Raw genomic sequence first — 144,179 nt, 5'->3', positions numbered from 1 at the left:
GGATAAAGGTAAAAATAAAATTGGTAGTGTACCTGTTATAAAGGTCATAGATAACCTTTCTCCACCAGAACAGGACACCCCACCAATAACTTCAGGAACACCGGTACATACAGACAATCAATTGGATAAGAAGGCTAAAGAAGTAACACATGATGATACTAATCCAGATTCTAAAATTCTCTTTACTATGAATGCACATACACGGGATGTTAATATTGTAATGGATAAAGAGACTACAGATGTTAAGATAGCTGATGCTATAAACACTGAATTCTCTGAGTCACCAGTTAACACTACTGACTCTCAGAACATTGAAATACTGACAGAAGCTAAGAAGCCTGACATTGAGAAACCAGTAGATGTAGAGGTACATACACAGACTGAGAAACCAGCAGAAACAAAGGTAATAACATAGAGTGAGAAACCGACAGCAACTATAAATAAAGAGGAAACAAATGATGGAAACAAGGAAGAAATTATTAAGGTAATTGGTCAAGTATCTGTGGAAAAGAAAGTTATTGCAGAACCGAGCACATCCACTACAGATTTTAGACCTACAAATGTAACAAATGTTCTTTTGAATTCAATTAAGAGGATCATAAAGTGCAATGCCTTAGCATACAAGGCCATTGATGATACATTGCCTATTTTGAAAATGATTGCACCGGCATGTACATTAGATCGTATTGATGGTTCTTTGGGTAAATTGGATGCATTTTCCAAATTTATTTCTTAAAATGTTCTAACTATAGATAAGATCAATGAAGAAACTATTAAGGAAAAGATGAATAAAGAAAAAGGTAAATTCTTTGAGAAGACTATCAAGGACTATGCTAAGCATATTGATTCCTTATTAGCGGTACTTAATTCCATAATTTTGGAATACAAAGAGTTATATAAGGAAGCCTGCAAGCCTCACCACCTGACTGAAGACATTGATGAGGAGATTAAGAAAACACAAAAGGAGATAGATGACATAGTAGATAATGTGATGTATTGTAAAAACTCATATATGTATGAGATCTTATAAGTCATTTTTGACATGGTATTATGTAGAAGATAGAGAAAAGATTTTGTAATAAGGCAGATAGGTTATGTGAGTGAATATCATTCATCGGTAGGTTTTTGGTTAAGGTTTCTGACTGCACTTAAACTAGTACTGAATCAAGCATTGCAGATGCTATTTTGAGCAGTACATTGTCTTGGATTTAATTATCCATTTTTTAATCAGTGAGACTCTTTCATTGAGCAGTGAGCTCTAGGCTATTGGCCTTCCTGTATGTGTAGGCCCCTATTGTAAGTAATATTTATTCATATTGGCTAGTGAGTAAATATTGTGGGTCACAAATCCCACTGAGCTTTTTCCCTTACCAGGTTTCCTCGCAAAAATTTCTTGTGTTATGGTGTGCATTTATGTTGTCTCTGTTATTTCTCTTTGTTGTATTATTACTTGTTTATCAGTATATTAATTTGGGTTGCCAAGTTATAAATAAGTTCAAATATTCCACTAACTGGTTAGCCATTGATTCACCTCCCCTCTCAGTGTCTTTGGGACTGTCATTGCATCTAATAGACATAGTCCAGTTATTTTAAGCTCATATTTCAGACACATGTTCCTCTGTACATCCCCTTTTTAGTTCTATAGATTAATCTACAACAGTCTGAGGCTATCCCACATGTCATCATATTTTTATAGTTCATGGCTTTTATCTATGTTTAATGATGACCTTTTATAACTTGCAAACTAAGTTTTGAATATAATGAGAAACACCCAAAAGTGCCACTTGGTGGCTTGGCAAAGCTTATTATAATGTCACGATCTGAATTTCTCTTAAGGTATGCAAAGCTGCCACTTGTCATTTCATTTTAGGATTTTCTTTTCAAGGCATTTGGCCAGAGGTTTCCTGGTATCACCCTTGTGGGATTTTGAGATGCAAGAAAATAGTAAGAGTCAAAAGGCTCCACTCGCATTCCATGTGTCTAGTTTTTAGATGGATTAACAACAATAAAGGAATGAGGAAAATGAGGCTGCAATCCTAGAGGGCGTTGCATCATGGATGGTGAATTAATCCAGGTGGCTCCACTCACCATACACACAAGGAGGTAATAATGAAGCATGAGTCATAGGTGTAGGACTATTGCAACAATCTTCATGATGGCATTTTTGCATGACAAATATGGAGATCTTTTCTTAGTTACATTTTCCATGGCAGTTAGAGTTTTTATGTTCTATTTAATCCTACAGACATTTTGTATTAAAGGTTCCATCATTTTTTATCAAGACATTGAGACTCTTTTATTTCTTATACTTCAATTTTTTTCTTGATTCAATGAAGGAAAGAATATCAAACTGTGCCTAATTTGCCTCTCCGGGTTGTTTTATTTCTTCTGATGAATGATTTAAGGTTCTATGTCACAAGTGAGTAAAATAACATGTCTTAATTTTTTAATCTTATGATTTCAATTTGAATTTATGATTTATTGAATCATGTGTTGTTACACTCTTTTGGTGGTCTGTAGTGTTTATGATTTGATATTACATCATGTCAATTTGGTGAGCTGAGAATTATTGAATAAGTACTAACTTGAAGTAGCTAAGAAATTTGTATTCTAATGAGCCTTAATAGGTGCTTCTAATAGAAATATTTGAATATTTGAATTTTTCCTTAGATATTGATTTCTTTTTCCTTTTCCTTATATCCTTTTCCCTCTAGAATTAGTTTAAAGAGTTACCTTTAAATTCTTGGAGGTTGTTTAGTGAGGCATAATTAGTCTCCCTCTCACTAAACTTGCCATAAGGTTGTTTCCCCATATGTGTAAACTTTAGGGATCAACAATTTTTAATCTGGCACACTTGGTGGGATGCAAAATTTAGATTTTAAGTGGGTGTATGAGTCATGGACCTATTATTAGGTCCCAAACTACATACAATCTTGGATTGTTATTGCCTCCTTTGAAAACTATAGTTCAAGCTAGAGCTGGTAGGCAGGGCACAACAAAAAATCAAGTCCAATCTCAACCACAACCACATATGGCTAATCCATCACCTAGAAACTTTATCACATGGAATAAAGGTAGCTCACTACCTACTCCTATAGCTCTGGCTTAGTGAGATTTCTATATTTGCAAGAATTTGATGGTGGTCTAGTTAGATTTGGAGATGAAAAGCATGTATGATCAAAGGAAAAGGAACTATATCATTGGATGGTAAGAAGAATACTGACAATCTTTATTATGTTGAAGGTTTAAGGCATAATCTTTTGAGTGTAGGTCAATTGGTAGATAAAGGATTTCGATTATAGTTCAAGGATGGCAAATGCAAAATCTTTACCAGATCTGGTTTGGAGATTGCAACCGATACATAGACAAAAGGTAATATATTTCATTTGAACTCCGGTGAGAAGACTTGTTTGATTACATAGATTGATGAGAGTTGGTCATGGCATAAAAGGTTGTGCCATGTGAATTTTGATTGCATTGTGAAGATCAGTTCAACTAAGACAGTTAGGGATATACCTAAGATTATGAAGCCCTATAATCTGGTATGTAAAGAATGTCAAATGGGTAAATAGGTCAGAACCTCTTTTAGGAGTATACAAGATAAATCTAATGATGTTCTTGATCTTATTCATACTGATTTGTGTGGTCCTGCTAGAGTTAAAAAATTTCAAGGTGATAGATATTTCATGCTAATCATTGATGATTATTCTAGAATGATGTGGGTTACTTTTATAAACGAGAATTTTGAAGCATTTGAAAAGTATAAAATATTTAAGGCTAAAGTGGAAACTACGACATGATTGAAGGTTAAATGTTTGAGGTCAGATCATAGTGAAGAATTCACATTCGGTGAGTTTAATAACTTTTGTGAAAAGCATGGCATAAGAGGACAATTTTCTGCTCCCCAGACACCTTAGCAGAATGGAGTTGTGGAAAGGAAGAACATAACTATCTTGGATGCAGCTAGAACAATGATGATGGAAGCTAGTCTACCTCATAGCTACTGAAGAGAAATAGTGAGCACAACAGTTTATACATTCAACAGAGTACATATCAAAGGAGAAACCAATAAGACACCTTATGAATTATGGTTTGGCAATGCACCTATAGTTAAGTATTTCAAAATTTCTCGTAGTAAATGTTATATAAAGAGAGATGATATCAATGGGAAATTTGATCCTAGATGTGATGAAGGCATATTTATTGGTTATTCTATTGAAAGCAAAGCATATAGATGTTATAACAAGATATTACAGAGAATTGTGGAGGGTGCTAATGTCAAAGTAGATGAGCTAAATATAAGTCAAATCAGAGTTTATGAGAAGGAACTGGGAGTGGAAATGATTATATCTGAACCAGTAGCACCTTTACCAGAACAAAGTGTTGAACCAATTACTCTCACCGTATCAGAGAATTCTACAGTAATTGAAGAACAGGGAAGAAGAACAAAAAGTCAGAAGACTCCTAGGTATGTTAGATTGAATCATTAAGAAGATCAAATCATTGGGGATAAGAGCAATGGGGTGATGACAAGAAGAAGACTGGCAGCTAATGAGGTATGCTTAATTTCACAAGTTGAATAGGGATCAGTAATTGAGGTATGTAAAGACGAGTATTGGTTGAAAGCTATGGAAGAATAATTAGATCAGATTGAGGAGAATAACACATGGACCTTGGTTCCCCGACCTCAAAATTAAAATGTTACCAGAACTAAACGGGTTTTTAGGAATAAATTGAATGAGGATGGTCAAGTTATAAGGAATAAGGCTAGATTGGTTTGTAAAGGCTATTCTTAGAAGGAAGGAATTGATTATGGAGAGACTTTTGCCCCTATAGCTAGGATTGAAGCTATAAGATTATTTCTTGCCTATGCTGCTTATAAAAACTACAAGGTTTATCAGATGGATGTTAAATGTGCATTTTTGAATGGGGATCTTGATGGGGAAGTTTAAATTGAGCAACCTAATGGTTTTTCACTATCAGATGATATAAATATGGTTTGTAGGTTAAGGAAATCTTTATATGGATTGAAACAAGCACCTAGAGCTTGGTATGCAAGATTGGATAAATATCTTTTGAAGCTTGGTTTTACTAAGGGCAATGCTGACAATAATTTATATTATAAGATCACTGACGATGATATACTGATTATTGAATTATTTGTTGATGACATTATTTTTGGAGGTGAAGATAAGTTATGCATATAATTTTCTAACAATATGTAGAAAGAATTTGAGATGTCTATGATTAGTGAGATGAAATTTTTCTTAGGTTTTTAGATTACTCAGACTGACAAAGGTATTTTCATCTGTCAAACTAAATATGCTAAGGAATTGTTGAAGAAATTTGGTATGGGAGATTCTAAACTGGTAAGTACTCCTATGGTTACATGTGAGAAATTGATAAGAAAAGATGTTTCTGCACTGGTAAATCCTACAAGATACAAATCTATGATTGGAGGCTTGCTTTATTTGACTGAGAGTAGGCCTAACATTATGAATATTGTTTGTATTATTTCAAGATTTCAGAGTGATCTTAGAGAAAATCATGAGATTATGGTGAAAAAGGAGTTTTAGATACTTACAAGGTACATTAAAATATGGCTTGTGGTACTTTAAGGATGATAAATTTACTTTATGTGCATATACAGATGTTGATTGGGCTGGAGATATTGATGACCGAAAAAGTACTTCTGGTGGAGCTTTCTTTCTTGGAAAGAAGTTGGTTTCATGGATAAGCAAGAAACAGTCATGTACTTCTTTATCTACTACTGAAGCTAAGTATGTTGTTGCCGCTACTAACTGTACACAAATTTTATGGATGAAGCAAATGTTGAAGAATATAAAGGTGGATTGTGATGCACTGATAGTTATTCATTGCGATAACTCTGCTGCTATTGATATATCAAAGAATCCGGTAATTCATTTTAAAACAAAGCACATATCTATAAAGTATAACTTTTTGAAGGAAAAGGTGGAAGCAAATGAAGTTAGACTGGTTTATGTGAACACTAAAGAGCAGATTGCAGATATTTTCACTAAAACTTTTCCCAAGGAATCATTTGAGTACTTGAGAGACAGATTGGGAGTTTCTGCTCCTCTGGTAGAGACTTGATTGATGCAGTTTGGCATCAGTCTGGCATGCATTATCAGATATACTATTCATTCCGGCACTGATGTGGGATACTACTGCTCAGGGGGAGTAGTCAGCTTTGTGATTCAATGGTTTATGTTTTGCTTTGATATTTTTGTCATATTTCTAGCATTGATGTCAAAGGGGAAGAGATATTGATGTGAAAAAAGACAAAAAGAAAAATAAAAAGTCAAAGGAGGAGAGATATTGACATTCAGAGTTGTATGTGGGAGTTTGTTGGATGTCTTCCATTGGGGGAGACTTGTTTGGCATTTCTTTGTACTTAGATGTTTTTCACATCTAGTGTTGCCATCAATGCCAAAGGGGGAGATTGTTGTCCATTTGGTGGAATTGATTATGTGTTGCATTGATGTTTTGTCATTGATGCCAACACTAGTTGTTTGGATACTTTATCAACAGCCTTCTGGTCCCGGTAGGTTGAGTGGTTTTTGGTTAATTTGGATCTGACATGATCCAGTAGGCTCCAAGATAGTTTGGTGATGGAATTGGCTTGTTCATGATACCCATTCTCATATTCAGTCAGTTGGTTTTGGTCTGGTTATTGGATGATATCCTGCTTGCTTAGAAGCTTGGTTTCTAGTTTTGGTGAGGGTTTCACTGGCAGAGCTTTTGATGAAGGTCTTTGATGAATTGCATAAGTGGTGCTGGTGCAGCTTCTGGTGGAGTTTCAGGATGTTGTTGGTGATCATGTATGAGACTTGGTGGATGGAGATCATTTTTGTAGTATGTGGACCTATACTGGGTCCTGGTTTATCTAGGTTATGGTAACGTGTGGATTGGACCTCTTGATGTATTTCCGGTATGTCTTATGTGTTGGATATTATTTGTTTGGTCTAAGGCCAGCATGGTTTGTAAATATGTAATTGGCTTATTATTAGGTGTTCGGCCTAATTGTTTATGGTCAAGGGTTTGTATATATCTAGATGTAAGATCTCATTGTAGATCATCATGGTTATGTTAGAGGTCATGGTAAAGGAATGTAATATGCAAATAATGTAATATCATTCAGGAAGAGGATTTGGTCGATCATTAGAGATTGAATTGGGTTTATGTAAGAGGATTTAGTCCTCCGGTATTGAGCTTAACCGGAATTGTACTCAGGTATAGGAGATGCTATCTTTTGCAGTTCATCACTTCTATGAATTGTGGCCTAGATTTACATGTAGTTAGTGAGGCTCCTTTTGTGATAAGCAGTGCACTCTAGGTTTTTGGCCTTCTTGCAAGTGCAGGCCCCTCAATTTTAATTCACATACTTATTGCAGAAGTATTATCTGACTGTGGGTAGGCTTCCCACCATTGTTTTTCCCTTTACCGGGTTTTCCACATACAAATCTTGGTGTCATGTGGATGGTATTTATTCTATGATTATTGTTTATGCTTAATTGGTTTAACTGCTATTTTGGTATTAATGTTTTGGGTTACGGTATTAAAGTTTAAATTGCTAATAGTTCCAGTAATCTATGACAACTGATTCACCCCCCCCTCACAGTTGTCTTCTAGTTATTTGAACTTTCTAACAACTACATCCATCACAAAGATACAAATGATATCCCCACTGTTACTATTTACTAAGTTGTCATTAGTTTCATGTCCAAAGTCATCCTATATACTCTAGTTGGTTAATACTATCGAAATACTCAATCGGTAAGCACTAAAGCAGTCGGTTATAGAAGAAAGAAGTCATAGAGTTTAGTATACACTGAGCTGTCTACCGAGTAACGCTCTATGTCTACCGAGAAGCAAAGATGGTATGCCGAGTTAATATGAACCGAGTGAAACATGTTACCAGATTCATTGAACCTGGACACATATGTGGAAACGTGTTACAAGATTGAGGAAAGGGGAACCGTTATAACATAGGAAATTGCACCTTAAGATTTTGTATGATTTTGAGGACATCTATCCAATGAAATAATTTGAATGGTTATTCATTCAATGAATCATGTTTGTAAGATCGAAGCATGAATAGATCACCATCATAAGAGATCTATTTATACAGCATGAAATGAGGATCAAAAAGTATGAAGAAAGACATGTGTGATAGATAAGCTGAAAGGCAAAATCATGAAAAAGCACAATGTGTTGTGACTGTTACGACTGATAGAGATATTCAGAGGTCATCGAGAAAGATTTCTGAGAACAGTTAAGGAACAGAGTAAATAGAAGGGTTTACCGAGTTGATTTATTAATTACCGAGGTATGCTATGAGCAAGGTAATTTCATATTGAGCACATAGAATCTGCTATAAAATTTCAGATGTGAAGTTGCAGATATTTTGTAAAGATTTTGATTGTATTATTTTAAGTTGTAAGAGAAACCTTTAACATGGTAAAAGACTCTAACAAATTCTATAAATTGTAAAGCCTTTAACCAGGTACAACGTTTAGTATAAGTGTTGTAAAATCCTTTAGCAAGGTAGATCTAAAGATCTTGATACTCCTAATAGGGTAAGCTATCAGAAATAGCTAAACATGTAGCTCTAACCGAGCAACCTTTATTATTGCAATAGTGAAGTTGTGGGTGCCATCCCCACCGCAGTTTTTCTCTCTAACAAAGAGTTTATACGTAACCAAAGTATATGTGTTATGGAGTGAAACATGTATGAATGTTATTTATAAGTTTTAGCTTTATATTATGTTTCAACAGTATTCAGTTTATGTTTTTCAGTAAAGTTATTATTGAAGAAAAGTTTTGAAGTACTGATTTACCCCTCCCCTCTCAATACATTAGCTTTCCATATTGGACCTAACAATTGGTATCAGAGCTTCAATCTTGGAAAAGGGTTTAACTGCCTAAAGAGAAAGATCTTATCAATGAAAGGCTACAAACAATCTCGGAGAATTGTGAATCTTCAAAATAAATTGGATCATGCTAATCAAGTGATTGCAGACATGCAGAAACAAATGCAAAGATCACTAAAAGTTAGAAGAGGATTGTCTGATGATTTGCAGGACTCATAAGAGCTGGTGGAACAAATTGAGACATCATCTGAGAATAGTACATCTGAAGAGACTGAAGAAATGATTGGAGTATTGAAAGAAAAGAACAAAGCACTGACTGATCAGCTAAAAAAAATGAAAAGAGAACATGAGCATTTCAGCACACAAATGACTCAAAATCTTGATGCATTGAGGACAGCCGAGGATAACATAAGAGATACAGAAAAAGAGAAAAACAACAGCTAGAAGCATTAGTGTCTAAAAAGAATGATGAAATCACAAGGATGACTGGAATTCAACAAAATCTATTTGATCAATTGGGTTATGCACATCATGAAGAAAATCTAAAAGAAAATGAGAATCAAGCATTGAAACTTGAAATATCAAGATTGACTGATGAACTTGAAATAGAGAAGAAATCCAAAGAAACACTAAAGAAAAGTTATGAAGCATCAAAGATGTTGGATGAGCAACTGAATATAAAATGACCCAACAAAGTTGCAGGACTCAGTTACAAAGGAAAGGACTCTACCAAGAAAGGAATCCACATCACCAAGAGAGGAGAATCATCAAAACAAGCTGGAAACAAGAAGAACTTCAAAGGAAAGAAGCCTATTTGCAACTACTATGGAAAACAAGGACATACTACCAACATGTGCCAAATCAGAAAAGGTAAGCAACCGAATGTCACTAGGTCTAATGGTTATTGTTACAATTGCAATAAGTATGGTCACACATCTAATCAATGTAGGACTAAGTCAGTTAACAATTATCATAAGGCAAAATTCAAGGGGTTTTGCAAAAACTGCAATAGATATGGTCACAGTACCGAGAAGTGTTGGTTTAAGCAGAAAAACTATATGTGGTCTTCACACCGAGCAAATGCTAGAAGCTACCAAACTTACACAGATCCTAACCGACAGTATACTGCAGTACCATGGGATTACAATACAAGGATATGGTGTGAATGTTGTGGAATATATGGACATATAAGTGCCAACTGCTTTATAAGTTTTGGAATGAACAACCGAAGATCATGGAGAAATCTTGGTATGGTATGTTTTCATTGTCACAAAGTTGGACACTTGGCTAGAGATTGTAGAGATCAACTCAGAGGAGATACTAAGGAAATAAGAAGCAAATTACAAAAGATTTGGAAAAAGAAGGATAATGTGTCAACCAATGAAGAAAGCACCTTACCTACCGAGTTAGGTGCATCTATTTCAAATTAATTGGTAAAGGTATGAAGGGACTGCATTCTCTCAAGGTTATATCTTAACAGTTCCTATTTTATCATGTACTTAATTCCAAAATTTGCATAGCTAAGATGCAATAGCAAGTTTGAAATTTTATCTAGTCTTTTGGAGTACCAGAGAAGTCGGTAAATGCAGGAAGCCTGTCTAGTCAGTAAAAGCATAAAAAGGAAGGTAATTGGTTTTAAGGAACCGAGTGCATTTAATGCTTTCTTACCTAATTGCACAAAGTCCGATAAGGTAAAATGTGTACTTAAAGTCCTTTGCGCGGTCATTTTACACTTACCAAGTTTTCAAAAAGTAGAGCTAAGCGATTCAAAGGCAATCAAACTCCTCCCGAGAAAATTTCAAGATATTTATTCATCAATCTCAATGCATTTTTCAAGAAAGTTAACCGATCATATTACTTGAGAATACCTACTTTATATTTACTAAGTGGAAAGTGTTTGCTGGTTAAGTTTCAAACCTTAAGCTTTTTTTGTTAGTAATTATCCAAAGTTTGAAATGGCTCCAAAGATTTAGAAACCTATTGTTGTTGAAACCTATTGATTTTGAAAGTGTTCACTGAAATATTCCTTACCTCCCAAAGTAGCATCTGAAACCGATGATAAAACTACATTATCTCTCATTCCGGATAGGGTTCTATTGGTTGAGGATGTCAGATTCTACACTAAGTGTTGTGTTGAGGAACTACGTCATATTGAGATCAAGGAAACGTATGATGAATTATGCATCGATGGAAATCTGGATAGCAAATATGAGCATATAAAAGTCAAGGGATTGATCGAAACCCTAACCTACTCGTGAGTTTTCAAACCCCATGGGTTAAATTTATTTTGAGTAGAGTTCATGATGACTTTATGTGGTTAGAGGAGCAACCATTCAAAATCACCAAGGAAATCATCCACTTAACCATTGGATACCCTATATTCGACCATGCCCGAGCTCAGAAAATGATTTCATAGAAAGAATTGATCACTTTAACCAGAGTTGAATTTGATTGCAGAGGTTTGAAATTGAATAATGTTACAGATACAGAGCTGAACTTTGCAATTAGAGTCATAGGTTATTGTTTCTTTCAGTCGGCAAGGGAAATAGTGTATCATGTGCAGCTATTGATTTAGCATACAAAATTGTGAAAAAGGGTATGAAGATTGACCTATGTGAAGTGTTGTTGAAAAATCTTTTTGAAAATATCAACACCATAAGGAAGCTGAAGAAGAACAACTCGGCAAACACACTAAAGTTTGGGTCACTCTTTGTATGCATGTTTTTCTATTTTCAAAAATTCTTTCCATCAGTCGGTAACGTAGTTTGGGAGCTACACCAACCAATCACCCATCAAATAAATGACTTCATCAATCAACTAGGTGATAACTTCAATGAGATAATGGATGATTACTTTAGCAAATTTCAAGAAAAATGCATAACAGGTACAGAATCCCACCGCAGTTAGTGGAGAAATATAAGGATGATATATGTTTTGAAGTGGACACCGACTACTATTATGTCAATGCAGTAGAACCAAGAACTCAATCCTTGTCACCTATGGGTTATGAGATTGATTCTAACATTACACAGCAGCAGATAGATGCCTTTCTTGCACTTCCAAAGCATGCTACCGAGATCAGGTACGGTACCTATGAAGAAGTCAAAGAAAAAGTTAAGATGAGCATTGTAGTACCTAAGGCTACAAGGAAAGCAACCAAAATGATCAAAGTATTAACAGAGAAATTTGGAGAAGGTTCTTCCTCCACTCCTGTCAAGAGTGATCAAGTCATCACTGAGGAGGAATCTGAAGCCCAAGAAGCAGCAATTACATTGAGCACCGATTTGCCAAAAGGCAAAATTTTGAAAAGGAAAAAATAGGATACATCATAGGTATCACCTACTCCTCCAATGAAGCGCCCCAATACTAGATCATCTGCAGTGTCACCGAGTAAGAAGCAGAAAAATGTTGCAATGCCTAAGGTAACAAAAACTTATAAGAAGTCTACTCAGAGACTCATTTTGAATAAAGAGTCAAGTGACACTGAATCTAAAGACGTAATTAAATTTCAGATTGTTAAGAGCACAAAGAAAGATGTACATAGTGTTGATAATTTTTGTGCAAATCTGAAATAATATGGTGGATTTGGAGCATTCAGATATGTAAAATATGAATCCAAAACTGATGCAGACAAGAGGCAAATTGAAGAAGCTATAATTTGCACACTTCTTAAATTCCGATTAGTCCTATTGGAAGTAACTAATTCCCTTCCAAAAGCAATGTACTTACACATTGATAACAGGTGGAAATATGCTATGGACTCAGAAAAGAAGATGAGAGAAAGAAGTCTGGTACATCTCTTTCCAGACATGTCGGTAGATGAGATAAGTGAACATCTGAAAAACTACTAGACAAACTTCCTAGTCAAGCAAAGAGCCTTGAAACTAATGAATGGCCTTTATCCTGAAGTAGAGAAAGAGACAAAAAAAAAAATGGCAAGAAATTTTTCGAATCAAGAGTGCTGATGAGCAAGGTGAAGTTGAAATAGTTGATATCACTGAGCAGGATCCTACTGGTACTATACAACTTGATGAGGATATCATGGACACTGAGGTATAGGAACAAGAGATGATAGAAGGGAATGGCTATGCCAAACTGGTATCAAGTGAATCAGTTTTGGAACAAGTCAAGTCCTATCCTCTGGTAACTTAGCATGTTTCAACCGAGACACCTTAGGACACTGAACAAGGCAAAGAGGGTCAACAATCTACCAAAGGAGAAGCTACTTCTTAGACCACTAGGGAACAGACTTCTCAAGCCCCAACAAGCACTGAAATTGTTGCCACCAAAACCCCAAGCAAGGAATCACCGAAGGCTACATCTGAGGCTAAAGAAACCAACAAAAGTGTTGCCTCTATCGAGCAACCTACCGAAGGTGAACAAGCCTCCCAAGCCATTGTACTGGTTCAACTGATGAAAGCCTCATCATCTAAAGAGAAGAAAATGAAGAAGCATAGTTTCAAGATAGATCTGTCAAAGCCAATTATGTTGCCAAATGTAGACATTTCAAAACTGAAAGGGCAAGCACTCATTGAATTCGGGGAACTATGCAAAGCCAAAGCAGAACAAGAGAGACAAATGGCTATACAGAAGAAAAATAGAGTACTTCAGAAGGTTAAAGCATTATTAACAGACATGCTCCCTGAAGCTACCATGACAAAAGATGCAGCCATCCATATTCAACTGGATGAACTCCTCACCAAAATAGAAGAATCTGGAGTAGACGCATCTGAATACCTGAGCAAATTGAAGGACAAAGAGCTCACTACCAAAATGATTGAAGAGGTACAGAAAGCCATTGCTATCGGTAAAGTTAAGCTAGCTGGACTCATTGCTGAGTTGTCCCCTCAACTCAAACATATTCTTTATTTATTTCAAAAGCTCTATATATTTTATTTATTCATTAAAGATATCAAGAATAAAACCGAAGTTATTGAAAAAGAGATCACCGATCTCTCAAATAAATTGACCACCGAGCCCAATTCTATTCAAAATTTCTATACCAAGTTACAATCTCTCATGGCTCAACAGTTGGAACCTTGGAATGAAGAGCACAAAATAAGAATGGATGTCCTGACTCTTCAAACCTTATTCATTCCACACTTTTCCTCTGTCCAAGAGCAGATTAACCGAGCTACCTATTTATCCACTCAACAAGAGGGAAGCACTTTAGATGGTTTGATTTCACTGTTACCTAATATTACAGCTTAGAATTCCCTAATGGACAGTGTCAAGAGTGCCCTTACCAATGCTCTCACTGATGCTCGAACTAAGTACAAATCTATTTTTGATCAGTTGCCTCCACCGAATGGTAACTAGTTTTGATGTTTGTCAAAAAGGGGGAGTATAGTGTATACAAGAGGAAGTATGCTGAGTAGATCAAAGTATCTGGATGTATAGGTAATTTTGACAGGGGGAGCAGTGAACACTGAGTAGTGAATACAGAACAGTAAAGCTGCATGCAAAATCAGATTTATGTATAGTATATTGATAAGGGGAGTATATTTGAGTATACTATTTATCGACAATTGTATATATTGTCAGTTTAGTCAAAATTTGTAAGTATATAGATTTTTGAGTTATGACTTTGAAAAGAGTTTTGTCAAACATACCAAACTAATGTCAAAAGGGGAGATTGTTACTATTTACTAAGTTGTCATTAGTTTTATGTCCAAAGTCATCCTATATACTCTAGTCGGTTAATACTACCGAAATACTCAGTCAGTAAGCACTAAAGCAATCAGTTATAGAAGAAAGAAGTCATGGACTTTAGTATACACTGAGCTGTCTACCGAGTAACACTCTATGTCTACCAAGTAGAAAAGATGGTATACCGATTTAATATGAACCGAGTGAAACATGTTACCAGATTCATTGAACCTAGACACATATGTGGAAACGTGTTACAAGATTGAGGAATAGGGAACCGTTATCACATAGGAAATTGCACCTTAAGATTTTGTATGATTTTGAGAACATCTATCCAATGAAATAATTTGTATGGTTATTCATTCAATGAATCATGTTTGTAAGATCAAAGCATGAACAGATCACTATCATAAGAGATCTATTTATATAGCATGAAATGAGGATAAAAAAGTATGAAGCAAGACATGTGTGATAGATAAGCTGAAAGGCAAAATCATGAAAAAGCACAATGTGTTGTGACTATTATGACTAACAAAAAAGGTCACCGAGAAAGATTTCAAAGAACAGTTAAGGAACAAAGTAAACAGAAGGGTTTACCGAGTTGATTTATCAATTATCGAGGTATGCTATGAGAAAGGTAATTTCATATTGAGCACATATAATCCGCTATAACATTTCAGATGTGAAGTTGCAGATATTTTGTAAAGATTTTGATTGTAATATTTTGAGTTGTAAAAGAAACCTTTAACAGGGTAAAAGACTCTAACAAAGTCTATAAATTGTAAAGCCTTTAACTAGGTACAACATTTAGTATAAGTGTTGTAAAATCCTTTAGCAAGGTAGATCTAAATATCTTGATACTCCTAACAGGGTAAGCTATCAGAAATAGCTAAACATGTAGCTCTAACTGAGCAACCTTTATTTTTGCAGTAGTGAAGTTGTGGGTGCCATCCCCACCGCAGTTTTTCTCTCTAACAAAGAGCTTTTGCATAACCAAAATATATGTGTTATGGAGTGAAACATGTATGAATGTTATTTATATGTTTTAGCTTTAAATTATGTTTCAGCAGTATTCAGTTTATGTTTTTCAGTAAAGTTATTATTGAAGAAAAGTTTTGAAGTAATGATTCACCCCTCCCCTCTCAGTACATTATCTTTCCATATTGGATCTAACAAACCCCCCCCCCCCATGAGAGGAAAATTGAGAGACTATGTATCCCCCCCACCCCCCATAATGAATATTTTTGACAATATGTAAGTGTCTGAAAATATGATACCACGTATACAAATAGCTTGTCTCTCCTAGGAAGAAGAAAAACCAAGGATGAATGCAATGATGCTCCCCAATCCAAATAGGAATGAGTAGGAAGATTAATCCAAATGTAGGATTATGATGTCTTTGAGAAACAATCATGTTTACCTATCCATATTGATGATTCCACAATCTAATTAGGTACCGATGAAGAAGGTGACAACCTAGAATGATGTAAAAATGTATTTAGAACAGGCTCCAAAGACAAATAGGATAACCATATTGGACATTAAATATGAATGTCCTCCATCACAATTTTTAAAGACAATTAGATTCATCTCAAGTTCAATCAATATCCCTCCATTCAAAGGATCAATAGAAGAGACATCACCTCTCATTATGAGATAACCTACTGCAAAGAACATTGGAAGCAATTAATGGATTAAACTTTGGAATCCTCAAATTTTAGTAATCAGAGGACCATATACATCTATGGGGAAACATTGGAGAGAACTTGATTAGGGAGTCCCATAGGAATCATAAGATGAAATAAAAGTTAGTCCTACTGAGAGGATTGTTTTGAAAACTCTCAATCTGACATAACCCTAGAATCTATGATGCAACAAGTAATTTACTAATGATAAAAAAAGTATATGAAGTGCAAAGATCAAAATACCACCTTCCCAATTTATAGGATACCTAAGTAACACAACACAGACCCATGGGATAATATTTGATGATAAATTGTACTTGGGGCTAAATCTAGAAAAAGTGCATGGATTGAAAATGGAGCTCCATAATTCATTTCCAACACTGCAATAATGAGAAAAATAATAAAATCATGGCAAAATATTAAGAGCTTGGGAGTAAAAAATATAGATCTAACTTAAATTGATAAAATGTGGCAAGTAATAACAAAATCTAGCAAAATAACCTGCTCCATCACAAAGGTGGTGGAACCAGCTTTCTAATGATATCTCATTTGCAAAAAACTAATGGCATATGCCAAAGTTATGTTGATTTTCCTATCAAGAGTCAGTTGCACAAAAATAAAAATAAATTTAGCACCTAGGGGTTGGCCCCCTAGGCACCCATGTGAAGTAGAGGCAAATAAAGACCCACCACCAATGGTTAGGGGCACCACTAGGGTGATTGGGTGGTGGGCCATATCTTGCACTACTTGAGGGTATAGATTCTTGATATATAGCATGGGTCCTTAGGTCAAAGCTAAGTGCATAGTGTTAGCAGCAACACTGGAGGAAAACTAAGAGGGGGGTGAATCAATTTTCACCTGATCTACAAACTTAACCAGAAAAATAGATTTGATAAACTGCAGAAATAACATAGATAAGAAAATTGATAACACAACACACAACACCAATATTTTGACATGAAAAACCCCGTTAAGGGAAAAACCACAGTGGGAACCTACCCGCAATAAGATAATACTCTGTAGTAGTATGTGAAAATATTACAATGGGAAATGCACATGCATTGAGGCACTCTGCCTAGAGCTCACTGCTTAAAAGTTAATTACCCAAAAGAATACAACCCTCAGGGAAGTCTCACTAACTTACAATAAGATTCAGACTACAATCCAAAATAAATGAACTGCAATAATATCATCTCTAAAGTCCTAATGATAGTTCCGGTTAAGCACAATTGTCTTCTCTGCAACACTAATCTCTCCTCAATGGACTAGACCAAAATATGAATCCTTTTTCACACATACACCACTCTCTAATAATGCAAACATGACCTTGATACCTAAATTACATGACAACATTACCTATTTATACAATTCATCAACCTTGACAACAAGGTCGGCTAAACCCTCAACTCACAATTACAAAATTATATCACACGATACAAAGATTGACCACTGAACCAATATAATAAGTTACATGACATAACATCGACCTAAATCAAATCTCCAAACATGCAACACCACTGGAAATCATGCCAAGATCAACTGCAACACGTTACACCACCAAGAAAACTGCATAACACAAAGAACATCACTGGTTCAGCAAAATCACCAAGAACTTGCACAATGATCAATACAGATCATCAAAATAAATAGGAAAAAATTAGGAAACACCAACAAGCACTTTAGAATCATTAGCAACAGCTACATCAACACCACTTATCAAATCTTTATTGATCAACATCTGAAACTCAAGAACACTCAACCAATAGCAACTTGTCATGAAGAAAAGATAACTTGTGGAGCACCAAATCACAAACCATTTGAAATGAAGATACACAAGACCATCCCAAAAAGTATCCCAAAATATCAGATCAAGATCGGATCACACTGGAATATATCAAAGGAAATATTAAACTCTGCAAAGCACTGATTAGATAAACAAACTAAAAAATTGGATCATCTGATATGATCAATTAAGCTTCCTGGATCACCAACACCAGTACAAAAGAATATAATGATAATAAATATACTCCATACACCATACCATAAACCCAAGAAACCAATCTGCAATCACTGGAGCAAGAATATGTTGACCGCAGCCAAGCTAGGCAATGTGGTACTTTTAATCATAGTTTCTAATACCTCTACCTCTTTTTTCGATGCAGGGTTATTTTGGAGGTAATGAGCATTTATATAGATGTCTTATCATAATTGTCTAGCATGGATTCTAGGTGTTTTTACAGGGCATCCACAGAAACCAGAGAAGAGGTTTTGAAGCTGAGAGAAGGAATTTTAAGGAAAGTGTTGAAAAAATGGGAGGTAATAAGAAAAGATTCGAACCCACCTCTTTCTCAGATTGGAGAAAGAACAAAAAAGTGTGTGATATCCTTCAGTAGGGGGGTCTGAATGTGTTCATGGAGAGGCTAAGTGGGAAAGGTCCCACAATTACCAACTATTTCATCAAGAACTAGAAAAATGGCAAAATCCTGGTCGGCTCCTAGATGATGAATGTTGATGAGGAGGTCATTGCTGAGGCTATGAGGATGATTACTGAGGGCATGAAATTTTATAGGGATCGCAACATATCAGATAAAGTAGCGGACAAGTTCCCAGTCATGGATGATGAGAGGAGAAAGATGGTGAAAATTGACAATTCCTACCATGCCCCAAAGAGGATTTGCAGGCCATGGAGGTTTGTTTTATTTGCTTCTATCACCTACATTACTTTGGATGGTAGGTTTACTAGAGCCTATGGTCATCACTTTGTCCTGCTCAACCATTTCCACCATGGGGAAAGGTGAGCTTGCCTTGTTACCTAGCCTGTTCTATGGACCACACTATCAAGGAGGTTCAGAAAGACCCCAAAGGTGACCATGCCCTCCACCAGGGGATTATGGTTCTGGTTTATAAAATGCTTAAGGGGAAATGCATTGAAAAGCCTATTAAAGGTAAAAATGCAAGAAATAAGACTACGGAGAGTGAAGCCAGTGGATTTAACTTTGATTCGAAGACTGAGGGAGATTTGGAAGAGACTAGTAAAAAGGGGAGGAATAAGGCTAAGAGGAAAAGGATTGTGGTGGATTCAGACATTTTGGAGTCTGAAACTGAATCCTTTGAGAAAAAATTTATTAAAAAAAAGAAAGGGAAAGCAATTGGAAAGAAGATTCAGAGGAAGAACACTAAAAAGGGAAACAATAAAGACATCAGCCATGTTCTGGTTGATTCTAAGGAGGAAGTTGAGGAGAACAAGAAGGATGAGGGTCAAGATAAAGAGGGGGAGGAAAACCCGATGATGGGCAACATTGAGGGTTTGAACACCATAAGTCTGCAAAAGGAGGATAAAGGGGATAAAATTGGTATCAGTGATAATGATACTATAAAATCTTTCTGTGATGCCATTGGAACCATGGTGAAGGATATTAACAGTTTGAAGACTGATATGAAGGCTATTACAAGAGTTACGGTTGGTGATAAACCCTTGGTGGAACATGTTAAGGAATTGGTTGATGTACTTCACAGTGCGGAAGCAATTGAATGTATGGTGGGTAAAATCATAGCAATGAGAAAAAAGGTCAATGAGATGGAAGATAACAAGGAGATTAAAGGAATGGAAAATAAAATGAACAATCTGGGTAGTAGAATCGACAGACTAGAACTCAATGTTAAGAAGATTGCAGATCAAAGTTTTTAGATCCTCAAAGCTTCGGTGGATAACATGAACATCCTGATCAATAGATTTGAGAACAATAAAGAGAAGGACGGTGATAAAGATTAGTCAGACAAGAAGGTTCATGAAAAGAGGACTAGAGCTAATACAAGGACCAAGGGTGACATCAAAGGTCATGAGCTAGAGGAGTTAAAGACCTCGGTGAACAACATGAAACAAATGGTTGTCCATGTTGAGAATATCATGAAAAGTATTTAGGTATAAGTCTCTATTTCTGCAGGGGTTCTAGGTTCTGTCTTTTTGCTATCATTGTAATGTCCTTTCGCTATCTATTTCTGTGGTTTTTCATGTTATGTAAGCTGATCCCTTTTTGTTTAGGTGGGATCTTTCTATTTTTTGAAGTGATCAGGCAAGTTTCTTTCATGTTCTTCTGATATCCTGGCTTGTACAAGGTTTGGGTACCTTTCAAATACCTTCTTTTACTTAATCAAAACATATCCTGGCAGCAACAATGTCCAATAATCTCCCCCTTTGACATTGATGGCAATATATGAATGTGAAAAATGATCAATGCAAAGAAAGAAACATCTCTAACAAACTCCCCCTAAGATCAAGTAGGTAAAACAATTTTTCACATGCTTCTCTCCCCCTTTTACAACAATGCCAAAGAAAAAATACAGATAATGCTTCTCTCCCCAAAACTCATCCTCATGAATCTCTCCCCCTAAAACACATAACTAGAATACTCCACCAGAGGAGTAGCGCCAACTCATCAATCTGGATAAAGAGATAAAATTGTGAATTCCACCAGATTGATGCAACTCAATGCATATAGTTCTCATCAGGAGGGGTAGATACCCCTAACTTGTCCCTCAAATAGACAAATGTATCTATAGGCAAAGGCAGTGAAAAATCATCAATTTGTTCCTTTGTAGATACATATTCCAACTTAACTTCCTCTTCACTGACTTTCTCCCTCAAGTAATGATATTTGATTGACACATGTTTAGTTTTTGAATGTTGCACTAGATTCTTTGACATGTTAATAGTACTTGAATTATCACAGTATATAACAGTAGGCTCATCATAAATAACTTTGATATCCTTCAATAATTTCTTCATCCAAACTACTTGAGTGCAGCTACTAGTAGCATCAATGTACTCGGCTTCAACAATAGATAAGGACACTGAATCTTACTTCTTACTATCCCATGAAACCAATTTCTTACCCAAAAAGAAAGCACCACCGGATGTACTCTTTTGGTCATCAACATCACCAGCCCAATCATCATCAATATAAGCACATAACATGAAATCATCATTCCTGGATACCACAAACCATAATCCACAGTTCCTTTCAAGTATCTGAATATTCTTTTAACAATAGTGATATGACTCTCTTTTGGATTAGTTTGATATCGAGTAGCCATGCACACAACATGCATAATATTCGGTTGAGTCTGAGTAAGATATAGCAGTCCACCAGCCATAGACCTATACAAACTTTGATTAGCCTTCGGAGAATCATCACTCTTAGATAATTTGCAGCCAGTCACAATAGGAGTTCCAACTAGTTTGGAGTCATCTAACCCCAACTTCTTTAACAATTCCTTCACATATTTAGTTTGAGATATAAAGATACTTTTTCCAGTCTATGAAATCTGCAAACCTAAGAAAAATTTCATCTCACCTATCATAGACATCTCAAATTTTTTCTGCATATCACTGAAAAACTTCACGCTCAAATCATCATCACCTCTAAAGATAATATCATCAACGAAGAATTCAACAATTAATATGTTATCATTTTTAATCTTAAAGTATTGATTACTATCAACAATCCCTTTATTAAATCCCAATTTCAACAAGTACTTATCCAATCTAGCATACCGGGCTCTAGGGGCTTGTTTCAAGCCATAACGAGCTTTCTTCAATTTACATACCATGTCTCCATCATCTAATAATGAAAATCCATTAGGTTTCTCAATGTATACTTCTTCCTCAAGATCACCATTCAAAAAGGCAGATTTGACATCCATTTGATATACCTTGAAATCTTTATAAGTAGCATATGCAAGCAACAATCTAACAACTTCAAGTCTGGCCACCGGAGCAAAATTCTCCTCATAATCAATTCCTTCTTTCTTTCAATATCCTTTTCATACCAATCTAGCTTTGAATATCCTGCACCTCTCCACTGGTAGCAACAACATCCAGATTAATTATCTCTACCAGATCAGTCTACTTTGATTCTTTAGTTTGAATAGGATTCAAAACAACATGTTGACCATCATCATATCCACATTCTCTGATTTCTTTCCCAAGGTTCTCATCCACCTTCACATTTGCACTTTCCATTATCTTTCTCAGTCTCTTATTGTAGCACTAATAGGATTTTCTCTTTGTTGAGTATCCCAATAAAATTCCTTCATCACTTCTTGCATCAAACTTTCCTATGTCATTATCTCTCTTGATATAACATTTGCTACCAGATACTCTAAAATATCTCAAAGTAAGAACATGACCAAACCATAACTCATAAGGAGTCTTACCGATATCACCTTTGATATGAACTTGGTTGAATGTGTAAATAGTAGTCCTAATAACTTCTCTCCAATAGATCTTCGAAATGTTTCCTTCAATCAACATAGTCATGGCAACATCCAAAACAATTATGTTGTTTCTTTCAACAACTCCATTCTGCTGAGGGGTTCTAGGAGCAGATAATTGTCTTCTAATCCCATGCTTCTCATAGAGTGAATAAAATTCACTGGAACAAAATTCTCCACCTCTGTCAGATCTCAAACATTTCTCCTTCAATCATGACTTAGTCTCAACCTTTGCTTTGAATATCTTGAACTCGTCTAATCCTTCAAATTTTTCCTTCAAAAAGACAACCCACATCATCCTAGAATAATCATCAATTAGCAGCATAAAATATTTGTCTCCTTGCACACTTCTACCATTTGTAGATTCACATAGGTCAATATGCACAAGATCTAGCAATCCATTAGATGTATATTGCTTTCTCTTGAAATAAATTCTTGTTTTCTTACCCAATTGGCATTCCTTAAATACTAGATTAGTAGGCTTAACAATCTTAGGCAGATCTCTAATAGCTTGAATATAATTGATCTTAATCATAGAATCAAAATTAACATGACACATTCTCCTATGCCACATCCAACTTTCATCAATCTGAGCAATCAAACATCTTTTCTCACTAGCATTAAAATGGAAAATATTACCTTCAGTCTTGGAAAGTTGAATCATTTTGAAGATCAAATCATTGGAGATAAGAGGAAAGGTGTGATGATAGAAAGAAGGTTAGTTCTTGAAGAGGTATGTTTAATTTCTCAAATTGAATCGGAATCAGTTATTGAAGCATGTAAAGATGAGAATTGGATGAAAGCAATGGAAGAGGAATTAAATCAGATAGAAAAGAATAACACATGGGAACTGGTTCCTGGGCCTAAAGATAATTTTTTTATTGGAACTAAATGGGTTTTCAGTAACAAATTAAATGAGGAAGGTTAGGTTGTAAGAAACAAAGCTAGATTGGTTTGCAAAGGTTGTTCACAGCAAGAAGGAATTGATTATGATGAAACTTATGCTTCGGTTGCAAGGATTGAAGCAGTAAGACTATTTCTTGTGTATGCTACACACAAGAACTACAAGGTATATCAAATGGATGTCAAATGTGCATTTCTAAATGGAGATCTTGAAGAAGAAGTATACATTGAGCAGCCTGATGGATTTTCATTATCAAAAGACAAGGACATGGTTTGCAGATTGAAGAAAGCTTTATATGGATTGAAACAAGCCCCTAGAGCTTGGTATGTAAGATTGGATAAACATCTTTTGAATCTCGGATTTAGAAAAGCTAATGTTGATAGCAACTTATATTGGAAGATTGAGCATGATGATATAGTGATTATTGAAGTCTTTGTTGATAATATCATTTTTGGAGGAGAAGAAAGTCTATGCATGAAATTTGATGATGACATGAAGAATGAATTTGAAATGTCTATGGTTAGTGAGATGAATTTTTTCTTAGGTTTGTAGATTACTCAGACTGATAAAGGTATTTTCATTTGTCAAACTAAATATGTGAAAGAATTGCTAAAGAAATTTGGACTTGAAAACTCAAAACCTATTGGAACCCCTATGATAATCGGTTGCAAATTGTCAAAGAATGATGAATCTCCTAGAGTGAACCCAAGTAGATACAAATCAATGGTTGGTGGATTATTGTACTTAACTCAAACCAGATTGGATATAATGAATTTTGTTTGCATTGCTTCTAGATTTCAGTCAGATCCAAGAGAAAGTCATGATATTGTTGTTAAAAGGATATTCAGATATTTGGCAGGAACAATAGATTATGGGTTATGGTATCCAAAGGATGATGATTTCAGATTATGTGCCTATATAGACTTTGATTAGGTAGGAGATGTTGATGACCGAAAGAGTACTACAGGTGGTGCATTCTTTCTTGGGAAGATATTGGTCTCATGGCCTAGCAAGAAACAATCATGCACTTCATTATCTACTGTTGAAGCTGAATATGTAGTTGTTGCAACTAACTACACTCATATCCTATGGATGAAGTAAATGTTGAAGGATATAAAGGTAACTTATGATGAGCCTATTGTTATTCACTGTCAGAGAATCTGATATTTCATTCCAAATCAAAACACATTTCTATAAGGTATAATTTCTTGAAGGAAAAGGTTGAAGAAAAGGAAGTCAGATTGGTATATGTACCCACTAAGGAACAAATTGCAGATATTCTCACTAAACCATTGCCTAAAGATACTTTTGAATATCTCAAAGATTAGTTTGGGGTCACCACCCATCTGAAGAGACTTAGTGATGTAGGGATGCATCAATCTGGTGAGCTTATTAGAAATATCTTCTGATTCGAGTTGATGGGATGATGTTGTTTCTCAGGGGGAGTAGTCAATTGTTTGGTTTGGCAGTATCATCCCTTTGTCATTGATTTTAAAGGGGGAGAATTGTTCATGTGAAAAACATAAAATCATAGGGAGAGATATATTTCATATCAGTTTTGGGAGATTGTTGGCATTCCTTGGCACTCAGATGTTTTTCATATTCAGTATTGCCATCAATGCCGAAGGGGGAGATTGTTGGCATTATGCAGGAATTAATTATGTGTTGTCATTGATGTCAACACTGTCCCGGTTGGTTGATGACCTATTCTGGTTGGACATGGTTTTGGTTGAGTTTATCAGAGATTTTGATTCAGTATGATCAGATTGTTGGATTCGGTTTTGGATGGTTATTCAAGATGATTATATGCTTGTCATATTTAGTTGGTTCATTATTTGGTGCTCCAGAAGCTATCATTTATGTTTTGGTTTGTTGGTTGATATTCTTGGTACTAGTTGGCGATACCGGTTAGTGATATTTGATGAAATGGTTAAGTGGTTTTGGTCTAGCTTCTATAAATGGTCCATAACATACTGAAGGTGTTCTTGATCATGTCCTAATTGTTTGGTGGCTTCTCATTGGCTGGCATGATAATTTGGTGATCCTATTTGGATCTGGTTGGTTATTCTGTGTTATTGACACTGAGGGTTTCTACTGATTGGCATAACGTGTTGCATTTGGTCTTCACAGAATTTCTGGTGGTTATAATTGTTTGGGAATTTGAATTAGGTCCATGCTATGTAATCTAAATCATAATATGGTCTGCTGGTATCGTGTGATATAATTTTTATAATTATGGGTTATGGGTTTAGGGTTTAGCCAACCTTGTTTATCAAGGTTGATGATCTGTATATATAGGTGATATATTCATATAATTTGTATGGTATGGTTATGTCTGAATTATCAAAGAGTGGTTTATGTGTGAACAAGGTTATATCATTTAGTGAAGGTTTGAGGAGAGTTTGGTATTGTAGGGCAGACATCTGTGCTTAACCAGAACTATATAAAGCATTAGGAGATGTTAGTTCCATAGTTCATTTCCTCTAGATTGTAGTCTGATGTTTGTATAAGTCAGTGAGACTTCCCTTTTGTGTTGAGCAGTGCGATCTAGGTGGTTAGCTTGATTGCGAGTGCAATCCCCATTGTAATATTTCACATACTACTGTAGAAGTATTATCTGATTGTGGGTAGGGTTTCCAACCGTGGTTTTCCCTTAACTGGGTTTTCCACGTCAAAATTATTGGTGTTGTGTGTTATACTTTCATGCTTTATCTTTCATTGTGTTTTTTTCATTGTGATCTGGTAGAAGGTTTATAATCTACATTAATTGTTTAACTTGTGGAAAATTAATTCACCCCCCCTCTTAGTTTTCCTTTGGTTCATTCTAACTATTAGAATCAGAACTTGTTAACATCCCATGATAAAAGGATATCAATATCTAACACTTAAATCAAATGAAACATTATAGGAATAGATGAAAAGTTGTCATTACCGAAGGTAGATCGAACAAATCAGACATTCCCACAATAAAGGCTCAAGTGAATATTCCCAAACCAACAAACCATTTCCTCTACCTCTCTAAATAGGTCCTTAGAGATAAATCCATATTCCACAACCACCAATAAGGAGAATAATGGAAATCCATAAAATCATGCATTTTCTTCTCAAAAAGTTCTAATAAATATTATATTCAAGACTAGTTCACATGAGAAGACAAGACACAAAATAAAGAATGTAACTAATAATCAAGTGAGCGATATCTCTCTAATCATTCACTTGCCAAGTAGACCAAGAGTGGGAAACGAGATTATCGTGGGCACACAACAATAAGAAATCAAAGCTTACAATAATAGAAATTATTGTCTTTAAGTCCATAATGGATTCACATCCATAACCAGGTGTACAATACTTAGTCATTCTATTAAAATCCTCATCAAAGAGTAACCATCTCAGCACACAATCCCAAAAAATAAGAGATTTCATAGCCTCATCCAAGTAAATAATGAAGCTCCAAGTAAATGATTAATACTCAAAATTTAAGAGAACCAACAAGACCATTATCAAAGTTTGAACAATAAGATAAAAAAAAATTCATGAATCATGATCTAACATATCCTCAAATCAAGATCACATGATTCGAAGTATATATCATAAAAAAAAAATCTCACCAAAGACTCAAGTCCTTCATGAAAAACCAAGATATCACCATCTCAAAACCTCACGAAGATAAACATCCATCACTAGTACATTTGGGCCTAATTTCCGACAGCTAACTGTTGGATTTGCAATGACACAACATCCGACTTCTAACCAAATTTACCATTGAAAACTCATCGTCAGGCTTCTCGACGATGCCATTTGCGTCGGTCATCCGATGATGTTATGAACTCCTCCGACGGAAGCTATATTTGCACCCCTGGTCACAAATTTTGGCAGATTTCCATCAAAATTCTGATGGATGCTATGTTTTCTCCTCAAAGACTGTCTGACATGGAAGTGACGTCAGATATACAGCATCCTTGTCAGATGTTTCATTAGTTGTCGCATAATTCTGATGGCGAGAGATGATGTGGGTCAAACGGCTTTGCCGTCAGTGCATGAAAGCATTGAACAAGTTTTATGTTTAAAAATTGCATAAAACATTTATTATTTATTTGATTTAGTGTTATTTGCAAAAAATGATTATCAATGATGTTTCCTTTCTCCAAGAATTGTCTAGGATCTTTCTGTCAGATAATATGTAACATCGAATGACTAAATCTTTTCTTTACAAATACTTATTTTATTTAATTATTATCTGAGTGTGAATTAAAATTTATATCTATACGGAATCAGAACATACAAGCTGAAGAGTCATGTGCAAGCAAATTTTGTAAAAGAAAGCAAGTAGGCATTATCTTGAATGACATGGAAACAAGCTCATCAACTACCTAGAAGAGAGAAATTGGAGAAAAGCAGAGGAAAGTGTTAAATGGTGATAAATAGATAGAGAGTATGCAATACAAACAAACAATGTCTGGAGTGTGTGATGTGACGTCTCTAATTTATGTCCGGAGGGACTAACTAGTTTTGGAGTTCCTGCGAAACCTATTGGGCCATGCTTAGAGGAAATCAATGTGTTCTTGCAAGGAGCACCATTTTTCTATTATGAGAATGATGATTTTGTACCAAAGGATATTTGGAAGTCAATATCCAAAAATTTATATAGTGTGGAACCAGAGTTGGTGGACTCGAAGTATTTTTCAGCTTTCAGAAGACCAAGAGGTTATGTACACAATCTCCCAATAGAGGGTGATTTCAAGCATTACCTCTCCTCCCCATGACTATTCAGGAAGCACTTCCTTAGACAAAGGACTATTGGCCTCCATGGGATCGAAGAAAAAATTTAAAGCATAGACTCTAGACAATGTGGTGGTGTCCTTCGTGAAGAACTCTGCACTATAATTGAAAATTCATGAGGGAAACTGCAAGATAGTGAAGAGAAATACATTCTTGAAAAGTGGGAAGAATGGATCTTGGTTTGGGTGGGGCCAAGTCAGGTGGCTCCTCTAGAGGTTGACGAGATAGAAATCATATTAGGATTTCAAAAAGATCACACTCGTGGAACTTCATTTGCAACTGATCGATTGTGCTATTTGGGTAATGCATTCCAAATAGATACAGTTGCATACCATTTATCTGTCTTGATTAAAGCCTTTTATCCTGATGGCATTAAATTAAAGTACTTTCTCTTCTATCTGGTATTGGTGGAGAAGAGTTCAATAGGTGGAAGGTCCGGTCGATGCAAAGAAACCTCTTCTCCACCAATACGAGATAGAAGAGAAAGAACTTTAATTTAATGCCATGGATAAAAGTCTTTAATCAAGACAGATAAATGGTATGCAACTGTATCTATTTGGAATGCATTACCCAAACAACGCAATCGATCAGTCGCACACGAAGTTCCACGAGTGTGATCTTTTTGAAATCCTAATATGATTTCTATCTCATCAACCTCTAGAGGAGCCACCTGACTTGGTGCCACCCAAACCAAGATCCATTCTTCCCACTTTTCAAGAATGTATTTCTCTTCACTATCTTGCAGTTTCCCTCATGAATTTTCAATTATAGTGCAGAGTTATTCATGAAGGACACCACCACATCGTCTAGAGTCTATGCTTCAATTTTTTTATTTGATCCCATGGAGGCCAATAGTCCTTTGTTTGAGGAAGTGCTTCTTGAATATTCATGGGGGGAGAGGTAATGCTTGAAATTGCCCTTCTATTGGGAGATTGTGTACATAACCTCTTGGTCTTCTGAAAGCTGAAAATTATTTTGAGTCCACCAACTCTGGTTCCACACTATAGAAATTTCTGGATATTGCCTTCCAAATATCCTTCAGTGCAAAAGCATAATTCTCATAATAGAAAAAAGGTGCTCCTTGCATGAACACATTGATTTCCTACAAGCGTGGCCCAATAGGTTTCGCAGGAACTCCAAAACTAGTTAGTCCCTCTGGACATAAATTAGAGACGTCACATCACACTCTCCAGACATTGTTTGTTTGTATTGCATACTCTCTATGTATTTATCACCCTTTAACACTTTCCTCTATTTTTCTCCAATTTCTCTCTTCTAGGCAGTTGATAAGCTTGTTTCCATGTCATTCAAGATAATGCCTGCTTGCTTTCTTTTACGAAATTTGCTTGCACATGAATCTTCAACTTGTATGTTCTGATTCCATATAGATATAAATTTTAATTCACGCTCAGATAATAATTAAATAAAATAAGCATTTGTAAAGAAAAGATTTAGTCATTCGATGTTACATATTATCTGACGGAAAGATCCTAGACATTTCTTGGAGAAAGGAAACATCATTGATAAACTTTTTTGCAAATAACACTGAATCAAATTAATTAAAAATATTTCATGTAGTTTTTAAAAGTAGAACTTGTTCAATGCTTTCATGCACCGACGGCAAAGTCATCTGACCCACACCATTATCCATAATAGAACAAATCATATAATAGGCTATTATAAAGAATATATACAAAAATATGAAAGAACATTAAATTACCATTACAAACCCATAAACCATTAAATAGTGAAAATAGATATAAATTTGAAAATGTCTCCCTACAAACACCACAACCATAACCAAAACAAAAAAAATTCTTACCCGCAAAAACTAAGTAGCTGGTGAGTTGCAAGTCTACAACATCTCTCAGATGATCAAACTATTTCTTAATTTCGTTCTTCTGATTAGTCAATGGATTTAGTTGCATGTAAAAGTTTTCTATTTGAAGCCTTTTGTTTCCCTATATTTGAGACTTAATAAAATTCTTGTGAGTAGGAAATTGATTCAAGAGTTACGTGTGAATAATTTGGCAAAGTAAATGATGACAATCAAACTCAAATTTTATCTATCTTGAAAGCCTTTTATCCTGATGGCATTAAATTAAAGTTCTTTCTCTATTTTCTGGTGATCTCTGGAGCAGAGGTTGATTTGCATCGACCTAGGATACATTTAACTTGTGTTGTATCTGCAGAAATATGTATCATAGGTTGATGCAATGCAACCTCTGCTCCACCAATACTAGATGGAGGATAAAGTACTTTAATTTAATGCCATCAGGATAAAATGCTTTCAAGACATATATTAGATATAAAAGGAAGCCTACCCTGTCATTTGAAGGGGTCTACCTACAGTTCAAGTGATCTCTTAATTATAAAATCAATTCAATTCCAAGTGAACAAGCAATCAAGCATTGAAGGAGAATTTAAGTTGGTGTAGGTGCATTTGGAAGACCAAAGGACTCAATGAAGCCATTAAAGACTTTTGAAGGTCTTAGGAGTGAAGAGCCAATCAATTATGATGTCTTAAGGTCCATTATGGCCTTTAATGATGAAAATTGTAATAAGCTTGTAATTTGTCCTAAAGGACCTAGTAAGGACCTTAGGACCAACAAAAAGATGTAATAGGAATTTATGGCTTAGGGAGTCTACAATAGTTTAGGCAAGTTCAATAAATCATTTCATGAGATTTTGTGTCAGCAATTAAGAGTTTTTTATCAAATGGTTGATGTAATGCTTTGTACAGTAGAGAATGTTGGTGTATGGACTAGGACAAGCAATAACAACAAATTTTTGTTTTCTTGAAATTTTTTGGTGTTTTGGCTTATGGTAACTTTTTCTTGAGTGTGTATTCTAATTCCTAATGCATTGAAGAGACCTTGAACATTTTATTTGCAAGGAAGATGCACTGATAATCCATTTGTCTCAGACTTTAGACTAGTTGCATTGACTAATCTAACAGATTTGTGCAATTTGGCATTTGATTTGGTTGATTTACAATGAGAATGGTTATTCCATGAATGTAAAAGGCCTAATATTCATGGGATGGCACTCCTCTAACATGCACAATAAATTACTAACAGGTTGATGTGCAGATTGGGTGGAGAATCGGGGTGCTCACCAAAACAACGAATGTAAGAGTGGAGAAATTGCTTGCTAAGGAGGAGCAGTAGCAAATCCGCCTTAAGGAGGGGCACAATTTATGATTGACAGTGTTTAGACATTTCAAATGAAAGGTGAATCCATCATCATTTGGATGGTATAGTGTTTGGAAGAGGGGTATATGAGAAACCCTACTTTTAAGGGTTTGTGAGAGGCTAAATAAGGGATTTTGCATCTAAGAAGGTTAAAACTTGTAAATAATTGCATTTCCTTAGTTTTGAATCATAGACTTTCCAAAGAAACCTTTTGATAGTAGTTTCAGTGTACCATTTGAATCCAAAAAGCATTCATTTTGTCTACATCAGATAGTCATTGCTAAAATCAGTTTAAAGTGTATTCATTTAGGGACCTTTCATAAAATATTCTCAACTTACACATCATAAAAGGATCTTAAAATACTCATTGTTTATAATGATAAGAATTTGGTTGTTCCATACACCTTCCTTTACTATTTTAAAAATATCATCGACCAAAATATTGTGAAACAGTAGTATGGAGTGCATTTCATCTATTTTATGCCTAAATATTTCATCATACCACTTTCTTTTCAAAGGCGACTGATCAATTGCGTTGTTTGGGTAATGCATTCCAAATAGATATAGTTGCATACCATTTGTCTATTTTGAAAGCCTTTTATCATGATGGCATTAAATTAAAGTTATTTCTCTATTTTCTGGTGATCTCTGGAGCAGAGGTTGCTTTGCATCAACCTCGAATATATTTAACTTGTGTTGTATCTGTGGAAATGTGTATCCTAGGATGATGCAATGCAACCTCTGCTCCACCAATACCAGATAGAAGAGAAAGTACTTTAATTTAAAGCCATCAAGATAAAATTCTTTCAAGACATATATTAGGTATAAAAGGAAGCCTACCCTGTCATTTGAAGGGGTTTACCTACAATTCAAGTGATCTCTTAATTATAAAAACAATTCAATTCCAAGTGAACGAGCAAACAAGCATTCATCAAGAATTGAAGGAGAAATCAAGTTAATAAAGATATTTATTAGAGGAGATATTTAATAAAGATATCATCTTTTAAATTAAGAAATGGGCAGGAGATTAAGAATACAATCCTTCCATATTGCACACTACAAGGTATATTAAAATTATAGGTTACATTTATAGGGTTTGTCCTATTCAAGCTAGCTACTATTTCAACACATTCTAACACATGTATCTATTTCTATGTAATAATTAGTAGTAGCTACATAGAATAGCATGGTACATAAGTTCTTTTCTAATAGTGCCCTTCATATGCAATTCTTTCAAGATTATTTAGTTGTATCTACCTTCTTAGGTTATGGAAATGGAGATTAGAATAGGTTATGTATCTACTTTCTTGCTCTGTAATTCTCATTGTGTTTAATAGATTTTTATCCCTTTGGTGAAAAAAAAGGAGGTTGATGATAAATATCTATGTTGTCTATTAGTTGATTCCCATGACAATAAGTGGTTAATGATGATACAAAGTAACACTAACATGAAACTTTGATGACAATCTAATACACATCACTGTTGAACTTACCCTTGTCTCATATAACCCTATGTTGGCTAGGACCCACAATAATTAGAAGATCCTAATTACTACTGTCCTAAACCTTCAATTGACCATCACAATTTCACAGCGAGTTGAGTTAATTAGTCCAATAGTGAGATTGGGAAAGAGTTTGGTATTGAGTTAGGTGTTGGTGAAAGGTTTAAGGAGGTACACTATCATCATAATTAATGTTGGAGAGTGTTGTGTGAAGAAGAATGGCCACGAAAGGAGTGATTGTCCTAAGTGCTTGAGACTGTCACAAAAAGTGAGTGTTGTACTAGTGAATCTTCCTTTGACCTTTGTGTGTTTGGGAGGGTAAAGACCCATGGTGGTATATGCTGAGTGGTTGGGAGGGTAAAGACCCACATATCAACTATCGGATGGTGTCCACCTACTCTAAAACCTTGTGGGCACTCTTTGTCTGATACTAACATATACATAACATGTGCCAACCCTATGCTGGCTAGGCCCCACCATAATTAGAAGATCCTAACTACTAAAAAAACTAGATTCTCCCCTAAAAGGTTGTTGAGTCATAGAAGGCCTAGCTTGATAGCCCTATAGTCTCTCATACCTAAAATATCCTTGTGTCAATGATGGTCACATGTGACTACCCTATGGCCCCTACTATGCTCTAGACCTTTGTCCCTAATATTGATACTATTGGATTTTTCTTTGTAAATAATATAGTAAGTCTAAATTATCCTTTGAAGGATGGGGAGGCCTATGGACACTTTAGTCCCTTCATCAAGGTTACAAACTTCTCCCATGCCTCTTGTGTCCTCCCATGTACCTCCTTTTCCATAAGAGACTTTTCCATAGCAACCCTAAAGTCATTTGGATTGGCCATGTGTAGGAAAACTGTCATGCCCAACTTTTGGGCATAAAAACGGAACAACTAATTTTTTTTTTAAAACAACATAACTCATAACATAGTCTACATCAAAGGGGATCAATAGAGTTTTGTCTTATCTAGGATGTAAATAAAATTGTTTACTAAGGTTGGGTTAATTAACTAACTCGAACGAGTGACTTTAATTGGTGGAGATTAATCAGTGTCACGGATTAGTTAGCTAGCTCAATTACCTTAATTAAGTTGTCGCTAATTAAAAATGAGGGTTAATTGGTTATTTTAATGTATTAAATCATTCCCGACCATAAAATGATAATGTTATAAATTAATTGATGCACACGCAAATTTATTATTTAAATCCAACCGATAAGGGTTCGAATTCCTATAATGCCATTTGCCCACTAAAACCGATATTAAGCTAAAGCCAATTCTAATTTCCCTAAAATTAAATTGAGGGTAATCTATTGACCAATTAATTTGATTTAGTGTATAGTGTATCCAACTATATTAACTCTTCATTTTTAAACCCCTTTGAAATGACTATATTAAAATTTTAATTCTCTAAGGATAATAAGCATAAAATAATTTAATTATTTAAATAACCCTAGTTATTAGTTAAATATTAAAACTCAAATTCAAATTTCCCATATCTAATTCAAAATTCTTTAAAATAAGAAAACCCTTATTCATAAAATGCTAACCCTAATTATTAATTAAAATATTAAAACTTAAAATCAATTTTCAAAATTAAAAAAAAAAAAAGAAATTCCTTAATTCATAAAATGCTAACCCTAACTCGAAATTGGGTTAGGGTTGCATTTCTATTGATTTCCCACTTTTATTTTATTTTCTTAATGATTTATACCCTAACCCGAAATGGTTTAGGGTTTATTATACCACTTTTTGTTTAGAGAGAGTGTGTGTGTGTGTGATTGCAGGTATGGGGATGGATTAGGGCACTGTGGCCATGGACATGGTGAAGGGTTTCGAAGAGGGAAAGAGTGGAGGAGGTGGTGCGGGGGTCTCCCGGATGCCACTATGTTTATACACAGTGACGACGGAGCCGTCCACTATGTATACGCATAGTGGCAGCCGCAGGCTGTCCACTGTGCTTACACACAATGGTGGCACCTACCGTGTCGTCCACTATGGGTAAACACAGTGGCGTGGCCCGAGAGCCGTCCACTGTGCTTACACACAGTGGCGGCATTTCCCGTGCCATCCACTACGGGTAAACACAGTGGCGCGGCCCGAGAGCCGTCCACTGTGTTTACACACAGTGGCTCGGCCGGTACCCTGATTTCCCCTCTTTTATTTTTTTCTTAGTTTTTTTTTTATATAATATTTTTTTTTTAAATAAAAGTATATAAATATATATATATATATTTTTATATGTATATATATATATATATATATATATATATTCACTGCCATGACCAGAATACATACATATATCTTTTTTTTTAAAGGTATCCATTGAGTATGTTTCCAAATGCAGGGATATATATATATATATATATACATATATATATATCTATGTATATATATATATATACATATATATATATATATCTATGTATATATATATATACATATATATATATATGTATATATATATATGTATATATATATATATACATATATATATATATACATATATATATATATGTATATATATATATATATATATCAACCTAATAGGGTTAGGATTAGGAAGCTTATTTCGAATAATTTTAACACATAAGCATGCAACCCCTATTTTTTTTTTTGTAACAGAAATACACATAAGTCTTACTTTTCTTTTTATATTTAAAAACTTTACAAGAAGGGTTAAAATAATGACAGCTTATGCTTTGACTGAATATTTCATTTCTTAGGTGTGTATTATTTCAATGTGCAGCATTTAGAAGATATCTCTTTTTTTTTTAATCAGTTATGCAACATGTTTTCTACAGCAAGCTGCTTTGTTTAAATACTAGTTTTCAGCTATGCCTAAATAGAGATAAAAGTAACAAATACCAATAAATAAACTTTGCAAGTAAATACTCAAACATAATACATTCTTCTCTTTTTTTTTCTATTTCCTTCCTTAACTTAAATTTGCAGAAATAAACATGGCAACAGAAATCCTTTTTTTTTTGAGACAGAATTTGATACAATTTATAGCAACATAATAAATGTTCAGAACTTAAATAAAATTTACTTTGCTTACAGAATATTTAATTACAATGGCCCATATTTAAAATGGGTGAAATAATCCAACCAGTCTCTCATTCTTAATGATGAGGACTTGATTAAAAGAACACATTTCTTTAAACAGAAATAAAAGAAAACATCTTAAATCTCTTTCTAATATTTTTCCTGGAACAAACACATGGTATCATTTCTTTTTGCTTTTCTGCATCTAAATAAAAATCTATATCTGAATAAAATCTGCAACTCCTAGATTTTTTTTCCCAGCAACCTGCATATAAAATTTTAGGGTTGTGACCATGGGGTGCTCACCTCCCAGCCTAGGCTTACCAGAAGCCACCCCCGAGCTTGGAGAATCAAGACCTAGATGGGGTTACAACCAAGCAACACAACAAGCAAAGGGGAAAAATTAACACAATAGATACATCCCTTCCCAAGCTAAAACTCCATCACAAAATGTGATGTCTTACTAGGGTGGAAGTGGACCAAGTACCCTAGGGGAGAAATCTTCTAGATAGAACTTATAGCCAACTCATGGCATCCATGAAAGCATAACCAAAAATCATCCTTAATCCCTACACCCTTATGACCCCCAAAAAGGCAACCATGCCATATTTGCACCCCCTTATGACCCCCAAGTGAAATAACACAAAAGAAAAGCAGCAAGGGTCTCATGGACAAACCCTTGAGATCACTCTCAAAATGAGAGCCTCTCACCCTAAGGGTTGTCAAGCTCCTTCCACCCCCAAGACCAATCTTTCCTCCCAAGGAAAGGATGGTCTTGAACACTCCCCAAACACAACAATACATAAAACAAAAATAAGCAAGAAATCACATAGATTTTTACAAGTACAACACAAATAAAGAAATAAAACAATTTCCATTCAAGCATTCTAGAACATTTTTACATTTACATAAGAGGGAAAAGTAACACCAACCTTGACCTGCCAAGGAAAATCTAGGGGAAAGCTTGATGAAGAGCTGCCCAATCCTCAATCTTTTTCTGCAATTCCTTAGCCCCAAATCTACTATTCCTAAAACTGGTTTTCCTCCAAAATTTCTCCAAAAATCTCCAAGGATGGAGAGTGGGTGATTAGCTCCCTAAGCTTCCATTCCTAGCCTAAGAAGGTCTCTCTCACTCCTTCCAACCTCTTGGATAGAGTGAGGGATCCCCCATTGGATTGGTCTTCCCTAGGTCTTACACACTCCCTAACCTAGGTACCTAGAGAAGGGAAATGGAATGGGGAAGAGGGATAACTCCCTTCAAGAAGGTTATCCTACCAAGGATGGCACTCCTATAGATTGAATTCGTCCATCTTGGGAAAACCACTTTTTTGGGTGGTTAAACAAGTCCTAAGGGAAAGACACATGGCCAATTTTGGCCTTCACCCATAGGTACCCCATGAGGCCTAATAGAAATGCTCTAAAATTGACTCTAGGAGTTGATTTGACCCTCAGAAAGTCCACCTAAAGTTAACCTACGGGTCAACTCTGAGTTGACCCTCCTTGTGGCTCACTAACCTAGATTTCTTGGTTCCTTCAAGGATAATTAGGAGATATAACAATTAACAAAAATAAAACTCTCCAAAAAGGTGACATGACAAATTGCCAACACAACATACTACATAGGTGTCAAGTGACACTACAAAATAATTCCACATCATAATACACATGTGGCAATTGTCCCTTAAATTATTTAAACAATTCAATAAATACAATTTACACTCATGCAACATTTTACATTTACGAATAAAATACAATACATACGGGGTGTTGCCTTTCCAAATAGACAACCCCTGGTTTTACGAACGCACATAGGCCTAGGCTTGATTCTCCATAATATTTCCATGGTCACATGGATAGTTTCCTGCACATCTCAATTTAAACATTAGTACTTCCCAATAGCCTCATATAATATAAAACACATAATTAGAATACAATACATTCATTTTGCAAAGACTTGTCATTATAAAATACGATTTGTCACAAATCAAAGCAATTCATCATAATCCTCAAAATTTGATCCATTTACAAGATATGCAAACATATTTCTAGCATTATAACAAATCCTGAAATTTAGAAAATAACATACATCATCACAATGTTACCCTAATCTAGAATCATATAATATTCTATAACCACAAGGCATAGAAATGAAGCATCAATATATATCAATATTACCAAAAATCGTGGGACCATATAAAGTTCTATATCCATAGTGTGTCAAAACTAGCATCCATAATAGTTACAATATGAAAATAACTGAAGAGATAGGATGGGTCGGGGTATGGCCTCACAAAAACTGAAATTTTGGGCTTTCCACCCCTAATGAAATAATTGACAAGTAACTTGTCTTGAATGTAATCTACAAACTAGAAGAACTCCAAAAACTAACTCTCATGTTGAGCCACTATGAAACCTTATTATGTAAATTGTGAAACTCATCTATGCATCTCTATCAAAAATATTTTGAAATAGAACACACTTTGAAGCACTCCAAAATGGTATTTGGAGAGGGTCTCCAATGTGAGTTGGTGCATTTTATCCTCCTATTACCACAAGGTGGAATCAATTCCTCTCAGAAATTGCATTGAAAATTATGCCTTTAGGTTTCTCACATATAGATGGAACCCAAAGCATAAGTCCAAGCTACATAACCAAGACTTATCCTCAACCCCAATTGTGAATCTTAAAAATTTAGAGGATTGGTGATGAAGCAACTCTCAAATATGATCCTTTGGCTCATTATATGTGCTTTCTATAGTCTATACCTCTTGTATTTATGCATGATGAGGCTAGGTAATGTGTATTGATCAATAGTCTATCTCCTCTATGTGTATTTCCCAAATTCAAGGTGAACTCCTAATAAGCTCCCAAGATGCAAGTATATGCTCCTCTACTACAAGTGGATCCTCATCGCTTGTAAGATTTGAGGTCCATACTTGAGCTACTCATCTTGGTGAAAACTCTCAAAGTGATATGACCCTTCCTTCCATTTCCTACACCCTATTTTTTAACCCACACCTCATAACCTTGACCTCAATTCCTATCATTATTACCTTCCATCTACCTTTCATATCCCCTATCTTAACCTCCTCCCCTTTCCTACATCCTATCCTAAACCTTAACCTCATACACACTTACTTTTACTTCACCTACCTAACCCCATTCCATCCTTCACATCCTTTTATCTCCCCCCATTCACTTTCCTACCTTCCAAACCCCTAACATATCCTAACTTACTCTTTCACCATTACATCCTTCATCACTTACCTCCCTATCTTATCTAACCCACACCTCATAACCTTATACCTCTCAGCTTCTATTTTATACCACCTTCCTAATGGTACAGTTATGCTCCCTTCCAAAACATCGACAAAAAATAGCACTCGATCACTACACAGTGCTCTCACGGTTTTGCAGCAGGGATTTTCTGTCACAACCATATATACCAGCATCCATAATTAGGATATATTTTACATAATGGCACTTGATCATGCAGGTTTAGGTCATCCCTCTCCTTAATTAGGATATATTTTAAATATGGAAAGTAGTGTTAATATGTTTCAGGCTTACTATATTGTTCATTATTTAAAATGCAATGTTTATTTAATACATGATTGTAGGATTGTTCAATGGTTTAGGTCTTGTAAGAAATTCTTCTTTTAAATTGATCATATCATATTACATAAACCTCTCACCATCTCTGCTATTGGCAATTAATCTGATAAATCTATAATAAACTTTGAATCTAAATATTTGAATATGTATAACAATGAATTTGCAGATTATACCCTACCTTTTTTCTTCAACCGGATCTTGTAATGCCCAAGAGTGAAATGATGATAATTGAAATGGCTGCTCTGACAAACACATTCTTGTAGTGATTAAACTGGCACAGGGAACCTACGTCTGCCTCCCTCCTTCATGTTCATCGGGGGATGGCCCAACAATAACTTCTTGACTTACTAGACCCCCACCCGCTACTTCTTGAGCGCGTAATCAATCTGAATTATTTCACCAGAATCAGAATGGGAGGAACCACTTCATTCCATGGCTGGAGAATTTGTGGCATAAAGGTCCTACTAGGAACCAACCATTTGACTTGATTCGGTTTATTCTGTCATACTGTCGAAGCATCTGTCCAGAAGTGAGATGTGGGCAAGGAATGCAATGCATTATGACAAGAAGCTATCTTCTTCAGACATTCGAGTAGTGACTACAATTAGGAGGTCAAGCCCTTACGTCAAGTGAATTAGATTTATTCTTTCTCCCCGGTCGATCGAGGGTATAAACAACCTGATCCGATCTCTTTGTCCCGCAGTCATCCAATCAGCGCATAAATGACCTATCCCTTTTCATACGAGAAAGAGCGCCTGACCTAATCTCTTTGTTTAGTTGAGTGCATCGACATATCGATCGAATGCATCTTGATCAGTCCATACACTAGTAGTATAGCTAGGATAGATGGTATTTTGTAATGGCAGAGGCGAGATGAAGAGGCAGGATTTTGTAATGATAGAGGTTGATGGGACAAAGAGGCGGGATTTATGAAATGACTTGGTCTTTTCATCTTTTTTTTTAAGTAATGCCCACGGTCGTCGAATTTTGATGAACGTGGGCACTTTTTCTTTAAAAAACACAAATTTTATTGCCAATTCCTTCTCCATCGAAACCAAATGTTGCATTATCGTCAGAATTCTGATGAAAACGGGCATTTTTAAAATAAAAAAATCAAATTTGATCACAATATACCTTCTCCGTCAGAAACCTCCATCGAAATTTTAGGCCAAATGTATTAGTGCATCATCAAATGATGAATCCGCATAACTACCAAAGTTCCCATAGAACTATGTGTATTCCATATTAGTGGTGTCATTTGATTAATCAAAAGAACAAGAAACTAACATACTAATGAAAATTTTAGATATAAAGACTAACTAAGTTAAACTAGTTAAACAAACTAATCTTTCAAAGTGTGTCTCATTGTTGATCTGTATCTCATAGGATTTCTCAAGTCAATGGTTGCTCTCAGATCATTGAACTAAACTTTGGAATGACAAATCAAAGAATGAGTGATAATGGATGAAAATGATCTATATGCAAGATGCGTCTAAGATCTATAAGATTATAACAAAGCTAGCTATGTTGAAGATTATGCTATGATAAAGAAACTAACAAGCTATGTTAACATGATATATGCTAAACATGTTAAAATACTATGCTAATATGCTTCTAAATGATTAAGATTATGATTAACAAAGAGAGGCAATGCTTGATGAAGTAGACTATAATTTGGATACATGAAAACTTGGATTGTGATAATGAAGGAAATGAGACCTATTTATAGAAGAAATGGGCAATTGGATGGTTAAGATTGAATAATATTAACAAGGGTTAGGATTGAATGATCTTAAATCCATGTTTACAATTTTCACCAATGAAATGGTGATAATTGTCAACATGAGATGGCTTGAGAGGAGAGAGAAGAGGCATTAAATGTATGAGAAGACATGGTGGTTACCCTAGGGGGTAAGGTTAATTGTATTTTTTAATGCAAGTGGGAGGATTTTTGAATGCAAGTGGGAGGATTTTTGAATGCAAGTGGGAGGATTTTTGAATTTAATTGAAATAAATTAATTTATTTCAAAAAGATGGGTTACAATTTGCATTGGGAGGATATTTAAATAAATATTGAATTATTTAAATGCAATTGGATTTTTTATTAAATGTAAATTTAATTAAATTGGGAAAGGGGGAATTTAATTAAATAAATGTGATTTATTTAATTAAAGGTTAGAATGTGGCCAAATGAATTACATTAAATAAATTGAATAATTTATTTAATTTTTTTTTTTTTGATAAAAGTGGACAAGCCACTAAACTTATATTTATTAAATTTAAGAGTTGAAAATACATAATGGGTTACCGAAAGGAAAGAACCCACAAGAAAACCTCCAGTTGTGGCATGAAAAAGAGAAAAAAACTAAAATTTAGATCCCCATATACCCAATTACATATCTGAGTTTGATCACCCTCTCGTTAAAGAGATTTATCAAAATATACCTGACATCATCCAAAAAAACCCCATAGACCCATTACATACTTGATATAAACACCCTCCCCTTACATGATTCTTCAAAGAAGCTTATCATTCTCCATAGGACCCAAAAAGAATTTTGAAGAATAAATTTGTAAAAAAGGGGAAGACAACACGCTTCCATGCTTGGCAAGATTTTGTAGCACCCACCCAACACCATAATGACCAGTAGGCATGTAGAAAACCACCCCTTATGTCCCACAAACAACAATACTGCTTGCCAAAAAGAGGAAAGAACCAGATGGAAGCATACCCCTGCTCAAAAAACCTACGGGCAAAACCTGTTACACTGAAACAGAAACCCAAGATCATGCTGTCAAGTAAATGAGAGCCATGAGCTAGGCCCTTCTAATGGTGGAGAGGAAGGAGGCACCATCTGTATGGGAGGAATCCAGATTGGCAAAGCTTGAACATTAGACAATGCTTCTAAGAGAAAATGCAATCCTGCAAAAACATTAACCACTACAGCCAGACAATCTGGTGATATATGATCTAAAAGGGCTGCCAATTCAAATAATGTGTCATCATATATGTTAGATATTAGCCCATTCCTTAAAACTAAAAGGATTTCCCCATGCCACCCAGAGGATAATAACTGAGAACGAGTAATAAAACCAGCATATGCAAAATTACCAAAATCAAAGCGGTAATTAGAGAGAGCATTATCCAAATCAACTGAAGAGTAAAAGTGTGGGTTGAAATATGTATCAAAAATTGCCCTAACCATAGCAGAATCCAGAAGCACATCCATACATATAGTGAGAAACCGAGATGCAATATCAACAAGGAAACAACCTGGGTTATCCACAAGCCATCGCTTTCCCAAAACTTTGCGAATAGCCAAAGAAAAATCCACTGAATGAATTTGAAACAAATGCCTGAGCTTCTCATCGTCCAAAACAAAAGAGTCTTGAAATAAATAGTGCTTGCGAGGCAATAGAATGCGATAACCCACTGATTCCATCAGAAAAGAAAATGCAAAGCTAGGAGAGCCAAGGAGAATTAAAGAACCCAATGCCATCATAAGACAGTAAAAACAACCACGAGAGGATGACACACTAATAAAAAATGATGTCATTATCCAAGCTGCCACCCTAAACAAATAATGATGGTATTTTCAAAATAGCTCGACACCAAGAATGCAAGATAGAAACAAAAGCCGCCATCCTACTAAACGATGATGACAATGCCCATGCGAAGCATAAAACCAGCCAAGCAAATTAATGACGCAAGATATCCACACGAACAAGATTACTCAGAGGATCACAAACTTTGCCACGTTATGAAACATGAAGAAACCAAAATCGTGCAATCAACAAGGGCGGAAAACAAATTATAACATTTATGAGGGAAGGATTAACCATGTACAAGAAAAAACTCCCCCGTATCCAAAAACATGCAAACATTACTCTCAATAATGACACCCTGTGTGGTGAAAAAATAGAAGTGCATTCCTATGATTTAACTTCCAGCCACCATACATAGACAAGCTTTTTGCCAATGAGTAAGAAATGAAAACTCTTGAAAGTGGTACCAAAGAGTAAAGCACGATAAAAAACAATTTCCAAGCACCATAAGACCAACCGGATAGAGGAAGCAAAGGCCTCGAGCCCTGTTTGGGATTACACACAAACTATGTCACAATAATGCATCAATGACCCAAAATAAGATACCACCACTTTAAGTTTTTATGTCTGAAAGTGAACAATATATGAGGTGTGCTTAAAAACAACATTTACAGATAATATAACAAGCACCCATAGTTAAAAGCAAGATAAGCAAAAATGCCCCATCCTTCTGCTTGACCCAGATATATCTCCAAGACATATGTAACTCATGAATTAATAGAATTAATTGAAACAAACCTCTCCAATCCTCAAGGAAATACACACATTAACATCTACCCCAAGAATAGAGATGTATAAGTACTTCAAGTGCAGATAGAAATAAAAGACTCCTATCAGCACAAAAAGAACAGATACAAACTGTACTGGGGAGAGGATAATATGTATACTTCAGTGAGAAATGAAGATAAAGAGAAGGCACTAATTATAATGTATTGCCAGCTGCCTTACTGCCTCCCCAATCCTCAAGAAGTACATATATTACCTTCTAACCCAATACAAAATTTGAGAAGGGGATAATCTATATACTTCAAAAAGAAGTGGAGGAAAGGCTCCAAACAAATGAAATTAATATTTGGGAAGAGGCATATACTCAGGGAGGACATCTTGAGGAATGTCACCTCTTTCCACAATCTTATGAAAAGCAGCTGAGTCAATTGCCAAATTAGCCAGGAAATCTGCCAATTTATTTAACTCTCGAAAACATTGAGATAACAAATAGGTATCAAAAAAAGATAATTTCTCCAAAATGTGGTCAATTAAATACTTCGAGTGCCAACAATTACTTTTACAATTCAAAAACACTTTGGATAACAACCATTGAATCCCCCTGAATGTGAAGATGTTTTATCCCAAGGGAAATAGCCATGTCAATCCCAAGTGATAGAGCTTGACATTCAGCAAAGTTGTTTGATTGAGACCCAAGGGCATGACATTGAGCCAATATTAAAACTGCATTATGATCCAGAATAGCCATACTAGCCCCTGCCATACCCGAGTTCGCCCTAGAAGCACCATCAAAGTGGAGTTTATAATGACCCGGAGGAGGAGGAACCTAGGTAGCCATAATTCTCTTATTTTTAAAAGCCATACCCTTTGAAACTGACCCATGGGAGGGAATAATAGACAGGGATTTCCATGTTCTTGTGATCATGCCATCCCAATGGGAGAAGGATGTCAAATGATCTAAATTCTTATGAATATATAACAAGGCCACCTTTGAGATAGAAGCCTCTATCTTAACTAATATATCAGAGAGCGACGTGGATGATTTTTTGAAGATCCTATTATTTCTCTCTAACCATATGTTCCAAACAATAATCGATGTAGCTATGATCCAAAGACAGGCATAAAAAGAATAAGGGAACAAAAGAGGCCAAGCTTTGAAGTGTGAGAGGAGGTCCCCACTAGTAGCAAAAGAGAGGCCTAACTTCTCAAAGAACCAATTCCAACATCCTAAAGCAAAATCACAATGAAGAAAAAGATGAGATGATGATTCCAATTTTTGATTACATAAAACACAAGGGAAGACAACAGATAAGCCCATCCTATCCAATCTCATCCCAGTAAGAACCCTGTCTTGCACAACAAGCCATGTAAAGGCTCTAGCCTTCCGCAAACATGCAGGATGCCAAAATAATTTGTAAGGCCAAGAAGAGAGATCCTTGACCGTCATAAGGGAATTATATCCATCTTTCACTGAATACTTTCTAGTAGAATTCTTGGTCCAAATCAGCTCATCATCGAGCTCAGACAAGATGATTATTCTGTTTCTAAGAGTAGAATAAAAATCTGCTTTAAGACTAGGACTAATAGGAAGAAAATCAATCGACTTCCACTGGGCCATCACCATATTGCCATCATGAACTATAGTGAAATAGTCTGATAAGTAGGCCCCCCATTTATCCAAAAGAATAGATTTCAAGGGTGACCAATCCCTAATAGAATCCATAGGACAGTGCCCATTCCAAGTATCATCCCAAAATCTAACTTTCAGACCATTATGCACAATCCAAGAAAGATGCAACAGCAAGACTCTTCTACATTTTCCCATGAAATTCCAAATGGCCGACCCCTTAGGTAGAGACTCAGCTTGAAATATAGACTCCCTAACACCATTAGAAAGATACTTGGCAAACATGATTCTAGCCTAAAGGGAGTCTGGATTATCATATAATTTCCACACTAATTTGGCCCCCAATGCCAAATTTTGATTTTCCAAGCTACGAATTCCAGATCCCCCAAGTTCTTTAGGAAGACAAACCTTATCCCAAGCTAACAGAGGCATCCTAGATTTCCCATCCCTGTTGTTGTTCCAAAGAAAAGACCTCAGTGTATCCTGTAAACTGACAACAACTTCCTTTGGAGCTTTGAGAATTGACATTAAGTAAGTTGGCACCACATTCAAGATTGACTTAATCAACACAATTTTCCCCGCCATGGTAAGTAGGGGCCAATAGGGCTAGATAGGATATACGAAGAAGGGTAGTACAACGCAGGAGATCAAGGATGCCCTCTCCATAGGTTGTAGGGACATATTTAGTAGGTACATCCTCCTAGGGATAGATTCAATGGGTCACATGACATCCATCAAGATAGATATAGATCTGTATGCCACCAGATTAGCAAGATGCTCATATTAGGGCACTACAGGCCTTGGTGCACCAACTACAGGCATAGGTTGCACTATAGCAAAGACAAATCACTCAAAAGAAGAGATAGATCACTTAGCTACAGACTAAAAGAGATTGTCATTGAGCGATAGGGACGAGTGGAAGCATTGGCTGACAATTTAGACAAAGAAGCAAAAGGAGCCCTGCTCAGAGATACCTTGAGAGAGATAATACTTGGCTAAAGAGGCCAAGTATTACATGTGATTATATAAGGATCTGGTCCCCTGAGAGCAAAGAGAACCAAGCTATGCAGTTGTTGTTGGCATTTACATGAAGATTACATTGATGAACTATTGTGTTGTTATTGATGTCAATTATAACCGGTAATGATGTTGTTATGATGTTGTTTTGTGACCGGTAGGTGAGCTAGTGAAGGAAACTGATATTACTTAAGAAGCAGTGAGATTCACTAGTAACCCTACCTGTTGATGTGCCAAACCCTAACCGATGGAGCTTGGTGAATCGGTTGTATTGGTTTATGATCAAATGATGAATGGTAATGATTATGCCACGTATGCATGTTGTATGTGAAGAGTTTTAAATGGTTTTTGGCATGTAGAGAATGGTTTTATCTTGGGAATGAGTGAGTACATTACATGAAGAGGAAACTACGTGATGAGTTACAAGATTCAATGAAGTGGTGATCAAGGAGCAGTCGAGGTTGTCTTGAACTATGTGCAATGATTTCTATGTAATCTAATGGTCATACTTGAACCGATTTGTTTGTAATCTCTATGAGATCTTAGGTTTGTGATGTGTTACCAACCTATTGTTTTGCTTATAAGGTCAATGAGTTATTTTTTTGTAGTGTTGGAAATTTTGGTTGTGTTAGAGTGATTAGTTGCCAAACTAGAAGGTGTATCTGCAGTATGTGTGAAGGAAGATAGAAGCATGAAAAGCATCTGATCAAGCAGTGTAGTGCTATTTACCATATCAACAAACCCTTGTTGTTCTCTAACAATTACAACACTCAAATCCCTTAACTGGGTAAGCTTTAATAGGCTTAGTGCTTTCTAAATCCTCTAACTAGGTGATCCATTAGCTAGGATTTCAAATCCTCTACCGAGGTTACTCCTAACAAGGTATTGCTTCTAACAAGGCATTATAGTCAATCCCTTAACTGAGTGGTCCCTAACAGGATCTGTTCCTAACAGGACTTTTTGTAAAAGCTTTAACAGGCTTGGCTCCTAATAGGGTGAACTTCAGAAGAGTTCAGAATACTTGTGGGTATTCATCCCCACCATGGTTTTTCCCATTTGTGTTTCCATGTCAAAAATCATTGTGTCAAGTGGTGAATGGTTTTTGTGGTTATGTTTGATATGGTTAATTTTCTTAATTGTTAAATCCACTTAGATATGATAAGATGACCAACACTAATCTGAAATGTGCTTTTACTATTGCTAGTAAAGTATTAGAATGTTTTTGTTAAAAGGATTGAGAGTTACAGAGTTGTTATATTGTTATTCTATTATGACAGTCAACCGGTATACTTCACAGTGATATTGCAATTTGTAGTTTAGTGTTTGAACGAGTTAGTTCAGAGATTGACTTGTGAGATTGTTTTTGAGGTTGGTGAAAGTTTTGTTAGTTTTCTATCTACTTATTCATCCCCCCTCTCAATAGTTGTCTAGATCCATAGTGATTCATCATACCAGCAATTGGTATCAAAGCTTTTAAGGTCCTCTAGTGTCTAAGCCTAATAGCTTGAGGTAAAGATCTAGAAGAACATGATGAAGAAAGAAGGTCTGAAGTTTAATAGGGAAAACTACAGAATATGGAGTGATAGGATGAAAATATATATCAAGAGTCTAGGAAGTCAATACTGGGAACATGTTGTTATACAATATGTTGCACCTAGTGGGACTATGTCTGATGATCAAAAGAAAGACCAACAAGAAAATAATCAAGCATTGGAGGCCATTATCAGTTGTTTGTCTAATTTAGAGTATGTTGATGTCCATGGTCTGGAAACTACTTATGATGTGTGGAAGAAACTTGAGGAAATCTATAGCGGTGATGAGCACATAAAGATTGCCAAAGAAGAGAGTCTGAGAGGTAAACTTGATGACATGCGGATGGCCGAAGGTGAGAATATATAATAGTATGGTCAAAGGATCAAGGCGATAGTTGGTGAATTCAAGAGTGTCGGTGGTAAAGTGGATGATTCCATAGTGGCTAGTAAGGTGTTGAGAACCCTTCTACCAGTCTACACTATCCGAGTTATAGCCATTCAGAAGATAAAGTCTATTGATAAAACAAAGGTAACTCTTGACTCCATCATTGGTTAACTTACTGCATTTGAATTAAATGGTTATGATGGTAGTGCTCAGAAATCTAAAACAACATTTAGAGCTTCAATTTTTAATCCACCTATGAGGAAAAGCAGAGATGTTAGTCATTGTTATGAGTCTAGACCCAACATAGAAGTTGATGATGAAGACAGTCTGATTGAGCTTGAAGTTTTGTTGGCCAAGCGATTATCTAGAGGTACCGGTAAGTATAGAGGTAAATTACCTTTGAAGTGTGCTTCATGTAACAAGATTGGACACATTGCAGCTAACTGTCCTAATGGCGACAATGAGCATAAGCATGAGAAGTACAAGAAGTACAAAGGAAATCACAAAAGAGATTGTCTCATTGCAGTTGATGGTGGTATCACTGATGAGGAATCTGAGGGAGATGCTAATGAAGACATTGTCTTTGTTGCCATTAAAGAGGAGACATTTGATTAGAAGGTATTAGTTTCTCTCATGGATAGTTATGGTGATTGGATCATAGATAGTGGTTGTTCACACCACATGACCGGTGATCAAAGTAAATTTCTTACATTGAAGGAATTTGATGGAGGAGTTGTGAGATTTGGAAATGAGTCACCCTACATGGTGAAAGGAAAGGGAACCATTTCTCTTAATGGAAAGAGCAGTGCAAATGATGTCTACTGGGTTGAAGGATTAAAGCACAATTTGTTGAGTGTAGCTCAACTCAATGATAGAGGTTATCCATTGGAATTTAAAAATGGAATGTGCAAAATCTATGGGAGCAAAGGTGAGCTTATTGCAACCGGCAAGTAGACAAAAGGTAACCTATTTCACCTAAATTCTAAAGTCAACAACTGTTTAATTGATAAAGTAGATGATAGTTGGCTTTGGCATTAGATATTTTGTCATATAAATTCTGATAACATTGTCAAAGTCAGTAAGTCCAAGTCGGCAAGAGGTTTTCCTCAGTTGGACAAACTGTTGAATTCTCTGTGTAAGGAATGTCAGTTAGGAAAGATGAAATCCTCAACTTTTAAGAGCAAATCTTTCTCAGCTGAACATTTGTTAGATTTGGTTCATACAGATCTTTGTGGACCAATAAGGACTAAAAGTATTCAAGGTGATAGATATTTTATGATCTTCACTGATGATTGCTCAAGAATGATGTGGGTCACATTCTTGAAGGACAAAATAGAAGCCTTTAGTAAGTTCAAGGCATTCAAGGCCTTAGCTGAAAAGGAAAGTGGTAAAAAGATAAAGTGTCTGAGGACTAATCAAGGAGGTGAATTTACTTCAGAGGAATTCACTAGATATTGTGAAGACAATGGAATTAAGAGGCAACGTTCTGCACCTAGGACACTTGGTGCAGGAGCACGTGAGCACCTGAATGCTCAAATCCTAGCAGGTATAACATTTTATTGCAAATTAAGCATGTGTGTTTATTTTATGCTTCTAGTAGGTTTAATAGGTTTTTTTTGTGGTGTAATAAGGCTTGGAACTCATTTGTGTTTAAGAGTTTCCAAGATTTTTGTTTTTTTCTCAGTGGGCCAAAAACTGTCAATTTTGGGTCCAAATGAGCATTTTTGAATTTTTGATGTTGTAAAGCCTTGAAAGGCATTGGAGAATGTTTATTTAGTGTTTCTAATGATTTTGAGTCATTGGTTTGAGTGCCAAGTCATCGGGAGTCAAAATGCAACTTTTTGAGCAACAAAAGTTGTCAAAAGTTGTCAAAAAGCTGTCAAAAAGTACAAAAAGGTGACTTTTGGTGGTTTTGGTTAGTTCTAGCCTGTACCTATCCATACAAAGGCTTCAACAAGTTGGCACATGTATAAAAACCATGTTCCCATCATTGTATGTGCAGTTCATATTGGAAAAGTAAGAAAAATACTTGTTTTTGCTCTTGTTTTGTGAGTTTTAACTAGTTTTCTGCACTTTTGAGAGTACAGTCCGTACCATGGCTCCATGAGTCTGTACTACTCCTATTTTTAATTGGTTTAATCTCCTTTGATGTTTGAGTAGTGATTTATAATAGGTTTTGTTTGGAGTGCTCTTAAGAGAAGCATTGTTTTGTGGTTCCAATGGAAGATCATTCATGGTCCAACTGATTTCTTCAAAGTCTCTTCACCCATGGCTTTGAGTAAATTTGTTGGATCCTCTATACATACTGTATCATACATCTATTTTCCTTTTCTAGCAATGCACAAGTGTTTGTAAACCCATGGCAAGTATGTGAAGTGATCAACTTGGCTTGGGTATTCTTAATGTTGTGTGAATGGTACCTTGCTGTTCATAGCACTGTACTTTGAAATGTGGAAGAATAATCAAGTTGGCAAGAGTCATAATTGAATTTTTTCATCCTTGTCTCTCTCATGACTTGGTTGGATGGAAGAAGCAAAGGTGTAATCAGATTGTAAAACAGTGTGTCATTGTTTCATTGTTGAAATCTCATTGCCAACCTCCCTAATTGGACATTATGGAATGATGGATTCCTTCTTTATGCATCATGGGAATATATTTGCAAGTGTTTTCAATGTTAAGAAGACAAGGTACACCATTTGATTGTAAAGGACCTAAATAAGGATCCTAGAAAAGTGTAACCTCTGTCACAGTCTTAGAAGGCTGTCATGTTTTGTGGCATTGTTTTCAGTGTTCAAACTTATAAGATCCTTGAAGAGGATATATGTACTATTTTACCTTGCCATTAACACCTTTTTGCAGGCCAGGGACATAGTGAAGAAGTTATTTAAACAAGAAAGAAAGTTGCAATCAGTTTTTAGACTGTCAAAATGCAGTGATGGCGGGTGTATGAGTAACAGTCATAAAGAATCCTTTCCTATTTGTCTTGCAGGGTGTTATAACTTCTATCAAGTCTTGGTTGCATCCATATTTGATATAATTCCATTGTATTTGGTTTACAAATGTTGAAAATGCATGCAAAATATTAAAAACATTGTTGTCCCAGTCCTCTAGACTGTTATTTCTGTGTAAATGCAGCAGTATGGTATTTGTTTGATGTAATGACAGCATTCTAAGTTAAGTTTTGAATCCTTGGGAGTATTGTGTAGATGTTATAATAAGGTTTGAACATTTAACTTGGGTCTAGCATCATGGAGGAGACCTTTAATTTGCAAACCCTCACTAAAACTCTTAAAAACCCTTGAAAAGTGCCTATTTTGTGGGACAGTCCTCAAACAATCTGTACAGTACTTTCCATAGAAAAAATCCTTGATCTTTCATCATCAAATGACCACATCTCCAAGGGTTTTCCATGAAGTTTAACAGATTGAGCAAGGTGAACAAATTTCACTAAAAACTAGGGCTAATTCTAGTAGCCTTTTTGGAGCAAATTTGACAATTTCATGAAATCGGTAAGGAAGGAGGAGTAAGTGATGGTTTCAAATCATCAAAACTGATAAGTTAAGACTGAGACACCCTACTACAAGCTCCTCATCATTGCATTAAGTCATTTGATCAAAATGACCATTTGAACCTAGAAGTTGCCTTGAGTAGAACAACACTCTTTGCACCCAACTTGGAAATTTTCATTATTGAAAGGTGAAGGATAGTCATCACACTTTGCAGGCCTATCTAGATGCTCATTCAACACATTAATATGATTGAAATCCTTAAATGTGCAAACAAGGTTAGGTAAACCATGGTTCTCCAGCAGTTGCCCATTCCTGGAAGAGAGGAGATTCAACCAATTGGACAACCAAACTTGTTCATTTTTGGTGACACTCAAGAGGACCTCATTTTAGACTTGAATGCCTTAGCATGGAAGGTAAGGAGGAGTGATGTCCAATACAATAGGGTGCAATTAGTTTTGAATAGAGAGGAGGAGATAGGAGAAAGGTTTAGAAGAATCCCATTTGTGCCTAGGGATTGATTTGGGAAGCACATTGAGAACAAAAGCCCACCAACCTCAAAGAAGACCAACTTCTATTTTACCTCCTCATCAACACTATAGAAAATTGGTATTGCAGAGAGGAACAACTGATCAGTTGTTGAAGCTTCTAGAATGATGCTAATACAAGGAGGTGTAGCAAAAACTTTCTGGAGAGAAGTTGTCAGCACAACTGTCTACACTATGAACCAGATATTGGTAAAGAGAGGTAAGGATAAAACTCCTTATGAATACTAGTATGGTAGATCACCTAATGTCATTTATTTTAAAAAATTTGGTAGTAAATGTTTTATCAAGAGAGTTGACTATGTTAGCAAGTTTGATGCTAAGAGTGTTGAAGGCATATTTCTTGGTTACTCCACCAAGAGTAAGGCCTACAAATGTTACAACAACCAGACAAAGAGAATCATTGAGAGTGTTGATGTCTGAGTAGATGAGTATCCTAAAGTTTCTGGAGAAACCAGTGAGGAGAAAAAGGAAGATTAACCTTACATTCTAATTTTGGAACCAGAACCGATGAAGCCAAAAGCTGGTGAAGTGAATGTGTTAGTACCAGTTCAATTGAAATAGGTAGATTTTGTAGAAGAAGAACCTAAAGATAATGATCATGTTATTCCAAGGTATGTGAGACTCAATCATAATCCTAACCAGACTATTGGAGATAAAGATGCTGGACTGTTAACTAGAAGAAGAATTAGAGATAATTCTTGCATGATCTCCACTATTGAGCCTAGAACTACTAAGGAAGCATTTGGAGATGATCACTGGATTAAATCGATGGAAGAGGAGCTTGACCAAATTGAGAAGAACAATACATGGACCCTAGTACCCAGACTGGTGAACAAAAATGTGATAGGCACTAAATGGGTATTCAGGAATAAACTGAATGAAGATGGAGTAGTAGTCAAAAACAAAGCAGGATTGATATGAAAAGGTTATGCACAGGAAGAAGGACAAGACTATGGAAAGACATTTGCACTAGTTGCTAGATTAGAAGGTGTTAGGACTCTACTTGCATTTGTAGCATATAGGAGATTCAAAGTATATCAAATGGATGTGAAGTCAACATTTTTTAATGGAATACTAGAAGAGGAAGTATACATTGAGCAACTAGATGTTTATTCTTTGATTGATGCAAAGGATATGGTGTGTAAACTACACAAGGCACTATATGGTTTGAAGAAAGCACCAAGAGAATGGTATGATAGACTACATTCACATCTGATGAAGATAGGTTTTCAAATTACTAGTGAAGTCAACAATATATATCTCAAGACTAAAGGAGATAAGATACTGGTTAGTGAAGTGTTTGTGGATGATATCATATTTGGAGGCAATGATGACATGAGTGATGACTTTGCAAATGAGGTGAAAAGTGAATTTGAAATGTCTTTAGTAGGAGAGATAAAATTCTTCATAGGTTTGGAAATTCAACAGATGAAGAGTGGTATTTTTATCACACAGTGTAAATATGTGAAAGAGGTATTGAATGCATTTGGAATGAGTGACTGTAAACTAGTTGGGACACCAATGGTTATAGGTTGTAAACTACCTAAGGAGGATGATGTCGCATCTGTTGATGAAAAGGAGTATAGATCAATGATAAGGAAACTGCACTATGTTGTTCATAGTAGACTGGATATTGCTCATGCAGTTGGTTTAGTTGCCAGATTTCAAAAGAACCCAAAGGAGATACACATGATTGCAACTAAAAGGATATTCATATATTTGAAAGATACTATTGATTATGGATTATGGTATCCATATGTAGGTAACTTTGATTTGAAGGTTTATACAAATGCAAACTGGGTAGGAAATGTTGATGAAAGGAAGAGCACAACTGGTGGTGCATTTTTTCTTGGAGGAAGACTTGTATCTTGGAGCAACAAGAAGTAGAGTTGTATATCACAGTCCACTGCTAAAGCTGAATATGTTGCAGCGTATATAAATTATACCTAGGCAATATGGACGAAACACATTCTGGAAGGATTCAAGTTGAAGATCACAGAACCAGTAAATATTTTATGTGATAGCACCAGTCCAATAAATATATCAAAGAACTCGGTGTTGCATGCTAGAACCAAGAATATTGAGCTGAAATATCATTTCTTGAGAGAGAAAGTGTAGAGTAAAGATGTATTATTGGAGCATGTATCTACTAAGGAGCAGCTAGCAGATATCTTTACTCAACCTCTACCTAAGACTACTTTTGAGTATCTTAGAGGTCAGCTAGGGGTTGTGCCCCTACATGAGGTCAATTGAGAAAGATGTGGATTACATCAATCCCAAAGCTAATTGAAGAATCTTGAAGTAGGATTGGTGTAGAGTGGAGTTACTCCACAAGGGGAGCATCAAGTTGCAGATTGTTGATACAGAATAGTGAAGTATGACACTACATGTTTTACTTTCACTTTGGCATTGTTGTCAAATGGGGAGAAGAACTATATGATTATGGAGAAGAATTGTATGATTGATAGAGAGAAGATCTATGGCTAGTTACTAGTTGAAGACATGGAGACACAGTTGAAGGAGAGTACATGGTAAAATGTAAACCAGGATTCCTATACCTGTGTATGTGCATTACTCTCAATCATCACAATCAAGGGTATTGATATTTGTATTGCCATCAATGCCAAAGGGGGAGATTGTTATCATTTGTATGAAGATTGCATTGATGAACTATTGTGTTGTCATTGATGTCAATTATAACCGGTAATGATGTTGTTATGATGTTGTTATAATATTGTTTTGCAACCGGTAGGTAAGCTAGTGAAGAAAACTGGTATTACTTAAGAAGCGGTGAAATCAACTGGTAACCCTACCTGTTGATGTGCCAAACCCTAACCGATGGAGCTTGGTGCATCGGTTGTATTGGTTTATGATCAAATGATGAACGGTAATGATTATGCCACGTATGCATGTTGTATATGAAGAGTTTCAAATGGTTTTTAGCACGTAGAGATAACTGTTTTATCTTAGGAATGAGCGAGTACATTGCATGAAGAGGAAACCGCATGATGAGTTACAGGATTTGATGAAGTGGTGATCAAGGAGCAGTCGAGGTTGTCTTGAATAATGTGCAATGATTTCTATGTAATCTAATGGTCATATTTGAACTGATTTGTTTGTAATCTCTATGAGATCTTAGGTTTGTGATGTGTTACCAACCTATTATTTTGCTTATAAGGTCGATGAGTTGTTTTGTTGTAGAGTTGGTAATTTTGGTTAAGTGTTAGAGTGATTGGTTGAAAAACCAGAAGGTGTATCTGTTGTATGTGTGAAGGTAGATAGAAGCATGAAAAGGATCTGATCAAGTAGTGTAGTTCTATTTACTAGATCAACAAACCCCTGTTGTTCTCTAACAATTACAACAATCAAATCCCTTAACCAAGTAAGCTTTAACAAGCTTAGTTCTTTCTAAATCCTCTAACTAGGTGATCCATTAGCTTGGATTTCAAATCCTCTATAGAGGTTACTCCTAATAGGGTATTGCTTCTTACAGGGCATTATAGTCAATCCCTTAATCGGGTGGTCCCTAACAGGATTTGATCCTAATAGGACTTTTTGTAAAAGCTTTAATAGGCTTGGCTCCTAACAGGGCGAACTTTAGAAGAGTTCAGAATACTTGTGGGTATTCATCCCCACCGTGGTTTTTCCCATTTGGGTTTGCACATTAAAAATCATTGTGTCAAGTGGGGAATGGTTTTTGGGTTATGTTTGATATGGCTAATTTTCTTAACTATTAAATCCACTTAGATATGATAAGATGACCGACAGTAATCTGAAATGTGCTTTTACTATTGCTAGTAAAGTATTTGAATGTTTTTGTTAAAAGTTTTGAGAGTTTCAGAGCTGTTATACTGTTATTCTGTTATGATAGTGAACCAGTATACTTGATAGTGATATTGCAATTTGTAGTTCAATGTTTGAACCAGTTAGTTCAGAGATTGACTTGTGAGATTGTTTTTGAGGTTGGTGAAAGTTTTGTTAGTTTTCTATCTACTGATTTGCCCCCCCTCTTAGTAGTTGTTTGGATCCTTATTGATTCATCATACCATTAGTTGTGTCTACCACTAGATCAAGATGGGGTCACTCCTAGACTGAGAGTAGGGTGTAACAGGACCACTACGATGGGATCGGTTTGGCGGAGCTCCTAGGGCAAGAGCATCTGAAGGTGGTATAGGCACAACGAGAACCTTAGTATCTAGAGGCAATCATGTCTGATCTTGTTTGTATAGATGTTGACATATGTACCATTATTTTTATGTGTCTTTTATACAGACTTGATATCATTTGTACTCTTGACATGATTTTTGAGATTTATATGAGATGCGGGCAACGATTTCCTTGGATCCATATGTGGTGCTTGTATATGATTATGTGATTTTTATATGATAATGCATATGTATGGATGTTTATGATTTTTATCTTATAATGCTTATAGATATTTATATGTCATGATTTTTGTTTTATGAATGCATATGATGATTGCTATGATGTTTTTACGATGAACTATATGATCATTCTGTGATAAGCATTTATTATGATGATGTTAATGCACATGCCTATATGAGACGATGATCTTTCGGAAATGATGTGATGTATGATGTTGATGTTTATGTATGGATGAATGCATTTAACTTTATATTCTAAAGGTTTATATGCATGTCAATATGATTTGATGCTTATGATGTCTATGTAGTGTGTGTCTTCTATGGGATGAGGGATTTCATGACGATGTGATCTATATGTTTTGAAGGTGATATATGCTGAATATGCCTATATGATGAGTAATTGATTCATGTTCATATATGATGATGGATTATGAAAATAATGATTTTTAATGCATATGAAGGTGAATAATGTTCTATGATATTACATATTTATAATATTATGGATGGATACCTTTTCTTTATGATTTGATATGATGTGAAACTAAAGGTGATGATTGTAATTATGGTAATAATGCAAATTGATATATGCAATCTTGTCATTCCATTGGCCAAATGTGTGTGCTCTTTTATCATCATTGAGCTTGTTAAAATGTTGGAAGTTTAGTAAAAACATCAATGGTATAATTGAACCATGTTGACCTAAGTACAATCTTACATGGATTTTTGATATTGTAAAATGACACATGCATCAAGGTATAATTAAACCAAGACAACCTGAGTGTTGTTTGCGTAAAAACAGGCAAGAGTGGATCATCAGTATATGCAAAAAACCGAAATTTCATCAATGATATCTTTCCAATCATGTCTTGTGACTGATTGGCATAGTACAAATGATCCACTCATAGATAGAAGACAAAGAAAATATCAGACCCCTTCCTTGCTTCTCTAGATCAAGACATCATTGAGTTGCTCTAGAGATCATGTTAGCACATAATTTTTCAAATTATTTACGCTATTGAGATACTATTTGCTTATGTTTTAAACAAGTATTTTTTATCATGAGAATAGTTACTGCTGAAATTTTATGTGCAGGAGTAATCCTACAACATCAATTCACATCCATCTGTGATCTATCTCTAGAGAGTCAACCATCAACTAGGCAATTAGGGGTTGGCACTAAGTAAGGATAAGGTTTTCACTTTGACAAATTTAGCCAAAGAAGCAAGATCTATGTAATATCTCAGAGGTTGATCTTGTGTAAGGTTTTGTTTAGTTTATATATAAGAAATCATAAACATGTGCATTTCATTAAGGGGAGCATATTTTATAAGCGCATCAAACCATCAGTGAAGCTTACCCCAAAGAAAGCACCTTAGTAAAGCCAAAGTTCATCAAGAAGTGATTAATTATCTCAAGAAGGGGATAGGAGTTATCCTAATACCCGATAGACACATCGGGAGGATATACATTGACTTAGCAATTACTAAAGTATCATCGGCGTAGCTTTTACTATCAGAATATGTGAATTATTGTTTTGTCGATAGCCAATAAGGCTATCAGTAAAACTTACACTGATAGGAAGAGAGACATTAGTCATCGGCATAACTTAAAGAGATCAAGATGTATCATTTCAAGCTATCCCGATACCCGATGGAAATATAAAGTAGGAGGTTCATGGGAGAAAAAATAACTATCGGCAGAAGCTATTCAAGGTTATGTCGATACCCAATGGAGGCATCAGGAAGACACACGCCGATAAATACCAAAGTAACTTAAGGAATGAAACATTGTTGATGACACCAAGGGAGTAATTCATCAGGAAATAATATACCGATGAGCCGTTAAAAATGCAATTCAAAACTGAAACCAAAGCAACTTGTATTTAATGCTTACAATTGAGTAGATTGATGGCTCACACGAGGCGAATTAAGAACCAAATGCAGACTGCATCTTAGTAAGAAACATGCAAGGTGAGAATTATTGCTCATAGTTCTTCACACATCATGGAAGCTTCAAGTTCATCAGGAAGAAAGAGGAGTGCTAAGGGCTCGGAATCCACATCTAAAAAATACAAAACAATGGAATTCCCTCTTGCACGGAAACTGAATCAAGACACTATTGATCAATTGTAGTCTCCAAGTCCAAAATCAAGAAGGTCAAAACAATATTTGCCCAGAAAAGACCAGCTTGAAGACGGGTTTAAAGGGGTTGGAGATGTATGGACAAAGGTGAGGGGTTATGAACTCTTCCTATTTCATTTTCTGAGAAAAGACAGAGATACCAATTTGTAACCCGTGGATAACCAACTTAGGTAAACTGGTTGTTCCAAATGTTTTCATAAATATAAGACTGATGGAAGTCTTGGTCAAAAATTATAATTCTGTGAAGAGATGCATTCAGTTCCCAAATGGTGAGGTGTTTATCAGATTTAGCCGTGGCACCATAAATGAAGATTTTAGCTTAGAAATTGGATATTCATGGAGTGAATGATGTGTATATCGGCTCTAGATTTGACCAGAATGAAGAGGCTTTTCTTTTGTGGGATCTTTACCCTCCAAATAAGAGGCCAAAAATCATTGATGTGGACAAAGCTTTTGGTCACGTGATGAAATTAAAAGTGGGTGAAGTGGATCCTATTGTTATTACTGACATGGGCATCGATATTTCAAAATTTAATAAAGCACAATTAGTCAAAGTGATCAGAGAAAGAGATCAATACAATAGACTATATGAAGAGTTGCTAAAAAGAGGAGGACAACCTATGCCACAAATCCATGATGGGTCCCAATGGAAAAAGAAATTTGAAGAAGTACAATTGGAAAACAAAAGGTTAAAAAAGAAAATGTAGAGTGTGAGGGCTGATGCAGCCTCTGTTTTACTGACCAAAAGATTTGAAAAGTTGCAGGGTTTCCTTGAAGATTTTTGGGTTGTTTATCAGAAGAATATGGATAATGCAGTATCCCACAACCAGATTTATAACAGACTAGGAAATCTATTGTATGATAAGACAATGGCCAATGCAAATGTGAAAGTTATTGAAGGAATACAAAGGATGCTAAAAAGCCATGAAGACTTTGACATAGAATTGCAAAATGAATTTGATGAATGCAAGGAAATAGTACAACATGGTTTTCCAAAGATTGAGGATCAGAATGGACAGATTAAGGATAAGGATAAATGGATTGTGGAATGCCAAAGTCTTCTCAGTGCTTCCCTTAACATTGCCTGGTCTGATGGACATGACATGACAGAGACAATCGAGCACGTGGAAAACTTTGTCACTCTCGATATTATGGTCAGAGATATTATCTACGATGCATATACCTACAAATCAGAGGGTTACTTGAAGTACATTTAGAAGTGTGATCATATGCTTGGAGACCAGCCATAGATATCAAAATATGTTCAAAGATGTGACTTTGTATTTTATAGTTTCTAGTTTGTTAGGGCAATTTCTAGGTAGTTTTTGTTAGTTTTAGTTTTAATGAAGCCCTTTCATTTTCAAAGTGAATCCTCATCTATATATAGAGGATCTTATAGAAAACACAAATATATCAGAATTTTTTTTAGTTTTTATTGTTTAACATCAAAACAATCTTTTATGCATTTCTTATGAACTCGTTGTCTGGAAGTACCAAGTTGATGGAGGATATGCACTGAAATCAACTGGTTTAAGTATTTTATTTTCAATATAAAGATTCAAGTGTTTTTCATTCATGATGGTATTTATCTTTTCAATGGATTGATCAGTTCCTTAGATAAATCTATTTACATAGATTGTTTCATTGTGCAATCTTCTGTTGTTGTAATTAAGATTGGTTTGTAGCTTGAATATCAGTTTGAAGGATTGGTTGGCAAACTTTGAATTTTCTTATTGGTCTTTCAAAGTAAAGTTAAATTTAGTAAGACTAACTAGATGTTACATTTTAATTGCAATTCATATGGAAGCCTTTGAGATGATGGTCTTTCATTAACAAGTATAGGAGTCAAGGAAAAATCAACTCTACAACTCCCAAAGATCACCTGCATGCAAATCTATCATAGAAGGAGAGAAGCAAAAAAGCTATGGAAGCCAGAATTCAAAGATCCAGAAAATAAGAGTCATATTGATTGTGCAACAAGAATCCAATTCAATAATTATAGTTGTTATGAAAATACAAAGAGAGAATCCTTATAAGAGGATACTCAAAACCCTAAAGGTGAAAACCCTAAAGAATTATAAGATTCCTAAGTTTAGCTTAAGCATAGAGTATAATAGACTAATAATTAAATAAATAATTATTAGCTAATAAAAGATTACTCTAACACCCCCCCTTAAGATGAACTTAGGGAGTAGCTAAAAAATAACTAAGGACTAAAAAAGCATGTAAAAAATGCATGAAAGCAACAATGGGTCCCGACAACTAGGCCTGATGAGGTACCCAAGTACAATAAAAATCTCTATAAAGTGGAGAAAAAAGGAGAAAACCCTATGGGAACAAAACTCCTCTCAAAGAAGAGATGAAAGCTCAAGTGAAGGACTATGAAGCCTCCAAACAAGAGTGTTTCAGAAGATAGGAACAAAAAGAAGAGAATGAAGAACACCACTGAAGCATGAAATAGTTGTAAACACTATCAAAGAGTAACTGCTGATCTTAAGAACCTCCACTGAAATAGAACATGACCAGGTAGAGAAGACGGTAATCTATATGAGTACCCTCAAATGATATTATTCGAATCAGATGGCAAACAAAGGAAAAAAAATGAACTTGAAGATATAGATGGCATAAAACACCAAAGCCTAAAGAGTTGATCAATCGAACCAAGGAAGTATTAGAACAATAGGACAAACCTCCCCATAATGTTGAAAAGGGAGAGAGATAGGTACACTGAAAAGAACAGCCAATAAGAACTGCATGACGAAAAACCAAGAACATCAAAGGTGCAAAGAAAGTACATAGTGTCGTGGAAGGAACACTCACTTGACACACATCATGAGGCTAATGTAATGGAAGGATCACTCATGTGACAAAGGTAGATGGAAAACAAAGGAAAACATCAACCCCCCCATGGCACTTTATAAGTAGTGCATGTACAATAAGGCACAAGATTTCCAAGATCCCAAGTATACAATGCATGATGGCACTTTATCTCAGTGTTTGCATAAATAAAATGCTACAATGATAAGAAGAGGTAGAATACTGGAAACAGATAGCCAAAGATGAGACATCCTACTCAAAAAAAGAGATCTCAGGACTTGAAACATCTAAGATATTCACCAGAGTGCTGAAAAGCAAAAAAATAAATAAAATATACCTGGAGAAGAATCTAGAAAGATCACTTATATAAATGGAAAGTACACAGAATAAGCTTTCCAAAAATATAAAGTTCTCTAAAAACAGAGTTCGGATGCTCAAGTGATGTCTCCTAGAGTGCAAAAATGAACCTCTAGATTTGACAGAAAAAAACAGCATAAAAAAAGAAAAACAAAAAATTCAAACCTCCAGATCTGGATAGAACTCAAAAAGAGCTTTCCGACGATATAAGGTTTTTGAAAAAGTGCCTATGTATGATCAAGTTATGGCCAAAAGAAAAAAAACCCCTCTTTTAGGGCATAAAGAGGAAAAAAATTATTTTTTTGACGAAAAATTTTCTGACGCATTTGCAGGTACAACCATACAGCTTTTTGTGCCTCAAAAAATCTACCAATAAAAAATCATGTCCCAGATGCCCATGTCACCGAAAATAGGCAAATTATATATCAAAATTCATTGAATTGGCCTTCTGAATCCAACTATGAGGTCCTTTTGGCACCAAAATGTACCAAAAAATCACCTACCCCTAGAAATGAAAAAAACAACAACTACACAAACCCCTGAATACTTAGATCTGAAGAACAAGGCCCAAAATATCTCATGAAGAGAATAGGGGCATGCAGATCTAGAGCTCTGATACCATATAGGAGTTGAGGAATAATCAACTCTACAACTCCCAAAGATCACCTGCATGCAAATCTATCATAGAAGGAGAGAAGCAAAAAAGCTATGGAAGCCAGAATTCAAAGATCCAGAAAACAAGAGTCATATTGATTGTGCAACAAGAATCCAATTCAATAATTACAGTTGTTATGAAAATACAAAGAGAGAATCCTTATAAGAGGATACTCGAAACCCTAAAGGTGAAAACCCTAAAGAATTATAAGATTCCTAAGTTTAGCTTAAGCATAGAGTATAATAGACTAATAATTAAATAAATAATTATTAGCTAATAAAAGATTACTCTAACAACAAGTTATTAAAATTGTCTCTAAGGTTAAACGTAGGATTTTTCATTTGAAAAGATATGAAACCAATAAGGAATCAAGGCACTGGTCTTTTATTGATTTTATATATTTGAATCAAGTATTTTTAGAGCAAGTTTCATCAAGGAATCATATTTGTAATTCATACAATCACTACTTTATAAACATTCATTTACAACCAAGTAGTCACAATTTTCAGATAATAAAATTGGGTTTAAGAACAATTGCCATCTTAAAGTCACTAAATTTCTTAAATTCGCTATAGAAAGGTCTTTAACCTACATATTTAGGTTTCAGGTATAGGTTCACTCGCCTTGGTTTAGTGAAGCCTGAAGTGCAGGGGAATTTGATCTGTCGATCATTCTCGTTTGTTGGCCAGGACTGATTTGGAATTCATTAAGAGAAGTGGAAAAACTCTTTGATTTCCAATTTGTGGTTTTGGTAACCAACAGATCAGACAACCAAAAATCAAGATACAAACAATCAAATCTCATGCTAAATTACTCAAACCATGATTTAGAATATATCATGATCCTGAAGTTGAGTCTGAGGATTGGTGTAAAATGTGTGTTCAATTGTTCAATGTTGAATTGAATTTGCATTTGAATGTTTTGATGTTCATCATTGAGTTTCAAGATCTTTATTTTGCGAGACATGTCTTCATTCATGCGATTGTTTGCTTGTTTAAAACCAAAAAGGTGAATTGCCCCTAGTGAGGTCAGGATTTTACCCCCACCCCTAGAAACAATTGTTGATATGGATATATACACTGATTACCAAGCCATGGTGAGATATTATATAGATTAACTATTGTAGATAATGAAGGAAACTAACTACGCTAAGTGTGCCCAAGATTGTACTGCATTAAAGAGTTGTGTCAGCTGATGGATTAGATGAAATGGATGCAAAAAGGTGTGACATATGTATTAATAAATAAGAGAGTTGATCTATCACAAATAGAACCTTTTGCCAGGTTTTCACTACTTTCTTTTATTCCACTTTTTTATTTTTAGAATTTTTTTGTATTTTTCTTGATTTTTCTCTTTTTTGTTTGATTTTATTGCTTTTTCGTGCTTTGGATAACTCATGTGTAGAACCTTTTGAGATGGATATTGTCAATAGGTTCATCAAACAAGTTCCCTTCTGATGTAGATAGTTGATATGCCCCTGATCCATATGTTGATATGATGACAAAAGGACCTAGCCAGTTTGGTTCAAACTTGCCTTTCTTTTCTCGATCCTATTGATTGTGGGGATTTTCTTTCAGTACTAAGTCACCAATTTGAAACATTCTTGGCTTCACTTTGTGGTTATAGCTTCTGGACTTTCTTTGCTGATATGCCTTTAGATGATCAAAAGCATGTTGATGTCATTCATCTAGCAATTCCAATTCTTGTAGTCAATTTACACCTACTCTTCATCTGGGATGAGTTATTTCAATGATACTTTGAGTGAAGGTATTTTGACCTCAATGGGTAGGATAGCTTTTGAGCCATATACAAGTGCATATGGTGTGGCTTCTGTAGCTATGCATATGCTAGTGTGGTATGCCCATAAGGTAGGGTTTAGTTGGACATGCCAATCATGACCAATATCATTCACTTCCTTCTTTAGGATTTTAAGGATGGTTTTGTTTGAAGCCTCTGCATGGCCATTCCCTTGAGGATAATAAGGTGTGGAGAAGAAATGTTGGATATCAAATATTTCACAAAGTTCTTGCACATCTTGATTTTTGAAAGGTCTACCATTATCAGTGATAATGGAGTTGGGAATGTCATACTGACAAATGATATAGTTCAGGATGAAGGAAGATATTTGTTTTTTGGTAATAGTAGTCAATAGAACAACATCAATCCATTTTGTAAAATACTCAATGCCTGTGATTATAAACTTGTGTCCATTTGAGGAAGAGGGATGAATCTTACCAACAAGGTTGAGTCCCCACTGACAGAATGGCCATGATGTAGTGAACAGGTGTAATTCATGTGTTGGTACATGCATAAGATTGCCATGGATTTGGCATTTTTGGTACTTCTTAGAAAACTAATAGGATTCTTTTAACATGTTTGGCTAGTAGTATCCTAGTCTTAGAAGTTTCTTGGCTATAGTAGGACCACTCAAATGCATACCACAAATACCTTCATGAACTTCTTGTAAGGCAGTTTCAGATTCGTTACTGTCAAGACACCAGAGAAGAGTATCATCAAGACCCCACCAATAAAGTGTATCAGTGGTTAGGGTATAATAGGCTACTTGATGTATAAAGTTATATTTCTGGTTCTGAGATAGATCTGGTGGAAGGGTATTATCCTTTAGGCAAGTATAGTTTTTTCATAGAGTGGTGAGTCAGAACCGACTAGGTAGCATATGAATTGGGATTTGGGATTGTCATGGGCAAGGAAAAACAATTTTTCCACCAAGAATCATAACAACTCTTTTTTTCTAGTATTTGTAGGAGTGAGGCAATGCTTTCCATGGAATCTACAACTTTTCTATCCAGCATGCTGATCTGCTTGAATTTTATATCCACAAAGTATTTCTTGAAGTTGTCCACCATCCTTTTATATGGCAGCAATTTGTCATCCTTGGTTTGATAGTCATCATTGACCTGATTAATGACTAATTGTGAATCCCATAGACCTATAACTTTGTGATCTTCCATTCTACTACCACCTTGATTCCTATAGCCAGAGCTTCATACTCAACTATGTTTTTTGTTCAAGGGAACATTAATCTGTAAGATCTTGGGATGGTGTGTCCGTGTGGAGTGATGAATAGGATGTCAACACCTGATCCATGCTATGTGTATGATCCATCAAATTACAAGACCCATGGTTGTGTTGTGATGGCTAGGACATCCATGTCTAGAAATTCAACATGCATCAGATGATTGTCTTGTAATGGTGCATTTTCCAACTGATCGACTATAGCTTGACCTTTTATTGCTCTTCTGTCTGTGTATTGAATAACAAACTCACTCAAAATCATTACCCATTTAAGTAGTCTTCCTATCACTAATACATTTGGTCTAGAATTCCAATGGAGGTTTCCGACAGAGAAGGTATATTGTGACCAAATTTGATTTTTTTTGAAAAAATGCCTGAATTCGTCGGAATTACAACGATAATTTTACATTTGGTTTCGACAGAGAAGGCATTAGTAATGAAATTTTTTTATTTTTTTAAAAAGTGCCTGCATTCGTCAAAATTCCGACGACAACAGGAATTACTTACAAAAAAGAAAAAAGAGGGCAAGTCATTTGCGCAATCAATCTCCTGCAGGCTTCATCAACCTCTGGCAACTCCTGGCAAGATCAAATTACACTCACCGTAGAGATAATTTCACATGTTCCATATCAAATGACACTCACCATTCCAGGTAGAATCTTCACCTTTTTTTACAACCCCTTGTCCTTGGAGCTATTTGTACTTTTTTCCCAAAATCTGAGTCATCTGCATATTCTTCTTCATAGGCCTCTCTATTAAATGGCTCCAGCTGTGGGATTGTAGCTATACTTGATTTTATCTACACAAAAATATCAATCACAGTAGCTTTGAGCCACTCTGAGGAGAGCTCTTGAAGAGAAATAATGAGTATAAACCAGAATATGCAAGGGTTGTAGAGAAGAAGCTTGATGTCTTTAAGTATTTCTTGGACTTCACCCAAGAACATGAGTGAGTCCACTTGTTTCTAAGCCGCCTACATGATAAATTCCTATACCTAGACAAACCATAGAAGATCACAAAGAAATATAGTCAAGAGATTATTGGGTTGACTGCAGGAATTGATGTTGGTTCCACTCAAACAAAAACAAGCAACCCACAAAGGGAGATTTTTTCTACAATAACATATTAGTACACAAAAACACTCTTCATAATAAAACCCATAAAATTACAACACATCATGAAGATCTTTTATCAACACCTTTGAACATATTTTAATCAGGTTACACATGGATGCAACACTATTCATAAACCTTGCATAAAGATTGTTAAGATACCAAACACTGCATGTACAATATTTGGATTTGTTTGTATACTTTTTCCCATGGTTCATGTTGTCATCTATTGTAAATCTCCAAGGGCTACAGTGTACTTACCACTATATCCCTGACTGTTGTTGGCTTCAAAGTAATCAATATTTTGTCACAAATGCATTGTCTTAGGTGTAGTTATAATGCCTTTAATCATGCATATTCTTGATACCATGAAATGTGACTTATGCCTTGCTAACATGATTTCTCTTTGCTTACAAAATCACTATCCAATAGCTACTCTTTTTCAGACCTGCACTCTTGACCCTGCACCTGCACCTTAATGCCTATACAAACTCTAAACCTGCACATGGATGCTATAATGTCCTTGCTTGGACAGTAAAAATTTGAAAAGATTGCTCCTTATTCTTTATTTCATGATGAATGAAATAATTGTTCTCTTTCAATTTTATTTATGGGTGATCCCAAGCACACTGCCTTATCACATTTGCATATGTAGATGGATATTTATATATTGTACTATAGACTGTTTAAATTTTACTGTATTAACAGTCATTGTGCCATTTTGTGAATTGTTTCTAATATTCTCTATTGGACTTGGTTTGATCTTGAATGCTCTATCCTCTTTGGCCTTAAACTGCTATTTAATTCTTTAACTTGCTTTATATGATTGTCAAAGGGATGCTAACATTGTCTATTTGTTGTTTGAAACTAGTGGTCATTGCATATCATGCTCTCAATTTACTCACTATTATATGCCATGAAGAAACACTCTTTCACTTTTTGGAATTGCTCTAGCTTAAACAGGAAGTGGTGTTGCAATGTATAAAATATCTCAAGTCTTCATTATCCTCATTATCCATACCTCATGATTTACCCTCTTTGGAAGCTACCATACCATTCAAATATTCATTTTCTTGTACATTTTTTTCTCCTTATATTGTCTCAGTGTTATATCTCATGAACATCTATTATAAATCCCCTTAAAAAATCTCTACATAGTTCTATCACCTTATGTTTTAATATGTTATTAACTTATGTTTTAATATGAGGATCTTTTAATATGTGAGAGGTTCCCTCTTAGAATTATTACATTTATACATATATAAATACCAATTCCCCAACCTAATATTTTTAATCTTTATTTTTAAAATAACCATATTGTTTGTGATTATTAGTGTTCTCTTTCAAGTCTTGTAAGTTTTGAGTAATTATTGCATATGCCTAAAAAAAATTCCTTCCATATCATACTCAACTTCGTCTATGGTGCAGGAGCACCCTAGGGGCCTAGGTTTGGCCAATAAGGTCAAATTTTGATTTTCTTGTTTATTTTGTGTTCTTTTTTTAAAATAAGGCCATTTGAGGCCATTTTGATGTATTGGGACCTAATTGTGAAAGTTTGAGGTCCATTGGGCAAAAAGTTGTCATTTTGCCATGACAACTTTTGCATTTCTTGTAGCAACTTCTTAAAAATATGGTTGGAAAACTAGTTTATGGTGGTTTGAGGTTGTAACCCGCTTGGATGGGCATAAATAGGCCTTTGGCATGCCATCCAAGAGTTTATCTTAATGAAATTGGGGTTTTTTGTGCATTTTTTGATGTTTCAGTCTGATTCTCTTCATTTTTCATTGTGAAAATCATAATAATTTGATGGGAATTCAATTGGATGTAGTAGAGCAGTGAGTTAACTATTACTACTTATCAAGTTTCCATTAGTTTTATATCCAAAGTCATTATATATACTCTAGTCGGTTACTACTACCGAAACATTCAGTCGGTATGCACAGAACAATCAGTTATAGAAGAAAGTAGTCACACAGCCTAGTATGCACCGAGCTGTCTACCGAGTATCATTCCATGTCTATCACACAGAAATAATAATACACCGAGTGAAACGTGTTACCAGATTCATTGAATCTAGACACACATGGGAAAATGTGTTACAAGATCGAGGAACATAGAACCGTTATCACATTGGAAATTGCACTTAAAGATTGTGTATGATTTTGAGGTCATCTAACTAATGAAATATTTTATATAGTTATTCATTTGATAAATCATGTTTGTAAGATCGAAGCAATGAATCAGATCACCGACATAAGAGATCTATATATACAAAGGTGTATGAAGCAAGACATGTGTGATAGAAAGAGATATACAAAGGTGTATGAAGGAAGACATGTGTGATACATAAGAAAGCACTAAGTGTTATGACTGTTACAGAGACACAGAGGTCACCAAGAAGGATTTCAGAGAACAGTCAAAGAATAGAGTAACAGAAGGGTTTACCGAGTTATTCTATGGGTTACCGACGAATGCAATAAGCAAGGTAATCTTATTTTGGGCACATAGAATCTGCTATAACATTCCAGATGTAAAGTTGTAGATATTTGTAGAGATTTTATTGAAATATTTTGAAGTTGTATGAGAAACCTTTAACAGGGTAAAAGACTCTAACTAAGTCTATAAATTGTAAAGACTCTAACCAGGTGTAGCATTTAGTTTATGTGTTGTAAAATCCTTTAGCAAGGTAGATCTAACAGATCTTGATACTCCTAATAGGGTAAGCTATCAGAAATAGCTAAACAAGTAGCTCTAACTGAGAAACCTTTATTATTGCAGTAGTGAAGTTGTGGGTGCCATCCCCATCGTAGTTTTTCTCTCTAACCAAGAGTTTCTGTGTAACCAAAATATATGTGTTATGGAGTGAATCATGTATGATTGTTATCTATTTGATTTAGCTTTATGTTATGTTGCAGCAGTTTTTGGTTTATGCATAGCAGTAAAGTTACTGTTGATAAAAAGATTTAAGTACTGATTCACCCCTCCCCTCTCAATACATTAGCTTTCCATATTGGGCCTAACAATTGGTATTAGAGCTTGAGTCTTGGAAAAGGGTTTAACAACCTAAAGAGAAAGATCTTATCAATGGAAGGCTATAAACAATCTCGGAGAATTGTGTATCTGCAAGAAGAGTTGGATCATGCTAATCAAGCGATTGTAGACATGCAAAGACAAATGCAAAAATCATTGAAAGTGAGAAGAAGATTATCTGATGATTTGCAGGACTCTCAAGAGTTAGTGGAACAAATTGAAACATCATCTGAGAATAGTATATCTGAAGAGACTGAAGAAATGATTGGAGTATTGAAAGAAAAGAACAAAGCACTAGCTGATCAACTAAAAGAAATGAAAAGAGGACATGAACATTTCAGCACACAGATGACTGAGAATCTTGATGCATTGAGGATAGCTAAAGATAAAGTAAGAGATCTAGAAAGAGAAAAGCAATAGCTTGAAGCTTTAGTATTTGAAAAGAATGAAGAAATCACAAGGTTGATTGGGATTCAACAAAATCTGTCAGATCAATTAGGTTATGCATATCATGAAGCAAATCTGAAGGATGATGAGAATCAAGCATTGAAACTTGAAGTATCAAGGTTGACCGATGAACTTGAAATAGAAAAGAAATCCAAGGAAACACTGAAGAAGAGCTATGAAGCATCAAAGATGTTGGATGAGCAACTGAATATAAGAAGACCCAACAAAGAAGCAGGACTCGGTTACAAAGGAAAAGACTCTACCGAGAAGGGAATTCATACAACCGAGAGAGGAGAATCATCAAAGCAAGCTGGAAACAAGAAGCACATCAAAAGAAAGAAGCCTATTTGCAACTAATATGGAAATCAAGGTCATACTGCTAACATGTGCCAAATCAGAAAAGGTAAGCAACTGAATGTCACTAAGTCTAATGGTTATTGTTACAATTGCAATAAATATGGTCACACATCTAATCAATGTAGGACAAAGTCTGTTAACAATTATCAGAAGGCAAAATTCAAAGGGTTTTGTAAAAACAGCAATAGATATGGACATAGTACCGAGAAGTGTTGGCTTAAGCAAAAGAATTATATGTGGTCTGCACACTGAGCAAATACTAGAGGTTACTAAACTCACACGGATCCTTACCAACAGTATTCTATAGTACCATGGGATTACAATACAAGGATATGGCGTAAATGTTGTGGAAGATATGGACATATAAGTGCCAACTTGTTTATGAGGTTTGGAATGAACAACCGAAGATCATGGAGAAATCCTGGTATGGCATTTTTTCATTGTCACAAAATTGGACACTTGGCTAGAGATTGCAGAGATCAACCTAGAGGAGACACTGAAGAAATAAAAGGCAAATTACAAATGATTTGGAAAAAGAAGGAAATTGTGTTAAATGAAGAAAGCACCTTAGCTACCGAGTTAGGTGCACCTATTCCAAATTAATCGGTAAAGGTATGAAGGGACTACATTCTCTCAAAGATTAAATCTTAACAGTTCCTATTTTATCATGCACTTAATTCAAAATTTGCATAGTTAAAGATGCATTAGAAAGTTTGAAATTATATCAAAGTCTTTTGGAGCACTATACAGGAAGACTGTCAAGTCGGTGAATACAGGAAGCCTATCAAGTCGATAAATGAAGAAAGTCCAATTACTCGGTTAAAGCGGAAAAAGGAAAGAAAGTTTAGTGGAACCAAGTGCATTTAATGTTTTTTGACCTAACCTGCATGGAGTCCGATAAGGTATATTGTGTACTTAAAGCATTTACGCGGTCATTTTTCACTCACCAAGTTTTCAAGAAAGCAGAGCAAAGCAAATCAAAGGTGATCAAACCACCTCCTGAGCGAATTTCAAAGGTATTTACATCAATCTCAATGCATTGTTAAGCTGGTTTACTGATCATATCAAGTTGTTATTATCTGCTAAGTGTGAAGCATCTGCCATTTGAAAATCTTCAAACCCTAAGGATCTTGTGTTAATTCTTATCTGAAATCTACAATGGCACCTAAGATCCAGAATCCCATTGTTGTTGAGAAAATTGAAAAGCCCTCACTAAAATACTCTTTAACTCTCTGATGCCCTCCTAAATGGCACAAGGTTAGTCTAAGATCAAAGAACACAAAACACACAAAACATTAGTGTTAGTCAATCGAAAACTAAACATATGAAGGCATACCAAAAGAGACACAAAGAGACATGCTAATATATCTAATAAGTAAAACAAAGATCATGAGACATCTCCAACTGCCTCTTAGCATGGCCTTAGCTTCTTCTCCCTTGTTCCTCTCCTCTCCAAGTTCCAAAATAGTGTAGCTCTCAGTAGCTTTTTGCACTATGGATGCTTATGGAGGATTGAGATTGTAGTATAGCTCCAAATATGAAATAAAAAGCTATTTTTATGCTAAAATGATGTATTTTAACCAAAAAGACAAGATGTTAGATTGCTTATGCTAAAATGCTCTCTAAAATGTCTATATCTTAGATGCATACAAGTTTTCAGGATCTGGATTATGAAGGAATAGGCTCTATTTATAGGAAAAATGGAGCAATGGATGGCTAGGATTGAAGGGTTTAATCAAGGGTCAAGCTTGAAAGTTGGGGATCCATGTGCACAATTGGCACCAATGAAATGATGACAAGTGTCAACACAGGATTGGGTTGAAAGAAGAGGTTGGAGGCATTAAAGGCCTGAGAAGACCTCATGTTTATCTAAAGGCTAAGGGTCAAGTCTAAATTAGGATTACCCATTGAATTAAGAGTTAATCCAAGGATAAACCTTTGTGCAAATGATTAAGAGATAATCATGGTCAAAGCATTAAAGGCTTGATGAGACCCTTGGGTTGGGTAGAGGTTGAGTCAAAACAAATGTTTTAACCATGTGGGAGGGTTTGGGTTAACCATTAATGGTTTTTGAAGACTTTGTGGATTAAGTGGTTGAAAGTTGGAAGCCTTCAATGGTTATCAAAGACTTTGAGGAATTAAGTGGTTGAAGGTTGAAAGCCTTTAATGGTTATCAAAGACTTTTAGACTTTGAGAAGTGACTCCATTTTGCTTAGAAATGTGACAATATTTAGGGGATGGATTAGGCTAATTAGGAAGGGGTTAGAAGAATCTAGAAGGGGATTAGATTTTGCAAGTGGATTTGGTGGGTGAGGGAAAATAGGATTTTATTTAAAATTAAAATTCATTTATTTCAATAAATGTGTGCAAGTTGCATTTGTAGGAAAATGCAAGTGGGGTGGGGATAATGATTTAAATAAATGTTTTATTTAATTTATTTAAAAGAGGAAAAGGGGATTTAATTAAATAAATTGATTTTATTTATTTAATTGATTGTGAATTTGATTTAATGAATTAATTAAAATAAATTGAATAATTTATTTAATTAATAGAAGAATGTTTGGGGATGAATTAATTAAATATTTATTTAATTAACTGATGGCTAGTGGATTTTTAATCAAATAAATACGAAATATTCATTTAATTAAAATGGACAGATTTATGTGACTACACTCTCAAAATTGCATCTGAACTGGATGACAAAACCGCATTTTCACTCATTCTGAATAGAGTTTTATTAGTTGAGGATGTTAGATTCTTCACTAAATGTCAAGTTCAAGAACTAGGTCACGTTGAAATCAAAGACATGTATGATGAATTGTGCACTGATGGTAAAATGGATAGCAAATATGAGCACATTAAGATCAAGGGATTGACTGAAGCCCTAACCTATCCTCGTGTCTTCAAACCCCAGTGGGTCAAGTTTGTTCTGAGTAGAGTTCATGATGACTTCATGTGGCTAGAAGAGAAACCGTTAAAGATCACCAAGGAAATCATTCATTTGATCACCGGTTACCCTATTTATGATCATGCCCGAGCTCAGAAAATGATATCACAGAAGGAATTGATCAGTTTAACCAGAGTAGAATCAAATTGCAGAGGACTAAAACTGAACAATGTCACAGATGCAAAGCTAAAGTTTTCCATTAGAGTAATAGGTTATTGTTTCTTCCAATCAGCAAGGGAAAATAGTGTACCCTATGCAGCAGTAGACTTCGCTTATAAAATTGTGAAGAAAGGCATGAAAATTGATTTATGTGAGGTATTGCTGAAAAACCTGTTTGAGAATCTGAACACCATAAGGAAGCCAAAGAAGAACAATTCGGTCAATACACTAAAGTTTGGATCACTATTAATATGCATGTTTTTCTATTTTGAAAAATTCTTTCCATCAGTCGGTAAAGTCGTTTGGGAACTACACCGACCAATCACCCATCAAATCAATGACTTCATCAAGAAGCTAGGTGATAACTTTAATGATATTATGGATGATTACTTTAGCAAGTTTCAAGAAAGGATGCATAACAGGTACCGGATTCCACCCAAGCTAGTGGATAAATACAAGGATGACATATGTTTTGAAGTGGACACTGATTCCTGTTATGTGAATGATGTGGAACCAAGAACTCAATCTTTGCCACCTATGGGTTACGAGATTGATTTTGACATCACACAATAGCAAATAGATGCATTTTTTACATTACCAAGGCATGCTACCAAGCTGAGGTATGGAACATATGAAGAAGTGAAGGAAAAAGTAAAAATGAGCATTGTAGTACCCAAAGCTACAAGGAAGGCAACAAAGATGATTAAGACATTAACGGAGAAATTTGAAGAAGGTTCTTCCTCCACACCTATCAAAGGCACTATAGTAATCACCGAAGATGAATCTGAAGCCCAAGAGGCAACTATAACACTGAGCACCGAATTGCCTAAGGGAAAAGTGTTGAAAAGAAAGAAACATGATACATCAAAAGTATCACCGACTCCTCCTGCAAAGCGACCTAACACAAGAGCATCTGCAGCTTCACCGAGTAAGAAAACAAAGAGTGTTGCCACACCCAAGGTAACAAAAACTTACAAGAAATCTACTCGGAGACTCATTCTGACCAAAGAGTCTAGTGACACTGAATCTGAAGATGCAAGCAAATTTCAGATTGTCAAGAGCAAAAAGGTAAATGTACATAGTGTTGAAAATTTTTGTGCTAATTTGAAGCAATATGGTGGATTTGGAGCATTCAGATATGTTAAGTATGAATCCAGATCTGATGATAAAAAGAGATAAATAGAAGAAGCTGTCATCTGCACACTATTGAAATTCCGATTGGCCCCATTGGAATTATCTAAATCTCTTCCAAATGAATTATACTTACATATTGACAACAGGTGGAAGTATGCAATGGACTTAGAGAAATACATGAGAGAAAGAAGTCTAGTACATCTTTTCCTAGACATGTAGGTAGATGAGATCACCGAACATCTGAAAAACTGCCACACAAAATTCCTAGTCAAGCAAAGAGCTTTGAAATTGATGAATGGCCTTTACTTGGATGTAGAGAATGAGACCAAGGAAAAATGGCAAGAAATCTTTCGAATCAAGAATGCTGGTGAACATGTTGAAGTTGAAATAGTTGATGTCACCGAGCAAGTTCCTGATATCACCGAGCAGGACCCTGCTAACACTATACAAGTAGATGAAGATATCATGGATATAGAGGCACTCGAACAGGAAATGATAGAAGGGAATGCTTATGCCCAACTTGTATCTAGTGAATTAGTTTTGGAGCAAGTTCAGCCCTATCCTCCGGTCAATCAGCCTATTTCAACCGAGGCCCCTAAGGATACAGAGCAAGGCACAAAAGGTCACAAATCTACAGCAGGAGAAGCTACTTCTCAAGAACATACCTCTCAAGCTCCTTCCAGGACCGAGACACCAAAGGACACTACAGAGGCTAAAGAAACCAACCAAAGTGTTGCCTCTACCGAGCAACCTACCGAGGGTCAACAAGCCTCACAAGCCATTATTTTAGTCCAACCGATGAAAGGCAAAGAAAAGAAGATGAAAAAGCATAGTTTCAAATTAGACTTGTCAAAACCAATAGTGTTTCCCAATGTTGATATATCCAAATTAAAGGGGCAAGCACTCATTGAATTTGGTGAACTATGCAAAGCCAAAGCTGAACAAGAGAAGCAAATGGCTATTCAAAAGAAAAATAAAGTACTTCAGAAGGTGAAATCACTCTTAAACGATATGCTACCTGAAGCTACAGTAACCAAAGATGCAGCCATCCACATTCAACTGGATGATCTCCTAACCAAGATAGACACATCTGGAGTAGATGCATCCGAATATTTGAGCAAGTTAAAAGACAAGGAGCTCACTGCAAAAATGATTGAAGAGGTACAGAAAGCTATTGCCATTGGCAAAGTTAAACTTGTCAAATTTATTTCTGAGTTGACCCCTCAACTCAAGCACATTCTTTATTTATTTCAGAAACTCTGTACATTCTCTTTATTTATTAAAGATATCAAGAATAAAATAGAAGCAATTGAGAAAGAGATCACTGATCTCTCTAATAAGTTGACCACTGAGCCACATTCCATTCAGAATTTTTATACCAAGCTATAACAGCTCATGGCTCAGTAATTGGAACTAAGGAATGAAGAACACAAGATAAGGATGGACATAATGACACTTCAAACATTATTCCTTCCTCATCTTTCATCTATCCAAGAGTAGATCAAAAAAACTACCTCCTGATCCACTCAGCAAGAGGGAAGCACCTTAGATGGACTAATTTCACTGTTAGCTAACATTACAGCTCAGAATTCACTTATGGACAGTGTTAAGGATGCCCTCTCTACCACCCTTACCGATGCCAAGTCAAAGTACAAATCCATTTTTGACTAATTGCCACCACCAAATGGTAACTAAGTTTAGATGTTTGTCAAAAAGGGGGAGTGAGTATCATATCAAAGTATACAGGGGAATGTAGTATACAGGGGGAGTATATACTGAGCAAAATAGAGTATTCAAATACAGAGTCAAAGTCAATTTTGACAGGGAACAGAGAACAAATCAGTGAACTGAATAGTTATCACAGAACATTGATCACCGAGCATGCAAAATCAGAGTTTTGTACAGTATATTGATAAGGGGCGTATATCTAAATATACTATTTCATTGACTAATGTATAGATTGTCTATTTAGTCAAATTTTGTAAGTATATAGATTATTGAGTTATGACTTTGAAAGTAGTTTTGTCAAGCATCTCAACTAATGTCAAAAGGGGAGATTGTTACTACTTATCAAGTTGCCATTAGTTTTATATCCAAAGTCATTCTATATACTCTAGTTAGTTACTACTACCAAAACATTTAGTCAGTATGCACATAATAGTCGGTTATAGAAGAAATTAGTCACACAACCCAGTATGCACCAAGTTGTCTACCGAGTATCATTCCATGTCTACTGAGTGAAACGTGTTACCAGATTCATTGAATCTAGACACACATGAGAAAACATGTTACAAGATCGAGGAACATAGAACCATTATCACATTGGAAATTGCACTTAAAGATTGTGTATGATTTTGAGGTCATCTAACCAATGAAATATTTTATATAGTTATTCATTTGATAAATCATGTTTGTAAGATCGAAGCAATGAATCAAATCATCGACATAAGACAGAGGTGTATGAAGTAAGACATGTGTGATACATAAGAAAGCACTAAGTGTTATGATTGTTACAGAGACACAAAGGTCACTGAGAAGGATTTCAGAGAACAATCAAAGAACAGAGTAACAGAAGGGTTTACCGAGTTATTCTATGGGTTACCCAGGTATGCTATAAGCAAGGTAATCTTATTTTGAGCACATAGAATCTGCTATAACATTCCATATGTAAAGTTGCAAATATTTGTAAAGATTTTATTGAAATATTTTGAAGTTGTAAGAGAAACCTTTAACAAGGTAAAAGACTCTAACTAAGTCTATAAATTGTAAAGCCTCTAACCAGGTGTAGCATTTAGTTTAAGTGTTGTAAAATCCTTTAGCAAGGTAGATCTAACAGATCTTGATACTCCTAATAGGGTAAGCTATCAGAAATAGCTAAACATGTAGCTCTAACCGAGCAACCTTTATTATTGCAGTAGTGAAGTTGTGGGTGCCATCCCCACCACAATTTTTCTCTCTAACCAAGAGTTTCTATGTAACCAAAATATATGTGTTATGGAGTGAATCATGTATGATTGTTATCTATTTGTTTTAGCTTTATGTTATGTTGTAGCAGTTTTTGGTTTATGCATAATAGTAAAGTTACTATTGATAAAAAGATTTGAAGTACTGATTCACCCCTCCCCTCTCAGTACATTAGCTTTCCATATTGGGCCTAACATTAACTTCATTTTTTCTTTTTGTGGCATTGAATTTCATTGTGTTTTAAAGAAGATATCATAGTTTTTTCCAAAAATTGTCAAAACCTTGCCGAGGCTTTTAGCGAGAGGAGTAAATAATGTATAGTTTGGTCTCCCATGCATATAAATTCACCCAAATGTGTGGGAAGACATGTATTCATGCTATGTATCATATTATGTTGTGTGAAGGGCTCCAAATTAGATTTGGTATGTGTTTGGGCATAAGGAAAGTCTGATATCTCTATGTATCAGATAGTAAAAGGCATTAAGAGTGAATAATTTGGTGGGAAGACCAAGCGATTGGTATTTTGAAGTGGTTGATGACAGGTAGAGGGGTGAGGGGACCCTATGCAACCTTTAGAAGGGTTTGTGGATCAAAACCAAAGGAAAGAAATTAAATTTCTATGACTATCCTAAGGGTATTATGTTGGCATATGGACACTCCAATGAGACATTGTGTGTGATTGAAGGTTTTGTCATTGATGGCAACCTTGCAATCCTATGGCACCGGCAAGACATTATACCGGCAAAGCATTACTCAAACAGAACAGTGCTCCAGCATAACCAAAATCAATCTACACCAGCACCGGCATAGAAGATGTACACCAACATAGAAGATGTACATCGGCACAGAAGGAAATATGTATACCGGCACAGAGGCCGACAGGATTTTTGATATGTAATATTTTGTTTATCATTGTAAGCTGACTTGGCAAATTGTAAAATGACTCTTGTATATAAAAGAGATCATTGTAGGCATTTGTAGGACATGGATATAACATAATAAATAAATTATAAGGCAGACCTAATGTGCGAATTGTAGGTCAAGGGTATATGTAAAGAACAGAGCAAGAACCGGTACTAAATCTGGCATTGAAGATGCTATTGTAAAGCAGTACAGAATATTGGATTTGTGTAAATCCTCATTGTAAGTCAGTGTGACTTCTTGTTGAGCAGTGAGCTCTAGGCAGTTGGCCTTCCTACATGTGCAGGCCCCTATTGTAAGTAATATTCTCTTATTGGCCAGTAAGTGAATATTGTGGGTCACAAATCCCACCGAGGTTTTTCCCACACCGAGTTTCCTCGTAAAACATCTTGTGTTATGGTGTTCTTTTCATGTGGATGCTTTTGATTCTGTTATTTGCATTAATTCTTGCATACCGGTATACTATTACTTTATATTCTGCATATTCAGTTTTAAGAAAATTTCATTACCGGTCAGATACCGATTCACCCCCCCCCCCCCCTCTTAGTATCTATGGGAACCCTAACAATTGGTATCAGAGCCTGGTCCTCTATTTTCAAAAGCCTAACAGCTTGAGGAAGATCTTGACACCGGTAAAGGTGGAAAATCTAATGAAGCAACTTGAAGGAGCTCTTACTAACTATGATGCAAAGAAGTTGAAAAATATCAAATTAGAAGATGATTTAAAAGCAGCTCAGGACATTATTCAGGCACTTCAAGAAAATCTTACTGTTACAAGAAACAAGAGAAGAGAACTTTGTGAAAAATTGCAAAATGAAAATGATGAAAAGGAATCACTAAATGATATGATAAGCAAATTGAAACAAGAGATCATGACAACAAAAAATGAAATGCAGGATATGACTATGAGATTCTGCAAAGAGATTGAGGACAGAAAGAGGAATGAAGAAGAAATGACCAGAAGACTAATTGATGCAGCAAATGAGAACACAAGACTTAGCTATGAAAATGATATGTTGAAGACAGATCTGATGCATACTCAAAATGACTCGAATGAACTAATGAGACAAAAAGAGATCTTGGAAAGGGAATTGGAAACTGCAAATCAACACAAAGAAAAATTCAAGAAAAGCTCAGAAGAACTTGGTACCTTATTGAAGAATCAAAAACCCAAAGGTGACACTTCTAGAGTTGGATTTGAAGTTGGAGAAAGCTTTGGTACTGCAAATACCTAGGATCAAAGCAAACCGGTAAGACCCTCTAATACTTACAAATTCAATGGAAAATGTTTTAACTATAATAAATATGGTCATAGGGCAAATGAATGTAGATCTAGGAATTATCAGAACATCAATCCTCCCACCGGTCAATGCACCAAATGCAACAAAATTGGTCATAACTCTGAAAATTGCAGAATGAATGTAAGATGTTATGTTTGTGGAAGATTTGGTCATTTATCAAATAAATGCAGAACACAAACTGGCATAGGTTATGGGAAAGCTATTCAGAAAAATAATGTAACTTGTTATGCATGTAAAAAGATTGGTCATATTGCTAAATTCTGTAGAAGTAAAGGTACACCAGTAGATAACAAAAGTACTAGCTTGAAAGGTATAGAAAAGGTTGAAGAGGTTAAGCAAGAATTTTCAAAGAAATGGATTAGAAAAGGTGATCTAAATATTGGGGTTACTCCTCCACTGGTAGAACCAACAAATGCTTCACTGGTAGGACAATATGATGCTCCACCGGCAGGACAGAGCAATGCTCCACCAGTAGGATGTTCTTCATCAAATTGAAGAAAATTATCTTGAGGGTCTGGCAATTTAATGACACGTGTGCTATTATTCCCTCAGTTAGAGAAAAGAAGTTGAAAATCCTTCATTACCGGCAAATAAAGTTGAGTTAATACATTACCGGCAAACAATTAATGTGGTATGTGGTAGAAAAGACTTTATAAAATAAGGTTTTTTTGGCTCCATTTCATTTCACCGTGAATTCAAACCTTCAGAGAGCGCGAAGATTTTTGAGCTAAGGCATTCCGAGCAAAGAGGCAAAGCACTTTAGCAATCAATCCATCCACAGGCAGAAAAAGGTATTTATCATCATGGCATCCTCCTCTGCACTTGAATTCATAGCAAACCCTACAGTAGTCGAGGTTATAAAATGACCTAGGCCCGTGTTTGACCTAGTTCCCGAGGTAGCTAAGAAAGATGACAACACAGGTGCTTTTTCCAAAATTCCAAAGGGTGTTGTTTATGCAGAAGACCCTGGAATGTATATTCATTGCAACATAGAAGAATTAGGTGATGAAGAAATCAAAAACATGTACAAATCTATTATATGTGACAATGTCAGAAATGTGAAACCTGAACATAAAATTGTTAAAACCCTAGGATTCACTGAAATCCTCTGCATTCCTGAATTTCCCAAGGAAGTAGTTAGGATAGTTCTCAGTAGGGTACATGGCTCATTCTTTTGGCTTTACTCAGTACATAAAATTACAAAGGTAGCTATGAAAGCAGTAACAGGGTTACCTTCCACCGGTACCAGACCCGACAAAACCAAGAAGGTCTCCAATGACCTAGTAATGAAACTAACTGGTGCAACATCCGACAAAAGATCTTTGAGGGTTAATGATGTGACCGATACAAATGTGAGATTCATTAGCATGATTCTAGGTTACAAAGCAACTCATGCAAATAGGCTTAACTCTGTTTCCAATTTATGCATAAAGAGTGCTTATGACATGGTTAAGAACAATGTAAAAATTGATATCTGTGAATGGTTAAAAGATGAGTTAATTGACAATTTGGCAAAAATCAAGAAGGATAAGAAAGGAACCTTTAGATTTGGAAATTTGCTTGTATGCTTAATGTTACATATAACCAAACAGGCTCCCGGTATAGGCAATAAGGATTTTGGATTTGACATACCGATAGGAAAACAATTGTCTGACTTATTCAACAACATGGGTGAAAACAGAGAAAAGAATATCAATGAGTATTTTCAAGCACTAAAGGTCAAAATGAATAAGAGGATTAGACTATCACAGGAAATTGTCAACAAATACAAGGATGACATATGTTTTGTAATAAAAAAGGATGAGATCTGGATGGAAGCAGTCATCCCAAGAACAATCTGGGTTACAGAAATGGGGTATGAAATAGATGACCACATAGTGGAAACTTATGCCAAAGCACTTCTGGAAGCCCCCAATGAACCAAAGGAAGAAGTATTTGGTAGTGTTGAGCACATTGAAAGTCAAATTCAATATAAAAAGAGAGTAAAGAAAGTTGAGGCATCTGTGAGGAAAGGAAGCAGGCAAGCAAAAGCCTTAAAAGATGATGTATTAAAGAAAACCGGCATAACAGAAGAAGAGTTGGCAGCCCAACAGCCTGAAACTCATCTATCACCGGTAGATACCTCCTTAGAAGGAGATATGCCAGCAACTTTCAAAAGAGTTGTTAGGAAAAGATACCCCTCACCGGTATCCACTCCTTCACCTAGAAGGACAAGATAGAAGCAACAAGTTGTAAGGTCTCCAGTCAAGAAAGCCACACCTAAGAAAAAGTTGACCCCCAAAAAGAAGAACAAGACAGACACTGACTTGGCCCCTTTTGACATATTACTGAATGAAATCATAGAGGAAGGTAAATTGAAAAACATAGGGAAAATCTATGACACCCTATCAGAAGATGAGAAAGGACAAGTTGAGGAAAGTGTTATACTACACATGGACATGTATAAAAAGTTTTTGATGCAAGTCCTAAATGAAATTCTTGATGAATTATATAAAAGACTTGAGGCCAGAAGGCAAGGAATAATTGAGTTGGATAAGAAAATTAAAATAGAAAAATTACTTGCAGTATACCCCATCAACTCACATAAGGAAATTGATGATTTGATAGCTCAGGCCAACCGGACAGTCTTTTCCACTGCACACCGGTAAATATCATTAATGGCAGGTAGAGTTACTAAAGTTTCAACTGAAACAGAAGATGGTTGGGATAGATTCTTGGTTGAAAAAGAAAAACAAGAAGAATATATGAATCCCAAGCCCATTCTGGTATATCAAAAGGACAAATGGAAAGGTAAAGTTGGTGGACCGCCAAGTATCAAGATTAGAGACAACTTACCCCCACCTCCTTTAAATACTCAACCGGTAAAAACAACTGTAGAAGATCAACCGGCAGCTGAGAGCATGGACATAGAGGATAACAATCCTAATCCTGAAGTCCTATATACTATAAATGTTGATACTCAAAAAATCAACATAGTGGTAGATAAGGATACCACAGATAAATCTGATAATAAATAACAACCGGCTATAGGAAACCAAGAGCAACCGGCAGCAGATTCAGAGAAAAAGATGGAATTTGGAACACAAACAGAGCAACCAACAGAGCTAAAGGCTCCAGAATAGATGCCACTGGTAAGAAATGATGCAGGAAAAACTGTGCTTAAAGAGATGGAGACACAAACAGACCTACCAGAGGTCAATACCAGCATGGTCCCTTCCACTGGCACTCAGTTTACTGGGTCACCATCAAATGTAATAGAGGTATTGCTTGAATCTATCAAGAAAATAATTGATTATAGCTCACAAGCCTATAAAGCAATAGATGATTCAATTCCAGTTTTGAAATTAATAGCTCCAAATTGTAATATAGCCAACAAAGATTCTTTAGGCCAGTTGGATACACTTTGTAAATATATTTCCAGAAATTTTGAGCAAAAAAAGGTAGAAACTGTAAAGGAAAGTGTAGAAAAAGAGAAACAGAAATTCTTTGAGGAAGGAATAAAGAAGTGTAATAGGGAATTTGACACACTTCTACCGGAACTGTGCAACTTATTGAAAGAGTACAAAACTCTATATAAAGACACCTGTAAGATAAACTTTTTGACCACGGATGTAGACAAAAAGATGAGCAAGGTATAGGAAGAGATCAATAAACTTGCTGATAATTTTGTTAACTCACCCGATACATTATCAGTTTTTGAGGAAAAGATAACAAATTTTGAGGAAGAATTGCTCAAATTAGAAAGAGAAAAAGAGAAAATCATAAACAAGGCAAATTTTTTGAGATCTAAACTAAGTCCAAGATTGGACTATTTAGCATCTCTGCGTAAGGAAATCTCAGAGGCACTAACACAGGGTAGCAAAACACCTGCAGAGCACTTGTAGCATCTCATCAGTACAGTACACAGAACTGAGATAGCAATAAAGGAGAGCAAGAAGTTTATGGATGGTATAAACTTAATTTTGGGAGATCTTCTTCAGATAATAACTACCCAACTACAAGGTTGAGGTTATGAATTGGTACAACTACAAATCTACTAACCTTTGTCATCGATGCCAAAGGGGGAGTAGTAGATGAGAAAATTCAAAACATAGGGATCACATGCTCAGGGGGAGCTCTCACATTTTTGGTAAACATTTTTGGTAAACATTTTTTGGTATACACATTTTTGGATATCTTTATGAAATTTCTCATGAGTGTTGCCATCAATGCCAAAGGGGGAGATTGTTGGCATATGGACACTCCAATGAGACATTGTTTGTGATTGAAGGTTTTGTCATTGATGGCAACCTTGCAATCCTATGGCACCAGCAAGACATTATACTGGCAAAGCATTACTCAAACAGAACAGTGCTCCGACATCAACAAAATCAATCTACACCAGCACTGACACAGAAGATGTACACCGACACAGAAGGAAATATGTATACCGGCACAGAGGCCGACAGGATTTTTGATATGTAATATTTTGTTTATCATTGTAAGCCAACTTGGCAAATTGTAAAATGACTCTTGTATATAAAAGAGATCATTGTAGGCATTTGTAGGACATGGATAGAACATAATAAATAAATTATAAGGCAGACCTAATGTGCGAATTGTAGGTCAAGGGTATATGTAAAGAACAGAGCAAGAACCGGTACTGAATCTGGCATTGAAGATGCTATTGTAAAGCAGTACAGAATATTGGATTTGTGTAAATCCTCATTGTAAGTCAGTGTGACTTCTTGTTGAGCAGTGAGCTCTAGGCAGTTGGCCTTCCTGCATGTGCAGGCCCCTATTGTAAGTAATATTCTCTTATTGGCCAGTAAGTGAATATTGTGGGTCACAAATCCCACCGAGGTTTTTCCCACACCGGGTTTCCTCATAAAACATCTTGTGTTATGGTGTTCTTTTCATGTGGATGCTTTTGATTCTATTATTTGCATTAATTCTTGCATACCGGTATACTGTTACTTTATATTCTGCATATTCAGTTTTAAGAAAATTTCATTACCGGTCAAATACTGATTCACCCCCCCCTCTCAGTATCTGTGGGAACCCTAACATATTAACTGTCACAGTCATAGTTTTACTAGTGATATTGTTTTTGTTTTGACAGAGTTGTGTTTGTAAACCCAAGTGTGGACATGTAATGGAGTCATGAGATGTCTTAAGACTACATCAATACTTAACAACAACTTGAGAGTTTGATTCAAAAGGGTCATATTGACCAACTACTTTTGCATTGTGGAAGCCCATTTTGTACTTTCCAAGAAGAAGATGGGACATGGTGATTCAAATCGACTATTTGGTCCTAATCATGACCACTATCAAGAAAAAGTGTTTTGATCCCTCAAATTGATGACCTCTTGAACTAGCTCTGAGGAGATGAATTTTTCAACAAGATTGATTTGAAATCAGGGAACCATCAATTTCTTATTAAGCTAATTAACATTTGGAAGACTTTCTTTGAGTCCAAGAAGGGCTTGTTTGAGTGGTTATTGATGCCCTTTGGCATAATCACTACACCAACAACATTCATTTGGATGATGAATGATGTACCTAGATTCTTTATAGGTTGTTTGTGGTTGTCTACTTGGATGGTATTCTTATGTTCAAAAGGATATGGGAATAATACGTGACAAGTTCTTTCCAACTTGCATCAACTTAAGCTTAATGCCAATATAGAGAAATGCTATTTTAGCATGGAGAGGATCTAGTAATTCAAGTACATTGTTGATGAAGATGGTGTACATGTTGACCTAGAGAAGATCTTTATCTATAAAGAATATATTGTTCCTAGGATTCTCATAAAGCTCTAAATCACCACAAAGCCATTAGATATGTTTTGAGATGAAAAAGAAGAGAAATGGTTTTGGTTCAATTTGCATTATTTCTATGTTCAAGTAATTTAATTTGGTATATTCTATTGAAATGTGATTTCATAACTAACATTTCAACTTCTATATAACTATTTTTATAGCCCGATTTTTTTCCTTGCGAAGAAAGACCATTTCAGACAATATCAGCGAACAACAAAATAAGGAGACAATTTCTAGATTGTGGTCTAACTTGAAAAGAAAAGGTGATGGAAAATGTTATTGTCCCTACAAAATTTGTAAGGGGTTAAAGACTAGAAGACTTCTAATCAAAATAACTAAGAAACATTGTAGGCTGCATGGTCACATTGAAGGGGGACATGATTATCATCCATTGGTAAGTTTTTCATTATATCGTTTTAACAATTTATATACATAAGAAATCACTTGATGATGAGATCATGATCATGGTTTGTTTGCGTTTATCATTTTTATATAGGTCAATCAACCAAAGCACATGATATGGATCAACACAACCTGGAGAATATGGTTTCTAAGTGGAGGAACATGGAGGTGTGAATATAAAAGCTAAAGATAATGATCTCATGGAAGATGATGATCATGAGCCACAAAACACAATTGAAGATGATGGTATAAATACATTAATCCATGACCCATTTAGTACTAGCACAACTGATCATGATGATGAAGATGATCTTGATGTTGTTCATGATTTACCTCTACTTGAGAAGGCATATGAGGCCCTTTATGAAGGCTCCCAAACAACTCTTCTCTCTGATGTATTGTCATTGGTGAACTTCAAGGTTATGAATGGTTTATCCAACATTACAATCTCACGTATGTTAAGTTATGTCATATATGTCATTATAGTTAACAAATGGTGAATCTTGTACCATTAATATGCTTTATATTAACAAATTGTATTTTTTTGCTATAGATTGATAGGTGAGTTTTTGTTACCACCATCAAATATTCTACCTCGCTCATATCGAGAATTATCTGCCATTATGAAAGATATTGGAATGGCATATCAAGAAATAGATGGTTGTCCCAATGATCATATATATATCACAATCAACATTAATTTCAAACTGAATGCCCTAAATGTCATATCAGTAGATATCAAATAGATCAAATAACAAAAAAGGTGCCTCGCAAAGTTCTTCATTATATTCTCATTATTTCGTGTATGCAACGATTATTCAAGTGCACTATCCTGGCACAGTTTATGGATTACCATGCATGCAATAGAATTCGAGATGACATTATTCAAATGCATGTAGATGGTTCAACATTTATGGACATAGAGGAAAAGTGGCCACACTTTAAAGAAGAACCTCATAATCTCAGGCTTTCAATGGCAGCGGACGGTGTCAATCCATTTGGAGAGCTGAGATCTGTTTACTTAGTGTGGCTTATTTTTGTTATCAACAATAACATTCCTCCATGGATGTCAATAAAGAAACAGCACATAATGTTGGCAATGATTGTTCCAGTTATTTTCTCATTTAATAGTCATCTACATTTAATTATAAATATTGCAGTAAAATGGTCATAATAATTATGTAATGTTTTTGTTCATTCGATTAGGTAAGTACCAAGTTAAAGATATGAATGTATATATTGAGCCTCTTATCGACGAGTTGCTGGAGTTATGGAATGTGGTCACTATGTATGATGTCTCTAGACCAATAGAACAAAGACAATTTCAATTCCATGCGATGCCGTAGGGCTAACACATTTTTGTGGTATGTTATAGTGTTCAATTTTTGCATGATAATTATAATTTAAAAAATTAACATATTTAATCCAATTATACATTATCTTGTAGGTCTTCAAACAAAGGGAAAATTTGCATGTCTAGTTTGTGGTCCAAAGAAGAAATCTCGTCATTCAAAATTTTTAGGAAATCATGTGTTTGATGAGTATAGGCACTTTCTCCACAAAAATCATAAGTATCGAAATACTTTAAAAACATATTTTCAATGGGAAAGAAGAGAATACATCAAAGCCATGAAGAATGACACCTCACCTATGGAAGTTGGAATATAATAGAATTAATCATCAAGGTAATGCCATTCCATCTAATGGTTTATGTCATAAAACATCTTTTCTATCATGTTTTGTTTACTGATGATGTGATTGATGATCATGAAGGTTGTCAAGGCATTAATGACCACCTTCCTAAGGGACTAAAAAGTTATCCCCGACAATTTAGTAGGTTGCCCTACTATGGGAAGTTACAAATTGTGCATTTGTTTGATACTATGCATATTGGAAAGAATATAACAAAGACATTATGGAAAATATTGGATGGTAGGCGTGACAAAGAAAAACTCCTCATCTAATGTGTGAAATGCAAAAGTGTCTACCTTCATCTTTTTTCAATGCACAAGAACACTACCTCATACACCAAGTTGAGGAGATTGAATTGTGTGGACCTATACACACTAGGTCAATGTGGAAGGTTGAGAGGTACTCGAAATTTTTGAAGGCTTTGGTTTGACAAACAGCACATCCTGAGGGTTCTATGATGGAGGGATATATGGTATACCAGACTATGGTGTAAATTTTTTAATATCTTCCTAAGTTTGTAGCAAAGTTCCACATGGATCGCATTTGGGATCCCAACCCCATTAACAAATTTGAAGGGGATTACTTGACGGGGAAAGGTAGATTGAGGAAAGTGAGAGGTAATTATAAGATGTTATTGTAGTTAATTAATTCTTAATTTTCAAAATAAATCGGTTGTAAGACATCTATTTATTTTTTGTATAGTTGGTCGAGAGTGGGATGCACTACATTTATTTATTGCAAACAATCTTGATTGGATGACGGTATGGATTGAACGTTGTCAACATTCTAGTCGCACATTAACATGAGAAGGTGTGGCTTCATTGGTTAAAGAACCTCATCGTAATGGAAATTCCAATGTTACTCAAAGGGAAATTGATTTAGCATATGGTTTAAGAGATAAATAGGTATGTATAAATTTCTTAATCACCCATATGTTTATCAACTCATGATGCAATAATTTTTACATGTTTGACATATTGCAGGTCAAACAACACAACGCTATGTGTTGCAATGGTCATAAATTTCGCATCAAAAAGTTGGATGACACGAAGAAAACTTGTGATTCTGGGATAACTGCAATCTTTGAGGTGACAAATATTCCATCGAGAAACGACATACATCCTCAAGAGTCTCAAAATTGATACTATGGCATTTTGGATGATATACTTGAGTGTGACTTTAATTCCTTCAAATTAGTTTTGTTCGTCATCAAATGGTACAAGCTACGACTAAATAAAAATGATCTTGATAGAACTGTTATTTAACATAATAATGGTTTTACAATGGTTAATACAAGGTCATTTGAACCAGTTGGGGATGAGCTCTATGTTCTTCCAAGCCAATGTGAGCAGGTATTTTACTTAGAGGTTCCACATAAATCAGGTTGGTCATTTCTTGTTAGACATGATCCAAGGGGAAGGCCGATAAAGTATAATGTGATGGAAGAAGAAGATACTGAAGAAGTAGAAGATGATGTAGATGATGATCACGATCGAAAGTTAATCGATGATGATGAAGAAGAAGAAGATGATGATGATGATGACGATGATGATGATGATGATGATGGTGATGGTGATGGTGATGGTGATGGTGATGGTGATGGTGATGGTGATGGTGATGATGATGAGAAGATGATGGTGGTGGTGGTGGTGGTGATGATGATGATGATGATGATGATGATGATGATGATGATGATGATGATGATGATGATGATGATGATGATGATGATGATAATGATTGTTGAGCATTAAATTTAAATTAATGGAATCCCGTGGTTTCATTAGAAGCTACAAAAGTTTTCTTGAAAAAAAAGGAATCAAGCATGCCCTTAAGAATTTTGATAGAACCCTTGGAATTTCCATCGACATCAGAATCCTAAAAATTATCGTTCAAACTAAGGCCATCAGATATACATACTAATCCTTCACTGAAATGTCCAATCTGACTGAAATGACTCTATCGAAGAAGCCTACCACTATCCTATCAATAAAGTGATTTATCGAACAAATATTGGTCGCGATGGGCTTCCAAAAGGATTCACTGAAAACATTAGTTCCATCAACCTAAAGCACATCAAGGAAATCAGGAGTGGTCCCTCCAATGAAATAAAGAGCTTTGATGAAACTATAGTATCGATGAGATGTGTGAACAACTCGCCGAGGGAAGAAGTTTCGCAAAAAGAATAAAATTGAAGGAACCCACAGATATCTTATCGACAAAGCTATTTCAAGGAAAAGGAGCGTATCGAAGAGGCACAAAGGATGTTGACCTAAGATAGCTTTCTCATCAAAGGATAAAAGATCGATAAAACATGAGAAATTTTCATCGATGAATGTTATCGGCCGAACATAAAGGGTCGAAGAAGAATATTTTTCTTTTACCGAAAGAGGAAATATCATCGACGCTAGTACAAAGGCTGGATAATGAAGAACTATTTTGATGGAAATATAACATCGATAAAATGACGGAGGGACTTAGCGATAAAATCATTTTCATCGAAAAGGAAGATTTTGATAAATTGATAAAACATTATATAGACATAAACACTTATAGTGAGGCTTCGATGAGACCAAGAGAAGTGTCGGCGATGATGTCAATTTCATCGAAATAAAGAATGATGTCGATGGAATATGGTGTTTTGGGGAGATATAAGATAAAGCCATCGAGACATGTGATTTCATCAAAGTACAACATAGGTGTAAGGTTGAATAAGCATTGGTGAAAAATTCAAAGCACTGCTAGACAAATGATTACCCGTTGCCGCGAAGACCAAAACAAATCATAGTAAAGTCACATCACCATAAATTCAAATGAATATCTATGTGACCATTGCTTAACTAGAATTATTAATTGGTAAACTCACCATAAATTCTCAATGAATTGATGAAGTAGGAGATGTTGTTGACAGTGCCTAAGAGAATTCATAGAGAGCGATTCAGAGCCAAACAATTTAGAATTGGATTCGCAAGAAGAGCCCTTGGAATTCAAGGACTATAAAAGCTCTAAAAGAACATGAGAGAATTAAAGGCAAGATTGCAAGATGTATTGAAGGACAATAAGGCCATGACTATAGAAGAAAGAGTTCAAGGGGACCAAACCCTGATGCAGCATGACAAATATGCACACACACTGAATAAAGATCTCCAAACATTGGATGAGGATTGTGTTGCAACAATATCGGTTGTCTACAAGGATGGTGAACTGGCTCCATTGAAGCAATGACAAAAGAAATTTGCATAGATTAAGGAGAAATTCATGGCCTCATTTAACCAGGATGAAGATGTAGCCCCACATGTCAACCAGGTAGTGTTATGATCTTTTTTCCTTGGAGACAGATATGAAAAGAAAGAGTGTGGTCGTTAGATGCTATAAGAGTGACAGTTATATTAATCATCTTGGCATTCTTAATCTCTTTATCTTTCACTTTGTTAAGCAATTGTAATTAGGTTGTTAATGATGAAGAGACATAGCTTCTCATAGAATAGGTTATTGCTCACCGATTTATATGAGCAAATTTTGTAAAATGGAGACATTATTAGAATAGAAGATATCGGACAAATACTATAGCCTTTGACATACTATTGTACCATTTTGGAAGCTTTAATAGAATCAGTTGTTTTCTTCTGCATATATGCTATAGATTATCTCATTTTGTGTAGGCAGTTGTTTTTGATATTATCTAAAGGAGATAAGGTTATTCGTATTCTTACAATGAAGTCTATGTTCCTATATTATAAATTTGGATTAAAAATATCTACTCGTGGATTGTAATTGTTCCTTGTAGTTCTTCGTTGAATTGTTCCTTAAGGTTAGGGTTAAATTCATTTAGGTGGTTTATGATATAAACATTTGACAGATCTCATAAGAAACAGTAACTGACAGATTTACCAAAGGGGTAGGTTTAAATACTGTCTCACAAATAATACATTAAGTCCTAGAGAAATATAAGACTTTGTAGCCCAAATAATAGGAAAGACACTGGTCATTCACAAATCACAACCTCTACCATATTAGTTACCTTTGTATTAAAACCATAGGATAAGTAAGTAGGATTCATAGAACCAATTAGCAATAGTATACATACATATAAATTTCAAGTACAAAGATCGAATAGCTTCCACAACAAAAATATTGAACTCATCTAAAAGCCACCTATCCTAGGAACCTATGTCATTATTAGGTAGGGAAGAATTTAGATCAAATACTCAATCTTCTATAAAAAGCATTAGTCATCGAAAGCAACTAGCGAATAGGTACACCCGCCTAGGTCTTGCAGAGCCTAAAGTGAGGTAGGTAAGTAACCAAATAGGTTCACTCTATAAGTTGGCCAAGTCAAATGGAGGGTTTTATCATAGGAGTTGGAATTTCCTTAGAACCTATCCAATCTATTGATTTGAGATCCAACAGATTGGCGACTCTACTGGGGAGAGTATTCATTTAAATAGACTCTACTATGGGAAAGAAATCATATAAAAAAGAAATAAATTTCCTCTCTAGGGAGAGGTGGTGACTCTGAAGAAAAGAGAAGAAGTTTTATTTATGGAAGGAGGTGAATAACACAAGGAACAAGAAAAAAACCAAACAAAGAACTGACAAACAATCCAATGGAACACATGAATGATTTAATGAATGAGAGGTATAACCAGTATTACTCCAAAAATAACTCACAGACATCTTGGAATAAATAGAACCATACAATTCCTTCATGCCTAATAAATGAGGACTTGGTAGCTGTAGATAAAGCACGAAAAGGAAAATTCCCTCCTAGTTTTGAAAATCATCGCCCAAATTCGAGAGCAAATACATCAAGTTCCTCGGGTTCAAGCAGGATAGATGCACCAGACCATTTTGTAGATTTGATGAAACAAATGTTAGATGTAGCTACTAAAATGAAAGATACTGGAAGAACAAGGGAGTGTGTGGAATTATGTGCTAGGCTGGGTATCAATATCAATGAAAATGATATTGATCATGACCTGAATAACTATAAAGAAAGATGTGAACATGCAACCGAAGGGTCGGACAAGGGAAGAAATCATAAAGATGAAACCTATGTAAAGAACAATACCTATAAGATAACTGGAAACCCCTTATATGATCAAGAGAATGGTAATTATGCATACACCCATGTACCTCTTGAATATCAGTATAATCATTATAACAACTTTTCATATCAAACACAATTCCAACTTTGAAACCAATTTCCCCATTATAATAACATGAGTCAGAACCATGGAAATTTCTCCCAGGGAGGATATGGATTGATGAATACAGAGCGTATCAAACAATTTGACTTTTCAAGAATGATGGTGTATCCTCATCCCATCCCAAATGAAATCAGGACTGCAGTACCAAAATTCACTAGGAGCAATGATTCATAGGAGAAGCAAATTGTAAAGCTTTCGATACAGTCATGGAAGATTTATGCCTCCCATATGAAGATGTTAGAATGAAGTTATTCATGCATTCTTTAATAGAAGATGTGCGAGATTGGTTCAAAACATTACCTGATGCTTCAATAAGTAGCCTTGCAGAGTTTAGGAGACTTTTTCTTGAACAGTATGATGATCAAAATAGCCCCGAGTTTACACCACATGAAATAATAAGTATCAAAAAATAACCTAATGAGACAGTAGTTGATTTCAATAGAAGATTTAATAGAGTTATAAACAAAATTCCTAATAGGATAAAACTAGTCCCAGAGGTAAGCATCTTGTACTACATAAATGCCTTTGACAACAAGACAAATTATGAACTCAGAACAAAAAACCCTACAACTCTTCAAGGAGTTATGAAAGCTGCCATAACTATAGAAAACAATAGAAAAGTTGCTGGGAGAATTGGGAAGAGAGAAGATACTAGGTTGTTCAATCCAAAGGCTCCCAAACAAACTAAAGATGAAGATAAATTGGACAAGGTATTAAATGTTCTAAAAGATTTATCTGTGAAGGTAAATAAAATAAAAAAATAACAGTTCTTCCATCATGATAGAGCCAGACTACACGATATGCCTTACAACACTACCTGAAAGGATGGGAAACCAGTGGAGAAGAGTCAAAAGGATAATATGCAAACACTAGATCCTCTGAAAAGAATTGTTAATCAAGTGTCAGATGATAACCTGTGGTACTTTTCCTGTGACATGACACATTCTCCTTACCAATGTATAGTGGCAAAGAAGCTGCAAGAAGAAGAAGAAGAATGTGAAGGGTATATAGATGACCACACCATAAATTTTCTATCATTCAAAGAATATAACTCATCTGAGGAAGAAGGGGATGGTGATGTAAGTTCCAGATGGATCAATTAGCAATGTTATATGCAGCAAATATTCTCGGATGAGGAAGAAGAGATCAAACTCAGGGTCCCCACTGAGGAAGAAAGGGAAAGAATCATGGCGGCTACAGTGGAACAAGCCAAAAGAACCTATTCTCTCATAAACAAAACCATAAACCCTGAGCAGGGAAAGCCCTCCAGAATGTTCATAAAAGAAGTCAATAAAATATTTAAACCAATAAATAGAATGAGTAATATCCAAGATAAGGACCCAGGCAAAACCAAAGAGAAAGAGGTTTAGATAACAAAAGTGCAAAAGGGAGAGAGGGAGAATAAGGCTGCTACTTCCCCAATACTCATTGCCACATCATTTGACATTTCCAATGCTTTGACACAAATGAAGGTCTTTGTACCATTTCTTGAGATGATGAAGTTCCCAGAATACAGAGAGAAGACTCTAAGGATGATCACAGATGTCTCCAGAGATAAAGTGAAAGAACACAAGCAGGGTGGTCAAGGAAATAATGGTGAACATGATCTAGCTCTAGCCATTTATTTGGGGCCGACAATAACAAAAAATCCTTCCCAAGTAGATCCCTTTTACCTGACTCTAATGATCAATAATAAGATGATTAAAAACTGCATGATTGATTCAGGAGAAGCAATAAATGTTATGCTTGTAGGAGCCATGAAAGAGCTTGGAATGGGGGTGGATACGACATTTGGTAAGTATTACGCTATGGATAATATATATGTTCTAGTAGTGGGTGTTATGAAATATGTAGAGTTCAAGCTAGCAGCATACCCCGAAGCATCCTTCAAGACAAACATCACGGTGGTGGATGTCCCTCCAAATTATGGAATGTTATTATCCAGACAGTGGTCAAACCTGATAGGGGGACATGTCCAATTGGATTTGTCATATGCAACCATACCAGTGAATGAACATGAAGTGAGAATTGAAAGAGAGACTCATTCCTCATATATCATTGAGGATGTGGAAATACCCGAGCCAATATGTTTTATCCAATCAGACATGGATAATTTTAAAGTACAATTGACGAAGCCAAAGACTGAGGATTTGTCTCCAATTGAGTCTTACATCAAAGAAATAAATGATCAAGTGTGGCACATGTACTTTGATGGCTTGTGCAGTAAGGAAGGAAGTGGATCTGGGATTCTATTCATTTCACCAAGTGGAGAAACATTTAAGTATTCTTTCAAGTTGATATTTGAATGTACCAACAATATTGTTGAGTATGAGGCTCTAATCACAGGACTGAACCTAGAAGTTAAGCATGGGATTAAAATCCTTAGTGTATTTGGGGACTCAGAACTAATAGTGTCCCAAATTAACAAAAAATATGCCTCTAAACATATCAGATTGAAGCAATATAGGAATGCAGTGTGGGAAACTATTGAATTGTTTGATGCCTTTCAAATAAATTGGGTTGATAGGTCAAAAAACATAATGGCTGACTTTTTGGTGAATATTGCACTAAAGGAAAATGATGTGACATTGAATGGGATATCAGAAGTGGAGATAAAAATCAGACCTTCTATCCCTGATAACCTATACAACTGGCAATTTTTTCAAGATGATGCTCACTTGCTAAATTTCTTGCATTGTGTGGATCATTATCAGGCACAAGCTATTAACTTTAATGACTTTGTGGAAGAGACTGTTGGGAAAGAAACCTTGTTTGGACAAGAAATCTTATAGCTAAAATCAAACAAAATACCAAGAGGTTTGGTTGCATTAGAAATAACTTTCAATGCACAAGATAGAATAGAAACTAAAGTGACTGCAGCTAGAGAAAGTGGTGTTGAATAAGTTAACTTGTAAAACAAGGAGTCACCAAGGCGTGTGTTTGTTGGAAATAAATTAACTCCTAAAATGAAGCAACAACTAATAATATTGCTCAGAAAGTATAGGCACATTTTTGCATGGTCATATGATGACATCAAAGCCTATAGAGAAGATCTTTTCCAGCATGAAATACCCCTTAAACCTGATGCCAAGCCATTTAGACAAAAATAGAAACCTATAAATCCAACCTTGCTACCTAAGATGAAAGAAGAAATAATAAAAATGAAAGATGCAGGGATAATCAAACCTTGTAGGTATTCCACTACCTAGTGCCTGTTAGAAAAAAGAATGGAGATATAAGACTCTGTGTAGACTTTAGGAACTTGAATATATCATCTTTGAAATATAACTACCCATTACCAAATATGGATATCGTGTTGCAAGAGGTAACTAGATGTGAACTATTATCTATGATGGATGGATGCTCAGCGTACAACCAAGTAAAATTCAAGGAGGCTGAGCAATACAAGACAACCTTTACAACACCGTGGGGTACGTATGTGTATGCAAGGATGCCATTTGGCCTAACTAATGCTGGAGAAACTTTCCAAAGAGCAATGTATGTAGCATTTGCAGAGCTAATAGATGTGATAATGGTGGTATATCATGATGATCTAACCACTTATTCAAAAAGGGTTGAAGACCATTGCAATCACCTTGAAAAGATATTCAAAAAGGCTTTAGAATATGGGATCTCTCTTAATCCAAAGAAATTTCATTTTGAAGTTGAGGAAGGAAATCTCCTAGGACACATAGTATCCAAGGAGGGAGTAAAAATTGATCCTAAAAGAATGGCTTCAATCAATGAAGTCCCCATTCCAAAAACCATCAAAGCCATTGAGTCATTCCTCAGACAAATCAACTTTGTCAGGAGATTTATCCTAAACTTTGCAAACATTCTAAAGCCTATAGTGCAGATGTTGAAAAAGGGAGCCAAGATAGATTAGGATGCAAAAGCATTGGATTTCTTTGTAGTAATAAAAAGGGCAATATCTGAGGCACCAGTACTAATATCACTAGATTTTAGCAAACCATTTTTCATCTTCCCTTTTACCTCTTGTCACATAGTAGCAATAGTATTACTACAGAAGAACCAAAATGGTTGTGAGAAACCCATCGCATACTTTAGAAAATAATTGAGCCCATCTGAGATCAAATATGATATAAATGAGAAATAGACCTGTGCCCTAGTAAGAGTGGTAAAACACTTCAGACAATACCTGGTAGGGGCAAAGATCACAGCTTATGTTCCTAATGCAGCAGTGAAGGATATTTTCAGACAAATAGAAGTAATAGGAAAAAGGTGCAAATGGATCAATCAAATCTAGGAGTTTAACATTGATCTCATGATTTCACAAGTCATTAAGGGTCAGGGATTAGCTAAACTCATGGTAGGAGTGGATTCTGAAGGATTTCAAATAAATGAAGTGGGGCTTGAGGAATCCAGTTTCAGTATTGAGCACACAGTATGGTACATAGATGTTGTGTATTATCTTAAACATATAAAGTGTCCAGACAATATGACTGATAATCAAAAGAGGATCTTGAAGTTGAAATCATTAAATTATGTGATCATTAATGGTGACTTGTATTGGAAAAACAAAGATGGAATATTACTACTGTGTTTGGATGAATGTCAGGCAGACAAAATCTTGCAAGAAATGCATGGTGGAGTGTGTGGTGGTCATTTTTCTGCCAGAACTACAGCTCACAAGATATTAAGGGTAGGGCATTATTGGCCACATGTGTTTAATTATTCCTATCAGTATGTTAGAAAGTGCGAAGCATGCCAAAGATTCTTAGGAAAAATGAAATACCAAGGAGCACTCCCATTAAGACCAATGAAAGTTGAAGAACCATTTCAACAACGAGGATTGGATTTCATAGGGGAAATATGTGATAAATCTACATATGGATCTTGGTAGCCACTGACTATCTAACTAAATGGGTGGAAGCAATCCCTACCAAACAGGCTACTAGTAAAGTAGTGATCAAATTCTTGATGGAAAATATCATTGTCAGATTTGGTGTCCCTGCAAGAATCATCACAGACAATGGTAGGTGTTTTAGATCTGAAGAATTCAACACCTTTTGTGGAGAATATGGCATCAAGATATCTCATTCATCTCCCTATCATCCCCAAGGTAATGGACAGGCTAAGTCTAGTAATAAAAATATTCTCAAGATTATTAAGAGGATGTTAGGATAGAATAAGAAAGCATGGGGTTCTAAATTGAACCTGGCAATCCAGGTAGATAGGATAACAGTGAAGAAGTCTACAGGAAGATCTCCATTTGAGTTAGTTTATGGCAAGAAAGCTAGACTTCCTCTGGATAACCTCTTACCCATTCACAAATTCATAATACAAGAAGATATTGATATCATTGATCCTATGCAAGAAAGACTTGTGCAATTAATAGAGCTAGATGAAATCAGGATAGAGGCCCAGAAACAAAATGTTAAATTACAAAATCAAATGAAGAGATTGTGTCACGAGAGAACAACAAATAGGAAATTTGAGATAGATGATTGGGTCTTGATGTGGGATGCAAGAAATTAGGAGAAAGGCCAGCATGGGAAGTTTGAGGATCTCTGGTTAGGACCATATATAATCTTGGAGAAGGCAGGAGAAGATTCATATTTCATACAAAGTGCAATAGGAGAGAGTCAGGATTTATTGGTACATGGACAATTCCTGAAGAAACTTTTCTCTTGAAACAATATAACTCCATATGCAGTAGAATAGGATTACTTTCTCATTGTGTATACTGTTATCACTATTTAAGAAATGGGTTTTCTTTTCCCATAACTGGCTAATTTTTTGAAATTTTCAGTCCGACACGCTATCAACTGCTTCAAATCTATGTTAAGTCCTTAAGGGTTTAGGGTTTTTGGTTTTAAATCGCTCAAATGTCTGATCAAAACCCTCTAGTTTCTATTCATGCGTTACTTTATTCACTTAAGTAATGGGTCTTGGGGTCGTGTGAAGTGTCCCCCTTGTTATTTACCTAGGCGGTCGTTAAATAATTATAAAATTTTATGCCTAATGCCTTTTTCCTTCTAATGTTGTCAGGTCCAGTAAGTGTTGCGCAACTTCCAGATGAATCTATGGCTTTCACCATTTCGTTAAGTGAAGTTGCAGGTGTGTTAAGCTATGCGAAATAGTGAAAGGGAAAAGCATGTTCAAATTTGTGCATTTGGTCCGGTTTAACGAGACTCCATCTCGCTCAAGATCTAATGGCTAGCGTTGATTCGCTGCCGAAATAAGTGAGTGAATTACCTTTCGTGAAATGGTGAAAAGGCTTGGCGGGACCCAGTGGTGAAGAATTTTCCATGGCTAAAAGGTGATCAATTTCAAGAGAAATCAATGATTCGCATTGTTTCGTGATTGATAGATGCTCATATGTTACGCTCTATGAAACAACGAAAGGTTTTGGCCTGGGAAAAGGGAGTTTTAATAGAAGCATAACAAATGCGCAGGTTCTCAAACATCTGATGGCTAGCACAGTTTCACAAGAGGAAGATGCTCGAAAGATAGCTTTCACGAAACAGCAAAATGACATGGCATTCCAAGAAAGCAGTCCAGCTAGTTGAGATGGCAAGTAAGATAATGGCACGTGGCCGAAAATCAAAGTGGTCAGTGAATCAGATTTAAGGACTAAAGGTGGGTCCAAGAAGATGAGTCATGTTGTGGGATAAGAAAAGACCTGGCAGATATAGGTGGCAAGGAAAAGGTGGATCCTGATGTTTCTTCTCAGCGAGTAGAAAGTTGACACATTAGTTCGGGAATGACTAGACACCAGGTGGATAATGCTAAGTCAGAAAATCCACCTCTACCAGATTCAAGTAGGTTGTTAAGCATCGAACAAGTTTGATATAATCTAATGGTCCACGTGTGTTCGTGAGGGTAAGATGCTTGTGTTTTAAAGCCCGCAAAATGGCGAAAGGAAAAGGTGGGCCCGAAGAGCAGATAAAGCATAAAGGTAAAAAAGGATCAACTCTATTTTGATCCAAGGGTTCTCATCATTTTGTGGCTGCAAATCAAACGAATGTTAAGGCCTGTGAAATGGTGAAAGAGAAAAAGAGATTCTTCTCAGCATGATGTGGAGCGATAGCTATTACTTCTTGTAAAGCTTGATGGTGATGTGTTGTTTGACACGTAGTTTCAAAATGTGACTCAGGACCCGCCAAGGTGTAACCGGCGGTTATGTAGCAAATAGTGACACATGGTTGACTCTGAACTACACCCAAAGAGTTTCCCACAGCTAATGGTCGATTGCCACATGCCATTTGTTAACCAGTGAATAAGTGGGGTAAGCAATAAAGGTCTCACTTAAAAGATGGTCATCTCAAGATTGATCCAACGCTTATCCTTGTTTCCTTTATCACTGATGCTATCCATGAAGGATCGATAGGAATAAAGAATAGGAAAGTGGATAGGCCTTTTGGGTGGTACTCCCTCCTCATGCATTTGTTTTTATTCAAGGGTGGTGACTATTTTGCAAGTGGGATGGATATTGTGAAAGAGAAAAATGGAGAGAAGATGCCAGTGCAGTTATACAGTACAGTGCTATCATGGGACAGAGAAGATGCAAGCTTCTTAAAGTTTGATAAGTGTTTTTCCTCTAAGATTAGGACTCTTATCTATTCAGAGAATCCAAGAGTCCCTAAGGTTATTTTAGAATTCATTAGGCCAAAAGAGTTTGCTGAGAATGTTAAAATTGTCCACAATTGGGGTGATATTTACTTATACCCTATCTCCACAGTTTTCAGAGTATATGGTTTCAAAGGCACTCCATTTTTGTTACCCTATCAGGTCCCTCTTAAATTGGGAATTGCAAAGATCCTAAGGTAGATTGGTGGTGTGCTAGAGGCAGAGTTAACAGGCAGAGGTAAAGGGACCATTTTCCATACAGTTACCATAGCACACCAATTTGTGATAATTAAAGGAGGTTGGAAGTGTTTTGAAGATTTCCTTCAACTGTATTATTTGTCAACTGCAGTATCCTGATGTGCTGACCCTGAAGACTTCTTCAACGGCATGTTCAGAAAGAGGGCAATATGCAAAGGTAGACCCCACCAATTCCAGTTTTCTAAAGACCTCATTAGGAATGAGTTTGATTTAGATGAACAAGAGTTGAGGAAGGAAAAGTGGGTGGCCTACAAAAAGGATTTAGACTTTGTACACCAATTTGACACTAGCTATGACCCTTTGTCTAGCTTTCACCCTTTTGAGGAGAAGATAAAGTTCTTGATTCTTTGCTTTGAGGATGTGATGCAAACATTGAAAGAAAAGAGGGAGGTTGTAATTAAGAACAACCCTGAGAAAGCAAGACTAGTCCTGAATAGGTCTGCATCTGCCTGAGTAATCCCTCCTGGTGATTACATGTTGCATAAGAAGTCCAACTACAGTGTGTTGATGCCTACAATAGGGGAGCCCTCTACCTCTAAAGGAAAGAGGAAGATAGAGGATGTCATTGACATTCAAGATAGCCCAAAGAAACAAAGAGTGGGAAAAGAAGTATAATCTGATGAACCTTTGTACTCTCCATCTCAATCCCCTATTCATATAGGAGATGAACAAGCAGTAGCTAAGTAGCTGTTACAGTTAGGCAGCCTTGGAGAGATAGCATACACATATGATGAAGTGGAAGAGGGAATTCCAGAGGAGCCCCTTACTGCTGAAATGAACATCACTGCTAATGAGTTCAAAGGCCAGGAGTGGGACCTTGAGATCAAGCAAGCCAGTGAAGATTTCTTGGTTGATAATAACTTTTTCACATCAGGAGCTTTCATGCAATTTGTGTGGAAGAAGAACATTGATAAATTTAATGCTAGGTGTGAAAAGAGGAAAAGTGAGCAGCCCCATAGAGATCCAGCTTTGGTAGAGGAAGAGATAGAGCAAGAAATGGATGATGAGTTTAAGACCATCACTCCTGAGTAGGGAAGGGACATGGTAGCACAAGCTAGGGTACTCATTATCCCTGAATGGGACATAGCAGATGCCTTGGTTTTAGAGGCAGTAAGAAAAGAGACCAAACCTATGGATGGAGTCATTTTTAGCAAAGATAATGTTGCACTGGTCATGTGGTCTCTTAAAAGAGATGAAAATAAGAGGAATAAGGACACCCTAGGGTCAAGTTACCTTGGAGGAATGATAGTGAAAAGAGTGCAGAGCACTGGGGTAGTGGAAGCTAGCACTGTGCTAGAGACTGCAAAGTTTAGTGTTGCAGTAGCAGAAAGGGAGGCCAAGAAAAAGGCAGATCTCCAAGTTAAGTTGGAGACATTTCTAAAAGCTTACAAGAATGCCAAGGAAGAGGTAAGAGGTAAAGATAGCATCATCACCAAGCTGCAAAGCTAGTTGGCAGGACAATACCATCAAGGTGAGGCCTCAACATTGATGAACTCCTCTTCTCCTACAAGACCTCCACCTACTAGCCCCATTATTGAGTTCCCACCATCTCCAGCACCTTCTAGTTCTTAGTTTATCGAGATCACTTCGCATGAGTTGGAGAATTTAAAACAGGCTCAAGCCTTATATGCAAAGAAATATGAAGAGAGGGTAAAGGCTACAATTTCAAGTTTTGCTGACACTATAGGGTCTTCACTAATGTATAACAACATGAGTAAGATTATGGAAATGTGGAATGAGTCAAATGGGGACAAGGATGTGTTAATGCCTATTTTTGATAAATGGAGACCCAGAGAGCAGGATATAGAATTGATTTGTGTATCCTATGATGAGGCAGGGGCTGACCCTATTATTAAACCTACAAATGATATGACTAAGGATTTAGTAAAGTTGGTAGAAGGAGTAGATAATGCAGATAGAAAGATCAACTTGTACAAGAAAGAGTCCACTGATCAGGTTTTTGAATTGCTCCCAGGAGGTTTTGTCAGCCCAAACCAATTAAAGGACAAACAAATATGGCTTAAGGAATTAGAAGCCAAATTGTCATTAAGGATAAAAGGAATTGTCAAATCAGAGGATGCCTTCATATTTGTTAAAACAATTGAAGAGATTGAGAAAATCAAATCTCATTATGGTTTCCTGAATTCAGAGGTCAATAAAATGAGAAATTCTTGGAAAAGATTAGCCAAGACAAAAGCAAAAGTAATTAACTTCTCATGGCCTGCTGATGAGGTGTATCAGGAATGGACAAATAAATATGTAGTGCTTGATGTGGAGCAGTTAGAAGATGTTGCAATAGAACAAAAAGAGGAAGAAGCCGTGGATGTTGAAAGAGACTTGTAACCGCATTTGTAAAAGGTTTTGTAACTTCTTCTTGAGAAGTAATGATTGTAACAAACTCTCCTAGGAAAGTCCGAAGCTTTGCATGCATCCATATTGTTATAAATGGATACCAAAACTAGTAAAAGGATAATCGCAAAGAATTGTAAGAAAACGTTGTAGAAATTTATCTGGGCTTTTTCAAGTTTTAATGGAGAATATTTGAAGGTTTTTGTAATACTTTTTTTGAAGAAAATATCAATATACAGACCATCGGTTTTGAGTTTAAACTTTGTGTTGCCTTCAAATATGTTTGCAAGTGTTTACTATTTCATTCTGAATAATCTAGGGTTATTTCGTTTGAATAGGGGTTGTAAGGCAACTTTTAGTAGATATGTTTCTTAGCTTTTCTCTTGATGAGGGGAATTAAATATGCAGGAATCATTTCTACCAGTAAATTCTTTGTGGGATACTTTGAATCTTGATGAGCATAGTTTAATTTGGTATGAATAAATTCTTATGTGTGTCAGGCATATATAGGGATCTGCAGAAGCCAAGCTAATGGGATATGTGGAGATATTTGATTGTGGGAGTATTGTTTGAACTTAGATGACTCTGTGACCTTGGATAAGGCACTGGTATAGATCAAGGTTTTTTTTTTACATATTTTGTAGGTCAATTGTGAACATGAGTACAATTTTCATTCCTTTGTTTCAGTTAGTTTTAAGGTGATTAGATCCACTAGTTTTTGGACTGGTTTGCTGTGGATTTATCTTTTAAAAGTGTGAATTTAGTTCACAAAGGTATACCCGCCTGGACTTTGAATAAGTCCGAAGTGTAGAAGGTTAATCAAACCTTGTCATATGTTGTCCTGGAAGTTTCCTTCTCTTTAATATCTCTTCTGCATATAGAGTTATCATGTCACTATAAGGATGTTAAAGTGAATCAGATTTTCAGAACAACATATACCATGAATCCCCATTAGTATGTTTCTATTAACCAATGATTCTACATTCTTGAAGGCATCCATAGTATACCTCCATCCCCAGTCAGAGCCATTGTTGAGCATTAAATTTAAATCAATGGAATCCCATGGTTTCATTAGAAGCTATAGAAGTTTTCTTGAAAATAATGGAATCAAGCATGCCCTTAAGAATTTCTATAGAACCCTTGGCATTTCCATCGACATGAGAATCCTAAAAATTATCACTCAAACCAAGGCCATCAGATATACATACTAATCCTTCACCGAAATGCCCAGTCTGACCGAAATAACTCTATTGAAGAAGCCTACCACTATCCTATCGATAAAGTGATTTATCAAACAAATCTTGGCCGCGATGGGCTTCCAAAAGGATTCACCGAAAACATTAGTTCCATCAACCTAAAGCACATCAAGGAAATCAGGAGTGTTCCCTCCGATAAAATAAAGAGCTTCGATGAAACTATAGTATCGATGAGATGTGTGAATAGCTCGTCAAGGGAAGAAGTTTAGCCAAAAGAATAAAATCAAAGGAACCCACAGATATCATATCGACAAAGCTATTTCGAGGAAAAGGAGCGTATCGAAGAGGCACAAAGGATGATGACCGAAGATAGATTTCTCATCAAATGATAAAAGATCGATAAAACATGAGAAATTTCCATCGATGGCTTGTTATTGGCTGAACATAAAGGGTCGAAGAATAATATTTTTCTTTTACCAAAAGAGGAAATATCATCGACTCTAGTACAAAGGCCAGAAAATGAAGAATTGTTTCGATGGAATTCTAACATCGATAAAACAATGGAGGGACTTAGCGATAAAAGAATTTTCATTGAAAAGGAAGATTTCGATGAATTGATAAAACATTATACCGACACAAACACTTATAGTGAGGCTTTGATGAAATAAAGATATTGATGAGACCAAGAGAAGTGTCGGTGATGATGTCAATTTCACCGAAATAAAGGATGATGTTGATGGAATATGGTGTTTCGGGGAGACATAAGATAAATCCAACGAGAATGTGATTTCATCGAAGTACAACATAGCTGTAAGGTTGAATAAGCATCGGTGAAAAATTCAAAGCACTGCTAGACAAACGATTACCTGTTGCCGCAAAGATCAAACAAATCTCAGTAAAGTCACATCACCATAAATTCAAATGAATTTGTGTGACCGTTGCTTAACTGGAATTATTAACTGGTAAATTCATCATAAATGCTCAATGAATTGATGAAGTAGGAGATGTTGTTGACAGTGCCTAAGAGAATTCACAGAGAGCAATTCAGAGCCAGATAATTCAAAATTGGATTCGCAAGAAGAGCCCCTGGAATTCAAGGACTGTAAAAGCTCTAAAAGAACATGAGATAATTAAAGGTGATCTTGCAAGATGTATTGAAGGACAATGAGGCCATGACTCAGAAGAAAGAATTCAAGGGGACCAATACTTGATGGAGCATGACAAATACGCAGACACACTGAATAAAGATCTCCAAACATTGGATGAGGAATGTGTTGCAACAATACCGATTGTCTACAACGATGGTGAACTAGCTCCATTGAAGCAATGGCAAAAGGATTTTACATAGATTAAGGACAAATCTATGGCCCGATTTAACCAAAATGAAGATGTAGCCCCACATGTCAACCAGGCAGTGTTTTCATATTTTTTCTTTGGAGATAGATATAAAAAGAAAGAGTGTGGTCGTTAGATGCTATAAGAGTGACAGTTATATTAATCATCTTGGCATGCTTGATCTCTTTATCTTTCACTTTGTTAAGCAATTGTAATTAGGTTGTTAATGATGAAGAGACATAGCTTCTCATAGAATAGGTGTTGCTCACTTATTTATATGAGCAAATTTTGTAAAATGGAGACATTATTAGAATAGAAGATATTGGACAAATACTATAGCCTGTGGCATACTATTGTACCATTTTGGAAGCTTTAATAGAATCAGTTGTTTTCTTCTACATATGTGTTGTAGATTATCTCATTTTCAGTAGGCAGTTGTTTGTGATATTATCTAAAGGAGATAAGGTTATTCATATTCTTACAGCGAAGTCTATGTTCTTATACTATAAATTTGCATTAAAAAGATCTACTCATGGATTGTAATTGTTCCTTGTATTTCTTCCTTGAATGGTCCCTTAAGGTTAGGGTTAAATTAATTCAGGTGGTTTATGATATAAACATTTGATAGCTCTCATAAGAAATAGTAACTGACAAATTTACCAAAGGGGGTAGGTTTAAAAACTATCTCACAAATCATACATTTAGTCCTAGAGAAATATAAGACTTTGTAGCCCAAATAACAGGAAAGACACTGGTCATTCACAAATCACAACCTCTACAATATTAATTAACTTTGCATTAAAACCATAGGATAAGTAAGTAGGATTCATAGAACCAATTAGCAATAGTATACATACATATCAATTTCAAGTACAAAGATCAAATAGCTTCCACAACAACAATCTTGAACTCATCTAAAAGCCACCTATCCTAGGAACCTATGCCATTCTAATGTAGGGAAGAATTTAGATCAAAATACTCAATTTTCTATAAAAAGCAGTAGTCATCAAAAGCCACTAGTGAATAGGTACACCTGCCTAGGCCTTGCAGCGCCTAAAGTGAGGGAGTTAGTAACCAAATAGGTTCACACTATAAGTTGGCCAAGTCAATTGGAGGGTTTGATCATAGGAGTTGGCATTTCCTTAGAACCCAGATGATGATGATGATGATGATGATGATGATGATGATGATGATGAATGGATCATCATCATCATCATCATCATCATCATCATCATCATCATCATCATCATCATCATGGTCATGATGATGAGTTGGATGAAGAAGAAGATCAATGACATGAATGAAATGTATGAGGTATGTGATTAGTATATTATCTATTTAATATTGATTTCTTGATAGAAATTTATTTCACTTATATGGTTACATAATTAATTCAAGTATATTATCTATTTAATATTGATTTCTTGATAGAAATTTATTTCACTTATATGGTTACATAATTAATTCATTATGTTTTGAATTCTAATGCCATTACATAATTAATTCATGTTCCATCTCTAGTAGGTCCTAATAGTAGAACTATGCCACCCCGAGGAGATGGAGATAAGGAGAGTGACTATTTATGTGACATTTTTTAAACTTTGTGTTTATTTATGGAATTTGGATTGTTTATTAGCTATGTGATGCATGTTGATTTAAAATACATATGCGATGGATTACATGTTTATGATGATACATGTGACATTTTTTGAACTTTGTGTTTATTTATAGAACGTGGATTGTTTATTACCTATGTGATGGATGGTGATTTATGACACATATGTGATGTATTACATGTTTATGATGACACATATGTGATTCTTATGATGCTCAATTACATATATGATGATACATATGTGATGCTTATGATGCTTATGATACATATGTATTTATTGTTTATCAACTTACAAATTTAATGCTTATGATGCTCAATTGATAGTGTTGATTTTATTTATATATTTTGTGTGATGCTATCACCCTTGGTGGAAATAGGTAATTGACTATAGACATCGTCAACCCTTTAGTTGAGGATCATGCATAGTCTACATAAAGTAAAGGTAAGGAATTAAAAAATTACAATGATTATGATGACAACATATATATTTTTTTTTAATACTCTTCTTGTCTACAAAGTTCATGTTGTTCATATTGTGTACTATCTAATTTTTAGTATATGTATCATGTAATTTTTAGCTAACATAAGATAATTGAATTACATGTGCATGAACCTGAACCCCTTTGACGAGGATCCTACACAGTCTCATGGATCAACAGGTATAAGTCAATACACCCTATAGAAAGTTTATTTTTAAAAAATTACTACGAAAAAAACTTCCTCAGTTCTTCAAACCTCGACATTAGCAGCAAATCTAATGCAGTTATCAGCACTTGAGGCCCTAGTTGGACTTATTCAATTTTTAATCTCAACGTCAAATTCAGGGCCGACTTCTTCATCAATATTACCCTCATTTGAAAAATATCTCTCTCATTTGATGGAGTGCAAGTACCACCAAATAGGTATTTGTCATATGTGTCTTCCTCGAGTGAGGGAGATATAGGAATAGTCAATGAAAGTGAGATATGTAGTAGGTCTAAAATAGGGAGATCAACTAGAGGTAAAAATATTAGAAGAAAATTCAATAAATGCATGGAATTTTTCCTTTCTCAAGGGTGGTCATGTTCTTATGATGATGAGACCAAAGGTGACATCGAGGTTCCCTTGAGGTACAAACATCTAGAGAAACAATGGGTACCCAAGGAACTTCCTCAATAAACACTGATTTTTGTGTTAACGAGAGGATATATCACATAGAACCTTCATCATTACATGGTTTGGGCCTATTTTCCATGGATGGCATAAAGGTATGTTACAACAAAGTTGCTGAATTGATGGAGTGTGTCAGACCTTGTTACAATTACAAAATTTCGATGCAGATTGTTCGATATAAAAAAGTATGCGTAGGTATGCACTGTCAACAAATTATATACAATAGAAAGATAATGATCAAAGTAAATGAGTGGTTGTATACAATTATGGAAGGCCAAAAGCAACAGGGAATATTGCAGGTTTTATAAATAGTACGCAACTTGGGTCAACTAATAAGCAACCCAATTGCATATTTGAGGCACGCGAGGGAAATCATGTATTCATATGTGTGATAAAATCAATAAGTGCAGGGGAAGGGCTGCTAATTGATTACAATTTCAAACGTATAGATACAAAAAAAGTTACTATCATGGGGGTGGTATGTACTATATACCATTTAAATTAACCAACCTCCAATTAATGACTCCAATATACCATTTTATTATTAAGTTTTTTTGCTAAGTCTATTGGTTTCATTTCTCTTACGTTTTTATATTTTTTCTTTTTCACAGGGTGACATGGATTCATCACATAGCACAGATAGGGATGTAGGTTGCAACACTTCTACCGAGCAGGTAAACCTCATTGTAATTGTACAAATTAGATAGCAACAAACAGTTACATTATTATGTTCTTTTCTTGAGTGTTTTGGAGTAAATTTGATAGTGTTAATAATATTCTTATCACAAATGGATGTTCGAGGAAAGGGAAAGGGACTTGCAGTACCTCAACACCTCTATAGGGATGTGGACTCAACACTATTATACAATGATGACATCACATCAACCAAAAACCCTATAGAAATGATGAAAACATTTATTAGAAAAATTAATAGAGAGATTCTTGCTTTGGCATCCATGAGCCATCAGACCGATGAAATAAAAGAGAGGGTGCAACATTTGATGCAGACAACACAAAACTTGCAAGTAAGCAGTAATGAAAGCTTTAATTATAACAAAAGTTCAATAATGGTTTATATTTTATTCTCTTTTATGACATTAACTAAAATATGTACATGTTATTTTTACAAGATTTTATGCATCCTCATCAACCTGGTGGCCATGATCAGGGTATTGTAGGTAGTTCAGGTGATGATGATTTGCTTGGATTATCACATTGAGTACCCAAAACACATCATACTTGATAATGTCAATGTTCATAATAAAGGTTCATCCTTGTTTACAATTCCTGTAGTTTTCATATATTTAATGTTTCTTATATTTAATGTATTATTCTTCAGGTGTTGTCAATGTTCCTATGAAAATGCTGCCTCCTTAGAGGTTAGCTCCACCTATATTGCCGACGGCAATATCAGCAACACGCAGCATGCAGACATCCTCTACTGCATGTCATGTTGGCGCGCCCACTATTGGTAGATCCCTATTTTTCTCTATCTTTTGTTATGTGTTTATTTCCCTTCAAGCGTTCTTTCTTGGGGGCATTTCATAGTTGATTCATTTTCTGCAGCAGGAGATGCACATGAGCATGTGCCAGAGGCGACTACTGCTGATAACATACCATTATTTCCTGGATCTTCTTGTATTGCTAGTACGGGAACATTGCAGGCCACATTGGTGGTGAGCGACGAAGAATTGATTCCCTTAAAGATACAGAAGGTTCCAGGTACTTTAAAATTATTATTATATATAGTCTAATTGTAATTTACTTACTGATCACTCATTTTGGACTAATCATCCCATGAATTTTTTGCAGGAAATGATATTTTTTATAAAAATCTTAATGACATTGCATTGCAGATATTTGGCCCCACCATATGTAAAAGGTGGAACATCATATGTGAACTAACCCTAATCCATTATTTTGATTTCATATCATTGCTAGAATAGTTTTCCTTTGATCCATTTCTTGAACTATAATAAAGGTAGCTTCAGTTCATTTCTGAATCTAATAGGTTTGTTTCTACTTTAAAAGGTGGTATGACCAAGAAAAAAGGTTAAAAGATGAATTGACAAACAATATGGTTGAGTTGTTTGGAAATGACACATTCGACAAAGCCAAGCTCCTTCAAAAATTTGGCACATATATAAAGTATGTGAGGGACCAATACAAGACCCATTTAGAGAAGAATGTAAAGTACAAGTGTCCCCCCATGATTCTAGAGAGGGAGTGGAAGGACCTGATTTTGGATGCCAAGGGGAGAATTGAAAGGAAAAAGGAAATACACCAGCAGATGCCAAAAGAAAGTATGGGATACTATTAAGATTGTAATTATGTAATAATTAATTACTCTTTATATTTATATAATCTAACATATTTCAAACTTTTCATAGGCTGAGTGACATGTCAAAGGCAACCAAGGCAAGACAAGAAAACACGAGCAACACAAACTCGGCTCTATTGGTTATATGAAACTTGCCACATGAATTGTAAGTATCAATAAATGAAATATCGCATCAAAATATTTATAAATTGCAAACAATTTTTTTTTTATCAAACAATGCAAGCAAAATTCATGATACCAAGCAAAAATGAAGGGCTCTGAATTCAATAGAGCGCCCATAGAAGATGCCAAGAGAATTGCCTACCAACAAGGCTATATAGTTGTGGCTGAATGGCTACAAGAATTGAGTGGGTAAACATAAGATTCTGGTGCATCCGTCACACAGGTAAATAAGATAAATGAAAATTGTTTCAAATTGAATACTTTACCATTAATCTAATTGATGTTGAGTTCCAACATAAAGTGACTATATCTGTTTTAAATTACCAAGCAATGATAACAATGTGCATGACATTGGAATGCAGCCTGCTGATCATGAAACATGACCTGCACATGAAGGTTCGAATGTGCATCCTAGTAGTGGAGGTATTCATTTGCTATTCAAATTTATTTATGTAATTATTAATACAATTAAACATCTTAAATTGCAATTAGTGTAGTAATTAATATAACCTTTTTTGTTAATATTTTAGAGCATGTAGTCAGTGGTGACCAAGTGGAGCATGATCCGGGTACACAAAATTAGGAACGTGATGTTCCCCAATCAGGTGAAGAGGACCACTGTTATTCCTTTAAACAAATTTAATTGCAATTGGTGTTCAGCATTAATGTAACCTTTAGTATTTCAACTCCAGAGGATCTAAAGGGTGTTCAACATTTTGAGGTTGAGGCTAGACAAAATGATGTGGCCCCATCAGGTAAAGAGCGCCATGGTTATGTTCTGTAAATTAATGAAATACTTGTAACAATAATAAAAAATGTTTTGAATTTAACCCATTTCTTTGTTATTGCAGAGGACCCCCCTTCGCTTCAGTGTCCTTGTCCTCAGTATAGGACTAGGCATACATTGAGATCACGAGTAGAGGGCAGAACAACTGAAGAGGGAGGAAATGATGAAGAAAATGATGCTCCACTTATTCTTTACATAGCTTCAAAGAAAAAACAAAACAAGAAATTATTGTAATCTACCTTATTTGATAATGACTGATTTTTTATGTGTTAATAAATATAATTATGTGCTAATGAATGGTTATGAATTATATGTGTTAATTAATATTGATGAATGTCATGTGTTAATTAATGTTAATCAATGTTATGTGTTAATGAATGTTATGTGATATTAATGAATGAATGTTATATTTAATTAATGGTAGAAATAATGAATGAATGTTAGATGTTAACGGGGAATTTAGAGTGATGTTTGGGGGGGGGGGGGTCAAATGAGCTTCCACCTTCACATGGTTGGCTCTGTTAAGTAGAGAATATTAAACTATTCTCAAAACCAACCAAAGCTCAATAAGAAAACACACTTTTCAATATTTCATTATGTTGCATAGTTAATCTTATTGAATAATGTATATTGAACTTAATTGCAAGGTCCAACAGAGCCAACACGAACAACAACACCACAAGTTGCTGGGTATAATGAACTCCCATATTGTCTTGTATGAGTTGCTTCTAGTGTTAATATCCATGGCGGGACTGCAAAAGTTATGAATATGCCTCATCCTTGTAAGTTTTTTTATTAGTTGACATTTTCTTTAGCATTTTTAAATTTTCCTTATCATTTTAAGTCTAACCACTTTTATATGGAATTTATTGTTCTAGTTTTTTACTATCTACCAGACATTATCAATACAAGGACTTGCATTGCATCCATTTTTTCAATTAGGTATTATAAAGGGTAGGTTGTATTTGTAAATGTCTCTTTGAGTTCATCCAAATTTTATAACTGTTACCTCACATCTCGTTATTGTTGCAATAGGGATTATAGCCATCATAGGCTACAATTGCAGCCTCTCAGTGCCATAGAATCTCTTTGTTGTTAAAATTGTAGCAGACTATTAGGTACACTTCATCTTTTGCATTCCAAATTGTAGCGGCCAATGCACATGACCAAATTTCCTTTGACATATAGAGAATAGTATTATCTTTTAAGTAATAGGGGGAGTAAACAAGTATTCAAATTGGTACGAAGTAATATAATATTACTACTGCTTCTATCTTTCCTTTTTGCTTCATGGTTTAAACTATTCATTTTGTTCTTTTTTCTTCATGTTTTGAACTATTCATTCAAGAACTTATTGTCTTTTTCTTTAGTTCTATATACTTTTTTTATGCATCTTGGATTTTCAAGTGCATCATAACTCACATCCTCTAACAGATTTTCCTACTACTTGCATCCTTGTGTTGGCTTGATGATAATTGTAATGTATTCATCACTTATTGTCATTGATGAAACACTCTCACACACATATATGATTACATTGACTACCGGTATAACTTCAATTGGTTTTTACTACCAATCGGTATGTTCAAGGTCTATCTCTAACTGGTACTTTGTGTCAACTGGTATGTGCCTAAGAGATAACCTGTGGTAACACTAAGTCGGCATCAAAGTGAATATGAAGTTGAAGGTGAAGATCGAGTGGAAAATTCATGGACAACGATTCACTAGTTTTATTCCAACCAGTATTGACTGCTCTAACCAGTATCTGATTTTGTGATGTGTTATGAGCACCGTTTGTTTGGCGGTCATTTTTGTGATGAGTTATCATCAAATGTCTAGATACACTACACCTAGGAAATTGTGTTCCTATGGCCGACATAAGGTCTGAATGCCTATTTAAAGACATCTGAGTGAAGCATTTCATGCGAGATGAAAAAGAGAGAACAAATATAGTAGAGGTGATCTATGCAAATACTTTTGCTGAAGTGCGATAAGTGTTTAGATGGAGAGCAGTGTTGAATGTACTTAGAATGATCTGATCAAGAAATTTTGTGCTACTCAGAATAGATCAAATCTTTCTTGGTGTTTTCTAATCAGTACAACATAATTAAATATCCTAACCGGGTAAGCTCTAACAAGCTTCATTATACAAATCCTCTAACAAGGTGATCCATTAGTTTAGATTCTAAAATCCTCCAGCAAGGTTACTCTTAACAAGGTAGTACTCTTAATAGGGTATAAGCTTCTAATCAAGCCTAGGATCTCTAACAAGATTCGCTCCTAACAAAGATCTTTGTAAGACCTTAACCAGTTAGTTTTCTATTACTGAAGATAGTTAACTTGTGAGTTCCATCTCACCATGGTTTTTACCTATTTGGGTTTTCCACGTATAAACACTTGTGTTATGGTGGATGTTCTACTTTATGTGGATGTTGTTATTTCATTTTAGATAGCATGTATTTTGTTAACTACTTGGTTAAGTTCATCTACCGGTTAGTGTTTAAAGTAGTGTTTGTTTTGGTGTCAATGATTCACCCCCCCTCTTAGTGCTTTTCAAGTCCATTAATTGGCATCAGAGCCTAACTTCTTTGAAGCCTAACCACTTATAAGGGAATCTTGAAACTACCATGGGGGACAAAAGCTACTTTGAGATAGCTAGAGAGCTAGAAGCTAGTAGAAATGAAGTTGAATCCCTTAGGGGAAAATTGAAAGCTTCTCAAGTCAAGAGGCGAGAGCTATCTAAAAACCTGTTAGAGATATCTAACAATAGTTCTTCAGACAAAGCTAATATTGATGCTTTATCAGAAGAAGTTGAAAAGTTGCATGGTGAGAAACTGAATTTAAGAAGAGAGCTGGAAGGTCTCACTATCCGCATTAGTTAGGAACTAGAAGCCAAAAGAGCTACTGAAGATCTTATCAAGGTAAGAGATCAGGAAACCATAAAGATCAAATGGGAAAAAGATACTATGCATGAGGACTTAATAGCTGAAATAGAAGAAAAGGAAAATCTAAAGCTAGATCTTGAGTTGGCATCATCTTTGTAAGAGAACTTGTCTAAGCATAATGAAGATCTTGTCAAAAAGCTTACTGAAGCCAATGAGAAATTAGAGAAGCTTGCTAAAAGTTCTACCATGTTGGAAGAACAAATTCAATCATAGAGAATGAAGGGTGATATCTCTGGACTTGGTTTTCATACAACTAAAAAAGGTGAATCCTCTGGCACAAAGAGAAACAATCCAAAGAATAAAACTGCTTCTAAAGTCAATAAGACTACCGGTAAGAAGCCTTTCAAACCTATCTACTTTGTTTGCCATAAGTCTGGTCATACTGCAAATGTTTGTAGGAACAAACCTAACATGAATGCAAGTTACAATATTAATGCTAGGTATGTGTCTAGAAAGTTTGAAGGACATTGCTACACTTGTCTAATGTATGGGCATAAACATATTGAGTGTAGATATGGATCAAACAATCCTATACCACACATGCATCCTAGACCATATGGTGACCAAACAAGGAATTTTGATAATTGGGTAAACAGGAACTGGCAAAGATCCTATGGCAACCGGTTTAGTCCATTCGAAATGGAAAAGGGAACAAATGTTGTTTGTACCTTTTGTAATAACCTTGGCCATGTGGCTATGAACTACAAAAAAAGAATAGGAAGAGGAAATGCAGGACACTGGAGATCATCTGGTATGGTTTGTTACCACTGCAACAAATTGGGGCACCTGTCAAAGTTTTGCAGATCAAGGAACAATAAACCGGTCAACTCTTTCAAGGATCAGAAAGGCAAATAGAAAATTAATGTTGAGGAAACAAGAGAAGATATGAACTGGACTTGGAAGAAGAAAAGTGAAGAATTGCTTGTAGAGGAAATCATTCCTTCACCTAGTGAAGAGAATCCAGCACCAGTGACTTAAGCCTGTCTAATATGGCTAAGGGGAGCATAACGGTAAAACATTTCCGAACCCCTTTTGTAAAATAAGTGGGAATTTTTTTTTGAATTTTGAATTTTGGTGGTTTTTGTTGACATGTTGTTAACCGGTATTTCACTTAAGCGGTGAAATTAGGGTTTGTAACCTAAAAGTATAAGCATTTATTGAGGTTGGTAAAAATGATAAAAACAAGTTTTACCTTATCAATTTTACCCTAACTCTTTCAAAAAAAGAAATTGAAGTGATTGCAGAGCAGAGCAAGATTGTCTTGGTGTGAATTGGCAAATTGCTTTGTGATTAAGAGTATTTAAGTTGAATCGGAAGTTGCAGAGAAGCGAACGAGAGTGCATTTGAGCAGTCCAACCGGGAAATGAAGCGACGTGCAATATTCTAGGTATTTCCTTGTATACCGCCTCGAAACTTGTTTATCTAGGGTGGCATCTACTTCTAACTCTGTAGGGAGGTTGATGATCACTATTGAGCCTGAGGAAGCTCTAAAGGTAGATGAAATTATGTCTTATAATGCATTTTTGCAAGTCCCGAGTGGTGTCGTGGTCAAAGGTGATTTGTCCAGCTATATAGATTACAAAATTGAAGATTTGGGACTCTTCACATCTATACTCAGTTGAAATCGCTCTATAATAAGGATCGAAAGATTGAAGTTAAATATGTTAGGGTTTTTGAAAAAGGGTTTCATAATTCCGCCTACTTTCTTGAAAACTTTGAGGATGAACACATAAGAATAATTTTGAGTCGTTCCACGGTGAAAATGTGTATCTAGAGAGGACTCAAACAATAACCAAGGAGGCTATTAGGGTTGTAATGGGTTATTGCTCAACTGGTAAAGTTCCTGAATTGAGGAGAATTTCAAAAGATATTGTCTTCAAGTTAATCGGTTCTACATCTGATAGGCTTTCTTTTTCTATCAACAATATTAGGGACCCTATGGTGAAACTTGCAGCAATGGTGATAGGCTACCGAGTGTTCTACTCCAGTAGACTTAACAGTGTTCCATCTGCAGCAATTCATACAACACATGGAATGATAATCTATAATGCAGACTATGACACTTGTGAAGCTATCAGACTCTAGCTATTTTAAAATTTAAAATCCACTAAGAAGGACAATACTCAGAAGTTCAAATTTGGTCAACTGTTAGCTGGGTTATTTTTCTACTTTTAGAACTTTCTACCTAGTATAGGTGACATTGAATGGTCCAAAGAACAACCGGTCAATGCACAGATCAAGAACAACATTAAGGATGTGAAGAATACCTTTTCAGCTATCACGAACAGGTACTTTAATGAATTTGAGAAGAAGATGAGCTTGAGAATGACGTTACCTGAAGATGTGGTAAAACACTTTGAAAAAGACATAATCTTCACGGTTACCACTGACTTTTGCTTGATGCAAGCAATTGAACCAAGGGAGGAAGAGATGGAAGATATGAGCTACAAGGTCAATCATGACTTACTGGTTGGCTATGATAATACTCTGTTAGCATCTCCCAAAGACAAAAAGAAGGCAAAATTGGACATCTTAGCAGTCCAAGCTGCACCAACTGAAACCGGTACTGCACCTGTAGCAAAAGAAAAAGGAAAGAAAAAGAAATGTGATGAAAAATCTCCTATGAAGAAGACTACAAGGGTGACTCAGAGTGTCCTAACCAAGAAGGAACCAGCACCTAAAATTTATGAGAAGAAGGAGAGTGTACCAAAGAAGAGGAACGGGAAACTGATTTTGTAACCAACATTTGAGGGTAAAAAATCTGAAGAAGAACCTAAAAAGGAAAAAGCAACCAGCAGAACACCTAAGAAGGTAAAGGTAGTGCCGAAGGCAACTACACCTATACACATTGCCACCTACAAACCTGACACAACATTTGAAAGAACAATGAAGTCATTGGGAAGAAACAGGTTTGACAATGTCAAAGAACATTATGATTCTTTTACTGAAGATGAGCAGAAGTAAGTACTTCAATAGGTACTAACATACTTGGGTCATTACAGTAGATCTCCACATGAATTGAAGAAAGATATTTCAGTCTCCTTGTATAATACTTTGTTAGATAAATGGGAAGAAGCCATTCAAATAGAAAAGAATATTTTTGATGAAGTATTTGTACAATATTTTCCCAATCTATCATCAAATGGAATTAGTGCTTTAATTGAGGAATACAAAGCATATTTTGACTTTAAAGTAAAAAGATTGAAGCTTCTAAATGGGAAAAGGTCATTTGTTGAGTCTGAGACACATCAGCTAGCCTGTATAATCAAATAGAGGGAAGATGTCATCCACTCAAGTACTAAGGATGATACCACAGAAGATGTTCCTCAACCAGAAATGGATGAAGAGGAAATTGTTCAAGTTGACGTTGTCTATACAACCAAGAAGAAGGATGATTCCATTATTCTTTTTTATGAAGATATTCATGACACAATAGACCTATCTAGAGACATTACTACACAAGATACGGATCCTCCTACAATCATAGAAGTACAAGTTACATCAGGTGATCAACCGGGTAATCAACTAAAAGAGGTCAGTGAACCGGCAATTGAACAACTGGAGAAACCCCAATCTCCACCGGTCATTGAGACTACTCAAAAGGAGTCTATTGAGGAAGTTATTAGTCAGCAAATAGAAGATGCAACAGAGAAGATCACAAAAAGAGCCATCATTAAGAGTACACCCCCTGAATTGGGAAAGCGAGAACTACTTGATGATGATGATGAAGACTCTTTAAGTATTTCAAGACCTATTGACATGAATACCTTGAGTGCATCTGAAATGATGAAGATTGCTAATGTTATGCAATCTCGTGCACACAAGAAGAGGTTGAAAGAGCAAAGAATTGAGGCAAAGACAATCCAGAATGTTGTAGAAATTTTGTCTGGACTACTACTGGAAATCTCTATCGCACATCTTCCTACTCCTATCAGCAAACTTGGTCAGTTAGTTGTAGATGCATCTGATCAAATCAAATCGCTTGAAGATGTTGCTCAAATATCTATTGAGAAGAGCCACAAGAAGGAATATGGAGATAAATTGGCTAAGCACATTAAAAATAGAAAAATAAGATTATCTCATAATGGAAGTCTGTTAAAGAAAGCTATTGAATTTGGAGGAAATTATCTTACCTCTACCTCCAATATTACTTTCTTTTATTCTGATATTTCTAAGAATCAAGTTGAGAATGAGCAGGAAATAGAAAGGTTATGCAAGGCATATGTCCTAATCCAGGACTCTATTCATGCCTTTAACCGGTCTATAGATGAACTGCATGACAAATTGAATAGGTATGATAATGAGAGAGCTAAGAGATTCCAATCTCTAAGAGAGCTCAAGAGTTAGCTCACCTCACAGATTGACATTCTTTAGAGAGCCTACTCTAGTGCAAAAGCTATTCTTCCTACTCCTGAAACCTGCACGCTAGATTCAATGGAAGAATTCTATTCTCAGCTACTATCTACCTCTGAGTATATGGACAATATACTAGAATCATGGAAGAATGCTCTATCCTAGATGTAGTAGAATTTCAATAATATTTTTATGAGAATATCCAATGCATGAACTTGTTTAAAATTGTAATATATGATGAACACTTTGATACAGATTTTCTATATATATGTATATATTTTACTTTATCATTTTGGCATAGTTGTCAAAGGGGGAGTAATAATATGTATGTGTGTTTTTGAAAATTTTGTATTTATGCATGCATTAAGGGGGAGTCTTGCATTAAAAGGGGAATATGAGTAAATGTATAAATATGTTGTGTATGCACACTTAGCAGTATTGTATTACTCTAAAAATTTCCAAGTGTTGCCATCAATGCCAAAGGAAGAGATTGTTGGCTTGATGATAATTGTAATGTATTCATCACTTATTGTCATTGATGAAACACTCTCACATACATATATGATTACATTGACTACCGGTATAACTTCAATTGGTTTTTACTACCAACCAGTATGTTCAAGGTCTATTTCTAGCGGGTACTTTGTGTCAACCGGTATGTACATAAGAGATAACCTGTGGTAACACTAAGTCGGCATCAAAGTGAAGATGAAGTTGAAGATGAAGATCAAGTGGAAGATTCATGAACAATGATTCACTATTTTTATTCCAACCAGTATCGACTGCTCTAACTAGTATTTTATTTTGTGATGTGTTACCAGCATCGTTTGTTTGGCGTTCATTTTTGTGATGAGTTATGTTCAAATGTATAGATACACTGCACCTAGGAAATTGTGTTCCTGTCGCCGACATAAGGTCTGAATGCCTATTTAAAGACATTTGAGTGAAGCATTTCATGCGAGATGAAAAAGAGAGAACAGATATAGTAGAGGTGATCTATGTGAATAATTTTGTTGAAGAGCGATAAGTGTTTAGAAGGAGAGCAGTGTTGAATGTACTTAGAATGATCTGATCAAACAAGTTTGTGCTACTCAGAATAGATTAAATCTTTCTTGTTGTTTTCTAATCATTACAACAGAATTAAATCCCCTAACCGGGTAAGCTCTAACAAGCTTCATTATACAAATCCTCTAACAAGGTGATCCATTAGTTTGGATTCTAAAATCCTCCAGCAAGGTTACTCTTAATAGGGTATAAGCTTCTAATCAAGCTTGGGATCTCTAACAAGATTCGCTCCCAGCATAGCTCTTTGTAAGACCTTAAGCGATCAGTTTTCTATTACTGCAGATAGTTAACTTGTGAGTTCCATCTCACCGTGGTTTTTACCTATTTGGGTTTTCCACGTATAAACACTTGTGTTATGGTGGATGTTCTACTTTATGTGGATGTTGTTATTTCATTTTGGATAGCATGTATTTTGTTTAACTACTTGGTTAAGTTCATCTATCGGTTAGTGTTTAAAGTAGTGTTTGTTTTGGTGTCATTGATTCACCCCCCCCCCCTCCTCTCAATGCTTTTCAAGTTCATCACCTTGAAAGTGCATGCAACTTTGGAAATGAATCAGTATTTTCCCATCACCAAAATAGTATAACACACAACCTTTTTGCACAGAGATCTAGAGTAGCAATCATCAATTATAGACGATTATAACAGAGAACCAATTTTCAAAATGAAAGAATCCATAACACCATTTGTAAATAAAGGAGCTAGCTTTGTATTAATCTGAAAAATAATGTATTGTTCTTCAGTACAGAAAGAAAAATAGTTTTTCACTTTTTTTAATCTATTTTCTCCTACCAAAAAGCTCCCCTATCAAATAGATACATCGAATATTATATAACATATCAAAAGGTCATGCCTTTTGATCCAAGTCTTTTGAAAAAAAAGAGAACTGACAACTAATCACTTAGATAAACACAAATGCACACTATTTAGATGTGCTAGATACTTCTCATTGTATCTAGTATCACAATCATGGATGGTGTCTCAGGCTTCTACTTCCATCAAAACCATGCTCTCTACGAAGTCCACCACCTTTTCAACATCCTGGTCTTCTGCTCCTTTCAATACACTCTGGAGTATATGCTGGCAGTCACAGGTCCAACCCACCTTTTTCCTTTTGTTCTCCATTATTGTTGAACAATGAAGGAATATTGTATGTTTTTCCATTGAGTAAGGTTGCTCCTTCTACTCTCAAATCCTCTAGGTTTTCTTTGTGAGCCTTTATCAAATCTTCAGAGTTATGTGTATGACTAGGTTGTCTCTCATCCCTATTTTGCAGTTCCAGGATTTTCTCATGTAGTCGCTTATCTGATAGCTCATGTTCTTCTATGACAGTGTGGTTCTTGTTGTATGTATCCCATTATTTATCCATCCATGTCATCACATTAGTGAATCTTTTCTGAATCAGGGCTGACATGGTTTCACTTTTTGTTGTCTTCAACTGGGCCTGCAATTGATAGTTTTCTTCCTTCAATTGATCAGCCTTGGTTTGGGGTTGGGAAGATTCACCCTGTATTAACAATCTTTGTGGCTCCCCCTATTTCATCATTTCTCTAAGTTGATCAGCCTTTGTTCTCATTTTTACAATTTCAAGCTTATTTGATTGGTTTTCTTTGTAAAAAAATTGAAACTGTGATTTGTTCAGTTTGGCTATGTTTACCCCAAAACCTGTTGTCATCATGGGGTCTGCCTCTCCAACCTATAAGTTCATAATGTGCCCGAATTCCTTCAGAGTATTAATAACCATAGGATTTTTTCTCAGAGGATATAGTGACCATATTTGCATGGCATGCTTGTCAGGGTTGTATAGTGATCCCATATACACTTGGGTCACACTCTCAGGAGATAATTTATTCTTGGCACCAACATCATGGAGAAGATTGTCAAAGATCGGGGCTGAATTCATATTTCACCCAAGAAAAATCAAAACACTGACATCCTTCAGAAGCTTCCTCCCCTTTTTAGGAGTCATCCAAGCCATTTCTTGTGCTACTTCATTTTCTAAGGTGACCGATAATTGCCTTTCATTGGAGGTATTGACCTCATCGACATTTTCTCTGATTGTTTTCCCTTTTATCCTATATAAAAATGACATGAACTCAGGAGATGCTATGAAATCATCATCAGATATCAGAGTGTCACATTCCAATTACCTTAGATCATCTTCCACCAGGGCTCCTTCATTAGGATCTCTTACAGGCGGCATGTGTTCCTCAATCAGTATTTTAGAGAATTGTTCAAATGAGAGCTCATCCTCCTTTGATGATTCCTTATCCTCTGAAGATGATATGTTTACAGTCTTCTTCTCCTTAGCCTTTTGTTCAACATCTCTATTGTGATCATCTATAGCCACTTCAACATTATTTTCATCTATATTTCTTATCAAGTCATCTCTTAGATATGTGATGTGTTCATAGGCACCTAGTTTATGCCTTTTTATCACCAAATGAATATACCCCTCTAGTTAAAGCATTTTCTTGGTGCTCCCAATTTCATGTTATAATGGAACAATTTGTTCCATGCGAGCTCTTACCCTTCTCTTCCATTTACAATAAATTCTCCTATGCATAGAGTCCCAGGCAGAAATGATTTCTTATCATATGAAGCCAAATGCATAGAATTTGATTCTCCCAATTTCCTTATGATCTCCAGATAAGCTATCCTATTGGGAACTATTTTAGGCAACAATAGTGGGGCATCTTTGAAGCCATAAACCCTTATCATGGTTACATCGAAGAAGCGGTACCAATCTCCCCAATTGTGTTTGATAGTTTATGGTCCCCCAAAGTCTATAGGCCTCAAGAATCTCTTTACATCTTCTTAAAGTGCAAAGTGGTAAGGATAACTATAAAACTTGTAAAGTGTTTTAACAAAATATTCTTCAAAATGATTGTAATTAGATCTGACAAATCTGCAATCCCATATAGAATTCTATAATTGGATTGGTAGAGAATGGTTGTTATCATCATGTCTTGTTATCTTCATCTCTTCGGGCCATAGACCCATCTCATGCCCATAGAATATAACCATATGCATAAGTACAGAATAGTGCGAGAAGTGAATTTTTGTAGAGTCCCTCTGGATGGCTATGAGTCCAAGGATAATTTGTTCTGCCACGAATGTTGCATAGTCAAATTATCTGGCTTTCTGCAATTGTGATGTCTGCTGCAATGACCACATATTCAATTCTCATGAAATCTGGAGTATTTAGCCCCAATACTTGTCCTACTAAATAATATGTGTATTTGAAGTAGTCCTTGAATATATTTACATGAAATGTTAGACTTTCCTCTGTTTCCAATGGGACCTCAGGATTCAGCAAATGAAATGGTAATCTCCACCCAGCACAAGTGGTATCCAATCTTCTGTATTCCTCTAGAAAATTTTCAAGAATGATTGGATTACAATTCAATGCTAAGAATTCTAGGAGATCAATATTAACAAAGACATTTGGGACTACAAGTTTTCCCAGACCTAACTGCCATGGATTGCAGATGGGTTATGGTTTCTCTTGTCTGTGATAGTGAAACAAAAACAATTCATATCTCCTGATGGTTGTGTACACGTCTCCCACATCAGTATAATTATCCTCTAATTTCCACTCTACAAATCTCTTAGGTTTTGGGGTGGAACGTGGCAGTTGATCTAGCAAGTCCTGATTTAGTTTTCTATCTTGATCCTTAGTTTTAGGACTTGTCTCATCTATTTTTTGTTTCTTTCCCTTACCCTTGCTTGTTTCCCCTCTCTATCTCTTTGCAACACCACTAGGGTTTTCCATTTCCCAGGCAATTTAATAGACTATTCGAAACAATAACAGGGGAATTGATCAAAGAACTTGCTCACCTCTATCCAATGTGCCTTCAACCTACCTCAATATTGTATCAAAGTCTATAATTCTAAATGCAACATTCTCTTGAATACTCTTATCAGAAAGCATCTTTCATGCAACAATAAATGTGCCTTAACTCTGTGAATCAATGTGTCATCTCTTAGAAATTTGAATTTTCTGATGATGTAGGACATTGGCTTAACTCCTTCCATCACTGCTCCAAATTTAGTGCTTTTTTGACAAATTAGTCGCCATAGATAAATATGGTTATATTAGTAACCGTCTACCTCTTGTGTCATTTTGGCTTGAGCTTGTTAGGTCCCGGGAAGGACAACTAAGAGGGGGGTTGAATCAGTTGTTAACCAGCTATCAATAATTGCAATCGAAATGCAAATTATTCCAACTTAAACTTAAAGATTGGTAAACCAAACTTCAATGCTGATAAAACATATTAACAAATATAGAAGTATAGGTTTAACTTAATAAATAAAATAGAAATAGAAACAATATCCACAACACATAACACAGAGATTTTGACATGGAAACCCGGTAAGGGAAAAACCATGGTAAACCTTACCCATAATTAGATGATATTATTGCAGATAGTATGTGTATACAAATGGGGTCTGCACATGCAGAAAGACCAACTGCCTAGAGCTCACTTCTCAATCGCAAATTAGGAGTCACACTGACTACAAAATTGGATGGTTAAATCCAATGATAATGTACTGCTCAAAATAGCATCTCCAATGTTGGATTCAGTACCAGTTAAGCTCTGAACATGAGTGTCAAAACACCTTCATAACCTTCCTTCAAACTTTGAATAATGTTTGCATGATTCACACAAGGATTTGCTTATTTTCTCTCTTCAATATTCAAACACAATCATACCATAATCATATCCCCAATCTTCAATAAGATCTTACAATCATTTATACAAAACCTAAGACCAAATGAATAGGTCAGCTCAATAAAGATATTACAATTAAATCAATTACAAATAAGTCTTGATGCGATACAACATGTCAGCTCAATACATTTACCACAATATCTAATCAATAAACAATCTCCATAATGTGTTGTGTTGATCTGGAGTACCGGTCCATAAACTAGACTTATCTGTTGGTAAAGGCAAATCTGTCAACCTGATTAGACTAATAAGAAAAACACCAAAACCAAACTTCCAATCCATGTCTTTGACATAACCAAATTATCTCCAAGTTATCACCACTACCGGTGAACCATATAACCTGCTGGTGAACACATACCGATGACTGTGCATAAGCCATTAACCATACCGATGAACATAATGTAAACCTCCAAGAAGATAATTGTTGACATCAATGACAAAATCAATGCAAAACATGACAAAGTCATCCATAATACCAACAATCTCCCCCATTGGCATTGATGGCAACACTAGATGGAAAAACATCTAAGTGCCAAAAATAGAATGCAAAAACTACTAAACCAATCAATCTCCCAAAGATAGATCAATACAAAGTTTGTTACAAAACCAAAAATACATATATCCAAAGAGTATATCTCTCCCTCAATGAATAATCTCTTTTTTAAGGTATAATGTTTTTCCATAGATATCTCTCCCCCTTTGACATCAAATGCCAAAGCAGTTAAGAATTCAAAACTTAACATTCAGCCAACTACTCCCCTTGAGAAGTAGCGAATTATTTGTTAAGGGTTTATGTTGTAGTAGAGATTAAACCGGTACTAAATCTGGCATAGCAGATGCTAATCTGAAGCAGTACAAAACATTGGATTAGTATAATCCATTTTTGTAAGTCATTGAGACTTCTTTTGTAATTGAGCAATGAGCTCTAGGCACTTGGCCTTCCTGCATGTGCAGGCCCCTATTGTAAAGAGTAATATTCCCTTATTGGCCAGTAAGCGAATATTGTGGGTCACAAATCCCACCGAGGTTTTTCCCACACTGGTTTTCCTCATTAAAATACTATGTTATGGTGTGCTTCTCATGTTGTTGTTGTTGTTCTTATTTACTGCATTATTTCTGGTTTACCGGTACTCAGATTTAATATTTTTTTCATGTTTTAAATCAAGTAATTTGATATACTGGTTAGATACTGATTCACCCCCCCCCCTCTCAGTATCTTTGGGAATCCTAAAAATTTGTATGAGATCCTGGTCCTCTATTTTCAAAAGCCTAACAGCTTGAGGAAGATCTTGTCACCGATAGAGATGGAAAACTTGAGAAAGAAATTGGAAACAGCTCTTACAGACTATGATGCAGAAAAGTGAAGAATATCAAACTTGAGGATGATCTGAAGGCTGCTCAGGATATTATTCAAGTACTTCAAGAGAATTTTACTATTGCAAGGAACAAGAGGAGAGAACTTTGTGAAAAGATGCAAAATGAGGAAAATGAAAAGGAAACTCTTAATGATTTGGTAAACAAGCTAAGACAAGAAATCAGTACAACAAAGAATGAGATGCAAGATATGACTATGAGATTCTGTAAAGAAATTGAAGATAGAAAGAAGAATGAAGAAGACTTGGTTAGAAGACTAAATGATGTTGGAAATGAAAACACAAGACTCAGTCATGAAAATGATATGTTGAAGATAGATCTGATGCATACACAAAATGACAGAATTGAACTCATGAGACATAAAGGAATCTTGGAGAATGAACTGACTGCTGCAAATCAACACAAGGAAAAATTCAAGAAAAGTTTAGAAGAACTTGGTGACATGTTGAAGAATCAGAAACCTAATGGTGATACAAATGGCCTTGGTTTCGAAGTTGGTGAAAGCTCCAGTACTGCAAACAATCATGATCATAGAAAACCGATAAGATAACCTACTTCTTACAAATTTAATGGCAAATGCTTTAACTATAACAAGTATGGTCATAGAGAAAATTAGTGTAGATCTAGAAATCATCAGAATACTAATACACCCACCGGTCAATGTTCTAAATGCAACAAAGTTGGTCATAATTCAGAAAATTGTAGAATGAATGTAAGATGTTATATTTGTGGAAGATTTAGACACTTATCTAATCAATGCAGAACACATACCGGCATAGGATATGGGAAAGCTATTCAAAAGAACAATGTGACTTGTTATGCCTGTAACAAAATTGGACATATTGCAAAATTTTGTAGAAGGCATCCCCGGCAAATACCAAAGGTCCTAGTTTGAAAGGTAAAGAAAAGGTTGAAGAGGTAAAGCAAGAAATCTCAAAACAATGGATCAGAAAGTCATATTAGAATGTTGATGGGAATACTCCTCCACCAGTAGAACAGAGTAACACTCCACTGGCAGGAGACTCTTCATCTAACTGCAGGAAAATCTTGTGGGGGTTTAGCAACAAAATGAAAAACATGTTATTATTATTCCCTCAGTTGATGGTGAGAATTTGAAATTGCTTCTATATCGGTAGATGAGTTAAGTTGTGACTTAACCGGCAAGCATTAAATGTGGTAGTTGGAGAAAATAACATTATAAAGAAAATGTTTTAGCTCCTTTTTCATTCACCGAGCATTTAAATCTTCGAGAGCACGAACATTCCTGAGCAAAGGCATTCCAAGCAAAGAAGTGAAGCAATCCATCAAAGCATTCATCCTTAAGGTAGATTGAGGTATTTATAGCTATGGCATCTTCATCCACTCCTGAATTTATTGCAAACCCTACTATTGTTGAAGTTGTTAAGCGCCCTAGACCCATATTCCAACTGGTTCCTGAAATTGCTAAGAAAGATGATAGCATAGGTGCATTCTCTCAAATTCCTAAGGGAGTAGTATATGCTCAAGACCCTAGGATGTATATGCATTGTCATATTGAGGAATTAGGTGATGATGAGATTAAGAATATGTATAAGACCGTGATTTGTGACGAGTCTAGAAATGTCAAGCCGGAACACAAAATAGTGGAAACCCTAGGTTTTACTGAAATTCTTAGTATCCCGGATTTTCCCAAGGATATCATAAGGATTGTGTTAAGCAAAGTGCATGGTGAATTTTTCTGGTTGGATTCAATCCATAAAATCACAAAAGAAGTGGTAAAAGTTGTAACAGGGTTACCTTCCACTGGTAATAGACCTGACAAAACAAAGAAGGTCTCAAATGACATAGTGATAAACCTAACTGGTGCAACATTTGATAAAAGGTCTTTAAGGGTAAACGATGTAAAAGACATAAATGTCAGATTTATCAGTATGATCTTAGGTTATAAGGCTACTCATGCAAATAGGTTGAACTCAATTTCTAACCTATGTATCAAAAGTGCCTATGATATGGCTATGATAATGCAAGGATAGATGTATGCGAATGGCTCAAAGATGAGTTGATAGACAATCTAGGAAAGATTAAAAGAGATAAGAAAGGAACATTCAGATTTGGAAATTTGATTGTTTATCTGATGTTGTACATAATAAAACAAGTATCTGGTATTGGTACAAGAGATTTTGGTTTTGACATTCCAGTATGAAAACAACTATTGGATCTATTGAACAATATGGGAGAAAACCAAGAGAAAAACCTAAATGAATATTTTCAAGCATTGAAGACTCGAATGAAAACTAGAGTCAGATTGTCACAAGCTATTGTAGATAAATATTAGAAGGAAAAAAAATTTGTGATCAAAAAAGATGAAATCTGGATGGAGGCAGTTGTCCCTGGAACTATCTGGGTAATTGAAATGGGCTATGAAACATATGACAATATCATTGAAACTTATGCAAAAGCCCTCCTTGAAGCACCCAATGAACCTACTGAGGAAGTTTTTGGAAATGCTAAAACAATAAAAAGTGGAATTCAATCAAGGAAAAGGGCTAAGAAGGTTGAAGCAACCATAAGGAAAGGAACCTGGCAGGCTATAGCAATCAAGGAAGATGTTTTGAGACAAACTGGTATAAGTGAAAGTGAGTTGGAAGCACCTCAACCGGAAACTCATCTTTCACCGGTTGGAACTTCTTCTGAGAGTGATATACCGGCAGTTTTAAAAGGGTAAAAAGGAAAAGAAAACCCACACTGGTACCCTCTCCTACACCAAAAAGAACCAGACAAAAACAACAGGCAGTAAGGCCTCCAACAAAGAAAATGACTCCTAAGAAGAAGAAGGTAAAACAAGATATCGCTCCAATAGACAAACTTCTTAGTGAAATTACAGAGGATGGTAAGTTGAAGAACATCAACAAAATATACAATACACTATTAGCTGATGATAAGGAAAGCATAGAGAATAGTGTAATTTTACACTTAGATATATACAAGAAATTTTTGATGCAAATTGTTGATGAAATTCCAAAAGATCTATATAGGAGACTTGAAGCTAGAAGGTTAGCCATTGTTGAGCTGGACAAGAAAATTAAGATTGAAAAACTACTTGCAGTACATCCAATCAACTCAACTGATGAAATTGATAAACTAATCAGTGGAGCAAACTAGACAGTATTCTCTACTACTCACCGGCATGTAGCATTGATGGCAGGTAGAGTAAAGGAAGTCTCTGAGGAAATAGCAGATGCATGGGATATATTCTTTGTAGAAAAAGAAAAACAGGAAGAATTACTCAGACCAAAGACTATTAAAGTATATCAAAAGGATAGAGATAAGGGGAAAGGTAAGGTAGGTGGACCTTCAAGCCTTAAAATAACTAACAATGTGCCCCCACCTCTTTTAGATACTCCACCAATAGATACTACTGATAGTCAACCGGCCACAGAGAGTATGAAGACTCCACTAGAGGATACAAATCCTGAGTCTGAAATTTTGTATACTGTGAATGTAGACACCCAGGAAGTAAATGTTGTGGTTGATAGAGAAACCACTGAAGATAAGGAGGAAGATGTGACTACTGATTCACTAGATGCAGAGGTTAAAATAAGCTTAGAAAAACCTACATAGATAGAATAACCAACTGAGGATACCACTGAGAAACCGGTAGAAACAACTAAAAAACCATCTGAAGAACTGACAAAAGAGAGTTCAGAGGTACAAACTGAGACTACATCTAAGAAACCGGTAGTTGAAAACATAGAGAAACCCTCTTAGATACAGATAGAGAAACTAAAATAGGTACAGGTTGAAGCGTAGGCTCAGACAGAGACAGTGCCACCCGCCCAAACTGAAAAGCAAAAACCTTTGTTTGCAGAAATGCAAACACAGACTGACCTACCATAGGTCAAATCAAGTAAGTTCATTACCACAACTGGTAGCATGGCTATTGTAAAGACTGTTGGATAAACATCTTGAACATCTATGGCAGAATTCAGACCTACAAATATAACAGAGGTCTTGTTGGATTCAATAAAGAAGATCACAGAATGTAATGCACAAGCCTATAAGGCTATTGATGATACAATTCCAATTCTTAAATTGATACCACCAAAGTGCATTGTTGATAATAAGGATTCTTTATGTCAACTAGACACATTGTCTAAGTTCATCACCGGCAACATATTGACAGTTGATCAAATAAATGAGGATACATTTAAGGAAAGAATGAATAAAGAAAAAGAGAAATTCTTTGAGGAAATTGTGAAGAAGAACAAGGAGAAAATGGATACCCTATTACTAGAACTTGGAGAAATAATTTTTGACTTCAAGAAAATATACAGGGACACTTGTAAGACAAATATCTTAACAGAAGACCTTGACAAGGAAATCAGCAAAGCACAAGACAAGATTAACAATATTGCAGACAAGATTAACAATATTGCAGATAATCTGATAGGATCATCGGATTCATTTTTGGAGATAGAAAAGAAGATTGCAGAGCTAGAAGAGAAAATCAAGAAGTTAGAAAATGACAAACAGAGAATAAAGGATAAAGCAAAGGACTTGAAATGCAGACTTGGTCCAAGACTAGAATACATCATTTCTTTGAGAAAAGAAATATCGGAGGCTCTGGTTCCTAGACTAAAGACACCGGAAGATAAAATGCACATACTCACTGGTACAGTGCAGAGAACACAAGAGGCAATAAAAGACAACAAAACATTTAGTAATGGTATAAATTTGATTTTGACAGATATCTTTCAGATTGTAACCCATCGGTTACAAGAATCCAGGCAGGACTCCACTGACAGCGAATGACAACCTTTATCATTGATGTCAAAGGGGGAGTAGTGTGATGAGAAAAATGGTTAGAAGGAAGTAGAGATTATCTGCTCAGGGGGAGCACACATTTTTGGATTTTTGGCAAAGTTTTTTTTGGACTTCAGTTTTCAGATGCATTCTTGAATTTTTCTCATGAGTGTTGCCATCAATGCCAAAGGGGGAGATTGTTGGAAAATGCACACTCCAATGAGAAATTGTAGGTGATTGAAGGTATTGTCATTGATGGCAACCTTGCAATCATGTGATACCAGAAGGCAGACACTGGCACCGGCACCAGTAGACTCTACACCGGCACACAGAACACCAGCAGTAAAAAGGAAGAATACCGGCATCCTAGCTGACAACAATTTTGTATTAATATATTTTGTAATTAATTATAAAATATTTTGTAATCCGACATGGCGGATTGTAGTATGACTCATCTATGTATGAGATCATTGTAGATCATTTTAGAAAGACAAGAGATAGGATGCAAAGTATGGAAAAGTAATAGCAAACCTAATATGTGAATTATTGGTTAAGGGTTTATGTTGTAGCAGAGCTTAAACTGGTACTGAATCTGGCATAGCAGATACTAATCTGAAGTAGTACAAGACATTGGATTAGTATAATCCATTTTTTTAAGTCAGTGAGACTTATTTTGTAATTCAGCGGTGAGATCTAGGCACTTGGCCTTCCTGCATGTGCAGGCACCTATTATAAAGAGTAATATTCCCTTAATGGCCAGTAAGCAAATATTGTGGGTCACAAATCCCACTGAGGTTTTTCCCACACCGGGTTTCCTTGTTAAAATACTATGTTATGATGTACTTCTCATGTTGTTGTTATTGTTCTTATTTACTGCATTATTTTTGGTTTATCGGTACTCAGTTTTAATATGCTTCATGGTTTAAATCAAGTAATTTGATTTGATATACCAGTTAGATATTGATTCACCCCACCCCCCCCCCCTCCCTCTCAGTATCTTTGGGAATCCTAATAAAGGTATCTGCAATTTTCTCTTTAGTATTCACATAAACCAATTTCACTTCATTTGCTTCAACATTCTCTTTCAGAAAATTATACTTAATAGAAACATGCTTTGTCTTAGAGTGAAATACTGGATTCTTTGATATATCAATTGTTGCTGAATTATCACAATAAATGATTATTGGTTCCTTGTATTTTACCTTTATATCCTTCAACATTTGCTTGATCCATAATACCTGAGTACAATTAGTTGTTGCTACAACATATTTTGATTTTGTTGTTGATAGTGATGTACAAGTCTGCTTCTTGCTTATCCATGAAATCAATCTGCTACCAAGAAAGAAAACACCACCAGTGGTACTCTTTCTATCATCTACATCACTTGCCCAATTTGCATCGGTGTATGCACATAAATCAAAATTTTCATCTTTAGGATACCATAAACCAAGATTTGTTATGCCTTATAGGTACCGAAAAATCCTTTTAACTGTTGATTCATGATTTTCTTTAGGATTACTTTGAAATCTAGATACAATACATACTGCATTCATTATATTAGGTCTTGTTTGTGTCAAATACAGTAAACCTCCAATCTTAGATTTGTACCTTGTCAAATTAATAGGAGCTAAATCATCCTTCAATGTCAATTTATCAGTTGTAGTCATAGGATTACTTACCGGTTTGAAATTTTCCATACCAAATTTCTTCAAAATTTCCTTCAAGTACTTTGTTTGACATATGAATATACCTTTATCTATTTTTAAAATCTGCAAACCTAAAAATAATTTTATCTCTCCAATCATAGACATTTCAAATTCTTTTTCCATTCAATTAGCAAAGTCCTTAAATAATCCATCTTCACCTCCAATAATGATATTATCTACAAAGAATTCAATAACCAAAATATCATCATTGGTAACTTTGTGATATAAATAAATTGTTGTCAGCATTACCTTTTGTGTAACCAAGCTTCAAAAGATCTTTATCCAATCTAGCATACCAAGCTCTGGGAGCTTGCTTCAATCCATATAAAGATTTCCTTAACCTGCAAACCATATCCTTATTATCTGTCAAATAAAATCCATCAGGTTGTTCAAATTAAACTTCCTCCTCAAGATCTCTATTCAAAAATGCACATTTTACATCCATTTGATAAGCTTTATAGTTCTTATGAGCTGCAAATGCAATAAATAGTCTAACTGCCTCAATTTTGGCTAACGGTGCAAAGGTTTCATTATAATCAATTCCTTCTTTCTGTGAATAACCTTTACAAACTAATCTTGCTTTGTTCCCGATTACTTCTCCATCTTCATTAAGTTTATTCCTAAATACCCACTTAGTTCCAATTACAATTTTGTCTTTAGGTCAGGGAACTAATGTCCAAGTATTGTTCTTTTCAATTTTTTCTAATTTATCTTCCATTGCTTTTATCCGATGTTCATCCTTACATGCTTCAATAATAGATGCTGGTTCAACTTGAGAAAATAAACATACCTCTTCATTTTCTAGTATTCCTCTAGTCATAACACCTTGATTCTTGTTTCCAATTATCTGATTCTCTGAATGATTCAATCTTACATACCTGGGTTTGTTATGATTAACATTCATAGGTTGTTGTTCTTCAGTCACTGTTGAGTTTTCTGATGATGTCGATGTGACTGGGTCTTCATTTTGTACCAGTGCAATCTATGCTAGTTCATTTATAATTGGTATTAAAACATGTTGGTCACATCGATATCATCAGAAAACATGTTTTATCACTGGTATTCAAGTGAAATCAAACATGTTATGGACTATTTTTCATCGAACTGTCATCAAAAAGTCATCGTCGATCATTCTGACGGTGCCATCTAACATCAGAATTCCAACAACATCCTAAACTCTTCTAACGGCGGCCATGACTGCGCATATGGTGAGAGAATGTCTTTGGGCATAAAGCATCCTCGTCGGATGGACGTCAGAATTCCGACACCTACCAGGAACTTGCACCAACGAGGATTACGATGATCATGCGACAATAGAGTGTCATCAGACATACAACATCCTCGTCGAATGTTTTATCGATTGGCATCAAAATTCTAATGCCTGCCAGGAACTATGCACTGACAAGGATGTTGTTTGTCTGATGGTTTGGTCATCGGTGCAAAGTTGAGAGGATGTTGATTTTTGACGGTGATTTTTTTTTTAAATAATACGCATGCCAATTATAATGGTGCTTGTTGGTTCCCTTTTAGCATGTCCTACTAGATGGACACAAGTACTTCAATTTCAAGTATACTCGGATTAATTTCAATGCCATTTGGAATCCCACATGAAGCCAGATTGATATTTTATCCATTAATGGTATTCATAATGCCAAGGGTGGTAGGTTGAGAGGGGTAATAAAAAATGATAGGAATGCGGTTTGAAGGTAGGGGTTGGAAAAAGGGATCAATGATCGCATGTACAACTCTAAAGTACCAATGAAGAGATGAGTGAAAAAGAAAGTAATGGTTGGGAGGTGTGGTAGGGGAAGGTTAAATACCTTGATGGGGATAGAGAGAGAAGTAAAATTGAGAAGGGAGTCATTTTGGGAAGGTTAACTTTGTCACTCTAATTTCTTACACAAACTCATGAGATTTACTATGCTTTCATACTTTGACCTTTAGGGGACTTAGACCAACACTTGGAAGATAAAGGGGAAGGATCTACATGAAAAGTGATATCAAGGAAAGTTTCAAAGTAAATAAATGTGCATTTCAATCCATGACATGAGTTACATGAAAAGGGGACATGACAAGTCTAACCTAACCAATTTATCTTTCCCTCAAGCAATTCAAAGCTTGGATATTCAAGAAAGTGTGGGCCTTCCCATGTTGCATCCTTAGTAAGAATATTATTCCATCTAATCGAGTACTTGGTTATGGTTTTTCTCTTGAACTTCCTATTTTTTGGTCTCTATGATTGTCTTCGAGACCAAGATGAGGAGGTATCTTCGAGGGAGGTTCAATATGTTTTCCCAGTGCCCTCATCAATTAGAATATATAAAACATATTATGCATTCTAATTTCATCTAGTAATTACAACTCATACGCTACCTCAACTACCTACTTTTGGACCTTATATGGCCTCTAAAAGTGAGGACCGATTTTTTTATATTTGATTTCCTTTACGAATGAATGCTTGCAAGGCTACAATTAAAAAAAAACACCAACTATCCTATTTCAAATGTTTCATCCATATGATGGAAATCAACACACATATTGTTGTTGATTTTATGGTTGCCTTTACGAATGAATGCTTGCAAGGCTACAATGAAAAAAAACACCAACTATCCTATTTCAAATGTTTCATCCATATGATGGCAATCAACACACATATTGTTGTTGATTTTATGGTTGTTGGAGATTATTTTTGAGTGACTTTGAAATGTATTAGCCTTGTAGGATCAAGTCACTTGCTCCTTGGAACCTATTATCAAAATAAATAGAGTCAACAAAAATCTTAATCTTCATACCCATATAATATCATGAAGGGGTTCAACTCAATGACAATATGATGAGTTGTATTATAGTGGTACTTCCCCAAGGGGATCCATTTTATCCATGCATTTTTCTAGTCCATTGCATAGTTTTTTATTGCATGCAGACCTAAACAATAGCATAAATCTTTGTCATATTTTAGGTGCCTACACACTATGTTAGAAAATGTCTCACTATGGTAGGCAACTAGATGCTAATGTTAGCCAAGATTGCTCCCCGTACATGCTCTAAGGCATCTATTTTGATCTCAAAAGATTGCTACAAATCAGACAAAACAAAGAGTGGTACTTCCTCTTATTCAGTATAAAATCTCACATAATGTAGCCACTGTGTCCTAGGATCATCCCTAATGAATCCAGAAAGGGACCAGTAAAACATCCTTCACCAATTACTATTTCATGTATATCAGGATAGCTAACCCAATCTAGTAATGCCAGTATTTAAGGAGGTAATCCGAATTGCTATATCGAATGCCAATATTGAGAAGCTTGTTGGAATAACTAACAAGGGTGGAATAGCAACATTTCACAATAGCAATGAGGTGAAGTTGTCGTGACGAAGAAAGTATAAGCGTAAGTGTCATTTGAGCTTATCGAGATAACCTATGACGTCGGAATAACATATTAGAGACATTCCAACTAGTGAGAAGTATCCCGATGACATGTAAACAAGGCGGTATTAGGGACTTTATCCTGACTATACACCTACGGTTGGAAGATGGATATCAATGGAATCTATGGTGATACATAGAATGATACCCTTATCGGAGAAGCTAATAAAAAATGGAGTAATAGGATCATCAAAAGGCTGATAGAATATCCTATCCCGATAAAGAATATATCTAATTAGACACTCTGATAATGCATCCTCTTCTAAGTACCTATATCTGTATAACTTATAAAGACAAGATAGGATCTTTCTTCTTTGTCGATGGTAAAGGTAATTTTGATAAAGCGTTGCTTAAGAGGTATTCGGGATAACTTACATAACTAGAATAGCACATAAAAGTTGCTCCGATCAATGAAGTTATCCCGATGCTTTACAAATAAAACAATGTCAGGAAATTTATCCCGATCTGACATTCACAAAACAAACAACCCGATAGTAGATGGGAGAAGGATAAAACCCTTATCGGGATAACTTGTAGTGTTGGGAAAATTAACTTTGGGTATGTCGATAGTTAAAACAACGTCAATGGACATCGACCGAGACATTATAGGTGAGGATAGATAAAAAAATAAAACAAATCGAATATTACTTGTCGGGATAGCTCTATTGGTATTATGGATGACTTTGTCATGTGTTGCATTGGTTTTGTCATTGATGTCAAACCTTGTCTTCTTGGAGGTTTACAGTATGTTCACCGGTATGGTTAATGGCTTATGCACAATCACCGATATGTGTTCACCAACAAGTTATATGGTTCATCGGTAGCAATGATAACTTGGAGATCATTTGGTTATGTTGAAGACATGGATTGGAAGTTTGGTTTTGGTGTTTTTCTTATTGGTCTAATCGGGTTGACAGATTTGCCTTTACCGACATATAAGTCTAGGTTATGGACCAGTACTCTAGATCAGCACGACAAGTTATGGACATTGTTTATTGATTAGATATTATGGTAAATGTATTGAGCTGACATGTTGTATCACATCAAGACTTATTTGTAATTGATTAATTGTAATATCTTTAGTGAGCCGACCTATTCATTTGGTCTTAGGTTTTGTATAAATTATTGTAAGATCTTATTGAAGATTGGTGATATGGTTATGGTATGAGTGTGTTCGAAAATTGAAGAGAAAAAATAAGAAAATCCTTGTGTAAATCACGCAGACATTATTCAAAGGTTGAAGGAAGGTTATGAAGGTGTTTTGACACTCATGTTCAGAGCTTAACCGGTACTGAATCCAACATTGGAGATGCTATTTTGAGCAATAACTTATCATTGGATTTAACCATCCAATTGTGTAGTCAGTGTGACTCCTAATTTTTGATTGAGCAGTGATCTCTAGGTAGTTGGCCTTTCTATATGTGCAGACCCCATTTGTATACACATACTTTCTGTAGTATTATCATCTGATTGTGGGTAAGGTTTCCCACCATGGTTTTTCCCTTACCGGGTTTCCATGTCAAAATCTTTGTGTTATGTGTTGTTGATATTGTTTCTATTTTTGTTTTATGCATTATGTTAAACCAGTACTGCTATATATGTTAATCTGTTTTACCAGCACTTAAGTTTGGTTTACTGACATTTAAGTTTAAGTTGGAATAATTTGCATTTGGGTTACAATTATTGACAACTAGTTCACAACTAATTCACCCCCCCCCCACCCTCTCAGTTGTCCTTCCTGAGACCTAACAATTGGTATCAAAGCTAAGTCCTCTCTTTGCAGAAGCCTAACAGTTTGAGGAGATCCTATGGCAACAAATATTTTCAGGAAGGACAGTCTGAAGCTTGATGGAACTAACTATGGCATATGGAAGATCAGAATGGAAACACGTCTGAATTGCATTGGAAGAGATATATGGGATGTTACAAAGAATGGCTATGTTGCTCATGTTCCAAGTCAACCTCATCCACCAACATTGGCTAAGGACATGGACAATGATTGCAAAGCAAGAGAAGCACTTATGAGTGCCTTATCAGATCAACAAATCATGAAATTATTAGACCGATCTACTGCTAAAGCTATTTGGGATAAACTGGAAACACTGAATGAAGGAGATACCACTGTCAACATTTCAAAACTAGAATGTTACCAAGACAGGTATGAAAATTTAAAAATGGAAGAAGATGAAAGAAATTATGCATTTATGGAAATAGTTAATGAAACTATTTTAGGAATACAATGTTGTAGAGGATCCTTAAGTGAAGATGAAATTATTTCTAAAGTTTTAAGAGCATTGCCACCAGTTTAAAAAATGAAAGCAACTGTTATTAATGAAATGAGAACAATGCCTAATACTTCAATTTCTAGAGATACTTTGGTTGGAAAACTTTCAGCATTTGAGCTTGAGGAATTTGGTCCTATTGCTATTGTAAAGATTGATTTAGCTTTCAAAGGTTCATCATCAGCATCAGCATCATCATCATCTGACAAAACTGATTGGAAAGCACTTTTTGCAAAAGAACTTGAAGAATTTGGAGCACTATTTGTAAGGAAAATGCCTAAAGGTCAAGCAGGAAGTAAGTATGAAGATAAAGCACCTTTCAAATTTTTTAATTGAAATAAAGTTGGTCATATGGCATCTAGATGTCCTGATAGACATGCTAGACTAAGGGAGGAAGCAAAAAGATCATATAAACCTAACCCTGAATATCAAAGATATAGATTCAAGAAAAATAGAGATAAGTCATGTTACTATGCAGATGAAGGTGTTACAAATGACTTAGATGAAGATGCAATAGATAATGGATGGGCTTTTGTTGCAATAAAGGAAGATCAACTGACACCTATTGTCAAACCGGTAGAGCACACACTGGCAGCAAAAATTGAAGAAAAATATGAATGGATTATAGATAGTGGATGCTTGCATCATATGACTGGTGATAAAAGCAAATTCTTATCTTTTCAAGAAATTCATGAAGGTCTAGTAAGGTTTGGAGATGATAAAGCTTCTTTAATCAAAGGAAAAGGCACTATATCTTTGGATCGTAAGCACAATACTGACAATGTTTATTATGTAGAAGGTTTAAAGCATAATATTTTGAGTGTTGGTTAGTTAGTTGAAAAAGGATTTCAATTACAATTCAAGAATGGGAAATGCAAAATCATAAACAAAACTGGATTGGAGATTGCAACCAGTAATTAGACTAAAGGTAAAGAGAAAAACCATAACCAAGTACTTGATTAGATGGAATAATATTCTTACTAAGGATGCAACATGGGAAGGCCCACACTTTCTTGAATATCCAATCTTTGAATTGCTCGAGGGAAAGATAAATTGGTTAGGTTAGACTTGTCATGTCCCCTTTTCATGTAACTCATGTCATGGATTGAAATGCACATTTATTGACTTTGAAACTTTCCTTGATATCACTTTTCATGTAGATCCTTCCCCTTTATCTTCCAAGTGTTGGTCTAAGTCCCCTAAAGGTCAAAGTATGAAAGCATAGTAAAACTCATGAGTTTGTGTAAGAAATTAGAGTGACAAAGTTGACCTTTCCAAAATTACTCCCTTCTCAATTTTACTTCTCTCTCTATCCCCATCAAGGTATTTAACCTTCCCCTACCACACCTCCCAACCATTACTTTCTTTTTCACTCATCTCTTCATTGGTACTTTAGAGTTGTACATGCGATCATTGATCCCTTTTGCCAACCCCTACCTTCAAACCGCATTCCTGTCCCAAATGGCATCAAAATTAATCCCAGTATACTTGAAATTGAAGTACTTGGGTCCATCTAGTAGGACATGCTAAAAGGGAACCAACAAGAACCATTATAATTGGCATGCGTATTATTTTTTTTTTAAATGCCGTCAGAATTTGACATCCTCCCAACTTTGCACTGATGACCAAACCGTCAAACAAACAACATCCTTGTTGGTGCATAGTTCTAGACAGGCGTCAGAATTCCAACTCCAATCAATGAAACATCCGATGAGGATGTTGTATGTTTGATGACACTCTATTGTTGGACAATCATCGTAATCCTTGTCGGTGCAAGTTCCTGGTAGGCATCAAAATTCTGACGTCCATCCAACGAGGATGCTTTATGCCCGATGACATTCTCTCGCCATATGAGTAGTCATGGCCGCTGTTAGAAGAGTTTAGGATGTTGTTGGAATTTTGACGTTAGATGACACCGTTAGAATGACCGACAATGATTTTTTGATGGCTTCATTTGTCGGCAGTCCAATGAAAAATAATCAAAATTTTGATGATAGCCCGTTGGAAATCAGCCCCAAATGTACTAGTTTATTAAAGTAGCTTTGCTGAGTAGATACTTTAATGGGTTTATTTTTTCTATTAGCTTTATTATGTGAGCTAGCATATAGTGTCAATGAAGATATAGTTGAGCTCATATCCATTCAATGTTCTGCTAATGTAGTAGACCGCTCCCTCTTTGCTCGTTGAATCTACTTGTACTAATAAAGATTCTAAAGATACCTGCATGGCTGATATGTAGAGAAGTAGAGGTTTGCCTACTATAGGTGGCACCAATATTTGTGGATTCATTAGGTACTGCTTTAATTGGTGGAATGATTCTGCACATCTTTCCTCCCATTTGAAAGGACCATTCTTGTGGAGTAGCTAAGTGAAAGGGAGGCAATTGTCAACTAGTTGAGCGATGAATCTTCTGATGGATTGTAGTCATCCTTGTAGAGATCTTAGTTGACTGATATTTATAGGAGGAGGAATCTCCATGATTGCTTGTACTTTTGCGAGATCCACCTTGATGCCCTTTTCTAATACTATGAATCCCAATAGTTTGTCAGATTCTACACCGAAGACACACTTTTTTGGGTTTAGTCGCACATTAAAATGTTTTAGCCTCTAAAATATTTTATCAAGAATCTCTAGATGTCCCTCTCTTGTAAATGATTTGGCTAATAGGTCATCTACATAGTCTTCCATGAATGTGTGCATCATATCATAAAATATTGTGGTCATTTATCTTTAATAGGTTGTTCCTGCATTCTTTAAGCCAAAAGGGTTGACATTCTAGTAGTAGGTACTCCATGGACATGTAAATGTTTTTTTATCTTGGTCTTCTAGTGATATTTGATTTGATTATAGCCTGAGAAACCATCCATAAGTGAGAACATGGCATGTCCTGTTGTTAAATCTACAATTGTGTCAATGCTGGGTAAAGGAATATCATCCTTAGGGCAAGCCTTATTCAAATCTCTGAAGTCGGTCCATATCCAGATACTTTTTTCTTGTTTAGAAATAGGTACTATTTTGGATATTCACTCTGCATATTCAATGGGTCGGATGAAACCAACATCCAATAGTTTCTTTAGTTCTGCTTTGACTAGCAGTGTCACATGTGGATTCATTTTTCTCAGCTTCTGTTCGGCAGGCTTAGCTCCTAGAGTTATTAATAAATGGTGTATGATCAAGTCTGGATCTATCCCTAGCATATCTGCATATGACCAAGCAAAGTTGATTTTCTTTTCTTCGAAAAACCTTGTGAAACTTGGTTTCTCTTGATCTATTAAGGTTGCCTCCAGATGCAATGTCTTTGTTGTCTCTGTAGTGCTGATATTAATTGATTATTTTGGCTCAATTAATATTGTTATTCTCTCCTGATAGTGCTCAAGAATAGTGTCAATTCTTTCATCCGTCAGTGCCTCAAAGAGATTTTCACTATTGGATACATCATTTCTTTTTACTTTTTTGTCATCCAATACTGCCATTACATGGTTTTCACCATTAGATCTATTTTGTGTTTTATTTGTTTTGTAATTGAAAGACTTGGCACTCCCCTGGTTGAAGAAATCATTAGGAGATTCGTTGGTAGAGCATGTTTCTAGATTTACTATACATAGGTAATGGACAATCGTATCATCGTATTGAAAGATGGGTATAGTGAAGGGTTCATTTTGTTCCCAGAAAATGAGTTTAGGATATACAAGGGGTAAGGAATCATTAGGTGGGTTAAGGTCTTATGCCATAAGAGTCATGATGGAAACATTGTCAAGGTTGTCAATAATAGGATTGAGGCCTATGATTGTACTCTCCTTGGAATTGCCTGTCTCGTATCGAATCTACTCATTCTCACTAGCATCATAGATATGTTGTGGTCCAAATTCAAATGATCAAGACCTTAATACTTCTCCTTCAAAGAATGTGGGTGTATATGTATTAACCACATCTATATCAATGTCATAGGTTTCATTAGAACAAGAATCCCATTCCCACTCATTTGAGTTTGTTTCAAAACTAACCTGTTTACAGAATTGCTCATATAAATTTTGAGTCACTTCTGCCTTCCTGATGGCAAATTATTTTTGTCATTGTGCACATTCCTCCTCTTGCCTCTTTTGGATTGATTTTTTATGCTTCTTGTTTTTGTGTTATTCCTTGTTTTTGATGTTCTCACCATGTGGATTCTTGTTGATTTTGTTGCCATGCAGATTTTTGTTGTTGTTGTTGCTAATTTATGGGTTGCTCGTGAACTGGGATATTTGACCAAAGCCTATCCCTGATTTGTCTTTAGCGTTTTTAGTAGGAAGGTGTATGGGTTCCCGAATACCTTATTTTCTCTTGTCAATAGGACCTTTTCCTGTGTACCCCATCCTTTGCATGATCCTAAATCCATTGCCATATTGTTTTGTTGGGATTGTGATACTTAACATCGATGCTTGTGTGTCCTCTTCATCCTTGTATAACCAATTTAAGACATATTTGTCCTATGTTTCATCTGCTAATGTTCCTACTTGAATAAATGTGCCATCAAAGAGTTTGATGGGTTGTGAAGATTTTTGCTTGTATGTTGATGGTTGTCCATGAGACCTTGATGGTTGTAACTTTGATAGACATAAGGATGGTTCAAAAGAGTATTCTCCCATGCCTTTGTCCTTTAATTGCATATTTTTCTCAAAATCTATGGATAGAGATTTGAGCTAGTCTTTATTGTTTGATGATGTGGAAGTGAGAGCTTACTTGTTGTGTGGTACAAGAACATTTTGAGTTGCCTTGAGATTGCTACAATACTGAAAAGGATTAGTGTCTATTGAGATGGAAATTTTATGTCCATAGTATGGTAATTTTAGGCACTAGTGGTATGTAGATGGTACTTCATGGATCCAAGGATGACCCAAGAGTATGTTGTAAGACAAGTATATGTCCAAGACTTGACAAAGAGTGTCCCTTTGAACTGGTCCTACTTGAATGGGAAGTACCACCAACCATTTTGATGATATTTCTTTGTCATTATATAATTTTATTGTTATCTTTTTCCTAAGACCAATGGATGTTTCTTAGAAACCCAATGCATAGATAAGTTTCAAAGTACAAATATTTAGGCCAACTCCTCCATCTATTAGTACACATTTCACCCAATGTTTATAGACCAAAACTTCCATATGGAGCAGATATTATGTGGATGACTCAAAGAGAAGTTATCATGTTCCAAAAAGGATAAATTGTGAGGCACGATTTGATGAATACTAAGAGGGGGGGTGAATTAGTATACCAAAAATTACTGAACTCAAACCCTTAAACAATTTAGCAGTTAACCGGTACAACAGATTTACTAACAAACCAGTTAAGACAAATGCAAACCAAACAACAAATA

This window comes from Cryptomeria japonica, chromosome 5 (genome assembly GCF_030272615.1).
Source record: "Cryptomeria japonica chromosome 5, Sugi_1.0, whole genome shotgun sequence".
Classification (NCBI taxonomy): domain Eukaryota; kingdom Viridiplantae; phylum Streptophyta; class Pinopsida; order Cupressales; family Cupressaceae; genus Cryptomeria; species Cryptomeria japonica.
Note: the sequence above shows the minus strand (reverse complement) of the source record.